Source organism: Cynocephalus volans, chromosome 8, assembly GCF_027409185.1.
Source record: "Cynocephalus volans isolate mCynVol1 chromosome 8, mCynVol1.pri, whole genome shotgun sequence".
Classification (NCBI taxonomy): domain Eukaryota; kingdom Metazoa; phylum Chordata; class Mammalia; order Dermoptera; family Cynocephalidae; genus Cynocephalus; species Cynocephalus volans.
Window position 1 is genome coordinate 9,429,741 of NC_084467.1, and position 139,950 is coordinate 9,569,690.

The 139,950-nt window shown below is 50.9% G+C and overlaps 4 protein-coding genes and 2 non-coding genes across 10 annotated transcripts; 4 read left to right on the plus strand and 2 right to left on the minus strand.

Moving 5' to 3' along the window:
* Window positions 1-3,558: 3,558 nt before the first annotated feature.
* LOC134385289 (U5 spliceosomal RNA) lies at window positions 3,559-3,674 on the plus strand. Its single transcript, XR_010024282.1, has one exon. It is a non-coding gene; the product is annotated as a U5 spliceosomal RNA (small nuclear RNA).
* Window positions 3,675-13,504: 9,830 nt separating this feature from the next.
* KIAA2013 (KIAA2013 ortholog) lies at window positions 13,505-20,144 on the minus strand. Its single transcript, XM_063105456.1, has 3 exons — window positions 18,942-20,144; window positions 15,718-16,571; window positions 13,505-14,211 (listed from the first exon to the last, which is right to left on the minus strand). Exons 1-3 carry the CDS (start codon window positions 19,972-19,974, stop codon window positions 14,194-14,196), a joined length of 1,905 nt encoding a protein of 634 aa, XP_062961526.1. The 5' UTR covers window positions 19,975-20,144; the 3' UTR covers window positions 13,505-14,193.
* A 3,681-nt stretch (window positions 20,145-23,825) lies between these two features.
* PLOD1 (procollagen-lysine,2-oxoglutarate 5-dioxygenase 1) lies at window positions 23,826-51,906 on the plus strand. Its single transcript, XM_063104759.1, has 19 exons — window positions 23,826-23,994; window positions 32,022-32,113; window positions 33,243-33,376; window positions 33,813-33,976; window positions 35,279-35,391; window positions 37,239-37,302; window positions 38,902-38,999; window positions 39,552-39,653; window positions 40,254-40,385; window positions 42,152-42,273; window positions 43,335-43,439; window positions 44,060-44,185; window positions 44,499-44,640; window positions 45,423-45,536; window positions 46,199-46,264; window positions 46,900-47,004; window positions 48,336-48,482; window positions 49,414-49,539; window positions 51,016-51,906. Exons 1-19 carry the CDS (start codon window positions 23,904-23,906, stop codon window positions 51,169-51,171), a joined length of 2,199 nt encoding a protein of 732 aa, XP_062960829.1. The 5' UTR covers window positions 23,826-23,903; the 3' UTR covers window positions 51,172-51,906.
* TRNAT-GGU (transfer RNA threonine (anticodon GGU)) lies at window positions 49,279-49,353 on the minus strand. Its single transcript has one exon. It is a non-coding gene; the product is annotated as a tRNA-Thr (tRNA).
* Window positions 51,907-54,970: 3,064 nt separating the features above from the next.
* MFN2 (mitofusin 2) lies at window positions 54,971-83,160 on the plus strand. 5 transcript variants are annotated; one of them, XM_063103853.1, is made up of 20 exons: window positions 54,971-55,191; window positions 56,364-56,520; window positions 56,919-57,003; window positions 60,725-60,903; window positions 66,937-67,072; window positions 69,285-69,447; window positions 70,071-70,195; window positions 70,912-71,020; window positions 71,135-71,242; window positions 72,670-72,823; window positions 73,057-73,124; window positions 73,270-73,391; window positions 74,657-74,783; window positions 75,180-75,284; window positions 75,499-75,601; window positions 76,079-76,299; window positions 76,920-77,075; window positions 78,511-78,707; window positions 79,527-79,661; window positions 81,144-83,160. In XM_063103853.1, exons 4-20 carry the CDS (start codon window positions 60,729-60,731, stop codon window positions 81,211-81,213), a joined length of 2,274 nt encoding a protein of 757 aa, XP_062959923.1. In that variant the 5' UTR covers window positions 54,971-55,191; window positions 56,364-56,520; window positions 56,919-57,003; window positions 60,725-60,728; the 3' UTR covers window positions 81,214-83,160. The 5 variants fall into 5 exon arrangements, with proteins under 5 accessions (XP_062959923.1, XP_062959924.1, XP_062959927.1 ...); XM_063103854.1 differs by having other exon boundaries at window positions 56,386-56,520; XM_063103856.1 differs by lacking the exon at window positions 54,971-55,191 and adding an exon at window positions 55,203-55,299 and having other exon boundaries at window positions 56,386-56,520.
* A 7,595-nt stretch (window positions 83,161-90,755) lies between these two features.
* MIIP (migration and invasion inhibitory protein) lies at window positions 90,756-96,735 on the plus strand. Its single transcript, XM_063106281.1, has 11 exons — window positions 90,756-90,830; window positions 92,044-92,095; window positions 92,185-92,392; window positions 92,658-93,005; window positions 93,438-93,522; window positions 94,195-94,303; window positions 94,389-94,441; window positions 94,932-95,061; window positions 95,225-95,321; window positions 96,056-96,190; window positions 96,454-96,735. The coding sequence occupies exons 3-11, from the start codon at window positions 92,279-92,281 to the stop codon at window positions 96,538-96,540; spliced, it is 1,158 nt and encodes a 385-aa protein (XP_062962351.1). The 5' UTR covers window positions 90,756-90,830; window positions 92,044-92,095; window positions 92,185-92,278; the 3' UTR covers window positions 96,541-96,735.
* The last annotated feature ends 43,215 nt before the right edge of the window (window positions 96,736-139,950 follow it).

Below are 139,950 nucleotides of genomic sequence, written 5' to 3' on the forward strand. Positions count from 1 at the left end.
CAGAATCTTCACAGCAAGCTCTTTGAGGTGGGTACCATTATTAGCCCTTTTTTCCTATAGATGAGAAAGCTGAGACTTAGAAAATGTGGGTGTCTTGCCCCGAGCTCTCCCACTGTCCACTCCACAGCTAGAATATAACCTCCATGAAGGCAGGGGACATACTTATGGCTGTACCCCAGCACCCAGACCAGTGTGTGTCACATCGTAGGTGGTCAAGTAATTCTTGGTGAAGGAACACACTGGTAAAAATTGATGGAGATGGATGTAATCTGAGTTCAGTGGATCTCCAGGGCCTGTAGTCCAGTTCTTTCCCATAATATAAACTGGAAACAACCCTAAGCCAGATTATTACTTGGGATTGTTTGAGTGCAGTTAACAAAAACTCCAAATAATGGTGGCTTACAGAAGACAGATGCAGATTTCTCTGTCGGTGGAAGTCTGGGAAGGCCAGGGCTGATAGGACTCCATACCCCCCGGAACGCAGGCTGCTTCCAGACGCACGGCCCCTTGAACTTGACGTCTAGAATGATGCTCCAGGCTTCCCATCTATGTTCCAAGCAGCAGGATGGAGGAAAGGAAAAGAAGGGGGAAGAGGGACCCACAAGCTGATTCTTAACAGGAGGTTAAGCCCCAGCTGCCAGAGCTTCATCCCACTGGCCAGGACTTAGTCTCGGGATCTCACTCTGCTGCAAAAGAGGCTGGGAAATGTAGTCTTTCCTCTAGGCAGCCATGAGCCCTGCTAGTGACGTGAGATTCTAGGAGCGAGAAGTTGAATACTGGGGAAGAAAACTTGCAGCGTGTGCCCCATCCTCCTCCGTGAGCTCCATTTCTCGGCTTCCCCCACTTCTCCCTCATCCTCACACAGGGAGCCTTCCCTGACGTGGTGCACATTGTTGGCGGCTAATCCACCAGCCCTGCCCAGCCCCCTTCTTCCTTACTCATGTCTACATTTGAGTCTGAAAAACTATGTAATTGCTTTCTCAGATTCCCATGCAATTATAGCTGGCCACATGACACAGTTCTGGCCAGTGAGACATAAGCAGGGGTGTTCTGGAAACTTCTGGGCAGGATATTTTCTTTCTTTCTTTAAAAAAAAAAAAAAAAAAATGACCTGTAAGGGGATCTTAACCCTTGACTTGGTGTTGTCAGCACCACGCTCTCCCAAGTGAGCCAACCAGCCATCCCTATGTAAGGACCCGAACCTGTGGCCTTGGTGTTATCAGCACTGCACTCTCCTGTTTGAGCCACAGGCTGGCCCTAGGATATTTTCTTTCTGATAGAAGGGGATTGCACAGAGGATGCTTTACTTGTGCCGTCCCTGCCTCTTTTTCCTTGTCTTGAACATGGATGTCTTGTCTGTGGTTGCAACAGGTAAGTGATCGTCATGAAGTCAAAAAGCCAACACACTAATGACAAGTAGAAAAGGCAGGACAAGCCCATGAGGGTTACTGAAGGTGGGCAGAAAAGCACCTATTCCTTTTCATTCTGCATGTATTAGTTTCCTAGGGCTGCTGTAACAAACTACCACAGATTTAGTGGCTTAAACCAACACAAGTTTTTTATTTTACAGTCTGCAGTTAGAAGCTGTATTAGTCCATTTTGTGTTGCTATAACAGAAATACTCAAAACTGGATGATCTATAAAGAAAATGAAATTTATTTCTTACAGTTTCTGAGGCTGGGAAGTCCAAAGTCCATCTGGTGGTGGTGACAACAACCCAGAGGTCTCACATTGCAAGATCATGGAAGCAGAGAGAGCAGAGAGAGAGAGAGAGAGAGACAGACTCTCCTCTTCATTTAAAGCCCTCAGAACCATGTCCCTGACCACCATTTTTAATCCATTCACTACTGCTCGGTCCTACAACCCAACCACCTCTTCAAGGCTCCACCTTTCAATTACCATGATAGGATTTCCCACCCTAACAGTCATAGTGGGGGCTAACTTTCTAATACATGAAACTTGGGGAACACAATTCAAGCTTCAGTGAGTTTTGGGGGACATAATTCAGTCCACTACAGAAGTCCAAATTAAGGGCCTGGCTGGTTAGCCCAGTTGGTCAGCGCACAGTGCTGACAACCCCAGGGTCTAGAGTTCGATCTCTACACTAGCCAGCAGCAAAAAAAAAAAAAAGGAAAAAAGTCTGAAACGAGCCTGCCTGATGGGGCTCAATGAAGGTGGCATCCAGACTGCGTTTCTTCTGGACACTCCAGGGGAAAATCCGTTTCCTCGCCTTTTTCAACTTTTAGGGGCTGCCTGCATTCCGCGACCCCTTCCTCCATCTTCAGAGCTGGCAACAGACCCAAGCCCTTCGATCACATGACTCTGACCTTCCTTAGTCTCACTGCCTCTGCCTCCCTCTCTCTTTTAAGGACACCTGTGATTACATTGGGTCTGCCTAGGTAATTCAGGATCATTTCCCTATTTTAAAGTCACCTGATTGTCAACCTTAAGTCCCTCTGTAACCTTAGTCTCCCTTTGCTATGTAACCTAACGTATTCACAGGTTATTTGGGAGGGGGACATTTTTCTGCCTACCACACTACCTATATTCAAGTTTTCTTTTACCTACACTGGAAACATTCCTAACTGATACTTTCAATTCAATAATCTGGGATGTGAGCTACAAAGATGAAATTCAAAGAAATAAGAGAGAGGTTGGGAGAGCCTGATGCTGGTAACACCAAGGTCAAGGGTTTGGATCCAGGTACTAGCCAGCTGCCAAAGAAATAAAAAGAAAAATTAAGAGAGAGGGAAAAAAAAATGTAAAAGGCAGAAAAGAGATTTATAAAGAGAATTTGTGAAAGCTGGTCCTTCGAAAGTATTAGTAAGTTCGACAAACCTGGTGAGAGTGATGAAAGGGAAAAAATATACAAATAAACACAAAGTTCAGAATAATCGGCACAGGTGTCACCGAACATCAGTGCTGCTCACGCATTCCTGTCTCCCCCACTGTAGGGACAGCTCCTTGAAGATTGCCTTTTAGGGATATGTCTCTATCCCTAGAGCCCAGCATGGGGTTTGACACAGTGCACAATGCATTTTGTTGAATAAATGAATAAAGATAATTATTTTCTTTTTTAATTTTAATTTTTTTTTTTTTTGGTTGGCTGGTGAGGGAATCCAAAAGTTTTTTTTTTTTTTGTAAGTTCAAAAGAAATGTTTACTTAGAGCAGCAATTACAGAGCGAAGTCAGACTTTTTCTCGTGGGACCAAACTCGAGTCCATCTCTCTGCACATCTGGTCTCCGTTCTGCCCTCTAGTGGTGGCCTCGGGCCCAGCGTGCAAACGCCTGAACTATTTAAGGCATTTCCGGAAACCTGAGTTTGACGGTTCAGACTCTTATTTGCATACCCACAATGCACGGCATAACAAACAATTTCCAACTATAAAATTACTAGGTTATCTTGTTTCTTTCGACCTATTTTTCACCGAAATGAGCACGCTCTTGTAGAATTATCTAGAGAAGATGGAGAAATAATTAGATCTTTCTATAATGTAGTCACCACTAGAGAATTAGGAGAACCAGTTACCCGAGAACTGTGTGCAGAGATAGCCATTCATACTCTGGTTTCTCTTCAGATCGTATAAATCTTTCGCCTTTTACTAAAGATTTCCGTGGAGAGGAACAATTCTGAGTTTTTAGCCAATTTTTTGAGGCCTTGTGTCTACAAGGCTAATAACGATGTTTAAAAATAGAATGGTTTTTTTCTGATGTTCTTTTGTAGAAGTTGATCATTTGAGTTAACAGTGATTACTATATATGAGTTGGGGATTCTTGCAGCTTTTTTCTTTTTCTTAAAGCTTCAGGTTTTTTGAACTGTTTTCCGGGTTTTTGCATTCTAGTTAAAGGGTTCTGGTTGTTTTTACCCAAATACTAAAGGTTCTTTTGCGAGACTGAAACAGCGGGGCGTCGAGGAGCTTTTCTCCACGTGGAAGCAAAGAAGCTTGTCCACGGGGGCCGCTGGCCTTCCGTCAGTGTCTCCTCCTAAACCGTGGTGCGGGGTACGCAGCTTGTCCTTGTCCTCGCAGAATCGCACCACTGAGGCCGAAGGAGACAGAGGCACCCGGGTATCCCTGGAGTGGCGCCTGCGCGGGTCCCCATGGGGTTGATAAAATTGAAGGCCACGTGAATTTTCTAACCAATTCTGTTGGCGAGGACTTGGTCTCGTGATCTCACTCTGCTGCAAGGGAGGCCGGGAAATGTAGTCTTTCGTCTAGGTAGCCATGAGCCCTTCCTGCGGTGGGAGATTCCAGGAGGGAGAAGTTGAATCCTGACTGGGAGGACTAGCAGCGTGGGCCCCAGTGAAGGAGAGAGGGAAACCCATCCTGAGGTTCCTTCCGTGGGCTCCATTCCTCGGCCTCCCAGGTGCCTCCCTGTGGCCAGCTCTCTCATTCTGAGGCAGGGAGCCCAGTCCCAGGGTAATAGGGCTGCCCTGGCCCTGGGATAACCTCCTCCAAGGCCTTTTTGATCTCTTGTACAGAAGACCATAACCCCACGCTCAGAGATCCGGAGGCAATTGCCTGCAGTCCAGCCCTGCTCCTTTGGCCCCAAACTCTATTCAAGCTGGAAGAGGGTGATTTTCCTTCTTTCCCCCCTAGGCCAGCGGCTCCTCCCATGACCGGCTCTGGCCCATGAGAATGAAACGCTGGGGGCCAGTATTTTCTTTGGGCTGAGGGCTGGGTGTGTTTCTAAAGCAGGGTTGCTTTTTGAAAAATTGTGTTGGGGTTCCCTTTGGCAAACTGTTAAAGCCTATGGACCCCTTCTCAGAAAAAGAGGTATTTTAAATTAATAAAATACCGAAGATGACAAAAGAGACCAATAAAATTGAAATACAGTTATCAAAATATTTCTTTAAAAACAAACCAGTATATTCAAGGGTTCAGATCCCCATGCTAGCCAGCCGCAAAACAAAACAGAATAAAAACCAGTGTAATGAGCTTCCCAATGTATCCAAATACCATTCCCCTGATAACAAAAAATCTGCTCTGACCAGGTCAGCTAAATTATAGTGCCTTGAGAAATCTGGGATAAGACAGTAGTCACGTCCACCTTTCCTGGAAAAACGTCATCATAAGACCGTTTTTACTTAGAAGCAGACATGATTGCACCAGAAAGTCATAATGTAGCCTAGAATGCTTCTTGTAACCTTTACCCTAGATCTCTGCACGTAGGTGAAAATGAAACCTAACCTATACATCATGTACAAGCAGTAGAAGAACTAACTGATGAAGGGATTAGGCGGGGCGGTCCCCTCTCTCTCCTTTGATCCTTCCCCTTGTGGATTATAAAATGCTAAGCTCTGAGGTCCCTCCTAGGAGCACATTTCATTTCCCAGGGCGACCTGACCTATGCATTTCCCCAGTTGCCATCGTCCTATTGGTTCGGTAAACCCTATGCTTTATTTGTTCACCCTCAGTTTCTTTTAGGTCAGAACCCCTATTCAAAGGAAACAGAGTTCCTTGAAGAAATGGCTGGTTCCAGACATGAGCCAGGAAATATACCAACCTGAAGAGTCTCTCAAGGGCCAAAGATGGTATCATTTGACCATCAAGATTAATAAATGCAAGGCATTAAAACATCAAATATGTTTAAATCCATGAGTTCATAAAAATACTTTTTAAAAAGTCTAACTGGTCATCAGCATAGAATGCTAGAGAACCACCAGTTCACTATTTTGAAAATCGGTAAGTAAAGAGAAAGAATCAAGCTCTTATCCTACTTTTCTTATATGAACTGCACCACTTGGTGACCAAGTAACAGGGGAGGGGAAGTTTCTCATTACATAAGAATTTTAGCTAAAAAAATGAAGAAAATCTGATATAATTAAAATCTCACCATTTTGTCACCCTTAGTGAACTAGTGGATCTAGACATTAGCTGCAAACACGCAAAAAGAGAGAAAACCAGCTCTTATATGTTTCCTGTTGAAAGAGAACAGTACTCCTATGAAGTAGTCTTGCCAGGGGAAATCACACTTGAATTGGACCAAGCCTCTAGATCTGACTGCCAGTTTATAAAAGTGCAGAGGATGCAACACGTGTTACATGTCACGCATAAGATTAGCTGTGAGGAACTCTTCAGGACAAGTAAACTGCAAGGTAAAAAAGAAAGCTATACATTGAAAGAGACTTAAAAGACTTATCAGCCCATCTCAATGGGTAGACCTTGTTTGGATCGTGGTTTAAACAAATTATTATTATTATTATTATTTTTAAAAGATGACCGGTAAGGGGATCTCAACCCTTGGCTTGGTGTTGTCAGCACCATGCTCAGCCAGTGAGCAATCCAGCCATCCCTATATAGGATCCGAACCCGCGGCCTTTGTGTTATCAGCACCACACTCTCCCAAGTGAGCCAGGGGCCGGCCCTAAACAAATTATTTTTAAAGATTACATTTATGAGACATCTTGGTTTTTTAACTTGACTGGATATTTGATAGTATTAAGGAATGCTCGGGCTGACTGGTTAGCTCGGTTGGTTATAACACCAAGGTCAAGGGTTCAGATCCCTGTACTGGCTAGCCACCAAAACAAACAAACAAAAAGGATTATTGTTAATTTTTGCTGTAATTGTCATATTATGTTTTTGAGGGCTTTTTACATTCTTGTATTTTAGAGGTACGTACAGAAACATCTATAGGTGAAATGGTGTTTTGTCTTGGATTTGCTTCAAAATAATATGAGTGGGGAGAAGAGAAGTGGGGTGTGAATGGTCACAGGATTTAGCCTTGGGATTGTTAAATTAAAATTATAGGAGGCCATTGTTTTGGACTAAGTTCCTGCACTAGACCCCAAAAGACCAGACTAAAAATTAAAATGTAGTCACCCCTGCTAAGTTCCCCTTAGGTTGGGGTCTGACCTGAGAAGTCAGGAGATAAAAGCCAGTTTCCCAAGCAGGCCAGTTTAAATCTTCAATAGACATGATAGACATGAAGTTCCCTCTGCTTGAATCCTTACACAAAAGAGATCGCCTGAATTAACCTAATGTTAAATCATCAATTAGTTTTGCATTTTTCTGTCTCCCTGTCCCCACCTTACAAGAAAAGTAACTTTGTTTTGGGGGGGTTTTTTTGGTGGCTGGCCAATACGGAGGAAGGTAACTTTGAAATGTTCAATCTACTTTTTGTTTTTTGTTTCTTGCTTTCTTCAGCCTTTTCTGTCTATAAAATCTTTGTTATTTGTAATCACCTTCTGAGCACTTCTCTGCCTGTGTTGGATGGTGTGTCCCAGGCCAATCCTCACATTTGGTTTCCAATACACTTTACAAAATTATTTCTGCCTCGATGGCCTTAGTTTCGGTCTCCAGGATGATGGTTGTTGGGACTGAGTGACGGGCACGTGGAGGTGCGTTAAACTAGGTCTACTTTAGTGTATGTTAAACATGATCCATCATAAAAAAAAGTTTTAAACGTATTTTAGAAAACAACCCCATAAATATGTATGATCAATACATTTCAATAAAATAAATAAATAAATAAATATTTGAGATGTGGTAACATATGAGCATCTTTATTAATAGAGTAAATATTGGGATCCGGTGGCAGGTCAGATGACTACCATAATATCAAAGTAGTGATAAACATATACAATATTTCAGGACATCTGCAACAATTGTGATGTGTTATGAACACATCTGTGATTTCTATTTGTGACAGTGACACAAATGCCTAAATTAATAATGGAAGGAAATGCTCAATTTCAGTTAGAGGTTAGTGAGAATAAAAATGTTTTTCGGATCCAAGTTCACAGACCCCCTGATATCTGTCCACGGAGCCCCAAAGCACATTCGTTCATAATCAGTCATTTACGTAGTGAGACTTCCCAACTATTACGAAGTTGGAAGATGTTATTAGACCCATTTTACAGGTGGAAACATGGAGTATAAAATCTTCACTCACTCGTTGGAGGCCACACAATCGTAATGACAGAACTGGGAATGGAAGTCAGGTTCCCAACTCCCAGCCCGGTGCTCAAATTCTCACCGTTGTTCTCTGAGGGCAGCCACAGCCTTTCTCAAGAGCTCGCCCACCCTCTGTTTTGTCCTCTCCCAGGACACCCGCTGAGCAGTCACATTGACTTGTGGCACTTGCGGGCATCTGGGAGCTGGGGTTTACAGTGCTGCCCTTCAGTGTAGCAGAGGCAGTAATTCACCTGCCACCTGGAGGGTGCGGATCCTGCAGAGTCACCGCCTAAGCTCCATTAGTGACCTCCGTTTGACCTTTGGCATGTCACTTTCTTTTTCCACTAGGGCTCAATTTCTTCTCTGTAAAATGGGGTGACAAATTATTCTCCTTTAGTTTTCAGGGAAGCTTAAAAGATTGGCTGAAATCATGACAGTGATCAGGAGAGAAGAAGGGATATGTCCATGAGAGGAATTATCACCTCTAATATTGTCATTGCCAAGAATTAGGGCCAGAGCTTACCCCTTGCCCTTGGAGGTCAATGACGTGGGTAAATAACCCCCAACTCTCTAAACTTGTTGCCCACTTTCTTTCCTTCACAGATTCTGCACTCCAGACAAACAAGTGTTACTGTTCCCTTGCATCCCTAGACTTTCCCCACTCTGGGCATTTACTCACACTGTTTCCACTGCCCAGGTGGTCCCTCCCATGTCTTAGCCTCGGCAACACCCATCATCCTCCAGGTTCCAGCTCAGAGGATTCACCTTCCTCCCGGAAGCCCTCCCTGACCTTCCAGGAAGGTTAGATGCACCAGCCCCATGCTTCGCAGCCCTGATTGCTGTATGTTTGTCTGGTTTCTTACCTGTCTGTCTCTCCTTCAGACCGCATTCCATGAGTCCACAGGGACAGTGTCTGTGTTGTTCCCCTCTGTGTTCCAGTCCAAAAGATTACTAAAGGGGAGCTGGTCATATAGGGGGGCTGAGATCCCCACATCAGGTTCATGAGCTTGGAGATAAGTATAGTCCACCAGATGTCCCACCTGTGTCTTCAGAGGCTGCACAAGTCCGTCCTGCACAGAGGATTCCTGTATGAAAAAGGCACAATGTGCCTGCCCAGCAGAAATTGATGCTGCTTCTGGACAAAGAGGCAAGTGGCTATTTCCAAAATGTGTCCACTAGTCCTTGGGTTGGTAGTGGGAGCATCTAGTTTTGGAGCTGGACAGACGGGAACACATCCAAGCCTCCACCAGTTGTGTGATTTTGGCTTAGTGACTTACAGGCTCAGAGCCTCACTTTCCTCATCTGTAAAATGGGAATGAAACTTACCTGGCAGGGTAACTGGAGACTTGTACTTTGCTGCCTTGCATCTACTCCCCCTCTTTCTCCATAAGAGTACCCAAAATTTCTTTTGAGAAACCGCCCCTCTCCTCTTATAATCTGTTTGGTGGTTTGAGATTGAGCCCATCCATAGCTTTGAGGAGATGGCCTGATTGCCCTAACGTAGCTCACATGTCCCTTTCACCCTGGCCTCGGTGATTGGCTCAGGGATGGGCTGTCCAATCACAGGTGAGCCTCAGCACTTTGGGGAGGAATGCTGGGACCTGTACTCCACTGGGCTTGATGCTCAGAGGGCATTGATAGAGTTGGGGTGTGTTGTCCCCCCAAAACTCATGTGGAGATCTGATCCCCAATGTGGCAGTACTGGGAGCTGTTTGAGTCATGGGGACGGATCCCTCATGAATGGATTAATGCTCTCCCTTGGGTGGTGAGGGTAGTGAGTGAGTTCTCACTTGATTAGTTTCCGTGAGAGCTGGTTGTTTAAAAGACCCTGCCACCTCCTCTCTCTCTCTTGCTTCCTCTCGCCATGTGATCTGCTTGTACCTGCCATCTCCCTGCCGCTTTCCGCCATGAGTAGAAGCAGCCTGAGGCCCATGCCAGATGCAGCTGCCCCAGAATTGTGAGCCAAATAAGCCTCTTTTCTTTATAAATTACCCAGTCTCAGGTATTCTGTTATAGTAACACAAAAACAGACTAATACAGGCATCACGCTTGTGAAAACTATGGCCCTTTTTGTCACCACAACTAAGATGGAAGCCAATCTACAGGAAGCAGAGCTAAGAGACGCCGGCTGCTGAAGTCACTTGAGTCCTGGGTCAAGCCACTCCCGAAGCTCCTGCTGGACTCTACTATTCGGTGAACCAAAACTCCTTTTGTTTAGGCCACCTATAATTCAGTTTTCTGTCATTTGCAAAAGTCCTCATTGAGACATGGATAAATGACATAATAGGGGGCTGGCCAGTTAGCTCAGTTGGTTAGAGCACAGCCTTATAACAACAAGGTCACAGGTTTGGATCCCCAGACCGGTCAGCTGCCAAAAAAAACCCCCACAAATAAGTGACATAATATATATATATATATAAATATAATTCAACAAGTATTCCTTGAACAGCCACCCTGTGCCAAGCGTTGTGCTAGTTTCTGGCCACCCAGATTTAAAAAACAGATAGAGCCACTGCCTTCTCAGAACTCAAGCTACATGTTCATCAACTGTAACCTTCCCCTTTGTCATCCCAAGGGCCAGGTCCATGGCCTGCTAGAAGATTCTCAGTGAACATTCACTGAGTTGAATGATTTATGTGAAGCTTCCCAGGAACACGAGCGGCAGGCTGTGGGCGGCCTGCTCAGGGCGAGGCTGTTTGCTCATCTGTCGCCCAGCAGCTACCACCTTTCTGCAGAAGGCGACTACCCCATTGCCAGACCCCTAGCCAGACTGTAGGAGCTCAGGCCGCTGCCACTTAGTAGGAAGATCCCCAAAAACATGTCCCCAAAGTGCAGGGTGTCTTTTCTTAAAGTTGTTAAAGTCAAGCAGCCTTCTGAGAATCTGGAAAAAAAAAAAAAAAAAAAAAAGAAAGCACTAGAACCTCTCCCCAGGAAAAAAGAAAAGTACACACATTTTCTACTTCTGAGGGGCTCATAGGTTCCTTAAGCCGGTTACTCCTGAGCAAGAAAAGCTCTAAGGTGTGTTCTTCATCTGAGATCAGATGCATCTCTGCATTGCTGGTTCGTTGTCACCCCTGAAATGTCCCCTTTCTCTGCAGGAAGACTATGCCTGTCTCAGTCCATTCTGGCTATATAACAGAGTACCATGATCTGGGTGGCTTGTGAACAGCAGAAATTTACTTCTCAGTTCTGGAGGTGGAGGCTGGAATTCCAAGATCAGGGTGCCAGCCTGCCAGGGTTCTGGTGAGGCCCCTCTTCGAGCTGCAAACTACTATCTTGAAGTTGTGTCCTCACGTGGTGGAAAGAGGGCAAGAGAGCTCTCTGGGTTCTTTTATTTTTATTTATTTATTTATTTTTGGTGGCTGGCCCATATGGGGATCTGAACCCTTGACCTTAGTGTTATGAGTACTTCTAACCAACTGAGCCAACTGGCCAGCCCTCTGGTGTCCCCTTTATAAGGCCACTAATCCCATTCATGAGGGCTCCATCCTCATGACCTAATCACCTCCCAAAGGCCCCACCTCCTAATACCATCACATTGGGGGTGAGGATTTTAACAGTCCACAACAATGCCCATGGGAGAATCCTCCAGAGGAGCCACTGGCTTCATGGCTGGTGTCTCGGCCTGGGTCCCAACTGAAAGCAGAACCTGAGGCAAGGGTGTGCAGGTAGCTTAGTTGGGAAGTGATCCCAGGGAGCAGGAGTGGGAGCCTGGGGGAGTGTAGGATGGGCAGGGAGGGAAAACTGGATCAAGAGCCCCTTATGGCGATGGGAGTGGGATCCTGCCAGGGCTTTCTGAGCTGTATAGAATGTGCTTTGGAATTGTCCACCCAATGGATAGAAGAGGAGAGCACTTGTCTGCTGGTGCCATTCCCCATGGGTGATTCAGGGTGGCCCCAAGTAGTGCTTCAGGATTACATGTGCGCTTAGTGCAGAGCAGCTTCCAGAAGGTGAGAGAGAATGTGGCTGAAGCCAGGTGCTGTGGGGCACTCACCCTCACAAGGACGGCAGGAAGCAAAGGTGGCTGAGGATGTGATGCAGGCGCGGGAGGCGGGCATGCAGGTAGGTTTTCCGGGAGGTAACATGTTTCCACCAACTTTCCAACTGTTGGGAAGTACTGGGAGTATGTGGTTAAACTTCCACACCAGATCACAGGCCCTGAAGAAGCAACTTGAGACAGCCTCTTTGTGTGCACAGCCGGAGAGGCTGGGGAGAAAGCTCCTCCCCGTGCAATGACCGGACTGTGCAGAGGGCTGGCGCCCGACCCGCTCCCACAGAGGTCTGCCCCCTCTCTGCCAGGGGAGCCGAATTGGAAGCACTGCAGAGTTTCACAGCAGACACTGAGCCAACCCACTGAAGCCAGCAACGAGCGCTGTGGGGACTGGGAGAGAGCTTGAGCCTGCATCAAGCCTGAGTTTGCATCCCAGCCCAGAACTCCATAGCTACCTGGCCTTGGACAGATTATTCACATACAGGTTCCTTATCTCTCAAACTAGGATCCTAACCCCCAGCAACTTCCTCCCCACATAGGGCCATGTTGATGTAAAATACCTAACACCTACGATGAGTGCTTAAATGAGAGCTAGAATTCACAAATACTCATTTCATTCGATAGGTAAGTATTTCTCCGGCACCAGGTACATAGGTTCGTTTTCCCATTCACAGGAGCCCATGACATGCCCAGTTCCAAGTTCATGCGGAGTGGGTGGGAGCCAGGAAAGGAAGCCCTTGTCTAGCAGCTTCCAGCTTAGTGGAACCACTGAAGGGCATGTTACACTGTAAACAACACACGACTGCACCCCACGAGGCTCCCTGAAACAGGCCAGCCCAGGGTTGGAAGGAGACAGCATGTCTGAGCTCTGCACTATCCACAGCAGGAGAGGGAAGCACGTGGACTAAAGCAACTGAGAAACCGGGGCCACCACCATTCAAGCCGACACACTTGTGACTCTCTCCTAGCCATCTGTTGTGGGCCAGACATTCGGCTCCTTGACAAGCAGACCAGGCTTCCTGGTGAGTCATGCTGCTTCAAATGCTGTCTGCAAACCCAGGGAAACAGCCAAAACACTGAAGATCACGGCCCCCCAGGGTGGGCTGCCATGCCCGGCACAGTCTCTGGTCCCTGGACTGGACAGTTCTCTTCTCCTCCCCACAAAGGGGAAACATCTGATCCTGGCTTCAGTGAACCTCCAGTAGAAGGCCTACCTGGGGACTTTTCCTGCTGCCCAAGCCTATGGCCAGCAAAACCCAGGGCAGGCAAACCCAGGCTCTTTAGGGTAGAGAGGGGGAAAGGGCACCGTAGCAGGAAAGGAAAAGGGGCCATGCTAGAAACCCTCAACCAAACCACTCAGCCAGCCACCCAGCAAACCCCCCAGGTCAGCAGAAACGTGGCCCCAACACACCTTCTGAGTTGACTCCTTTGAAGAGGGGAAGACATGGGAAAGAACCACTGTCTTCACAGTGGGACCAGGTGATGTGTCCTGCTTCAGACATTATCCGAAAATCTAGTGATGGGGAAGATGAATGTTCAGAGGTTTAAACTACACACAAACCAGTCATGGAAGTTTGAAAGATATTTATTTAAAAACAGAAAAAGACTTTGGTATTTCAAAACCTAACAATCACCAATCACTAGAAAGTTAAAACACCTCCCCCCAAAGCCCCAAAGTACAAAACCACAGATCTCCACAGGGTCATAAGAAAGAGCAAACTTGGGGATGACAGCATGACCTGCACCCTCCACACAGTCACTTCAGCTGCGCTGGGGGCCCAGGCCCGGCCACAGGGCCGTGCGGGGCCTCCAAATGCCACTGAGGCCTCTTAGATTGAATGTCACCATCAAAACTCACTACCTAAAGTGGATGTGAAAGCCATCCAGCAGAATCTCAACAAAAATAAATTAAAAATTCATTCAAGAAAGAACACATTAAATTAGGAAAAGAACACAATCTTTCCTAGACAAGAGTCTTCAAAAGAGGGTCTACTTCCTGGGACAGAAGACAGGGGAAAGTGGAAGGAGTGAGTTCAATGTCAAGTATTTTCCATTAGGTTCACTTTATTGAGTGGAAAGCTTACAGAAGTCCACGGGCCCCTCCCCGCCCACTGCCCACGTGGCTCTCCTTCCTTCCAACGCAGACCCTCAAGTACACACACATGCTTCCTTCCACGTGGCTGGCTTTCCCCAACAAGGCACAAAGGGTGGGTGCTTCCGAAGGATCCCTCGTTCGTAGCAGCGGGACTTTCAGCGCTGGGTGTCTTGTGCAAACCATGGCTGAAAGCAGGACTGTTGGTTCACTCAGACACTGGGATCTTCCTGTTCAATTCACAAAACAAGTGATTACTGTTCACTGCCAACCCCTGTGGCCAGCTAGACATGTCAAGGGAAGCTGGCTACGGAGACAAAGACAGTGGCACCCACTCAGGCTCTGACCCAGCCCTGCAAATAGCTGCTGGCCCAGGGTCATGCTATGCTACCATGAACTTGGGGGTCTGTGGGCTCCTGGGGCTGACGTGGAGGGTTCACTGAGCTCTGCTCTGGCATGGCCCAGCTTGAGCTCCAGCAAATGAGCAACACGGGTCAGTAACCCATAAAGGTGGTTTGGCCTGTGTCCCCGACTGTGTGGGGAACCAAGTGTGCATGCCAGAGCAAGGGCAGAGAAGCCACCAAGGTGCGGGTGAAAGCAACCCCCTCTGTCAACAGAGACAGCAAAACCCACACAATGCAAATTTAGCACCTGTTCCATCACGGCAGTTGAGAGAGGGCTAACTCTCGGGGGAGGCTTCTGCACATTTCTTTCTGATCTGACTTTCAATTTGTTCTTCAAGCTCCAGGAACTCGGACCTGCCTGCCACCCTTCTCCCGCTCCTTTGGGTCATGTACTGCTTCCTTTTCCAAGTCCTGGCCTTGAGCCAGAAACTAGAAACCAGACGCCACAAAGCTTCTCTGTGGATGTGATGGGACCTTTCTCCTGAGTGGGATCCAGGGTCTTTGACTACCTGGGATCACAGAGCTGTCCCTCTCTATTGTCACTACAGTTTGACAAGGGACATAAGAGGAGAGAAGAGAAGGCAGGGGGAGAGAAGGGGAGGAATGGGTAGGGGTGGAGGGATAAGGGAGAAGAGGTGGGGAAGGAGCGAGAAGGAGAAAAGCTCAGATCCTTCTGAAGCATTTTCTTCTACGACTGCTGACAAGGGACTCCCTTCTCGTCTCCTCCTGAGAAATCCAGTCAGAGAGAAAGCTCAGAAGGCTGGCTAGCAGGACAGAGCAGGCAGCCTCGTCCTGCGACACCAGCACTGACCACCAAGATACAACCCAGATGACAGTCCCACAGCAAGTGGGGACAAAATCACAGCTTCCTGGGGGCGAAGATGTTTCAGGAAACAGGAGGGGAATGATACTGTCCTGGTGTCCTGGGCTGACAAGATGACCACCTCAGACTGAGGTCTAAAGGCAGGGAGTGACCTCTGAACGCAATAAACAGGCCCTCGCGGGGAGGATGGGGGTCCCACCCGCAGTTCAGATAGAGGCTTCCAGTCCTTCTAGGGGTCTGCTGCGGTTATTTGTAAATGCTGAGATTTACAGGGGTGCTGTCTGGGGAAGCTGTGGACTCATCTATGCACACAGCCTTCCCTTCCTTGTGCTCCCCCCTTGGAGGTCACTTCCTGACATCCTCTCCACACACACTTACTCCCCTCTCTCTGGTGTTGAGAGCTGAGGGCATCGGCTTGGACGGCCACCCTACCCCTCCAGGCCTCGCTACCCTCGCCGGGCCAGCCCCATCCTAGAGCCAGGACTAAGAGCAAGGCCGCAAGCCCATACCTTACTCCTGAAGAGGGGCTTGGCTCCGGGCCCACAGTACTCGTTGTAGATGAGCTTGAAGAGGAAGAGGTGGAAGAGGGTGATGAGGGAGGCCACACTGAACCAGAAGAGGAAAGGCAGCCCGGGGTCTTGCTGGGCCATGTGCTCGTCGTGGGCCAGGATGGCCTTGAGGTGCAGCGTGTGCCGCAGGTCCTGCAGGTGCATAAGGTCGGTGGAGATGTACAGCAGCGGTGTGATGGGCTGTGTCACCATGACCGAGAAGGTGTGGCCCTCGGGCGCTGAGGTCAGCTCCACGGGTTCATCCATGCAGCCCGCCTCGCAGGCGTAGATCTTGACAGGCTGGCCGCGGGACTCCATGGACACGTGCAGGTAGGGCTTGCCTTCAGCATCCGCAAGCACGGCCAGGTTGATGTGGTCGTTCTTGTAGCGGATGCCGTGCAATGCATAGCTGTTGTGCAGAACATCGGGGTCAGCCTGGAACTGGAGGTGGTTCTCTGTGAACTGCAGACCCCCGAAGCTAAGCACCATGCCCTGCAAGATGCCTGGAGCACCCACCTTCACCAGCCCCTTGCAGCCACGCTTCTGGAGGGTCAGCTTCCACAGGTCAGAGAGCTGCAGGATCTGCTGGACGGAGGACAGCCTCCCTGGCCAGAGGTTCTCAGCGTGCATGGTGGCATGGCCACTGAAGCAGTGATCTTCGTAGTTGAGAGTTGACTCCATCTGGTCTCGCTCCCTGTGGCTCAGGGAGGGGCTGAGCAGTGGGGCTGGTGAGCAGGAGAGCATGTAGTATAGCGTCAAGTTCACAGTCAGGCCAGATGGTGTGTGGGCATCAGTGATCTTCTTCATTTCCACTCCTGTAACACCACAAAGGTTGGAGGTAAAGAGGGAAGGCACAGTCAGGAGGCAAGGTCGTGAAACAAAGATTAAGAGCAGCAGAGGAGTGAGATTTTAGGCCCTAGGGATGAAGACAGCAGTTCCAGTGTCCTTCAAGTACGGGAGAAAGTCATGCCTGCCTTATTTATGTAACCAACTTGAGCCTGTGGGCCTGAAACCTAAAGTCCCATTAAAAAGCAGTGGGGCCTCCTGCCAGAGCAAGAACACAGACTTAGCCAAGACCTGTTGCCTCTACTGTCTGGGCTCCCTGCACCAGAACACTGCCAATGAGATGCCCTGGCTCTATCATCTCTCTCTTCAGTCCTGTAGCTTTAAATGACCCTTCCCAAGTTTTCATGAATTTAGGTACCATACATACATACATAGGGTACATATGGCTATCTCCCAAATTTGTATGGATTCTAGACTCAAACAGCTAATCTCCGGCTTGGTGTCTGCACCTGAACTTCTGACCAACATTTTAAACCTGACATGGTTTGAACTCTACCAGCCTCAAACAAAGCCTTCCCTAAGTTGTCTCCAAGCAACTGGTCACACCCCCCAAATCCAGGAGTCATCCTCAAGTTCTCAATGCCCACAGCCAACCCATGGTAAGTCCCAGCAGCTCTGCCTCCAAAAGTAGCAGGATCTATTGGCTTCTCTGTCTCCAAAGTCACAACCCTGGTCCCAGCCACCTTCCTCTCTCACTCCAGCTAAAACCTCTTACCTAGTCTCCGAGCATCCACTTTTGCCCTTGCTAGTTTATACTCTGCACAGAGCAGCCAGAGAGATCTTTTAAAAATGTATGTCAAATCACACCTCTGCTTACCATCCCCACCAAGGGCTACAAGGCTCTTTAGGATCTGGCCACACTGGCCACTCAGCCAAACCTGCTCCTGCTATAGGGTCTTGGCTCTTGCCCCTTGCAGTCTCCAGGCTTAAAACATCATCCTCCCAGACTACATGGCTGGCTGCTTCTTGCCATTCAGGTCTCAGCTTAAGTGTTTCCTCTTCAGAGGCCTCCCTGACAATTGGAGCTAAATCGAGGCCCCATCACCCCACACTTTTACTGTCCATACCAACCACTCTCAATCACATTTTTCTTTTATTTTTTGGCAGCTGGCCGGTATGGGGATCCAAACCCTTGACCTTGATGTTAGAAGACTGCACTCTGGGGCCGGCCCATGGCTCACTCAGGAGAGTGTGGTGCTGACAACACCAAGGCCACAGGTTCGGATCCCATATAGGGATGGCCGGTTGGCTCACTGGGTGAGCGTGGTGCTGACAACGCCAAGTCAAGGGTTAAGATCCCCTTACCGGTCATCTTTAAAAAAAAAAAAAAGAAGGCTGCGCTCTAACCAACTGAGCTAACCAGCCAGCCCTCAATCACATTTTTCTTTTCCTTTTCCCTTGACCTTGGTATTATAACACGGTGCTCTAACCAAATGAGCTAACCGGCCGGCCCTTCCATCACATATTTTTAACTTTTCTCCACAGCACTTTCTACTCTAAAAATTTGTCTACATTAAATTTTCACTATTCTGTTGTCTGTCTCGTTCCAAACCAGAATTTATGCAAGCATCATAAGAACAGGAACTTTGTTTTGTTCACTTCGGTATGCACCGTGCAGAGAGCAGCCCCTTGGCAGAAGCATTCAGTAAATACTTGTTGAACGGACTAAACTCTCTCTGAGCAACCAAACATAAGGGTCCAGAAAACAGGAACCCTGCAAACCAAAACCCCTCTCTCATCTACAGCAGGATTTTCTTTTATTAAAGTCAATGGGGGAAAGAATATTCATTTGGCAGGAACATTCCTACCTGCTGATAGAAGAGATTCTCCAGCCTCCCCATGAAAAAACTGCAGCCACAATAGCCAGGGAACACCTCAGACTAGTGGGGGTCATGTAAAGAAGCCCACGCCTGTCACCAGGCAGACTGGTGACATGAGGAAACAGTCTGGGGATCTGCCTGCTGGTTTACTTTTTATGAACTGAACCTAAAAAAACTTCACTTTGCTCGCATCAGGCCTCACCTACAAGAACAAATAACAATAAGACCTGACCTTTACACTAGATTTTTCATTGAACTCTCATAAAAGCCCTCTGGGGTAGGTGTTGTTATTACTGAATACAGGCCCAGAAACATTAGGTGACTAATCTAACGCCAGACAGATACTAAGTGTCTGAGCAAAGATTCAGGCCCCTGGTCAAACGCCAAGCCTGTTTTAACAATTCCACCACCACCTTCAGCGTCACCTCTGCACACACCTTGGAGGGACATCTCTAGGGTGGACCGTGCACACCCTGGTGCAAGATGTGGACTATGGACAAAGCACTTGCCAGGCCTCACCTGGGCTGAAGAGCTGAGCCCAGAGGCGCTGGTGGTCCTGAAGTAGCTCAGCTGCTGGCATCTCCAAGAGCTCCAGCATTTCCTTCCGTGCCAAGTCCTGGAGCACCTTGAGCTCCTTGGCTACTTTGCTTTTGAGCACCTGGGGGTTAATAGGGTTGGAGACATGTACTACCCACAGCACGGTCTCATCCAGCTGTGTCTTGGGAGCCACCTGGAGCCGGTTCACTAGCTTCTTGGCAGCCACCACCACCAGGTGCACCAGCCCCGTGGGAAGAGGCGGGGATCGACCCGAGTAGAGGAGAAATTGATGGTCTCCGACCTTCTCCAGCGTACTGGTGAAGGCTTTGGGGACCGGGCCTGCAGTGGGCCCCACAGTCTGCAGCGCGGCCACGCGTTCCGTGGGGTTGTTGAGCTGGATGCGCTGCAGATAGACGTGGGGTCGGCCCCGGTGAGCCAGAAAGTCCTCTTGCAGCAGCACGCAGTCACGGCCGGACCCCGTGGCAAGGCCGGAGGCCGAGGCCGGTCCAGGGACGGCGGCCGCAGGGCCGGAGCCCGGGGTCCCGAGCTGCAGGCAACGCACCCGGCGCAGCAGCCCCTCCCGCAGCAACAGCACTGCCTCTCCAGCTTCGGCCAGGGCGCTTAGCGGGCGTAACTGCACGAAGGGCACGAAGTCCGGAGCCACAGCGGGCTCCCGCTCCGCAGGGGTTACCCACAGTCGGTTGGCGGCCACGTCTAGGGCCAGAAAGCCGTTGGCCACCAGGGCTGGCACTCCAGGGCCCAGCGGTACAGCCTCGCCGCGCTCCCGCAGGCTGCGCCAGGGGCGGGTGGCCGCTTCCAGGCAGGCAGAGGGCTCGGCAGCACCCGGCTCGCCGCGGGCCCAGGGCAGCAGGTGCAGGCCGCCCGCCGCCCGCCGCGCCCCGGAGCCCGTGAACCACAGAAGCAGCAGCAGGAGGCCGAGCAGGCAGAGCAGACGGCGGGCCCAGCTGCTCGACAGCAGTCCCGGCAGCCCCTTAAGGCGCTGCTGCAGCCACATCGGGCCGCCAGGCGCGGGCAACGGCGCGGGGGGCGGCTGCCGGGCCCGCCGCCCAGCCCACCGGCCCGGCCTCCCGCGCCTCAGTCCCCGGCCGGGACCGCGGCGTCCACCCCGGCCCCCGCTATAGCCGCCCTAGCAGCCGCCACCACTTCCTACTCCCTCTCGGTTGCCTCCGGCCGTCAAGCGACGCCGGCCGTCAAGCGCCTCCGAGTCTTTTGCGACAGATGGAAAAGGGGCGGGCGGAGAAAGGAGGGGGCGGGCCGGAGAGCAGGAGGCGGAGCCACGGGGAGAGAGACAGGAGCCGCCGGAAGTGCGAGTGCGGGAGTCTTAGGAGAGCGGGAAGCAGCTAGTTCACTGGTGAAAGAAACGCCGAGTCCGCCAAACTGAACACGTGTAGTAACTAACCGTTCGCTGCTAATGGATTCAACAGCCCTAAGATTAAAAAAAAAAACAACAACACTTTATCGTTTCTGTAAAAATGATGATCCTCACTGCAAAAAAACTTGGAACAGCACGGAAAAGTACAAAAAAAGAACAGAAAGTAGCCATTGGAAGCCAGACTTCCTAGGAAATATTTTGTTGACAACTCTTCCAGATCTGTCTGGCCAAATGTACACCATATGGGACACAAATCCATCTCGGGACTGTCCATGCCACACCAAGTCGTCTTCTTGATGTCAACCTTGAGTTTTAACTTATTAAATAACACAAGATACTAAAGTCTAGTACTTTGAAAATGCCTTTAAGTTGTGAATCATCAATGCAAAAGAGAAATTTTGCTTTGTATCTTGGGAAAGAATTCAACAGGAGCACAGGGATGGACAACGGGTGATTGTTTCCATTTGGGTTTCGTGACATTCCAAAGCCAGACAGTGCTTCCCAATTGGTGGAAATTAAAGGGTCACTTGAGTTGATTTCTTGTGTTCTGTGAGCAGACACAGAAGTGTTTGCCGAGGTTGAGGACCAGCACCCAGTTAGAAGGTGACTGTCCAGGTGGATCCTATGTAGGCTTTTTTTTTTTTAACTGGCATAAACCTATTTATTCGTATTATTAAAAGTGCAATAGAAATGGAAGCTACATTAGTGAAAAAGGAACTCGGGAATGAGGTTATTAAATATAACTTAATGCATTTTAAATATAAATACCATGGGGCCGGCCCGTGGCTCACTCGGGAGAGTGTGGTGCTGATAACACCAAGGCCACAGGTTCGGATCCTATATAGGGATGGCCGGTTGGCTCACTGGCTGAGCGTGGTGCTGACAACACCAAGTCAAGGGTTGAGATCCCCTTACCGGTCACCTTTAAAAAAAAAAAAAAATTGTAGCATATGACATACTTGCTTTTTACTTCTTTTACTTAAGGGAACAGCTTGGAAACTCTATTATTATTATTATTATTATTATTATTATTATTATTATTATTATTATTATTATTATTATTAAGCGGCTAAGCGCTGGTGGGAGGTGACAGCCCATCTGGCAACACAGAGTGTGGCCATCCCACTGAGGCCATTGCTCTTCCTTGGACCAACAAAATAAATGAGTCAAAGAAGAGGGCAAAAGCGAGAAAAGCCCCTCGTGGCATTGGGTAGCTGTCCCCCAGGCCAGCTCTTTCTGCACCTTCCCCGCAAAGCGGAGTCCTGCGCCTTTAACTGCTCACCAGCACGTGCAGCACGTACCAGCAGTAACATCTGGGCAGCAGCCACTGCTGCTTAAAGAGACAGGCTCTCCTTTTAAATGAAGCTTGGACTGGGTCCAAATTCTTCCTATTTGGTGAAGGGAACAGGAAATAGATACCAACGGGCAGGGCAGTCTTCACCACCAGAGTGAATCCTTTCTCCCAGAGAGGCCAGCAGCCTCCAAGATCGATTCCCCACGCTGATTTACAAGGACTCTGGGGACTTGGTTAAGGGGCTCCCATTGCCCAAGGAGTTTTTTCTATCCACTGTACATCACCATGGAGGTTCTCCTTAAACTCTAGCAAATGCGGAGTTACAGCTGGGTTCCAATGCTGCCTCCCTTACTGTGGTCCCACATCAGCTGTGTGAGGTCAAGCATACTGCTTCACTTCTCTGAGCCCTGGTGTCCTCGTTTCGCAAATGGAGTCAGTACTGTCTAACTCACAGGGTTGTTGTGAGCATGGGATGAGAAAGAGCTTGAAAATTGAACCAGCCAGCACACGCTAAATCTCCTCCCTCTGCTCATCTCTGCATTTCCTCCTCCAAAGTTCTGGAATCTCAGTCTGCATCCTCCTGAATCAAAAACATCCGGCGGATTTTGGCACCAAATCCTGTCCCAGCTGCAGAAAGTTCCAGCCCCGGGTCCCTGGGTAGAGAACCCAGATTCTGCCCACGTTGTCTCTTCCCTTTACTTGCCTTGTGACCTTGAGCTTGCTGCTGGGTCCCTCTGAACCTCACGTCTACCATCTGTACAATGAGCAAAGCTCTATACAATGAGATGATCTCAAGTTTCCCAGGGATTGTACTTGCCTTTTAAAAATAACATGTGTTGTTTTTGTTTGAATTATACAAATACTGTATATTTTTTTAAAAATGAAAAATGCAAATAAGGAAATAAATAAAAACTACCTGGAAATAATTGTGTGTGTGTGTGTGTGTGTGTGTGTGTGTGTGTGTGTGTGTGTGTGTATGATAAAATTATCCCACAATCTAGAAATAATCACTGTAAGCATTCGGCTGTAATTTTCTTCCAGCATTGTCTCTATGCATGTCTACACGGATAATAATATATTTCTACTGAGGGGGGTCATACTGTACGTACTGCTTTTTCCACTAAACACCATAGTGGTGGTGCGTTTCCCTTGTTGAAGCGGTCTGAGTGCCATCGATTTCTTTTCCCAGCACCTATACACGGCCTGCTCTGTGTGGTTCATTGACATCCATGACATTCCTCTTCCCCCACCCTCTGGCCTCCTACAGGGGAGCCCCCCGACTGGCACCCACTCCTCTGAAGCCTAATCTGCTGGAAGGGGAGCTCCTGGGATCCTGTCTGAGGTCTCTTCCAAGGAAGGGAGTGTTTTTGTCCAGAGGTGGATGACCCTAGGTGACATCTGGTCCAGGCATTTGCTCTAGAGACCCTAAAGTTGTTTGTTGGGCTCTGGGTGTCTGTGAAGAGGCCCTAAAAACTTTCATTCATTCATGTATTCATTTAACAATTAACCACAGGGGGCGGGCCCGTGGCTCACTCGGGAGATTGCGGTGCTGATAACACCAAGGCCACGGGTTCGGATCCCATATAGGGATGGCCGGTTAGCTCACTGGGTGAGCATGACTTTCTGGCACAGAGGTTTGTCTTCCAGGGACATAAAAGCAGATGAAGTGATTCCCTTTTTGGGTGGGGGGTGGAGATGTGCTTTCTGCATTTCGGCAGGAGAGTTGTGGATGCCTGTGAACACATCCCGCCCATCCTAACTCCTCGGGTTTGGGGAAGGGCTAATAAAATCATAAGAGCTGACTTACTGGGTGCTTGTCACCGGGGCGGTTGTGACAACATCATTAACCCGTGCAAGACCTAATTAATAGATGCTATTAGCAATCCGAGGCTCTCGGTTACTGAGACCATAAAGCCTTAGCGCAGAATCTAGGGTCTAGACATTGTGGTCTCGCTCTCCTGTCCCCTTTCTTCCTCCTGGTCGTAGTGAACTCCCTTGAAAAGGGAGGGAGGGCCTGGCGAAGGACCCGGGAGCCGCAGGGACAAGCCGAGGGACCTGCCCCAACTCGGAGAGGCCTCCGTCCGTCCCGGCAGGAAAACCCTTCCCCGGGGCCTGCGGCGGGGAGGCGGGGAGGGGTGGCGCGGCGCCGCCCCCGGGGCGGGCCCAGTGCGTGGCAGCGGGGCCGCCGGCTGGTCGCGAAGTTTCCATCCTGCCGTCGTCGCCGTCGCCGGACCGGCCGATCGTCCTGACTCCGGCCATGCGGCCCCTGCTGCTGCTGCTGCTGCTGCTGCTGTCCCCGCTGGGCTGGCTGCTCCTGGCCGATGGGAAGGGCGACGCCACGCCGGAGGGTGAGGACGCGGCAGCCGGGAGCGGGAGCGGGGATCCGAGGCGGGAGCGCTGGTCGGGGGCCGCCTCCGCAAGGACCGGGCGGCACGGGAGGCCTGGGCTGGGGAGGGGTCTGGGCTGCGGCCGCTTGTCCGCTTACTGGCCGCTGACTTGGACAGATTTCTTCCCCCCGGGGGCTGGAGTTCCCACATTCCGCAGCTGGGAGGAGACGGTGACAGCTGAAGTCCCATTCAGCACGGAGAGGGTCACATGATAACAGCATGCAGAATAGTAACCCACATTGGAGCTGGCTGTTCGATGGTTAGAGCCATGTGTTATAATACAAGGTCAAGGGTTCACATCCTCCTACTGGCTCGCAGCAAAAAACATATCATAAGAAGAAGAAAATAGGGCCGAGCCCGTGGCGCACTCGGGAGAGTGCGGCGCTGGGAGCGCGGCGACGCTCCCGCCGCCGCGGGTTCGGATCCTATATAGGAATGGCCGGTGCACTCACTGGCTGAGTGCCGGTCACGAAAAAGACAAAAAAAAAAAAAAAAAAGAAGAAGAAAATAATAATAGTAACCACATTGGCCACTGTGGATGGAGTACTTACTGTGGGCCAGGTGCCAGTTAAGCGTGATCGCTACCCTCAGAAGTGTTTCCTTCTATTATCCCCATTTTCCAGCTGGCGACACCGAGAGGCTCCAGAGGTAATTCATTTGCCCAAGGTCACACAGCGTGTGGGCCTTGGAACCAGGTGTCACCCCTCTGGCGTGTCTGGTTCCAGAGCCCAGCTCAGAGCCACTAGGCCTCAGAACCTCAGGGGCAGAAGGAGTGGCTCACATTTGTGGAGTGGTTTGCATTTCCACACATGACCTCTATGGTCTGCTCCGCCCCCTGCCAGGCTGGTCTTCCTCTGTCCAGTTTACACGGGAGGAAACTGAGGCCCAGAGAGGTGAAATGACTGCCCAGGTTGTCCAGCTGTGGGGTGGTTGGTCCTAGGTCTGCTGGACTCCCAGTCTAGTGCTCCTTCTACTTCCCCAAGGCAGCCTGGATTTCATAGTGTATACCACCATTTCCTGAGTACATCCTTAGTGCCTGATTGTGCCCAACGCTACACATCTCCCAGCAGTAAAGTTGGTGGTACTTAATATCCATGAGGCTTTGTGTTCTAGCCTGCAAAACGGGGGTGACAGTACCTCACTCCTAGAGCTCTCTCAGGGATTCCATGGGATGAGGCCAGTTGGTGAGAGTTCAGCTCAATACCTGGCCCCCTAAAGGCCCTTGGCTCTCCCAGGCCCAGGGCTGCCAGCTATCCCAGAGGGTCCCAGCAGGGCCGTAAAACAGGGCAAAAATCCAGTGAGGGTGTCACTGAGCATGGGGCTGGGCTGGGAGTGTGTGCAAAGGGCCTGCAGCCTGGGTCACTCACTAGCCAGGAGCTGGGTTCTCTATCATAGCCTTTTTGTTCTGGGTTTCTCTTCCCTCTATTTCTGCTGATATGGGCTCCCTCCACCCCAGACCATCCCAGGAGAGAAACTGCACCTGCCCATGATGAAGCCCAGAGATGTGAGTCAGAGAGGGACGAACTAGTGACAGGGCTTCAGGTGCCCTGACCCCCAGCAGGTGACAGGAGGAAGACAGAGTAGATACAAGGCAGCCCTCACAGAGGGTGCTATTGTCAGCGGAGGGCAGGATTCGGCATGCTGCTGAGATGATCCAGGTAAAGCACCCAGAAGATAGAAAGCACTCATTGATGCACGAGGGACAGCAGATGCCCAGGCATGGGTCAGGCCACTCTCATGTTGAGGCCCTTTGCTTTCCTTGCTCCATTTAGGCCCTTTGATAAGTGAGGAATCATTAGCCCCATTCTGTAGATGGGAGACTGAGGCCCTGGAAGGTTAAACACCTGGTCTCTGGTTGCCACAGCTGTTTGGAGGTGGAGTCATGAATGGGGATCCAATCCCACTGCTCATTCCTGCTGGCCCCACCTCTGGTTGGGGGAGCCGTCACCTGGAAATGCTGCTTGGGGTAGCCTACCCAGCTCCCCAGACCCAGAGGTGGGACCTTCAGGCTGCTGGACAAGAGGACAGAGTGGGATGGTCATTTTCCCTGCAGGCCTTGCCCGAGATGTCCAGTGACCAGTGTGACCAGGGGGCCACCTCAGCAGCCTTCAGAGAAGCCACCTCTTCCCTTCCCTTGGCAGGTGGCTGGGATGTGGTGGCTGTTGAGGAGTATTCGATTGGGGCAGGCACAGGAACCATGCCATATGTCCCTCTGGGGTGCAGAGAGGCCTGAGATGGGGAAGGAGGTTTGCTATGGAGTCTTGGAGAGTATGGTGGGTCAGGAGCTCTCAGCTGCGTGTCTGTCCCCTCACCTGAACACCCACGGACTCAGCACCTGGAGAGGAACACAGGCAGCTTTCACTTGTGGGGGCTCCCAATCAGAGGGAGCACGCAGAGCTCCTCACCTCAGCAGATGCCCGTCTGATGAGGGAAACACAGCCCTCTGCTCCCAGGGAGCCCTGTGTCTGAGGAGACATGGCCCTGTCCTGGGGAGCAACGTGGGGGACAGAAATAGGCCTTCACCAAAGCAGCATCCAAACAGGCAAATGCCCATAGAGGTGAGGGAGCGAGAGAGCCCAGATGCCCCATGTCCCTTTCTTTCTCCTGTGGAGGCTCTGGCTGATCCCCTGTGCTCTCCCAGGGCTCAAGCCTTTCTCTGCAGGCCTTGGTTTGGCCATGGTGAGGGGAGGACAGCTCCTAAGATCAGAGGCTCTGGGGAGGTCAGCTGGGCTCGGGTGGGGGTTCCAGGTCGTGCTGTTCCACAGCAGGGATGGAAACGTCCCAGGAGTCGGGCAGGCCAGGCTGGATTGGGTCAGGGAAGTCCTGAGGTCACCCGAGGCAGCAGAAATGAATGGGCGGCCTGACCCGGGGAGGCTGAGATTGACTGCTGGGTGTGGGGAGTCCCCATCTCCTGCCTTTCTACCAGACCCTGTTTATGACTTCAGTTCAAACCTGGGGGGAGGACAGATGCTGGGGGGGAAGGAGCTTCATTCATTTCCCACTCCCCAAAGAGCAGACTGGGTGTGTCATGGCCACACCGTGAGACTCAGGACCATCCACGCCTTTGCCTGGGCCGGAGCTGCTGGGGGAGGAGGGGCAGCGGCCGGAGTGCAGCCAGGTCAGGGCTGCACTCTCCACCTTCTCCCTAGGACCCCGGAGGTCCTGTTCTTCCAGGAACCTCCTCATCACGCCTCCCCAAGTCCCCCTGCTCAGCTTTTCCACCTCATTCTTACTCTCAGGAAGGCAGCTACTCTCCATCCCTGACCCCCAGGACAGCACCTGCCTGTGCCCAACTCCCTCTCTTAGGGGAAGATCCATGTGACCACAGAACCCACGCAGCCACCACGGCAGGCACTGTGCCAAGCACTTTATGGACATTAATTAGCTCATTGAATCCTCATGAGAGACTCTAGAGGAAGGTACTATTATGATCTGTATTATTCCCATTTTACAGATGAGGAAACTGAGGCACAGAGAGGCTAAGTTACTTGCCCAGCAATCTGTCTTTACCATCCCACTCTGCTGTCTCTCATTTATCTCTGCTGACCCTGGATCACGGGCTTGTCTGTCTGGGGAAATCATTGCTGGACTTTGGACTGCAGGTGGGGAGGACCCAGTGCTCTGGTGCCAGGGGCTCTGGTGACATGGGCTCTGGCCTCAGCCCAAGGTGGACTGGCTGGACCAGACAGAAAGCAGGTGGGCGAGGCCCTGTTGCTTGGAAACCAAATCCTCCCTGTTGATGCCCTGTGGGTTGCCCAGAGCTCTGGCTGGCCAGTGAGTTGGGAAAAGACCTCACCACATGGCTGGAGTTGAGTGCCCACGCTGGGGAGGCTGGAGAAAGGGCCTGGAAATGCTGGGTTCCATCTGCAGCAGAGAGTCTCTGGCATTCCAATATGTTGGGCTCTTGGGTAGGGAAAATGGTTTGGTTCAGAGCATGGGCATTTGGAATGCCGGCTCATTCCTGTCTCACTCCAGGGTCCCGTGACCTCAGGCAGGTTATTTAGCTGCTCTATACCTCAGTTTCCTTGCCTGTCGAAGGAGGGATAAAAATATTACCTACCTCTTATAGCACTGATGGTTAAATGTGGTAATGAATGTAACATGCTTCACACAGCACATGGCATCTCATAAAGGCTTGACCAGTGGTAGCCCTTACTAATAATATCACCTTCCTACGTTGCTCCTGATGGCCAGACAATACACACCATGGCTTGGTCATGCCCAGTCGCAGCCATAATGAGGGAGAGGGAGAGGAAGACCCAGGAAATAAAGATGTGGCCTGGCCTGGCAGAGGGAGAAGGGGCAGGTTTGTACTAGTGTGTCAACTGCTGGGCAAACTGAGCGACAGATAAGGGGATGAGATTAAGGAGGACTTCCTGGAGGAGGTAGACTGGGGACTTTTTTAGGGGAAGAAGCGAGTGTTGCAGACAGGTCAAGGGAATAGTGTGCAGCCTGGGTTTACTGAGGCAGTTTCCGTGGAGGTGTTGAGAGGTGATGTCGGTATCCCAGGTGGGGACGGAGGGGACTGCCTCGAGTTCTCTTGCTGTGAACCACCTCCTAGACCACTGCATGGGAGCCCAGAGTCAGAGGATCAGGGGAGGGGTTGTCTCAGTGGTTCCCAAACTGACATCAGAAATCACTCAGAAAATGTAGGAAAAATCCAGACTCTTGGGCCCACCTCAGACCTCTGGCCCTGGTGTCTGCCTCCCTTGTGATACTAATGTGCAGGCAGGAGTGAGACCCTCTGACCTGGGTGATCACATGAGATCCTCGCCAGGGAGGCAGGCTCAGCATGGCCCAGGGAACCCAGGACTTGTTAAGGCCCCAGCATGGGCTTCTGGCAGCCACCAGGAAAAGAGGGAGTAGATTGGGCCAAAGGGGAGGAAGGTGGGCGTGCGGGGAGGGTCCCTTCTCTAGTCCAGCTAGACGGTTTCATTTCCTCAGACAGATGGAGACACAGGGCCCTTTCAACAGATGGCCTGGCTGCCATCCCAGGCCTGGGCAGGGCATGCAGTTAGGTTGAGAGGGGACTCCAGGTCCAGGCTTCCTGTGTCCAAATATTGGCGCTGAACTTCCCGGCTGCCTTGGGCAAGGTGTTCACCCTCTCTGAGCCTTTGTCCTTAACTGTAAAGTGGGGGGTTAGCATGTGTAAAGTGCTTAGAGCAGCATCTGGCATGCAGAAAGTGCTCAGTAAAAGTTAGCCATTATAGCCACTGTTAATTGGAAGCAGAAACTCTGGAAAGGAGTTTTGATTGTTTTTGTTTTTATTTATTTGTTTTGTTTTGTTTTGTTTGTTTCGGTGGCTGGCCAGTACAGGGATCTGAACCCTTTGACCTTGGTGTTATAATACCATGCTCTGACCAACTGAGCCACCTGGCCAGCCCAGAAAGGAGTGTTGAGATGCACCATCCCAGTCCCCGTCCCCGTCCCATTCCCTTGCTGGAGCCTGTTCCCATTAGAGAATCCAGAATCAATCTCTCTCTCTCTCTCTCTCTCTCTCACACGCACGCGCGCACACACACACACACACACACACACACACACACACACACACACACACGCAGTGGATTTTTCCATCCATGAAATGTGACACTGTTCCTGTCCCCAGCAGCCCCCTGTTGACAAGAGGGCCTCAGAGCTAGTGGCTCTGACTCTCCTTGCCCGGGGGGAGACTTAACCATTCTGGCAGGAGTTGGGGGGAGCCCTTCCCCAAGTGTGAGCAGCGCCCCTCTTTCCTGGACCCCAGGGTCAGGTGGTGAGGCCTCTTCTCTCCACACCTGCCTGGTGAATCCACCCCCTCCTACTGCAGGTCTCTGAACCAACCCCCAGCTGATTCCTGCCAATCCCTGCTGGGCCACCTGATGCCAGTCCCCTGCTTTGGGGACCAGCAACCTGTCCGGGCAGCCTCTCCACTCAGCCTCAGCAGGCTCTGGCCAGCCGGACCCCTTTGTCCTTTTAGCCCAGCTCCTCTTGATTTCCTGGGGTGGAGGTAGGGGAGGGCCTGTGTGCCACTGGCCTGGCCACTTGGTGGGTCTGTTCACCCAGAAAAGTGAGAGACCTGGCCCCTCAGAGAACTAAGACAGTGAAACAATAATAAGCCTGCAATGTAGGTCCTGCCTCTGAGGCTCAGAGGCCAGAGAGGGCAGAAAAAAATCTGAGAAGGCTTCACAGACATGGCCGTAGGGAAGGGTGTCATAGTCACTGGCCTTGGGACCCAGAGGAGAGAAAGGGGACACAGAGGGAGCCATGGTAGGATGGGAGAAGCCCAGCAAGGTGAGACCCGTGCCCCCCACCCCCCAGCTGGAGGAGGGTCTGCATGGTGAGGGGTGAGTACGTCACCCAGCCAGATCAGAAAGGGCTTTGAATGCCAGAGCAAGACATGCACCTCTCACTAATCAGCATCAGTAATAGCTCTTAGTGTGTGCCAAGCAACCCACTGAGGATTTTACTTGCCTTATCTCATTTACTTAGTCCAGCATCCCTGGGAGGCAGTTACTATTATTATCCCTACTTTACAAAGGGGAAACTGAGTCTCTGAGAGGACAACAGGGACTTGCCTATGGTCACACAGCTGGTAAGGAGCAGAGCTAGGATTCTAACCAGGCAGGCCAACTCCAGACTCCTCACATCTCAGAGAACACAGCCTCGGAGTGTGGTCTGGGAGGGTCTTCCCGAGGGCTCCCCAGAGACGCTGTCTGGGGAGTTGCTTCCAGCAGGTTCTGTTGCAAAGGTGAAGCCACACTACAGAGCCTCGGAGAGGTTCCTTGTTTTTTTGTTTGTTTTTTTGTTTTTTTAAAGATGACTGGTAAGGGGATCTTAACCCTTGACTTGGTGTTGTCAGCACCACGCTCTCCCAAGTGAGCGAACCTGCCTTCCCTATATGGGATCCGAACCTGTGGTCTTGGTGTTATCAGCACTACGAGCTCCCCAAGTGAGCCATGGGCCAGCCCTGAGAGGTTCCTTGTTAAAAAGGTAGTAACAGCTGCTCTGGGCAAAGATCTGGAGTGGACTGATGGAGGGATTGCAAGTCGGTTTCTACTCTGGGCCAACTCTCATTGCTTGCATCAGCCTGAAGCAGTGTTGGGAGAATATGGAGCTATGGGAGGCTCAGCAAGAAAGACTGTTGGGATGGATTAGCAATGCCTGCCCCGGGTGCAGGCCTGGAGAGCGATGGCCTCTAAGCCTAGTATTTGCCATCGTGGGCTAATGTCCAACATTGGCCAGAGAGATCCTCCTGGTGATCAGCGTTCAGAGCAAGTTTCTCCTTCTGCCTCTGTGTGAGGCCAGAGACTCAGTCCCACAACGCAGGGTGCAGACCCCTCTCCTGTGGATGCTTCTCAACACATTGGTCAGCCCTGGGAGGGAATCGGGAGATCCAGGTTATGTCTCCGCTCTGTCATGAAACAGCTGAATGGTCTCAAGTGCATCCTTAACCTGACCTCTTGTCTGTAATATATTGACATGAAGACACATTGTATTAGTCTGTTTTTGTGTTGCTATAACAGAATACCTGAGACTGGGTAATTTATAAAGAACAGAGGTTTATTTGGCTCATGATTCTGGGACAGCTGCCTCTGGCGTGGGCCTCAGGCTGCTTCTACCTGTGGTGGAAAGCGGCAGCAGCCAGTGGGTGTAAGGTCACATGGTGAGAGGAAGCAAGAGAATGAGGCAGGGGAGGGGGTGGTGGTGCCAGGATCCTGTCAACGACCAGCTCTTGTGGGAACTAACAGAGCAAGAACTCACTCACTGCTACCTCCCCCAGGGAGAGCATTAATCATTCATGAGGGATCTGCTCCCACGACTCAAACAGTACCCAACAGTGCGACATAGGGGATCAGGTTTCCACATGAGTTTTGGGGGGATAACACATCCCAATTCTATCATGCATTCTGCCAGGATTTGACAGGTCACTGGGAACTGTGACCCCTCTTCCCTGTCACCTCCCCATATCCTCCATTCCCATTCACCATGCCTTTCTCTGTCCACAGACAACCTTTTAGTCCTCACGGTGGCCACTAAGGAGACCGAGGGTTTCCGCCGCTTCAAGCGCTCAGCCCAGTTCTTCAACTACAAGATCCAGGTAAGGGGCTTCCTGGGAAAGGCAGGGCCAGTGAGAGGTGGTGGGAGAATCCAGGAGCTGGTGTCCTCCTTCCTAAACTGCTAGGGCCCCTGAGAAAGACTCAAAAGCACAGGGGAGGCTTCCGGAAGCCTGAAGGATGAAAATGAGCTAGGAAAAGGAAGAGGGAACAGAGGCCACAGCAAAGTCTAGGAGTGAGCGAGAGGGAGAGGTGAGGCTGGAGAGGTACAGAGTGGCGCTCAGATGTGAGAGAGCAGAAGACTCATCTGAGAGGCTGGTTTAGAGGGCAGATACTGGGAACCAGCATTTCCACCAATTCCCCCACGGGATTTCAGGATGGCTGTGGTCTGGAGACCTTCCCTATAGTATAAACACTGTTCTAAAGACACCTGAGCTAATGCTCCATTCACCACTGGCATGGGCTTGGTGTCCTCTGTGTGCAGTCCATGGGGCTGAGTCCTGCAGGGGGACATTCCTCCATTCATCTGAGTGTTCTGAGAGCTTCCATGTGTCAGGCACAATGTTAGGTACTGGGGAGACAGTGCTGGATAAGACAGACCATGTCACTGCCTACACAGAGCTTGCAGTCTAATGGCATTAAGCTGGAAAGAAGGTGCATTAGCTCATATGAATGAGGGCTCAAGCAGAGGGTTGCTTCAGGCATAGATGGGTCCAGGGCTTCAAGCATCAAAGTGAGGGCCTTGTCTTTCCATCTCAGGCCCTGTTTATGTTCATTTGCTGACATGTTCTCTCTTCATGGTGGCAAGATGACCACCAGCCACAGATTCACAAGCCCCAGCTTCTCAACTTCAGCAGAACAAGACCTGCTTTCATTAGTTTTAACAGAAGAGTCCCAGGGAAGGCTGTGATTGGCCATGCTAGGGTCACATGCTCAAACTTCTGACTGTGGGAGGGGCAGGAGGGAAGGGACATTCTGATTGGCCAGGTATGGTCATATGACCCTCTTACCCCACAAAGCCAAATCAGTCTCACACACGTGTAGAATAGTCTCCCTGCAGGGGAGGGTCGTTGTTGCCAAACAGAAACAAAAATATTCACTACCCAGGTTGGGGTGGAAATTTTCCAGATATTTCTTTTCCAAAAGATCATGTTAATGGGCCTTTCTTTCCAGGCACTTGGCCTGGGGGAGGACTGGAATGTGGAGAAGGGGATGTCGGTGGGCGGAGGGCAGAAGGTTCGGTTGCTGAAGAAAGCCCTGGAGAAGCATGCAGACAAGGAGGACCTGGTCATTCTCTTCACAGACAGGTGGGGGCCAGGGTTTCCTGGCGGGGCCCCTCAGCAGAGATAAAGGAATATTCTTTAGAATATGAGGCCCTCCCAGGACATGGGGATGAGGGGCATCACTCTAGCTAAGGTTGTCTACAATTTTAGGGGGCCTGTGAACCCCAGGACCAGACCCTCTGGTGTAGCCCATTCTCACTCTTGGTGAAAAGATGGGTGGGGTGACCTGTCCGGTGCTTGAGTGTGAGAAGGCAGAGGTTACAGAAACCATCTCTATGCCCAGGGTGGGGGCGGAAACATAGCAGGCAGAGCCGGAGACACTGGAGCAGATCTGTTTCCCAGATGGTGGCCCAGGGCTGGCGTGGGAGGAGGGGGATTTGTGGAGAGCCTTCATCCCCGGTCCCTCCTTCCTGTGCCCTCACTGGGCCCCCACTCTGTCTTCTCCCCGCTCTGGGCACAGCTACGACGTGGTGTTTGCATCGGGGCCCCGGGAGCTCCTGAAGAAGTTCCGGCAGGCCAGGAGCCAGGTGGTCTTCTCGGCTGAGGAGCTCATCTACCCAGACCGCAGGCTGGAAGCCAAGTATCCTGTGGTCTCCGATGGCAAGCGGTTCCTGGGCTCTGGAGGTGAGAGGCCTGGGTGCAAAGCCTGTGGGATCAGCAGAGGGGTCCATCCACTGCCTTCGTGAGTGTCCCTCTTGTGTGACATCCCACATGGATGTCTCACAGTTCTCAAATGCAGAGTGTCCTGAGTTTTTCACTCTTTTTTTTGTGTGTGTGTGACCGGTAAGCGGATCGCAACCCTTGGCTTGGTGTCGCCCGCACTGCGCTCAGCCAGTGAGCGCACTGGCCATTCCTATATAGGATCCGAACCCGCGGCAGGAGCGCCACTGCGCTTCCAAGCGCCGCACTCTCCCGAGTGCGCCACAGGGCAGGCCCCCGAGTGTCCTGAGTTTTTAATCCCAAACCTGTTCCCCCTGTGGTCTGCCTCATCTCATGAAACAACCACCCAGCTGCACAGGCAAAACCGAGGAGTCACTCCTGACGCCTCCTGTCCGTCCATGGAGTCACATCACTCCCTCTCCAGCGGTCTCTCGAATCTGCCCCCTTGTGTCCACACCCACCGTCTCACAGGCCACCATCCTCACTGGGCTCCTGGCCATCTGTAGTAGACTCCTGACTGCTCTGCCAAGCTCCACCCTCCTCCCTTTCCAGTCTGTTCTCCATCCAGCAGCCAGAGGGGTCTTGAAAAACATGCAAATCCACACACATCACGCAATGACTTCCCACTGCCTGGAGAATAAAACCCGTATGCCTCTGTCTAGCCTCAGAAGGGGGGTCGCCCCCAGCAGCCACTTTTCTCCTTTGGCCCAGAAAGTTAGCACAGTCCAGGTGGCCTGATGCTGGCCCTGGCCCAGGGGTAGCGGTGTCCCACTTCTCTTCTCTTAGCCTCTCCCCAGTCTGCACTGTGGCCAGGGAGCCCGTGTGGGCTTTCCTCGCTATGCCAGGGCTCAGCCCTGAAAGCATTGTGTGACCTTGACCCAGGCTCTGCCCTTCTCTGGGCCAAGTTTCCCAGATAACTATACAAAGGAGCTCCAAGCCTGCACCTCACCAGCTCTACTCTCCAGGGGCTTAGGTCCAATCCATTTCCTCATCACCTATGTGATGCCCAGCCCTGAGATGGTGCCGCTTAGTGGGCACTGTTGATCTTTCTCTCTGGGGTCAGTGGGAACTTGTCAGCCAGTGACATTAATAGGCAGGCCTGTTTCCAGCCTGAAGACCCACCTGCCCTTAATCCAGGAGGACTTCTGAGAGGAGGCAGGGTTTTTAAAGGAATGGGAGATGGATGAGAGGGGCAGAGGAAGGAGGCTTCCGGCTTGGAGGCAGAAGCTAAGTGTCTGTCTTGGTGTCCCCACCCCCGACCCCCAGGCTTCATCGGTTATGCTCCCAACCTCAGCAAACTGGTGGCCGAGTGGGAGGGCCAGGACAGCGACAGTGACCAGCTCTTTTACACCAAGATCTTCTTGGACCCAGAGAAGAGGGTAAGAGGCAGCAAGCAGACCAAGGAGAGGGAGCTGGGGAAATCTGATCCTGCCTCCCAGTGCCAGGCTGTACTGGGAACCGTCCTCCTGGGGCCTGCACCCCTGGGCTGGTGTCTTAGTCCCTTTGGGCTGCTGTAACAAACTATCATAGACTGGGTGGCTTATAAACAACTGACACTACTTTCTCACAGTTCTGGAGGCTGGGAGCCTGAGATCAGGGTGCCAGCATGGTTGGATTCTGGTCAGGGCCCCTTCCTGGTTCATAGATGGCTAACTTCTCACTGTGTCCTTACATGGTGGAAGAGTCTATGGATCTCTCTGGGGCCTCTTTTATAAGGGCACTAATCCCATTCATGAGGGTGTCACCCTCATGACCTAATCACCTCCCAAAGGTCCCACTTCAAATACCATCACATCAGGGATTAGGTTTCAATATACAAATTTTGGGGCCACACATTCAGTCTATAGCATTTGGGCATTGACACCCCCTTTACCCATCCATTCATTAATCCACTCATTTAGCAGATATTTATGGAGAGCCTACTGTGTGTGAGACACCGTGTCGGGTGTGGGAGGATGTGCCAAGGAGCAGGACGGTCAGGGTCTCTGCCTTCATCGACCCTCATTCTAGTGGGAGAGATTTGGGATTTACAAGCTCGGGTCAGGTAGTGATTGCCAGGTTGAGCTGCCCCTCTTCCACTCTGCCTGGGGGAGCTGAGGAGAACTTAGCTGGATTTCCTGGTAACGTTCATCTGAAAAGAAAAAAAAAAAAAAAATAGAAGGGCCGGTTGGTGAACACGGTTGTTATAAAACCATGGTCAAGAGGTCAGATTCCTGTATGGGCCAACTGCCAAAAGAAGAAAAGAAAAAAGAAAAAAACTTGGCTGGACTTGGGCCCCAGAAGCCAGGCCTCTAAGCCTGTCTTGAGCCGGGCACCATCCAGGGGAGTGGAGGTGGCAGAACTAGGTCAGTGCGCCCCAGACCAGCCAACATCCTCTGGGCAGGCAGGAAACTCAGGGAACTCTTAGAGATCAGGATTCCTGGATTCTGCCCTGATCACTCCCCACGCCCCGATGCTGTGCTGTGTGACCTTGGGTAAGTCACTTCCTCTCTCTGGGTCTCAGTTTTATCATCCATAAAATGAAGCAGTTGGGCTTGTGCCGTGGAAACCGTGAACTTGATCTTTTGTGAACTCAATGACACTGTTCACAGAAGCTCAGGGTCTAAAACATAAATGTAGAGCTGCCCTGTATGGGATGGGGTCTGAGCCTGGAGTGCCATCTACCCGTCCTTGCCCTGGCCTAGGGCTCCGTGAGACACAGTTGAGTCTTAAAAAGGCAGCATTGTCCAGTCGTCAAGAACAAGGACTTCGGGGTTCCAGCTGCCTGGGTTCCAATCCCAGCTCAGCCACTTACTAGCTGTGTAACATTGGGCAAGTTACCCAGCTTCTCTGTGCCTGTGTTTTTCAACTATAAAATGCAATAATGGTAGTATTTTCTCACAGGGGTGTTGTGAGGATTAAGTTAATTAATATATTTAGAGTAGTGATTGGCATGTAGTAAAGTGCTAAATGGTGTTTGTTATTATGGTTGTCATTGTTAGAGTTTTACCAGCTGCTTCCTTAGAATTCTAGATCTGAGATTCCCTGGTTCTCTGTGAATAGAGCCATCAGACCAGTAGGTCCTAGGAGCGTGGCTACTGGCTGACCTTCTAGGGCTCCCAGCTGCCCCGATGTGACAAGGGTGTGGGTGAGGAAGGAGGTGGAGGTGGGGGAGACAGGCTCCCCACCTTGGGTGTGACAGAGCCACAGCTGTCACTGCTACAGCCTGGTGCCCTCTTTTCTGCAGGAGCGGATCAATATCACCCTGGACCACCGCTGCCGTATCTTCCAGAACCTGGATGGAGCCTTGGGTGAGCAGCCCCCGCAGGGAGGGGTGGGAGGCCGACAGAAGGAGGTGGGTCTTGAGAGGGGTGATAGAAAAGAGATGAGGATTCCAGGCAGGACCCAAGCCCAAGGAGGACAACCGGGGTTGTTTCTCTCTGGCTGTTGTGCTGGGAGGTCACTGGCTTCATCTCCAGGTCCCCAGAGACCACCTGGCTGTCCTTGGGCAGAGCTGAGTCTCTCAGGGGGTGGAGAAAGGGGCAGCTGTTCGGCCTGGGAGCAGCAGGGTGATGCACACAGCAGGTGCCAGACCCCTGCCCTGCATACCAGCTCCTTACAGGTGGGCCCCCTCCCCTTCTCCGGGTGAAGGATTCCTGGGTTGGGGGTGGGGACTGAGCTGGCAGAGCACTGATGGACAACTTGGGAAGCAGAAAGGCAGCTTGGTCCTTGAAGCCATAAACACTCCTGGACCTGGCTTCGTGTCCATGGCTGGTGATAACATTGTTTTGCTACAGGATTTGCTAAGTGACCTCAAGTAAAGCGCACACACACACGCGCGCGCACGCATACACACAGGGCCTCAGCTTTTCTATCTTTACTATTATTATTATTATTATTATTATGGTTTTCTTGGTGGCTGGCTGATATGGGGATTCAACCACATGAGTTTTTCTATCTTTAAAAGAGGGAAGTTGGGCTGGCTGGTTAGCTTAGTTAGTTAGAGCATGGTGTTATAACACCAAGGTCAAGAATTCGGATCCCTGTACCAGCAGCCATCAAAAAAAAAAAAAAAAAAAAATAGAGGGAAGTGAACCAGATCACTGATGGGTGATTTTATGGGGTAAGTGGGCCTCTTTGAGAATCTGATGAAAGCTATGGCTCCTCTCCTGGAAAAATGCAGAAATGGTTTTTGGGGTTCATGAACCTAGCTTAAGAATCTGGGTACAGATCACTTCTTCGGCAGTCCAGGAGCTTGCACGGAGGGGCTCTCCTCACATGACCTCCCACTGCAAAAGCCCTCCCCTCTAGCATCTTCTCAGGCCTCTAAGAACAAAAAGCCGCTGTTCACGTTATACTCTCACAGCTTTCTACCCTTTTCTTATGGACAGACTCATAGGGTCAGGGCATGGGTGTGGGGACCCTGCTGCTGGGGCTCTCTCCACCAAGAGAGAATCTACCTCTGCCCAGCCCATGCCTCTGGGTATGACTGGCATGTTCTCAGTGCAGCTCAGCATGCCTCTCAGAGAAAGCGCCTCCCAGACTCCTGTCCTGGGGGCTTCTCTGAGCTGCATCTGGAGCTGGGATGTTCCAGGTCTTTGTTCTCCCATCCCCTGCTTCTGGCTCTAACAAGTATCACAATAAAGATAGGGGCTGCTGTGGATTTTGTGCTTTCCATGAACCAGGCATGGTACCAAGTGCTTGCCAGACACGGAGTCCTCCCACTTACCCCATGAAGAAAGGACTGTCCTCATTTTACAGATGGGGAAGCTGAGGCCCAGAGAGGTGAAGTGACTTGCCCAAGGCCATGCCATGCTCCCAGCAGAGCTGGGATGTGAGCCCAGCTGGTCAGCCCCAAAGCTGGGCCTCAGGGCCTGATGCTAGATGGGGCTGTGTTTTCTGACCCCCAGATGAGGTCGTGCTGAAGTTCGAAATGGGCCATGTGAGAGCGCGGAACCTGGCTTATGACACTCTCCCGGTCCTCATCCATGGCAATGGGCCCACCAAGGTAGGGAGGGTCACCCCAGGGCAGTGTCATTTATTCACACAACAAAAATTTATTGAATGTTTGCACCAGGGAACAAGGCACAGTCAGTCATGAACAGGACAGACGGTTGCTGTGTTCATGGCACTGCAGAAGGGGCTAGGGGGCAGACTGTGGCCCCTGGGGAGCTGGCCCTGGCTCACAGCATATTTCTTGGTGTGTGGTCCTCCACCACCTGCATCAGAATCACATGGATGGGGAGGAGGAGGGCGTGTTAAAATGTAGAATTCCTGTCTCCACCCAGAATCTGCTCAATTGGAATCTTTGGGGGAGAGCGTGGGGGGACAAGAATCTGCATTTCATGAGCTCCCAGGAGATCTAATAATGAAGCAGCATGATGGTGCCACATCCTCTCTCTGCCCCTCAGAGCAGCTGCAGGGTCTCCTGGGGGGTGGAACATTCTCTCCAAGACCTGCTCAGGGGGAGGGAGAGGGCTGGGTTGTGCAGGCCCACCAGGGGCCCAGGGAGATGTGACTCGGTGGCCTGCTCCTCTCCAACCCCATGTCTCCCCAACAGCTGCAGCTAAACTACTTGGGCAATTACATTCCACGCTTCTGGACCTTCGAGACGGGCTGCACCGTGTGTGATGAGGGCCTGCGCAGCCTCAAGGGCATTGGGGTGAGGCGGCTGGCCAGGCCTGAGCCTGTGGGACATTGGGGACTCAGTCCTCTGAGATGGGGGAGGAAGATGGGTGATTCTGGAATAGACTCTGTTATCTTCGGTGGGAATAAAGGGGCCACCTTCCTGTCTGGGGTTCCATCCCCTGTCAACACTCAAATGCCTCCTCCTGGAAGCCTTCTCAGACTGTCCATGGCTCCAGCTTGCAGCCAGATGCCTAAGTTCTGATTTCTTCTGCCTGGTCCTTCATGCTGTCCTGCAGCCCCCTCCCCATCCCACAAACCTTACTCTGCATTTGTGGCCCACCTCAAACACCGCGCTAGCCAAGATCTCCTGACAGCATGCCAGCGACTGAGTCCTCACTCTGCTCTGAGCCTGGGCTCCCGCCACTCCCTCCCTGGGGCGTCCTCCTGCTGCTCCCTGCCAGCCGCTGCCTCTGTCCACCTGCACACTCTGCTTGGAGCTCCCCAACCCAGGCACCTTTCCTGAGCAGTCCTCACGCTTCTGCCTCTGGCTCCGGCCCTCTCAGGCCACCCGAGAGGTTCAGCAGTGCCTCAGTGGCTGGACGCTGCTGGACTCTCGTGCCACCCTCTCTTGTAGGATGAAGCTCTGCCCACAGTCCTGGTCGGCGTGTTCATCGAGCAGCCCACACCTTTTCTGTCCCTGTTCTTCCAGCGGCTCCTGCGCCTCCACTACCCCCGGAAACACATGCGGCTTTTCATTCACAATCACGTGAGTGGCAGGTGCTTGGTGGGGCCATAGTGAAGCCTGGGTCAGGGGTCTAGCCTTACAAGGGGGTCTGGACCTCTGAGGATCTGACTGAACCAGGTTTCACTGGCTCAAATGGAAGTGGGTGATGGGCTACATCCCCAAATCACTGAGGAGTCAGATTGTGGTTTTTTGTGTGTTTTTCGGTGGCTGGCCGGTTCGGGGATCTGAACCAGTGACGTTGGTGTTAGAAGCTGCGTGCTAATGAGCTAACCGGCCAGCCTAGGAGTCAGACTCTGCAGTCAGACCAGCTGGGTGTGGATCCCGATGGCCCTGCTTTTATTGGCTGTGTGACCTTGGGCATTTTACTCATCCTCTCTGTGCTTCAGTTTTCTCATCCATAAAATCGGGATACAAGGAGTTGGCTGGTTAGCTCAGTTGGTTAGAGCGTGGTTGCTGATAATGGGTTCAATCCCTGTACCAGCCAGCCACCAAAAATAAAATAAAATAAAATATGGATAGTAATAGCATCGACCACCTAGAATTGCTGCAAGCGTCAAGCAAGTTAGCATGTGGAGTGCATAGAATGCCTGGCGCGTGGGAAGCACGTAGTAGGTGCTTTTAGCTGTTGTCATTTTCATTTCCATCCCTGTCTCCATTAACCTTCCCTAATTTGATTTGGGGACAAGCAAATTGTTTTTCACTCCTTGAATACCTTCTGGGGAATCGGAGAGGGTCCAGAGCCCTGCTGTTTAGTGGGGGGCGGGCCTGGATTCAGTATTCCTAACCCCCACCCTTTCCACCTCTCCCTCCAAGCCAGGTCAAGTCCGACCTGTCAGCTTCTGCTTATACCAGTTCTCCTAACGGGGAGCCAAGTACACTCCAAATGCTACCTGTTCTACAAGGCTCTTTGTCTTCCTTACAGTCTTCTCTGCTGCCCTGTCTGTGGCTTCCCCCTTTCTGAGAGTGCTCAGTGCTGACAGCCTACACCCCAGCCCCAGGGACCCGTGGTCCCACGCTCCACTCAGCCTGTGTCATAGGCATTCATTTCAACTGTGTAGTGTGCCACCTGGAAACAAAAGAAGGGATGTAGGCCCTGTCCTTGGGAGGCTCACAGCTTCCTGGGAGACATCAAGCAGCACACCCCTGAACTGTGACTATGTGTAGAAAAAGAGAACTGTCACAGGCGGTCATTGAAGACCTCCTGTGTGCTACATCTGACTTGCTGACTGCTCACCCTGTGTGGTAGGCACGGTTGTCCTCCCATTTTACAAGGGAGGAAACTGAAGCAAAGACAGGTGATGTGACTTTTCCAAGGTCACACGGCTCATCATAGCAGGCTGGTCTAAACTCTGGGTTTGGTTCTAAAGACCCTGCTCTTTCCCTTTCACCATGTGAGGGGCCCCAGGTATGGACTGTTGTTTTTCCAAGTGCAGTCAAGGATAACCTGGTGTGTTTTGTGAAAAAGCTGATTCCTGGGACACACCCCAGACTTGCAGAGTCAACAGTGTCTCTGGATGTGGGGTGCAGGGGCGGGGCACTGACCTGGTGACAGAGACTCTTAAGAGGCCTGTGGGGCCTAGCTTGGTCAGGGGAGAATGGTCAAAGGATGGTCAGGGAAGGATACCCCGGGCAGAGGGCCTGGCATGGGCAAAGGTCTGGAGACAGAAAAGCAGATGACCAGTGATATGCTGGAGATGCCGGGGAGCAGCCTGGCAGGAGTGGAAGGTGCTGTGGTCTTTGGGGTGGAACCTCCACTATCATCTTCACCCTGCCTCCCCCACCCCCAGGAGCAATACCACAAGGCTGAGGTGGAGCGGTTCCTGGCAGAGCATGGCAGCCAGTACCAGTCCGTGAAGCTGGTGGGCCCCGAGGTGCAGATGGAAAACGCAGATGCCAGGAACATGGGCGCGTGAGTCGAGGACTGCGGTTATTTTCACTGACAGTGGCGGGCAGAGGGGCCGTGGTGTTGGGAGCAGGAGGCTGGGCGACAGGCATTCAGAGGTCTGTGTGGTCGCCAGCAAGTTCCTGCCTCTCTGTGGGCCTCAGAGATCCCATCTTCAAATGGGGAAACAGTCTCTGTCCTGCCAGCGAAGGGGCTCCTGGGCAGGACTGGGCAGTGTCATTTGGGTTCAGGAAAAAAATGAGGGAAAGAGAGAGGACTGGAGGGCCTGAAGTAGACAGGCTGATGGTTCGAGAAACAAGCTCTGTGCACTGTTAAACAACAGACACACGCAATTTGTGTTGACTGTAGAAGAATTAGACAGTCCAGGTCAGAGGTTGGCAAACTGCCTATAAAGGACAGATCGTAAATCTTTGCACAGGGGCTCTGCGGGATCTGTCGCACCCTCTCGACTCTGCCCTCGTAGCGCAAGAGCAGGCCCAGATGTTATGTAAATGAGCGAGTGTGGCCGTGTCCCAGCAGGATTTTATTTATGGACACTGAAGTCTGACCTTCATGTAATTTCCACATGTTCTTCTTTTTGATTTTTTCCCCCCAACCATTTAAAAACATAAAACCATTGTTCGTTCACTGGCCATACAAAACCAGGCAGTGGGACGATTTGGACCGTGGACCATAGTTTGCTGAGCCCTCGACTAGGGAAACAAAAAACATAAATTTTTAAGGCTTTTGATACAAATTACCAAAGTGCCCTGCCAGAAGTCATCACCAGTTTAGCCCCCACTCCGGGCAGTGTGGGAGCCTGTCTGGTGGGCTGTGCTCTCCCCAATACCAGGGTTTTCAGGGCACCTGATGCCAATTGACAAGGTTTGGGCCCTCGTTTTGAGAGCTCAGTAGCCTGGAGTTTGAGTCTTAGAGTCAGGAGGGGCCTTTGAGGGTGCTGGTCGCAACCTGCACTAGGTCTGGTGTGACTCCTCTGAGGCCCATTGGCTGATCATGGTTGCAGAAGTGGGCAGCCGATGGGCAGCTCCAGGATCAGCCCCACCGACCCTGCATCCTCTTCCTTGCAGAGACCTGTGCCGACAGGACCGCAGCTGTACCTACTACTTCAGCCTGGATGCCGCCGTGGCCCTGACTGAGCCCGACAGCCTGCGGCTGCTGATCGAACAGAACAAGTGAGCCGAGGGTGGGCCCCACACTGCGCATGACTGGTCTGGGCCCAGGGTGGGAGCCCCCCCCTTGCCTTTCTCTCCCTCCCCCTCCTTGGCCTCACCTATCACCCTGGGCTGTGGGACCCCCAGCCTGGCAACTCTGGGTTCTGATAGGGAATGGCACCTTCTGCTCCTGGCTGCCTGGGGTGGGGCGTGGGGAGCAGGTCCCAGAGGAGCCGTGCCCTGCGCAGCTTGCAGAATCAACAGTGTCTCTGGATGTGGGGGCAGGATACTGACCTGGTAACAGAGACTCTTAAGAGGCCTGTGGGGCCTGGCTTAGTCAGGGGAGATGGTCAAAGGATGGCCAGGGAAGGATACTCTGGGCAGAGGGCCTGGCATGGGCAAAGGTCTGGAGACAGGAAAGCAGATGACCACGGATGTGCTAGAGATGCAGGGGAGCAGCCCGGCAGGAGCGGAAGGTGCTGTGGTCCCTGAGGTGGAACCTCTGCTGTCATCCAAGTGAGGTGCTTGGAGAAGGCTGCGTGCAGGCTGAAGGGCACTGCCCGCCTTCCCCATCCCTGGGCAGGTCTGCCTTCCACTCCCAGTGGGCAGGGTGACTCCCACTAAGACGCTGCCCTCCTCAGGAACGTCATCGCCCCGCTGATGACCCGCCACGGGAGGCTGTGGTCGAACTTCTGGGGGGCACTGAGTGCTGATGGCTACTATGCTCGCTCCGAGGACTATGTGGACATTGTACAGGGGCGGCGTGTGTGAGTACCTGAGGGTGCAGGGGGCACCTTCGTCTGGCTTCCTCCTGGGCTTGCACCTCCTTCCCCAGTAGTCCTGTCCTTTTTGCCCTCAAATTTCTGCTGAGCCTCAAGCAAGAAAGACTGCAGTCAGACACACAGAAGGACTTCCTGACAGTTGGCCTGGGCCCACATGCCCAGGGTGAGGGGATCAAATCAGCACTATTGTACCCTCCCAGCCTGTGACCTCCCCCTCCTCCTGGCCCCAGACCCCCAGCCTATGACCCCTCATTGCCAGCCTGTGACCCCACCCTCCATCTTCCTCTTTCTTCCTTAGTGGCGTCTGGAATGTGCCCTACATCTCAAATATCTACTTAATCAAGGGCAGTGCCTTGCGTGCTGAGCTGCAGCCCACAGACCTGTTCCACCACAGCAAGCTGGACCCCGACATGGCCTTTTGTGCCAATGTCCGGCAGCAGGTCAGCAGGGGGCTGGGCAGTCACAGGAGGCCTTATTACTGGGAAAGGTGGGCCTCCAGCTGTGACCACATGGTGGGCGACCTTATCATCTCAGGCTGGGGGGCTTCTGAGATTCCAATGGAGCTGCCCAGAGACCGCCAGGGCCTGGCGGAGGCACGTGGAGCACTGGGCATGAGGGCTGGTCCTCAGGGGCCTGTGGGGACTGTTTTAGCAGACCCGCTTTTCACACCATCTATTTTATTTATATTTTTAACATAACCTAAAGAAAACTAAACTTTCCGTCTAAATACAGCTCCAAGTAATGTGCCCACGAGATGCCTTGCCCTTTCTCTGCACCTCGCCCGTATTTTTTTTGATTTTTTTAAATTTTTTTTTTTGGCGGCTGGCTGATACAGGGATTGATACCTAGACCTTGGTGTTATCAGCACCACACTCTCTGACCAACTGAGCTAACCGGTCAGCCCAATGGGATTTGTTTTTTTTTTAATGTGACAGCATGAAGTTTTCCCCTATGACTAAAACTTTAGGTTAGAATGTGGCCCTTTTCTGTTATGCCTTTGCTCTTTCATTCCCCAGTGAGTCCTCCAGGAAGCTTTCCCTGATTGAGTCCCCAGGGTCAGGCCTAGGCTGGGCGCTGAGGACATAGGGGTGACCCACACCTAGTCCCTGATCTTGTGAACCGCAATCCGGTGGGCAGGAGAGGCTGCACTGCTGCCCTTCCTGCAGCGTGCGGGAGACAGGGAGGGAGGGCAGATCTCTTCCATCGGGCCTGCTCTCCCCAGGATGTGTTCATGTTCCTGACCAACCGGCATGCCTTTGGCCACCTGCTCTCCCTGGACAGTTACCAGACCACGCACCTCCACAATGACCTCTGGGAGGTGTTCAGCAATCCTGAGGTGAGGCCCTGGGTAGGCGGGCAGGGGCTGGGAGTGGAAGGGATCCCAGAGATCCTGGGGCCTGAGGCATCTGCCTCTCAGAGCTTCACAACAGCTGGGACTCTTGTGGGCCACTTTCCTCCTTCCCTCCACACCAGGGGGCTTATAGGGCAGGGTTTGGGTAGGGAGAGTAGGGTCCCCTGAGAGGCAGTGCCAACTAGTGGAAGAGAAACCTGGAGTCGGAAACCTGGGTTTGTGCTGTCAGCTGTGACTTAGTTGACCTCTCAACTTTTGGGGCCTCAGTTATCTTAGCTTTAAAATGGGTCTACTATCCCAGACTGTCTTGTCTCTGAGGAGGAGACAGTTGTGACAATGTTCCTGGACATGGAGAGTTTGCAGATGATGTGGGCATATGCACATACCTGCACACAGACATGTATACACAGGCACACATGTGTACGTACGTGTGCGAACACCAGCTCCTGTGGGCACACTTGTGCACCCAGACAACATACATGCACCCAGTGGGCACAGGCGAATACCACCTCCCCCAGGCATGTACACATTCAGTCACATTTCAAGGGGCCTGTGGGGAGGAGCCCCCTCTTGGAGCATCCCATGGGGTGAGCCCCAGCCAGCCAAGGCCAGGCCTGAGGACCCAGCCTGCCTCCCCCTCCCCGCAGGACTGGAAGGAGAAGTACATCCACGAGAACTACACCAAGGCCCTGGCAGGGAAGCTGGTGGAGATGGTAAGGACGGTGGGCGCCCCCCGGGAAGAACGCTATGGGGTCCACACCCCATGCTTGCTGCAGGGAACAGGGCAGAGGAACGATACTAGCTGACCTGGGGGAGGCACCTTTCTGTCTGCTCTGGCAGTGCTTGAGGCGAGAGAAATAGGCAGTGGGAAGGCCCCTTCCCCCCGCTGGCACTTTCCAGCTGGAGCCTGCAGGGGCCTGGGGGCCTTAGGCCTCTTCCCTGGCCCAGGCAGGAAAGAGGAAAACATCCTGGAATTTGATCTCTACTGTGGACCATGGCCTGGACCAGGAGCGAGGACTGGGCTTCTCTCTGCTCGGCAGCCGTCGGCTTCCCCCGGAGCCTGCGGCCTCTGCTCCCTGGATGTGCATGTCCCTTTCCTGGCCCTGGAGCTGGGAGCCGCATGGACTCTGCTGAGAGAGTCTGTTTCCGAGCTCTGCCTCCTTCTCCCTTCAGCAGCTCACTCAGTCTGTCCAGCATCAACTGAGCCCCCGCTCCTCGAGGACACTCAGAGGGCTCACAGAGGGGTCGTGGGACAGGGCATAGACCCCACAGGGGCCCTGCAGTGGGTTCTGCAGAGTGGGGGGGATGCCACTCTGGACCCTTGTGACTGAGCCCCTGCTCTCCCCAGCCTTGCCCAGATGTCTACTGGTTCCCCATCTTCACGGAGGCAGCCTGTGATGAGCTGGTGGAGGAGATGGAGCACTTCGGCCAGTGGTCTCTGGGCGATAACAAGGTGGGGGCACCAGACGCCTGGGCTGGGCTGCAAGAGGCCACCCTTCCTCCCATGCCTGCTTTCTGGGCTCTTCTGGCAAGCTGGCCGACCTCTCTGGGACTCTGGATACAGGGTACTGGCAGGGGTGCCTGCAGGCAGTTAGGAGTAGAGAGATTGAGAAACTGGAAATGGAGTGTGGGTCCCCCAAGCTGTCATTGCCACTGTGTGACTTTGAGCTGAAGTTGCTAGGTTTTCAGTTCTTGTTTTGTTTTTAGAATGCTCTCACTTCCTTCCCCAGACTTGTATGTGACACAGGTGGGAATGAGCAAATGTAGGATGAGGGGCATTAGGAAGTGATATCAGGACCAAGTTCATCAGAAACAGGTGGCATGGTGGATGGGAGAGGCAGTGTGTTCCCTGAAAAAGGAATCCCATAGCTGCGCTCATCTTGAAAAGTTCAGGCATCTTAAAAAGTTCATTTTTAAAGGCACACAAGACCCTGGCACAGGAGACCCTGTGTGCCTCAGAGACTGGGCTAACCTTTGACCTGGCAGCTGTACTAACCTGTGGTTCTGGTTACCTGCCTAATCCACGTGATTTGGTGGCTGAGCTAATCTCCTGAACCCAGTAACTGGGAGAGCCAGTTCCGAGGTCTGGCTAGCCCTTGAGCTGCAGTGACAGGGCCAGCACTTGAACTCCAGTGCCCTTGCTAACCTAAGGCCCTCTGCACTAACTTTCTGTGCTCTGCAACAAATTACCACAAGCTTAGCTGCTTAAAACAACACCCATGTATTATCTCTTGGTTTCCGAGGGTCAAGAGTCCCGGCACAATTTAACTGTATCTTCTGCTCCTGGTCTCACAGGGCTGTAATCAAGGTGTCATATGGGTTTGGGATCTCATCTGAGGCTCGGGTGGCAGAATTTATTTCCCCACAGCTGTAGAACTTAAAGCAGCTTGCTTCTTCAAGGCCAGCAGGAGACAGAGTCTCTCTTCAGGATCCTCCTTCAAAGGGCTCACCCCGTAGGTCAGGCCCATTCAGAATAACCTGTCATTAATTAACCCAGAGTCTTCTGATTAGGGACCTTAATAACATCTGTAAACCCCTTCACTTTTGCATGAAATGTAACCTAGTCCCCTCATATATCCAGGTCAATGGGAGTAGGTTAGACAGAGCCTGGAAATCAGGGTAGGGGGATCTGGGGAGGCTATTCTAGAATTCTGTGTTTTTTGGTGGCTGGCCAGTACAGGGATCTGAACCCTTGACCTTGGTGTTACAAGGTGGCATTCTAACCAACTGAGCTAATTGGTCAGCCTAAATTCTGCCTCCCACACTCTCTTTGGTCTTTTCCAGGACAGCCGCATCCAGGGTGGCTATGAAAACGTGCCAACCATCGACATCCACATGAACCAGATCAACTTTGAGCGGGAGTGGCACAAGTTCCTAGTGGAGTACATCGCCCCCGTGACGGAGAAGCTCTACCCCGGCTACTACACCAGGGTGGGCATGCCTGGGGTGCTGCCAGGATGAGGGCAGGGAGTGGGGTGGCTGGGAGGGGTCGGGGGAAAGAGTTCCCAGCTTTGGGAAGAGGCCTGGGGTCCCCAGGGAGGAGAGGGGTCTCCCCCAACATCAGGCAGGGAGGCGGGGCCTGGGAGGCAGGGCCTAGGGTCCCCAGAGGACACTATTCCTCCAGCCCCTGTGCTCACCTGTTTAAAATCATTCCGCCAAGTCATCAAGCCCTGCCTCAGTGGCTCGTCACCAGCCCACAGCGGAAGCCCCCCACTCATCTGGCCAGCATGCCCATTCCTCCCCTCAGCCTCTCTCTAGTGCCATCATCGTCATCGTGCGTGGGTCCTCTGCCGCCTGGACTTGCTCCCTCCCTCGGTCACTTCCTTGTTCACATGGTTTCTCCAGACACCTGCTCTGGGTGTGTCTGGGCCCTGCCCTCAAGGAATCAGCAGCCTAGATAGTCCCTGAAAAGAGTTGTGAGGGTCAGATTCATTTCTCCTTCCTTCCTTCCTTCCCTCCTTCCCCTTCCTTCCTTTCTCTTCCCTCCGTCCCTCCTTCTCTTGCTCCCTCCCTATATTTTTATTGAGAACTTTTTCTGTGCCAGCCACTGGAGGGCATGGTGTTAAACCTGCCTTCTGGGAGCTGACATTCCAGCAGACTGGATGAGGGGCCCGTCTGAATCGCCCTGCCTTCCTGGCCTGTACTCCTGGCCTTCTGTGCTCTCTCTCTCTCTCTCTCTCTCTCTCTCTCTCTCTGTCTTTTTTTTTTTTTTTTTTTTTTTGGCAGCTGGCTGGTACGGGGATCCGAACCCTTGATGTTGGCGTTACCAGCACCACACTCTAACCAACTGAGCTAAGCAGCCAGCCCCTTCGGTGGCTTCTCTTGACTAACTCCAGTTCTCTTGCCCCATGCGTTGGCCCAGGCCCAGTTCGACCTGGCCTTTGTCGTCCGCTACAAGCCTGATGAGCAGCCCTCGCTGATGCCGCACCATGACGCCTCCACCTTCACCATCAACATCGCCCTGAACCGGGTTGGGGTGGATTACGAGGTGAGCAAGGGCCACCTGGGACCCAGGGGACAGGCAAGAGGGAGGCAGGAAGGCTGGCTGGTGAGCAGCTGGCAGGGTGGTTGAGGCAGAGGGGCCCAGGGCACAACAGCACCAAAGAACAGGAGAGAAAGGGTGCCAGGTCCATGGAGAGGGCTTCCTAGAAGGGGTGGGTTCCAGGCACAATTTGGTGGGAGGGAGAGGGCTTTAGAAACCATAGTGCATGCCCTTTGGGAGGTCTGGGCTCAGACTGCCTGGCTGTGGATCCTGCCTCCCACCTTGTCAGCTCTGTGGCCTCAGGCATGTTTCCTGGCCCCTCTCTGTTTCCTCATACCTTAGATGGGAAAACTTTGATTATCCTCCATAGGATTGTTGTGAGAATTAAATGAGGTCCTGGGTAATGGCTTACGTGGAGCCACAGTAAGTAAGGGAATGATGGCTATTAGTAATTAGTAGGTGAGAGTTGTCCTCGCTGGAAGAAAGAAGTCTGCTTTGGGAATGGCAGGGGGTGGTGTTAGTCTAGGTGTGGGACACAGGCTTGTGGCTGGAGGCAAGAGCGGGGAAACCGGGAAGACAGCAGAGTGGGGAAGGAACAGTTCTGGGGGCCTCAGGGCCAAGGGAGGCCTCCAGGTGCGTCCTGCTAAGGGAGTCAGCCAGCCACTCATTCATTCAGTTCTTAAGCTACTATTTTTTAAGAATTTTTTTGGACTTGGCCCTGGGCTACACACTGTGAAGGATACCCATAAAAACAGCTATAATTTTTTGACATCTTACAGTGTATCAGGCATTGTCCAAAGCCAGGGGTTCTCAATTTCCGCCCCCCAAGACTGGAGACTTGCCAATGCCTGGAGACTTTTTTTGTTTTTTTTTTTTAAAGATGACCGGTAAGGGGATCTTAACCCTTGACTTGGTGTTGTCAGCAACACGCTCACCCAGTGAGTGAACCGGCCATCGCTATATAGAGATCCAAACCCGTTGCCTTGGTGTTATCAGCACCACACTCTCCCGAGTGAGCCACGGGCCGGCCCTACCTGGAGACATTTTTAATCATCACAGCTATGTCAGGGAATGACAACTATGTCACTGCTCTGTCAGAGAACACACAGAGAGGTTTGGAAACTTGGCCCTAAGCTCTTATTTGTATCATCTCATTTAATTCTCACAACCCTGTGCAGTTTAACCTGCATTTTACAGAAGGGGAAACTGAGGCTCAGGTTGGTCACAAAGTTAGTAAAGCATGGAGGTGACATTGGTCCAGGGCTGCCTAACTCCAAGGCCAGAGCTCTTGATCACTTATTCCACTTAGTGTCTTGCTTAGGCAGCTTGTGGCTGTCTCCCCACCAGGCATCCCCAGACCAGCTGAGCTGAGGGCGGCTTGGCTGTGGCGGGATAGATAGGAGAATAGAGAATAGGGAACAGATGGGGCAGTGGGGAAAGGGCCTGATTTCCTCTTTGGACAGTGCCGCTTCTGTCTCCCAGGGCGGGGGCTGTCGGTTCCTGCGCTACAACTGCTCCATCCGAGCCCCGAGGAAGGGCTGGACCCTCATGCACCCTGGGCGGCTCACACATTACCACGAGGGGCTTCCGACCACCAAAGGCACCCGCTACATCGCCGTCTCCTTTGTCGATCCCTAACTGGCCAGGCCCAGTCCCCTCGGACCTTTCCTCTTTGCCGACAACCACTGCCCAGCAGCCTCAGGGCTTCAGGGTCCAGGGAGCCGTGTCCAGCCTCCAGGCTCCTGACTCCCCTCTGCTCTTGGAGCTGCCCGTTGGAGAGACTGGGCAGCAGGCGCGGCGCAGACCACACTCCCATGGCTGGGGCTTTGCGTGGTGCTCTGGACCCACCCCAGGAGACACTGTTCACTTCCCTGCTTCGTAGGAACTCCTTGTCCCTGTCTTCCTGAAAAAAACTGCGTCTCCCTTCCTCTGCTTCTTCTGTGGGGCGAGACTTGAGTAGAGCAGGGGCTTGCCTGAGCTGCCAGAGAGACTCTAGGGGCCAGAAGCCACAGCTCAGGTCTTCTCCTCCGCCGAGCTGCAGCTCCAGGGACTTCAGCTTCAAGTTTTGGGGTACACACAGAGACTTGGATCAGACTCGAGTTCCCACCCTGAGCCTGGGACCGCCGAAGCACCATCCTCTGTGCCTCCTGTCATGACAGAAAACCATTGTCCTCTGGAAGCAGTGACTCAGAAAACCTCCTGGGAGACAGGAAAGCCATCTGTGCCACAGCTCTGTCCTCTACTTGACCCTTGCTGGGGGGGAGGGAGTGACACATCCACACACTGCACATGGTCACCCTGTCCTGGATGCCTCCACAGAGAGGCATGGACAGTCAGAAACAGGAGATTTTCAATTAAAGGTCATTCAAACCACTGAGTGGGAGATGCTTACGTCAGATGGGTGTGCACGTGTCCGAGCGAGTGTCTGCAGGGAGAGGTTTTAAGAGCCCTTGATTGGTAGTTAAGAAAGGCTGTGACAGCAGACTCGGTGACATCTATTCTCCAAACCCAGTTCTATGTGATCTCTGTGTCATTTGTATATTCCACAAACACTGTGTGCCAGGCACTGGCTGTCTGGGGCACACTTCTTCATCTGTCAAGACCCGCACCAGGTGTCACCTCCTCTCTGAAGCCTTTACTGACCACCCTTCCTGCAATCGTGAACAGAGGAGAACCAGGAGAACTTCTGGTGCTTCTGACGGCCCTTGCCATACCCTGGACAGACTCTTCTGGTGGCGCTGATTACACTTCGGGACATTTATTAATAAGAGTTAACATTTATCCATCCCTTGCTGGGGGCTGGGCATTTGCATGTCAGCCACTCATCACATAGCCCTCTGGGTAGGGGCTATGATTTCCTTTTTAGAGATGAGGAAAGGGAGGCTCAGAGGCCAAGTGATTGGCCTGAGTTCACGCAGCAAGTAAGTGGTAGGGAAAGGGATTTGAATACGATCTCAGTGATGGAAGAAATCTGATTCCTGCCCGAGGCACTCATAGTCAGCAGTGGGGACAGAAAGAACCAATGCATTTCACCATGGACTCTATCATAAATGCCCCAATGGCTGTAAGAACAAAGTAGGGTGGCAACTGAGGGGGCAGCTGACTTATGGAACTCAGTGCTCCTCAACTGAGGGTGATTTCGTCCCCCAGGGTACATGTGGCAACGTCTGAAAGCGTTTTTGGTTGTCGCAACTGGGGAGGAGAGAACACTACCAGCATCCAGTATGCGGAGGCCAGGGATGATCCTAAACATCCTAGAATGCACAAGACAGCTCCCCCCCCACCAAAAAAAGAGCTACCCAGCCCAAAATGTCAGCAGTGCCGAGGCTGAGAAAGCCTAATAGCGGATGCCATTTAAGCTGGGTTTTGGAGGGGAGGAGGTTTCCAACAGGCAGAGGCACATTCCAGGTCCAGCAATTGCAGGTTGGCTGGAGTTTGTGGGGTGGGAGTGGGGTAAGATTGTAAAGGCCTATTTTCCCATGCTATGGAGTTTGGGAGGTGACTGGAGTCATTTAAGGGTTGTGTGTATGCCTTTTAAAGATTTTTAAGTTTTTTAGTTTTTAAAATTGGCTCATAGTAAATTCAAACGTCACAAATCTGAAGCTCTCTCTCAACCCTCATCCCCAACCACTCTGTTCCTCTCTCCAGAAGCCACCATAGCTGGCCAGTTAGTTCAGTTGGTTAGAGTACATTGTTGATAACACCAAGGATCCCCTTATTGGCCAGCTGCCAAAAACCAAGCCAAAACAAAACAGAAGCCACCATGGCTAATCTGTTTCTTGGTGGTGGTTCTTGAGCTGGTCTGTGCATACACAAGCATGTAAGTGTGTGTCTGTGTGTGTCTTATGGTTGTTTTTAACTGTTACCTTCTTTTTATTAAACACAATTTGTGTCCATCATGAAAAAGTCAATCAAAATAGGAACAGGTGATGTAAAAAAGAACAGTTTCCTACATCCCTTCCCAGTAACACGGTCAGCTGTACTGGGGAGAGTCTTGTCATCGAGGGGGTTGAAGCAAGGGCCTCACAGTTTGGAGCTGTGTCTCTGAGAGGAAACCCAGTGCTGGGCAGAGAGCAAGGCTAGAAGCCTGGGAATGGATTCAGAGGGTCCTGTGGCTGTCAAGACAAGTGACGAAGGCCTGGGCCAAGGCTTGCAGGAAGGTTTAGTGAAGAGGAGGGAATGGATCGGAGAGATAGAAGGAGGAAACTCCAGACCTCCGCCCAAGTTGGGCAAGATTCTGTCAAAGAAGAGGAAGGAAATAGAATTCATAGTTCCTGCCTTCAGAGAATTGACAATCCCCTTAGGGAGGCCAGAGAGAGTGGAGGAGGAAGCAATCAGACAGCGACAGTACAAGCCAGCTAGTAACTGAGGCCCCAGTGAGAGCCACATCCCAGACAGAGGCCTGGCCACACCCCGAGACAGGGACTGAGTGCCGGTCCACAGTCTAGAGTCAGATTCTCAGGACACTAGGCTGCTCAGAGGGTAGGGAGAGTGGGACAGCTCCCTCTGACCAACCTCACGGGAAACTGATAAGCCACTGAAGTAATAATGATTTACTTCTTGAGATATGTGTGGCAATTTTCTACCCTGGTTATAAAACAGTGTAATCCAGTAGAAATCCAATGTGAGCCACTTAAGTAATTTTAAATTTTCTAGCAGCCACATTTGAAAAAGTAAGAAGAAACAGGTGCAGTTAATTTAGATAATATATTTTAACTCAGTTTATCCAAAATATTGTCACTCCAACACGTCATCAATATTAAAAAATTAATGAGAGAGTTTACATTCTTTTTCGTACTAAGTCTCACAACACATCTTAATTTGCACTAGCTGCATTTCAGAGGCTCGGTAGTCACACGTGGCTGGTGGCTACCATATAGGAGAGCTCAGGCTTGCAGCTTTCCCTGCTGAGGCTGAGTCCTGCAGGCGACTTGTTTACTGCTGTATCCCAGTGCCTGGCACATAATGAGGGGCCCAGTGGTCTGACATCTGAGTTTAGGTGATCTCCCCTGAGCCTCCTGGGGCCGCCGTGGAGATGGAATAAAACGCTGTATGCTGGCTACCGGTGCAGTGACCAGCACTTAGTAGGAGCCTGATGCGAAGTTGCTGCTCTTCTCACTTTCTCAAAGGCAACTGAAGGGCGGTAGGCCCACGCTTGCCTCTGTCTTCCTGGATTGAGTCAGTTCACCCTAAACCCTAATAATCCTCTGGAGAGGGTTTCTCTAAAGTTGCCAAGAGCAAGTCTGGATTCCAGAGGTGGCAGAGGCCCTGGGGTCACGCTCTGGGGCAACCAACGAAAGAAGAGCCGGAACATCTAATCCACACCCTTGGTTTTTTGCCCCTTGACAGCTCGAGGCCCCGCCCCGCCCACCGGAACTACAGCCCCCAGAATGTAGCGCGAGGCCCGAGGCTGACGTCATCGGCTTGGGACGCCCGGCGGTGAACGAGCGCGCTGAGGCGCCTCTCGAAGCGTGGAGACGCGCGACCTCTGAGGCATAAGGGATAATAAAGTTGAACCGGCTGAGCTCGGAGTACACCTCACCGGGGCCGAGCGGCGGGTGACGGGCGCATCCCCTTCCTCCTCCCGCCTCTCCCTGGGGTGGCGCTCGTTGGTGACGTCGTGGGTGTGATGGCCGCCGCGAGGCCGGGAAGGTGAAGGTGAGAGGGCGAGCGCGCTGGGGTGGCGGGGACCGGTCCGGAGAGCCCTGCGCAGGCCGGCGTGGGCCGGTGGGACGCTGGGGCCCCGTGGGTTGGAGATCCGGTCAGGTGGGCGTCACCACGCTCGGGTCTTGCCGCCGGGCGCTCCGCGGCCCTGAGAGGAGGGGGCGGAACGCGGGACCTGGGGGGTCGGGGCCCCTGAGGCTCCTCACGGCCCCCGCCTTCCCACCTTTCACGGCCACGTTCCACCCGTCTTCTACCCATTTTCCGCCCGGTCCTCTTCATTTTGCCGGCATTTACTCTGCTCGTGATAGGTAGATTCCCACGTTCACCTTCGGAGCGCCCTGCCCGCCCTCACTTCGGGCGCTTATTGCCCCCTCGTGCAAGTCTGCTTGTTTGCATGACTTTGCTCAGAACTATAAGACCCTTGAGGGCAGGAGCTATTTCTTATCCGTCCCTAACGCTAGCCCCTAACACACACACAGAAGGCACACAGGAAGATGCTGAATAAGTAGCTGTCTGGGTGCACGAAGGCAGTTGCCCTGTTTCTTTATATTCTCAGTTATCTCTCTCTCTCTCTAATCCCGAAAAGGGCTCTGATTATCCCCTTCCCCCCACTAAAGTGGGGGCGGGGTGGGGAAGAAGGCAGCTCCATAAAACTGAAAACAAGTGAGCTTTGGAGTCAAACAGAGCTGGTATGTTAGTTCTCAGCTGGCCACTTGACTCGCAGTCTGTAAATCTTCCAAGTATTCCAAGCCTCTGTTTGCCCTGTAGAGTTGAGAATAGAGATACGTTACAGCAGCTGGCACTCACTGACTTTCAATCCATTTCACTTCTCTTCCTCACCTCCACCCCGCCCATCTCTAGCCAGCACTTCTGCAGTCCTCAAACTCAGTCTTTGTTCTGGTTGGTCTCCCTCCTCTGGTTATGCCTTTACTAGGGGCCCTACGGGGGCGCCTGGATCCAGCACATGGCTGAACACATGTTTGTGCACATTGAGGATTGGCCTCACATCTGTAGATGTTGTGTTTGTCCTCAGGGCACTTCCTCACATGCCAGCCCAGATCCCCAGTACGTCAATGAGTAAGCTGCCCTCAGGGATGAGTTTGTTTTGCTTTAAAACCTGATTAGACAAGTTTTGCACATCAGTTTTTTTCCCTACCTGTTGACAGCTCCCTTTTCTTTTCCAATAAGTTGGGACTGGTGGAGTCAACACAATCAGTAGCCAACCTCAACCTGAGACAGGACAGAGAACTCAAATTCTTCTCCATCTTTGACTCCAGCGTGTCCATGATGCCCACCCTGTGAAGATCTCTCACCATCCAAAAAGTAAGTGGTAGCTGCAACTTCTGGCGACCTGGATTGAGTGGAAAGGGACATGCTCTGCTGGCCCTCCGGTGGCAAGTCTCTTGGACAAGGTCCTCTTTGCATAGAGCCAGAGCTTTCCAACCTGTGTTGGAAAAAAAACTACTGTATCTCCTTTCTACTTCCATTGAGGATTGCACTGGCTACTGGGAGAGACCGTGTAAAGGTTGATAATTCAGAAAGTGGCTGGAATCTCCTGGGCTCTGTGAAGAATTAGTCTCTGTCTCCCTTGTTTGTTGTTCTCTGCTGTGCTGGCTCTTCTCCCCCTCTCTGCCCAGCAGAAGTTGGCTCCTTATCATAGCTCTTCTTAGAGTCTACTCTGCCTCCTTTATCCTGTACACTCTTTTGTTTCAATTTCTCAGCTTCTCCTCTGTTCCAGTTGTGCCAACAGACGATCCGTGGATCCATTTTATTTTCCCTGCTAGGAGTTGCTCTGCATAAAACTGGGTAAGGAGGTGGTGTGGATTCAGGGACTGCTTGGGACCCAAACACAGCTTGCAGTGAATTTTGCTACTGCTATTCCCACACCCAAGATACCTAATACTTCTCAACTAATAGCCTAGGTTGAGGGAAAGCTTTTGATCACCAGGGGTTTAGAATTGGGCTTGTTTCTGGTCTTATGTTAATGTCTGTTAATACTGTGCCCCTGGCACTTTGTTGGAGTGGGAGTAGGAGACTACCAAGATGAATGTGCTTTTCTTCCCTAAAGTGTGATCCTTGGGATTTTAAAGACTATAACACAGAAGGGTTTCTTCGTTGAATAAATTTGTGAAGTGCTGCATTAAACACAGTTAAATTGGTCTTCCTTCCCAAAGCCTTTACTATGCTCACATGCTCCAGTGGAGGGGATGGTAGCATATGGTGTTTTACAAATTGATTCTACTATGGAACGCTTTTCACGTGGAACACTGGGAGTAACTAGATTTCTGTGGACCACACTTTGAGAAATTATGCTGAAACTATGATCTCAAGAGACTTTGAGGCAGTCACAGAAGCTCAAAGTGTGCTGCTTGGTGTGTAACTGATACTGAAGCTGGACTCTCAGGCCCTGCATGCCTGCGGCGAGCCCTGTGGTGAAGTAGGGACTATCAGGGCTTTCTAGAGGAGGAACAGGAACTCCACTGCCTCCCACCACTCTGGAAGATTAGGGAGCCAGCAGGCAAAGCCCTGAGATAGTGGGGGCTCTGTCTTGTCTTCTGTGCATGTATTTTGCAATTTCAGTCCTTTTGTGCACATATGTATGTCCAGTTTGCTTTTTGGAAGAATTAAGTTTCAGAATCTGAAAGATTTGTTTGACTGTCGACTCACTGAGCTCCAGATACTGAGAAGCAGATGCTTAGCCGAAAGCTGCTTTTTAAGAAATACTTGGATTTGTGGGGTTGAGGGTTTGGATCCCCATACTGGCCAGCCGCCAAAAAACAAAACAAGAAGAAGTGGATTTGTGTATCTAGGAATGGAAGGTGTGTGATGGAACCCCCACAGGGGGTATTCTCTTACCCATCCCATATCTCACAGTCCTGGAGGAGGGAGGTAATAATAGAAAGAGGTTACTGCTCTGTGTCAAGACTGGCTCTCTAGAAGCTCAGAACCTAGGCGGGAACTCAGGATGTGATAAAGAAACAGAAGTCTGGTAAGGTTGCACGTCCTCTATGGAGATGTCAGGGAAGGCTTCGTGGAGGGGTGACACTTGAGCTGGGTCTAGAAGGACAGTAGGAGTATGCCAAATGGGTGAAAAATGAAAGAGGGGTCCAGGCAGAAAGCAGCATGTGTTAGACGAACATGGAGCCTCATCTTGGGAATTAGCAGAGCCAGCGGAATCAGAGTTTGGAGGGCTTGGGGCCAGGTTTTCTGCAGGGGATTTGGGTCCTGCAGCTGCAGGCTGGACAGTGGTGAATCAAAGCAGCTCGTGGACCCAGCAGACCTTGTAACCTCTAAGCTTTTGCTAGTGTGCGTGCCTTTGAATCTTGCACTTGCTGAACACTAACGCTTTTGGTTTCATATCCTTTGGGCTTGCACACAGTGACCAGAACTTAAATGCACCTGCTGCTAAATGTCCAGCGGATATCAGGGAACTTGCTTTTTGCAAATAAGTCACTTCTGGAGCTGGGCACTGCTGTACCTCCCTGGAGCAGAGCTGTTTATTCGATCTCCATGACACTGGGTGGGGGAGCAGTGGGTGTGTTGGTGGAGTTACCTCTGCCCTTCCCTGAAGGCTGGGTGTTTGTGGGAAGAGTTTTTTGATCTTGCTGATAGAATTTGTTGTTATAGTTGTGGTATCACTTGTAAAGCTACCTTTGAGCTCTTATTTGCATCGTCATCTTTAGTCTTGCAGTTTATGTGGTATCTTTCTTGTACACATGGAAAAACCAAAGTTCTGAGACTAAATAACTTGCTTAAGTTTATACCACCAGAAATAGTACAATCACGATCTGAACCCAGCTTTGCCCAATCCAGAGTCTGTCATGTGCAGCCCTGTGTCCTGCCCCAACACCCTGTTTCTTGTCCTTTTGGGTGGCTTTCCTCTCTGCCTGCCCACATCCCCTTTTTCTCTAAGAGTCGTACCTCTGGGCCACGGTAAACCTGATTGCAGTGCACTTTCCTTTTCTGCTGAGGAGGAGCCTGAGTGCCGTTTTATTTCCAATTCCCTTTCTCAGAGTTGTGCTGTCTTTTGTACTTAAGCTCTTAACACATGGCCTCCATGCTGAGAAAACTTATAGTTGTGGTGTGATACTGAGGAGGAAGGTAGAAAGGAAATAGGGTCACTTCCTTCCCCCATCTCCTAAGGAATCATTAACATTTCAAAAGAATTTGTAGATTTGGGCAACACATGTGGGTCTCATGTTCCTGTGGGTCTCTCTGTCCATCCACACTTGGGGATATAACGTTCCTAAGAGCCAGTTTTGGCAGTCAGTCTTCGTGTGCTTTTTCCAGATGTTCTTTCTGCTTCTCAGGACCTGTTCCACACCCTTTGGCACCGTTTAGAAGTTTCCTGTGTGTGCTCATGAGCAACACCTCTCATTTCCCAGCTAGAGCAAGTCAGGTGCTGCTGGGGTGGAGGGCTGGTCGCACTGTGATTCGGAGGCTGAGGAGAGAGTGGCCGAGCCAGGCGCACACAGCTGCGCATGCTGCCCTCCTCCCTGGAGGGGCCTTTTCTCTTTGACTTCCCAGGATCTGAGGCTCTGCTGGGAAGGAGCTCTCTTGTGGTGGGAACTATGAGGAGGGACGTGACAAAGGTCCACTTTTGGGGTCGAGGGTTCCCAGCCACACCCAGGTGCCATCTTCACTGGTATATCTGCCTCTTTTGACCTTTGACCAGGGACCTCTAGGACTTTGGAGTCAAGTCACCTAGCCCCTGACATGTTACTGCTATGTGAAAAAAATAGGCTACACCAATGTGTGTGATTGAGAGCAAGAGAGAGCCATACAAAAATACTGTGATAATAAACGAAATGTTAATAATGCTTATCACAAAATGATGAGGTTATGGATTTTTTTCCTTTAGTTTCCAAATTTTCTACAGTGCATGTAAGTTATACTAAAAGACCAGTAAATGTTTTTTGAATAAGTTGTAGAAGTACTTTCACTTGAGTATCACACTGTCTTGTCCTTTTCACCCTCCCTTCCCCAAAATAAATCCTGTTGGGAATTAGGGCCGTTGGGCTCCTGGACAGCAGAATGGCCAGGGATGGGGGTGGGAGGCACTGCCTTGAGCATCTCTTCGCTTCCACTGCTTTCACCATTCAGCACTGTTACTTAGGTGGACAATGTATAGGAAATAAGTCAGATTCTGTCACATTTTCCTGTCTAAGACTCAGAGGAGTTTTTCTCTGTGTGTCATCTCACGATTCCTCCCCATCTCTCTCTGCTGGGGAAGACAGGGCCTGTCACTACTCAATAGGTGGTAGGCCTGAACTCAGGCCCCTGGCTCCATGCATCTGAGTGCCCACACTGTGTGACAGGGAGACTGGCCTAAGTGTCCTAAGAGGTCCCTTCTTACTCTCAAGATTCTGGTTCTTATCTCGCCACCCCTTGATATGGTCCTGCAGAGCCCCAAATTCTTGGTGACGTAGAGCTGGTCCTAGTTCTCCCCACCATACTCTGCCAGACCCCCAGAAGAACGCCCCAAGGTGGGTGTTCCTAGGTTCACTCACATTGTCTTCTCTCGCAGCGCAATGTCCCTGCTCTTCTCTCGATGCAACTCCATCGTCACAGTTAAGAAGGATAAGAGACACATGGCTGAGGTGAATGCTTCCCCACTCAAGCACTTTGTCACTGCCAAGAAGAAGATCAATGGCATTTTTGAGCAGCTGGGAGCCTACATCCAAGAGAGTGCCACCTTCCTCGAAGGTGAGACAAGCACCTGACTCATGCTTATCCATTTCAATATTTAGATAGTGGGATTTGGGAGTAGGGAGGTACAGCCCTGCTCTTGGGGAACTCCTGCCTAGATGAGTTGTTGCCCTCAGTGATGCTTTGGTCTTCTCTTGGAATCATTTGGAATGATCTCTCTTCTGGGGAGATTAGCTCAGGAAAGACAGGTGAACTACCATTTAAGAATTAATTTAACAATTCCACATATTTTTTGTTTCATTTAATCATGAGGGGTAGGTGAATCTTATCACCATCCAAAAGGCAGGCAGATTGGGTGTTTTTTTGTTTGTTTGTTTTTGTGTGGCTGGCTGGTAGGGGGATCTGAACCCTTGACCTTGATGTTACCAGTACCATGCTCTAACCAGGTGAGCTAACCAGCCAGTCCCATGGTTTGATAGTTGTCTTATACCTTATAAGTGGCAGAGTTGGGCTTTAAACCCAGGTGTCTTCAACTTCAGAGCCATGTGTTTTCCCTGGCCTGGTTCTGGCTGCCATTACTACCGGCACTGTCTGGGTGTTGGTTATCCCTGACTAGGGTGCCCTCTCTTTGATATTTTTAGATTGGTGACAATACTGTGAATAGGAAACTTGCATCATCTGTACCCTTTCTGCTAGTTACTAATTTAAGCCCAGCCTCTAGTCCCTCATTTGTCAGTAGAGAAGAACTAGTCCCCAGGGCCCCACTCGGTCTGAGCACCAACTCCAGCTGCTGGTTTTCTCAGGCTCCCTCTCTAGAAGGGCACCTTGGCTCCAGGTCCTAGGATTGTCTGTGTGAAGACCCATTGGCTGAGTCTTACCTGTCCTTGGTTTCCTCATTTGTGAAAGAGGGGCTCAGGTGAGACCAGGTGTAAAGTAAGGTAAATCATAACTAAAGCCAAAATGTTTCATTATTTTAGTTATACGATTTCCATTTATGTTGTCAGAGCTAGGGCTTAGACCCTCCAAACCCATTGTACAGACTGGGTCCCCAGACCTCTCACACGCAGGTCCATGCTAAGTAATTAGGAAAGATTCCAGGAGCTGTTGGCAGATGACATGAGCTCAGTCCTCAGCTTCCTCAGCGGCAGCAGCTTACAGGTCCGGCAGTGGCAGGAGCCCCGCAGGGGGTCCTAGGGGCACTAGCAGCAGCAGCCTCCAGCAGCAGTAGGGGCATCCCAGGACTGGGAGGCACTATGGCTCAGTCACTCATCGTTATACTTAAGTCCATAACCCAGGACACCTGGGTGCACATGCGCAATTACTCTGGACGATAGCCAAGGAACACCTGAGCACATATGCCTATTTACATCAAATGCTTGGCAAGATTCTGAACATCTGAGGGGCCCTGATCATTTTTCCTATATTTTCCCAACACCAGGGATTTTCAGATTTTGGTCTGTAGAGCCTAGCCGTTCAGAGGAGATGGCCCAGGGGTTAGCTCCTGACTCAATGGGCTACCTTCTCTCCATTCTGCTTATAACTAGAGCAGTGTGGCTTCTCATTGTTTACATGCCAGGCTGCTCCATGAGGTTCCCTTTAAAGAAAGAGACTGTGTCCAGTTTCCTTCTCCTATCTGTGCCCTGCCCTTTGCATGGTAGTTGATGCAAGAGAAGGTATCCCCTAAATATTTGTTGAATTAAAAAACTCAGGCTGGCCGGTTAGCTCAGTTGGTTAAAGCATGGTGTTATAACACCAAGATCAAGGGTTTGGATCCCTGTTCTGGCAGCCACCTGCCTCCCCCCCAAAAAACCTAAATTTTAAAGTCGTATGGTTGGTGGTTGAAATTATTCCAATTCATTATATGTTTATTTAGCCATAGCTCTGGTCTATGCAGAAATGCAATTCCAGTTCTCTGCAGAGATTCAGAGATTCCAATTCATTACCAGTTTATTTAGCAGTAGCTCTGGTGTGCCTACCCTGTGCCCGACACTGGGCATACAGAGATGGGGCAGACCAGGCCTCTGCCCTTCCAGAGCACAGACTAATCCTCTGGTCACTTATTCAGATGCTCTGAGTCACTTACTCAGATGATGCTGAGGATGAACACGTACTTAATGAAGGTGTTTATGCGATGGGTGTTTTGATTTCTCCTCTTGTGAAAATATAAAACCTCCTGTATTAGTATGTTTCTGTTTTTTATAACAAAATACTTGGAACTGGGTAATTTGTAAGAAAAAAATGTATTGCTTATAGTTTCAGAGGCTGGAAAGTCCAAAGTCCACAGAACACATCTGGTGAGGGTCTTTGGTGGTGGCTATACAGCAATGCAGGGGTCTCACATGGCAGAAAATGGGAGAGCAGAGAGAGAGCGAGAAAGAGAGAGACTTTTACATGCTCTCCTTTTAAAGCCCTCAGAACCACGCCCCTGACCACATTATTAATCCATTCACTGTGGCATGGTCCTACAATCAAATCATCTCTTCAAGGCCCCACCTTTCAGGAACTTTGGGGAACACAATTGAGGCTTCAGTGAGTTTGAGGGGGACATTCAATCCAAGCATTCTGCCCCAGGCCCCCCAAAACTCATGTCTTTTTCACATACATTCATTTTGTTTCCAAAGTCTTAACTTGTTTCAACTCAAAGATCCAAAGTCCAGAGTCCCATCTGTGAAATCAAAACAAGTTACCTACTTCCTAGATGCAATGGTGGGACAAACATAGGGTACATATTCCCATTCAAAAAGGGAGAAATAGGCCAAAAGAAAGGGGTAACAGGTCCTAAACAAATCTGAAACCCAGCAGGACAGACATTAAATCTCAAAGCTGGTGAATCACGTATCTTGACTTCATGTCTGACGTCCTCTGCATACTGGGACGGGGGTTGTGTCCCCAAGTCCTCAGGTAGCTCTGCACTATGGCTTTCCTGGTCTCAGGTGATGCTTTAGCTCTTGCATGCTGGCATTGCACGCTGGTAGCTCTACAGATCTGGGGTCTCCATGGTGGTCCTGCTCTCACGGCTCCACTAGGCATGGCACTGATGGGGTTTCTCTGCTGTAACTCTGACCCCAAGTTTCTGTTTGGCATTGTTCTAGTAAAGGCTCTATGCGGTGAATCTGCCCCTGTGATAAATCTCTTCCTGGGCCCACAGACTTTTCCATACACCCTTTGAAATTGGGGTGGAGGCTCCCAAGCCTCCACAACTGTAGCATTCTGCGAACCTGCAGACCTAATACCACATGGGAACCACCAAAGCTTCTGGCTTTTATTTTCTAAAGCTGTGGGTCCAGCCATGCCTGGGGCCAATTTAGCCATGGCTGGAGCAACCAAAGCAGCTGGGATGCTGATGCTAGAAGCAGTTTCCTGAGGTGGCCCTGAGCAGCCTCAGGCTTGTTCCCCAAGACCATTCTGTCTCCCTAGGCCTCTGGGCCTGTAATGGAAAGGTTGGCCCCAGAGGTTTCTGCAATGCCTCCAGGGCCTTTTTCCCCTTCTCTTGATGGAAATCCCTTTCTTTTGAACTAATCTTCTTAGCACCATTGCATTTTTCTCCTGAAAATACTCTCTGTTTCTCTACTACATAGCCAGGCCGCAAATTTTCCAAATCTTTACACTCTCCTTTCCTCCTAATAATAAATTCTGGCTTTATATCATGCCTTTTATGCCATAACTCAGCATAGGCTGTTACAAGTAGCCATGTAGCCTCCTTAATGCTTTGCTGCTTAGAAATTTCTTCCACCAAATCCCTGGGTCAGCATCCTGAAATTCCACATTCCTTAAAACTTTGGGGCATGAACAGAATGCAGCCAAGTTCCTTGCGAGTTCATAGCAAGGATGATCTTTGCCTCAGTTTCCAATAAGTCCCTTCTCACCAAGTTCCACACTTTCCCTAGTTTCCTTGTCTTCTGAACTCCCACCAGGAACGAGGCTTTTCCTACTCCGTTCCTCCAAATTCTTCTAGCCTCTCAACACCCAGTTCTAAAGCCGTGTCCACATTTTCAAGTATTTGTTGTAAGCAACACCCCACTTCTCTGGTACCAGTTTTATGCATTAGTCCATTTCTGTTGCTTATAACAAAATACTTGGAACTGGGTGATTTGTAAGAAAATGAAATTTATTGCTTACAGTTTCAGAGGCTGGAAAGTCCAAAGTCCAGGGAACACATCTGGTGAGGGTCTTCTTTGATGGTGGCTTTACAGCAATGCAGGGGTCTCACATGACAGAAAATAGCAGAGCAGAGAGAGAGACTCTCATGTGCTGTCCTTTTAGTCTTCAGAACCACGCCCCTGACCACCATTATTAATCCATTCACTATGGCATGGTCCTACAATCTAATCACCTCTTCAAGGCCCCACCTTTCAATTACCGTAATAGGATTTCCCACTCTCAGCAGTTACGGTAGGGGCCAAGTTTCCAATACCTGGAAGTTTGGGGGACACAATTGAAGCTTCAGTGAGTTTGTGGGGGATATTCAATCCACAGCACCTCCCCTATTGGTTAAATGGAAGGGAAAGAGCTGGAGTGATCCTGAGCTGTGTGGGATTCCTCCATCTCAGGGAGAGGATGGTTCCCTCCTGGGGACTGTTCAATAAAGGGCAGATAACAAGAGATTGTCTGCCTTATGGCTGTTGCTTTTAAATGTTGCCACATGCTTGAGAGTCAATTTCCTCCAAGGGGCATTCCAAAGGCCATGCCCTGGTGCCCATATAAGGGTTGAATGTTGATGGCTGTGTGGCAGGGGTGACTGGTGGACATAGGAGGGCTTGTTGGCTTGGTCACTTCCTTTCATGGCACTAGCTCACTGGGCAGTCTCTCTGACATGCCAGTTGTCATGTTCTGGATGCTTTGGAAGTGTTCTCAGGGCTGGGGTCTGTCAGACTGGTGGTTCGCAAGAGTGTGCTGAGGGGCCAGACACCCTCTACTTCCCAGCCAGCTGAAGCATCTGCCTGGCACGAGTGCTAGATGGGATGGGGCAGGATCTCGCTCAGTGACTCCTGCCTGTAATGATTTGTCAGCCACCTGCCTGCCAAGGGTACTGGGAAAAAGCGATGCAGTGATCCAAGTATCTACTCACTTAGCAGACAGTTGTGCACCTGCTGGGTGCTGGGATCAGGTAGTTCGGCCCTTGTGGTAGATGACGTGGACAGGTGACCTAGTTACATTATGGTGAGGTAAGTGCTCAGATGGGAGAAGTACAGGGTGCTGTGGTCCCATTTACAAGGGGGACCTAATGCAGGTTGGGTGGGGAGTGGTTGGGGAAGGCTTCCTGGGGGCTGTGCCGTCTACCCTAGACCTGAGGCCAAGTGGGAAGGAGCCAGACACCCCTAGGCAGCGCATCAGTTCTGCAGAGAGTGCGGTGGGGTTTGGGGCAGCAATGAGCAGAGCCTAGAGGAGTGAGGAAGCTGGCAAGTTTGGGGATGTAAGGGAGTGAGAGGCAGGGGGTGGCAAGAGCTTCAGCTGGAGGGACAAGCAGGACCAGCAGGGCCACGTGAGGAAGGACTCCGTGAAGAGACACGGAGTGGTCAGGAGCCCGGACTCCAGAGACAGCCTGCCTGGTTCAAATCCCAGCTTTGCCATGTAAATAACAAGGATCAAATAAGACTGTGTTTGAAAAGTGACTAGGACAGTGCCTGGCATTTAGGGGGAACTTTGTAAGTATTTGTTAAGAAGAAATACACGAGTAAAGGATGGCAGTTACCATTCAAGTGTGCGTCTTATAACAGGCAGCATTCTTAGCACTTGGTGTTTTAATTCATTTGATCTTCGCAGTGGTCACCTGAAGTAGATATTAATAGCTCCATTTTACAGGGGAGGAAAATAAGACCCAGAAAGGTTGATTTGCCTAAGGTCACAGAACTAGGAAGTGTTGAGAACCAGCACTGGAACCCAGGCAGTCCTGCGTCCAAGCCATATTCTTAATTGCCACACCATGAGGCCACAGTAAGGAATCTGGAGCTTCAGCCCAGTGGCAGCAGGGACCCACAGAGGGTGGACTTGTGATTCGAGTGAGCAAGGCCAGCACTCTGGCCCTTCCAGACTTGGGATTGTAGAACTTCTCTGATCACGCAGTGACCCATTTTCAATCCCCTCCTCCAGACACCTATAGGAATGCAGAACTGGACCCTGTTACGACGGAAGAACAGGTTGTGGACGTCAAAGGTTACCTATCCAAAGTGAGGGGCATCAGCGAGGTGCTGGCCCGGCGGCACATGAAAGTGGCTTTTTTTGGCCGGTGAGTCCTGTAGCCCTCACCTTTCTTCCTAGCTGCGAGGGAGGGAGGGAGTCAGAGCACCCCCAGGCAGGGAACAGCCGGCGTGCCTCAGAGTTCATCACTCCCCTTTTTATTTTATTTTTTGTCATAAAATACACATAATGTAAAATTTACCATCTTAACCATTTTTCAGTGTGTAGTTCAGCAGTAAGTGTATTCACATTGTGCGCTCCCAGTCTCAGAGCTTTTCACCTTGCAAAACTGCAGCTCTGTCCCATTAAACAATAACTCCCCGTTCTCCTCTGCCCCAGCCCCTGGCAACCACCATTCTGTTTTCTATCTCTGTCATTCATCTTGTAGCATGTGTCAGAATCTCCTTTCTTTTTGGGGTGGGAGGGGGTGCATGGCTGGCTGGTAAGGGGATCCGAACCCTTGACCTTGGTGTTATAGCACTGTGCTCTAACCAAGTGAGCTAACCTAGAATTTCGTTCTTTCTTGAGGTGAGTAATTTGCCATTGTGTATATACCACACTTTGATTATCCATTCATCTATTGGTGGACACTTGGTTTGCTTCCACCTTTTGGCTATCGTGTTTAGTGCTCCTAAGAACATGGTTGTGCAAATCTCTCTCAAGTCCCTGCTTTTGATTCTTTTGGATATATACACAGAAGTGGAGTTGTTGGAATATATGGTAATTTTATTTTTAATTTTTTGAGGAACCACTGTGCTGTTTTCCATAGCGGCCTCACCATTTTACATTCCCACCAGCAGTGCATGGGGGTTCCCATATCTCCACATCCTTGACAGCACTGATCGTGTTCTGTGTGGTTGATAGTGGGTGCTCATGGGTGTGAGATGATGTCTCATTGTGGTTAATGATCAGTGATGCAGAGCACCTTTTCATGTGTTTCTTTGCCATTTGTATATCTTCTCAGGAGAAATATCTACTCAAGTTCTTTTTCCATTTTTTAATAGGGTTATTTTTTGTTGTTGAATTGTAGAAGTTTTAAAATATATTATGTATATTAATCTTTTGTCAGTATGATTTGTAAATATATTCTTTCATTCCATAGGTTGCCTTTTTGCTCTGTTGATATGTCCTTTGGTGCACAGTTTTTTATTTTGATGTCGTCCAATTTTTCTGTACTTATACTTTTTCGCCTGTGCTTTTAGTGTTATACCCATAAAATAATTGCCAAATCCAGTGTCATGAAGCTTTTCCCTCTTTTTTCTTCTAAGAGTTTTATAGTTTTGTTCATTGGCTCTCCTTGTTACACTTTGAGGTCTAGTAGACACCTTTTAAGAAATTAAAATCCAATACAGGAGGAAAAGGCACTTAGGCAGGTTGGATGCTAGGCACACAGTGGTAGCCTAGGGAATAAGCATTGTGTCTAGAGTCCTGTCCCTAATGACCTTTGACCTCAGTTTTGACCCTGAGTTCCTCTGGGCTGTCATTTCTTCATACTCACCTGGCAGGTGTGGCCCTCAGGTGAGCTAGCCACTGCCTGTCTCGCTGGATGCAGGTGAAGCCTTTGTAGCTCTGAAGTGAGTGATGTGGCTGGCAAGCTTCACCTCAGAGAAAGGCTGTGTTTAGCACAGGTGGAGAGCTCTGAAACCCAGAGCAGATGAGTCTGCTGAGGACAGCTGTTTTCAAGACCAGAATCTAGAGAAGAGATGTGACCAGTAAGATGACAACGTAATCTTCCCTTTAGCCTGGCAGTTATCACCTTTACTGACGAGGTGGGGCTTCAGGTATGAGGGGAGCGTGATGAGAAAGGAGCAGCAAAACAGGCCCTGGGTGGAAATTAAGGACACTGGGGCCATTTGGCTGAGGTATTTAGACAGAGGAAGATGCCTGGGCATGAGTCAGTGGTTTCAGGTAGGAGTGGGTTATGCTTGAGAGACAGACTGGCAGTCTCCATAGGTGATGCTGAGAGGTGGCTGGATCATTCCAGGGGCAGGCTTAGTGTCTGTGTGCAGGCACTGCCCTGTGCAAGCCCCTGCAGACAGGTCTGAAGTGATGAACTGGGAGCACATCAGAGGCTTGGGCCCAGCGGCTTTTGTCCGTCCACTGCAGTGAACACAGAGCACCTGCTCTGTGCCTCTTGGCACTGTCCAGGCACAGGTGACATTGCAGAGAACGAGACTTTGGATTCCAGGCTGGTGACTGCATTGTGAAGGCCAGAACCGCCGATATCAGGGGCTTCTCTGACAGCTGTTATTTCCTCCCAGGACGAGCAATGGGAAGAGCACCGTGATCAATGCCATGCTCTGGGACAAAGTTCTGCCCTCAGGGATCGGCCACACCACCAACTGCTTCCTGCGGGTGGAGGGCACAGATGGCCATGAGGCCTTTCTCCTCACTGAGGGCTCGGAGGAGAAGAGGAGTGTCACGGTAAGGGTGCCTGCGGCCAAGGCTGGGCTCAGGCCAAGCAGCAGGTCCATCAGGACAGAGCTGACCCCACCCCCAGGCGAGGCAGTGCATCCCTGTGGTGGAAGATGGGAAACCCTGTTTCGGACAAGCTTTCTGGAGGATTTGAGATGGCTTTTGGGAGGGTTGGAAATGCGGAGAACCAAGAATGAGGACTCTGCTGTTCTGTATGTATCACTGAGTGAGCTATCTGGCTCTCGCTTCACTCCCTAACTTGTTTCTCCTTAGGATGTTTCCAGAGAGTGAGTCCTGCATTTGCTCTGTAATTCTGACACATCAGTAGGGGCTGACACACTTATTTTTCTGAGAGGCAGCTGCATTCTTGTCTGAGGCCATATGCTCATTTTGGTTTGTAAAGAATTAATGCAGACTAGACTCAGTTTTAGGATAGCATCCAGAAAAAGAGCTTAAAAGAGGAGTGAAGAAAGTTGGTTCTTATTGACAACTCCCAGCTCTTAACTTTTTAATATGCGAAATTAAAGAAAAGGGGGCAGCGTCCCAGGCTGCTGTGCTGTGGCTGAGTGGCACAGGAAATCTCCTGGCTGTGTGGCTCTTCCTTGACTTCTCTTTCCCTCCTCTACCATCAGACTGTGAACCAGCTGGCCCATGCCCTCCATCAGGACGAGCAGCTACATGCTGGCAGCCTGGTGAGTGTGATGTGGCCCAACTCCAAGTGCCCGCTTCTGAAGGATGACCTCGTGCTGATGGACAGGTAAGAGGGAAGGCACCAGGTTTCCATTTCTGGATAACCCAGGCTAAAGTCCCCTGGGCCCTGCCCTTACTCTATTTAAGTATTACTGCCTTTCACCTGGGCTCAACCAAATCTTCCTGCCTCTTGGATTTCCTCTGGAGTCTGGTTACTATATCCACTGTCATCAGTGCCCTGCAGATGTCCCAGGGATGGTCTGTAAAAGAGACAGGAGGGATGCTCGAAAGTGGGGAGGTTCTCAGCCCCAGCCCAGTGCTAATCTGTGTGTGGGAATGAAGAAGATGTGGTGGTGGAGTCAGTGATGTACTTTATTTCTCTTGAAGGAACACTTTGTCCCCGCTTTGTGGACAGGTCACTGTACCAAGGAATATAGTACTGTAGCATTTTTCTGGACCCACATAAATGCAGTTATTCACCTTAATTGTATATCCGGAAAGTAAAATTACAAGTCATTACATCATTATAAAAGTGATAGATGCTAGTGCTAAAAAAAAAAAAAACAAACAGAAACCCAAACACATTTCCAGCAAATTGGAAGGATGTAAAATGCAAAGTAAAGACCCTGCACCCCGCACGCAGGGCCGGGCCTGTTTCCTCTCCCTCCCTGGCTTTCTCCTCCCTTGCCTGGCTACCTCACAAATCCCAGGTCTGTTCATAACAGAAAAAATTGGACTCACGCTCTGTGCCTGACAATGTTGGTTTACCCCTGTCCCCTTTAGTCCTGGTATTGATGTCACCACAGAGCTAGACAGCTGGATTGACAAGTTTTGCCTGGATGCTGATGTGTTTGTGCTGGTGGCCAACTCGGAGTCCACCCTGATGCAGACGGTAACTCCACCCCTGCCTTCTCCCACGCTCCCAGCACCCACCTGCGGGGAAAGTGGCTCACAGGGCTGTGGCTGGCATGGCCCCTCCCCCACTGAAGCCGTGCTCTTTGTCTAGGAAAAGCAGTTCTTCCACAAGGTGAGCGAGCGTCTCTCCCGCCCAAACATCTTCATCCTGAACAACCGCTGGGACGCATCTGCCTCAGAGCCCGAGTACATGGAGGAGGTCGGTAGCTCTGCTTGGCAGTTTAGGGAACACCTCTCCACGTGAGCATGGTCTTCCAAGGGCTGCTCTGTGCACTTCCAGGTGGCATCAGATCTAGTGACTTCCCCAAATTAATTTCATTGCCAAAGATTTCCCAGGTGTTGCCTGTGGTGGCTTCTGATGGCTTTGAAGACACTCTGTCCCCCTCTCCCATTCACCTTCCTAGATGGACCCCATCTTCAAGTGTCTGTCCCTTAGATCTGAAAGCATCCCCACCACATTAGAACATCTTTGGGGCCAGCGCTCATTTTGGTTCATAAAGAATTAGTATGGAATAGGCTCTGCTTTAGGAAGACATCCAGGAAAGTTCTTAAATAGAAAAATGGAATTAAAGTGTTGCTTTGCCTCCCACGGATTTGTCACCCCTTTTCCCCTGAGTGATAGAGCTGCCAAAGATTACTCAAAGCCCATCTCTTCTGAGCAGTGAGAAGCCCCGAAAAAGAGTTAATCTCCCAGAACCCTCAAGAGCGAGGCATTCCTTCCATTTGGGAAATTAACCACGAATTGGGGTTCTCTTCCCACATTTATTCTCCAGACCAGGAAGTTACAGGAAGAGAACCTAGGTGGAGTTTTTGCTAAGTACAGTTTAACAAGTTTAACAATAGAAGCTGGTAACATTCAGTAAGGTGACATTCTATAATGCAGTTAAGTTGATCCACTAACAAAAGCTTGATTTCAGCATTCTCTTCTTATAGCAATTTCCCAGTATCTTTACATTTCAGTCAGTAACCTGTCTGTCTTTGAGCCAGCAACCTTGCTATGTTATAATTTTTTATCTTACAACAGAGACTATATAGCCTGAGGAAAAATTCCTGTCCTTTGCAAGGTCAATATTTGAAACTGCAAGGCTTTGGAAAACCAGGCCCTGTGAAGTACATTTGTTTTATGCATACTTCACATTAAAGTTTTAAGTTCTATCAGTAGAACCCTAGGAAGTCAGAGCTAGGAGGGATTTTCTTGTGGCGCGTGCTCATTTTTATAAACGAGGCCCTGGGAGAACTTAGCTTGTCAGAGAATAGAGACCAGGTTTAGGTTTCTTTACCCCCAGGTTCCTTTCCTTCTGGGACGCCAAAGTGAGATACTGTGTAGGCTCTAACAAGAGGCAATTTGAGGCATGTTTAAGCATTTCTGCTTGTATGTGCATAAAATACTTTTGGCAGGCTGTACCCCAAGGAACCCCTATGACCTTGGTTCTGGGAAGCATGGTGGCTAGAGAGTACAGATGATGGGAGATGTTTCACTGTGTGTGCGTCTGAATATTCAATGTTGAACCATGTGAATATGTTAACTATTTTTGTGAAAGAAAAGGTACTAGAGGGCTGCGAGCTCCGTCAGGAGGGCCCCATCACCTCCACCAAGGTCACATACCCTGTCTGCTCGGGTTCCAGGTGCGGCGGCAGCACATGGAGCGTTGTACCAGCTTCCTGGTGGATGAGCTGGGCGTGGTGGATCGAGCCCAGGCCGGGGACCGCATCTTCTTTGTGTCTGCCAAGGAGGTGCTCAATGCCAGGATCCAGAAAGCCCAGGGCATGCCTGAGGGAGGTAATGAGGGGAGTGCACATCCTTTTTCCCCTGAGGTCTGAGTTGTTTGCTTTCATGCTGAGTTGGTCAGTAGAAAATTGTCCTTAGGACAAGCTGGTGAGAAGAGTCTTGAGTTAGAGGCTCTTGCCTTCCAGCCAGTTTCTAGCCAAGTGCCCCTCTCCTTGGCTTCGGGGATTTCACCATCTTCCTCTGTGCCGAGGTGCTTCCAGACTAATGCAGTGTTGTTCTCCTAGGGGGCGCTCTTGCAGAAGGCTTTCAAGTAAGGATGTTTGAGTTTCAGAATTTCGAGAGGAGATTTGAGGTGAGTCCTTTGATTCTGGTATGTGACTATTCTCTGCCTCCCCAGCTCTCACTGGTTGTGTCCCTAGCAGTGAAAGCCAGAGCCTGGCTCTTGGCTGTAGGCCTCTGGTGGCCCCCACCTCCCTCAGCGCCTCTGTCTGTTCCAGGAGTGCATCTCCCAATCTGCCGTGAAGACCAAGTTTGAGCAGCACACAGTGCGGGCCAAGCAGATCGCAGAGGCAGTTCGCCTCATCATGGACTCTCTGCATGTCGCAGCTCAGGAGCAGCGGTAAGAGCAGCGAGGATGTGCCCAGGGTCAGGTTCTTGATGGCAGAGCTGAGTCTCTGGTCTCGCATCCAGGGCCCTTTCCCCTGGCCACCCAACCATGTTAGAGCCACATAGACAACCTGGGGAGGAGGGGTGCCTAGTGGCCCCCCCGGCCTGTGCGGTGTAGTCCCCATGTGGGAGGCATAGCCGCACCCTGCTGAGCACTGCAGCTATTCTCAGAGCCTGAAAATGTTTTTCAGAAAACATTTTTTCAGGGAGAAATTTAAAATATGGAAACATACAGAGAATAATTTGAAAACACCTTGTTTCTACTACATGGAATTAACAGTGATCATTTTATGTTAAGTTAAAATAAAATGGAAGAAAATGTTAAGTACCCTTTGATTCTTTGACCCCTTTCTCAGTGTCACTCTGCCCATTCCTTAGAGGCATCGTGATTGTGAATTTTGTAGTCTTATCACCCATTTAAAAAGTGCTTTTTACATAAATGCTGATTAATTTATGTTTCTTCATATGTGCTTTAAATGTACAGATATGGTATCATACTGTGAATGTCACTGCACCTTGCTTTTCTTTCTGTTCAACATTATTTTTCTCTCTATCCTTGTTGCTGCATGTAGTTTGAGTTTTTGAACAGTAATATTGCTGTAGTATATTCCATTATGAATATGCCTTATTTTCCTATTCATTGATTTTTAGATTTCTTTTTTTGTGCACTCTTGCAGACCCTACCACATTGGACATCTGTTTATGTGTCCCCTTGTGCACATTTGTAAGAGTCTTTCTAGGATCGATTCCTAGAGGTGCAGCTGTTCTATCTCAGAGTATTTGTGCATCTTCAGTTTCGCTGAATTTTACCTTGTTGCTCTCTAGAGCAGCTGTTCCCGTTCATCGACCCACCAGCAGTACCCGTAGGAACTCTCACTTCCTCACCTCTCACCAGATTGTCAGACTTGGTCATTTTTGCCAGGCTTCTGGGTAGAAAGCAGTACCTCTTTTTCATTTCATTTCCCTGGTTACTAGTGAGGTTGAGCACTTTTTTTCATGTATTAATTGGCAGAACTTGTTCTAAACCCCCTTAAAGCACCTTACCTGCTCTGTCACCACCACCTTGACCCCCAAATGGTGTCTCCCTCCTACCTGGGAAGGGAAAGGCCAAGGTGGGATGGTAGGTGGGGCCCATGTGGGCCTTCTGGCATCCTGTCTTGCTTCTCTGTGTAGTCAGGTGGGAACGTGGGTCTTCTAGCCAGTGCTCTTTGCTCTCAGGGTTTACTGCCTGGAAATGCGTGAGGAGCGGCAAGAGCGGCTGAGGTTTATTGACAAACAGCTGGAACTCTTGGCTCAAGACTATAAACTACGAATTAAGCAGATCACAGAGGAAGTGGAAAGGCAGGTGAGAAATGGAGAGAAAGCACTTTGGGGAGATTTGGACTCAAGAATAGAGGCCAGCCTGTTGCAAAAGTGAAGAAACAAAATCCTCATCTTTGGGGGGCTTCTCAGCCTTCCAGAAGGAAGTTGTGGCCTTGAGTCAAAGATACAGAGCCTCCCCTTGGGTTCCATCATCCTGTTATATGACCATGGGCAAGTTTCTTCCCCACTGTGTATCACATGAACTTTTGATCAGCTAATTTCTCAGGTCCTTCCCGCTCGAAGGACCTTTAATTCCATAGATCAGCCGAGGAGACTGCTGGTTGGCGAGGAAGGTTATATAGTCTTAGTCTCTCCTGGTGCTGCAGACTTGAACCACATTCCTCCTTGCTAATCAATAGCATGCTTCCTTTTGCTGTAGGTATCAACTGCGATGGCTGAAGAGATCAGGCGCCTCTCTGTGCTGGTGGATGAGTACCAGATGGACTTCCACCCTTCTCCAGTGGTCCTCAAGGTTTATAAGAATGTGAGTCAGGAGACAGCAGGCGCTCTTAGCGTGGGCCTCCGACGGCCATTCAGCTCCTTCTGGTATTTGTCAGGGCCCCTCAGCAGTGGAAGTGGGAGCCAGGGAAGCAAGACTCAGGCTTCCCTTGGCCCTCTGTGGGCACCTGATGGGTGTGGGCCAAAGGAACTCCTGTTGGGGGGCATCTCTTCTCTTAACCTCCCTCTTCTGATTGCAGGAACTCCACCGCCACATAGAGGAAGGGCTGGGCCGAAACATGTCTGACCGCTGCTCCACGGCCATCACCAGCTCCCTGCAGACCATGCAGCAGGACATGATAGGTTAGTGCTGCAGGGGAACCTGGAACCTGGGGCTGCCCAAAGATCAGACACGGAGTCTGATCTAAAGCAATAATGACCTTTCCTTATCTGTCACCTTCTATGATGATTCAACTCGATACCTTCAGTTTTTGGGTATATGTTGTGAATTCATTTTGTATATGGACTTGGGGAACCCATCTTATATTACCACATGGGACTACCATAAGCCAAGAATTTGGCCTGCTCCTTAAATCCACATGAGGCACAAGTGTTGGCAGGTATTGGAGCCTCAGTCTGCACACCCCAGGGAGAGCTGACCTGCCCACCACAAGTGAGGCAACCCCAGGCCCACGGGCCAATTGGTCCAGGCTGTAGTTTCTGGGCAGCAGTGTTCAGCACCCTTGGCAGTGGCTGGCATGGCCTTCATTCCTGAGACTTAGCACTGGTGTGACACAGGGCTGAGCTGATGTGCTTTCTCCCCATTTCTGTCCCTGATAGACGGCTTGAAACCCCTCCTTCCTGCATCTGTGCGGAGTCAGATAGACATGCTGGTCCCTCGACAGTGCTTCTCCCTCAGCTACGACCTGAACTGTGACAAGCTGTGTGCTGACTTTCAGGAGGACATTGAGTTCCATTTTTCTCTCGGATGGACCATGCTGGTGAATAGGTTCCTGGGCCCCAAGAACAGCCGCCGGGCCTTGATGGGCTACAATGACCAGGTAAGCAAAGTTCCTCACCTCAGGGGCATCAGTGGGAGGTCAGTCTGTAGCCCTGCAGCCCCCTCCAGACAAGTGAGCCATTCTAGAACAGGGATTCCCTAAGGTCAGCAGCTGTGGCAGTGCGTGCTACCGCACGGCACACAGTGGACAAGATTTTTGCCAGAGATCAACCTGGCCTTGTCTTAAGCAAAAATGTATGTGAAATTACAAATGCTAGCTATATTTTTTCCTAATACACATTAAGTAAATAACTTAAAAATAGATGACTTTTTAAATGTCCCTCTATACTACCATTTTAGAATTTAGATTTTTAAAAACATCCATCTCTAAAACACTTTTGCATGTACTGATCTTTGTCCATGTCCTACATGCCATGTCCCGTTGGTCAAGCATGCCAGGATGGCCACTGCTTGCATTTTGTGGTGTCCCACGATGGCAGGTTTTTTAGGAAGGTGAAACCCTTTTCTGCTACATACAAAGCTCCTTTTCCCTCTTATTGCCCTTTGGAAATTGAAGAGCCACTCCCTGTCCCAGCTCCCTTAGCCTTGAGGACCACTGAGGGTGTGCTTGAACGAGAGACGTGGCACATCCTCCTTCTCCCTCTTGTTGTTTCTCTTCAGGTTCAGCGTCCTATGCCTCTGACTCCAGCCAACCCCAGCATGCCCCCCATGCCACAGGGCTCACTCACCCAAGAGGAGCTCATGGTTTCCATGGTTACTGGCCTGGCCTCCCTGACGTCCAGGACCTCTATGGGCATTCTCGTTGTTGGAGGAGTGGTCAGTGACAAGTCCTGCTGGGAGGGTGGGGGGAAGGAGGGCAGGCAGGTGGGAACTGGGGATTCCGTTTTGAGCTGAGTGTTTTCTCATCTATCAATGACTTTTCACTGTGACCTTGTGGGGAGCTGTGTCACCTGAGCCCTGTAACATACGTTGACTCATTTAAGCCTCACTCAACTAACAGGACATTTAGATAGCACCATTCCCATTTCCCAGATGGGGCAAATCTGTGGTGGCTTGCCAGAGACACACAGCCAGGATGCGAACCCTGTGGGGCCTGCACTACATGCTGGGTGGGAAGTGACCCAAGGCATCGACAGCCTGAGTCCTAGAGGGGTGGACTTGAAAAGCAGGAGTTTCGCATTTGTATGTGAGGAAACAGAGCAAAACTTTCAAGGGTTTAAGACACAAAGAGGCCAAGCTGGGCCTTGAACCCTTGGCTCTCCATCTCCTGGTTTTAAGGCCCTTTCCTTTCCACCCAAAGGCCTGAGGTAGCAGGCTGCCTTCCTGGTGACTGAGGTGCTCTTATGTCCTGATTGCCATCACACTGCAGCCAGAGTCATTTATACCTCAGTCTCTTAAGTGTAATTTATACCTCAGTCTCAGAGTGTAAGAGTCTCTTAGTCTCTTACACTGTGCCTTAGTGAGAACCTGATGGTGTGGGTATTTTCTCACTAAGGCAGAGTGTAACTGTTAGAAAAATTCCCAGCTTGTAGGACTCAGGCGGGACAGAGCCATGGCCCCCTCCCTCTTGAACTGCAGGTGGCACATGCTCTGGTTCTTTTCACAGACAGTGACCTGGCAGAGGGTCATGAGCTGAGACGCTGACACTGGAAGGTTGTGTAGCCCTTCTGCAGTATTTTGCCCTACCCAGACAACCCTGGGAATTGGGCCCAGACCATCATGCCCATTTTGTGAATGAGGAAACAAGTATAAAGAAACTTGCCTGAGCTCGCACAGCCAGGATGATGGGCAGCATTAGAGCCTCGATTTCCATCTCAAGCCCAGGGCTCTTTGACTGTAACACACTGCCCTCAACCACACTATTGCACCCCAGACCCGAAGAAGCCGTCTGCTGAGGAATGCTATGCGGGATTGTGCTTGTCAGTGTCATCAGAATGGGTGTTGCTTCAGAACACGCCAGCATTTATCTTGAAGAATTCTACATGCCTAGATGTGGGCTCTGGTCCAGACCCTCACACTTTGTATAAGTCATGTCGTGTGGCCCACACTGAGTTTCCCTTATTTCCAGTTAGAGATGGTCCCTGCCTTTCTGATTTTGGTGGGGTCAAAGGAGACATTGGAAGAGGGGCTCTGAGTAGAAATAACAAAGGCTCCTTGGCTGGGCTCTTAGGACAGTCTTGGCAGCGAGAGGCCCAAGAAAATGGGGGTGGGGTGAGAGGCTGTTCTGTGGGATGACCGTGTGCCTCTGCAGGTGTGGAAGGCAGTGGGCTGGCGGCTGATTGCCCTCTCCTTTGGGCTGTATGGCCTCCTCTATGTCTACGAGCGTCTGACCTGGACCACCAAGGCCAAGGAGAGGGCCTTCAAGCGCCAGTTTGTGGAGTATGCCAGCGAGAAGCTGCAGCTCGTCATCAGCTACACTGGCTCCAACTGCAGCCACCAAGTCCAGCAGTGAGTGGCCCTGTCAGCTCTGAGCGGGGACTTCCCTCTAGGTGGGGACTGGCCATCTTCCTTCCGATCTGGCCTGGAAGCCACTGGATCTTGAGCATCGGGGACCCTCGGCCTGCAGCTGTGCAGTGCCAGCTTCGAGGCCAGGGATGGGGAGAGGGGTCTCTCAGGGGCTCCTTATGTCCTGGGTTGAGACCAGGTGGACCTGTGGTCCCCCAGGGGAGGAGGAAATGGGACGACAAGGGGCATTCCTAGGAGGAATTGTTAAAGGTTGCCTTGAAAGGCTGGGGCTGAGGCGTAGCTGTGTCTATTCATGGCACTTCCTGGGTCAGGTGGGGATCTGTTGCTGGATCTGGGGTTGAGGGATGAATGTGCTAGCTTCCTTTTTTTGTTGCTGTGCAGCAGACCCTTTGCTAGGCATTTTGCCCCTAATTTGTCATTTGCTCCTCTGACCCTTTGAGTTAGAGGTCCTTTTATTGGCATCTCCTTTTTCAAAATGAGGAAACTGAGGGCACTTCCACTTGGCTGATGAGCAGCAGGGCTGGAATCTGAATGCTGGTTTCTTGTGCCCACACTGGGAGCGCTGCTCTGTGTCACTGCTTCTCACATGGTGGCCATGCTCAGTATGTTTGCTTGTTATGATTATTCAGTTTCAGCAGGGCATGGGAAAGACTCTGCCAAACCAGGACTGGTGAAGGGCAGAGCTGCCAGCAGGGCTGCGGACAGGCCCAGCTGCTGTCCTGCTCTGGGTGGATTTAGCCACTGGTGGCATCTTGCCTAAAAGGCCACATGCTTTGGTTGATCCCACCTCTCTCCCCATAGGGAACTGTCTGGGACCTTTGCTCATCTGTGCCAGCAAGTTGACGTCACCCGGGAGAACCTGGAGCAGGAAATTGCCACTATGAACAAGAAAATTGAGGTTCTTGACTCACTTCAGGGCAGAGCAAAACTGCTCAGGTGAGGCCGGCCCCGGGCGGCCTGGGCAGGGGTTGTGGCGCAGGTGCACTGGAGCTCAGCTGCTGGGCTGTGGCTTGGCTGTGGACACAGACCTCTTGGGGGGGGGGGGGTTATCTCACTCACTCATGTTAGGTACTTGCCCCACACTTGCTGGGTGCCAGAAGGCGCCAGCACTGGAGGCTCAGCAAGTGTCACTGCCCTCAAGGCGCATGCAGTCAGCATGGTGACATCACAGGAAGCGAGTGTCACAGTACTGAGAGACTGCACTGCACAGGCACCTTCTGCGGAAATGCAGTGCCTCAGGTGCTTCAGTTTGGCCAAATCATTTAATTCAATGTGCAGCATCCCTTGAGGGTTGGGTCGTTCACTCTACTTTATACATAGGAAAGTTGGTACATACAGGAGTTAAGCTTTTCTGGAATCCCACAGTTAGTGGTCAGGCGAGGAGTGGAGTCCAGGTGTGCTTGGCTGCAGCAGCCTCTACACTCTGCACGTTGATTCTCCTGGCACTGTGCCAGCCCCACCACCCACAACCTGTTTGAGCCCATGTAGGGGGCCCAGCACCATGCCCACCACGGGGAAGCAGGTTACTCAGCTGGTGGCTGGCAGAGCCAGAATCAGAACCCAGGTCTCCGTGGCATCTCTGGTGAAATGCAGAGCTTCCATTAGCAGTTTGCTGGGAAGAGTATTATCCTCAGGAGTCAGGAGTCCTGGGTTCTATGCAGCCACTCATGTTTGGCCAAATCATTTAACTTTCCTGTGTCTCATTGTTTTCATCTGTAAAATGGGAGTAAGACCTCGTGACACAGCCACAGAGCTGAATGTAAATGGGCTCTGCAAAAGTCACCCGCCAGCGATAACATCAGCATGTGGGGTCCCTGTACTTCCTGTCCCCGCCCTTGACGTCAGAGGCCTGCAGAGGGGAGATACATCAAAGAGTGTCAGCTCCGGCCCCCTCACCAGATGGGTGGACTTTCTCTTCCCTTGATGTGCAGATGTGCCCCTCCCTGCCCACCACATGGGACAGCCATTTCCTAGGGCATTTCCTAGGGACAGGTTGCTCACCCACTGGGCACTCTCAGGGAGGAGAGCGGGGCTGTCTCTGCTGCTTGTCAGCCACAGGGACAAGGCTGAACCTGGAAAGGGCCTCAATCAGCATCCCCACCCCTCGCTTGACAAGCAGGAAAACTGAGTCCCCAGCAGTTCCAGGCCTTACTTGCCCATGGTCCCAGGAGAAGCAAGTGCAGCGCTTGTGGGCCAGAAAAGTCTGACCCTCAGCTCCGTCACCTACTAACCGTGTGACCTTGGGAAGTTACTTAACCTCTCTGGGCCTCCTTTTCCTCATCTGTAAAATGAGGGCCAATAGGGTTACTGAAGGACTGAATGAGATTCCATGTTAAGTGTCCTTAAATGGTACTTGGCAGATAGTGTTGATACTACCTGTTGGCAGCTATCATGTTACAAAGAACCATTTCTTTGCAGGAATAAAGCTGGTTGGTTGGACAGCGAACTCAACATGTTCACACATCAGTACCTGCAGCCCAGCAGATAGTGGGCAGCCTGGAGTGGAGCCTGGTGGAGAAGGGGCAGCACCACCAGTTCTCAGTGCCACATGGGCTCCCCCAGGGCCCGTGCAGTCCTTGTCCCAGGCCAACACCGAGAGAATGAAAGCACCCACTGTCTCACAGTTTTGAGCACTTCAGCATTAGTTATTTCCCCCTCCCTTTGCCTGCTGTTGCAGGAAAACCTTCTGGCTTGTTCCCCTAAAGGAGACTTTTTAACAACGACTGTGGACAGCATGATACCACGGAATTAAGTGGAGGCTTTTCTCTGCTTTATTGGGTTCACTTGATTGCTTGATAAGGTCCCAGGAGCTCGGCATTGCAGAACACCGATGAAGCCTTCAAGGGTATCAGGCAGACACTCCCTCCATCCTCTGGCCCATGCATACCTGCACCTCAGCACCCTGCAGAGAGAAGCATTGTCAGGGGGTGGCTGGATTGTCTTTCCAGAAGCATCAGGAATAGTTCTAGGAAGGCCGAGTCTGTCCCAGAAGGACTTGCGGCTTGTCTCAGCTTGTTCTTTCAGCTTTAATGTCCCATCTGCAGAACCTTTCAGACATGTCTTGGTGGTGAGGCTTAGTGTGCCTTGGGGGTGGGAAAGACGCAGAGGCAGCTGGAGTTGTGAGAGCAGCTCAGAGGAGAGCAGTATGGCAGGGTGTGCAGGGTGGCAACCAGGATGGGGAGGGACTTGCCCCATTGTGTCCCTTGCCTTGTTCCAATCCTTGGCCTGTGTAGGCCTGTTTTATTATTGGTGGAAGATGATTTGGTCTGGGTGGATAAAGGATGTAGAAGAAGGAAGGACGGCAGAAGGTGGGGACCTTGGTGGCAGGCTCAGGTGAGTTGGCCCCACCCAAGATGGCTGGAGAATGTGGAGCCCTCTATCTGGCCTGCTCTGTGAGGAGCTCGTGGGCCTGAGAACCCCACTTGCTTGATGGCATCCCTGTTAGGCCCCTTAAGAGACATATCTCTACCCCTGCCCCCTCCTTGCCCCAAGCTGCCCTTGGCCACCAGTCCTGTTTCCTATGCCAGTGACTCTGCAGTTGGTCAAGAGATAGTATGGGAAACCCAGTGTCCTCCTGCCATCCTCCCAGATCCCCAGAGCCTCCCACTGACACACTTGGCCTCATGTTGACTCAGAAATGTTTCCTGTTAAGTTTTGGGATTGTTACTGGTGAAGTCCAGATTCCTGTCACCAAGGTGTTAACTATCTGGGAAAATCAGTGTTGAGGTGACAGAGCCTTTGCAGTGCAGGCCAGAGAGCTTCCTAGAAACAAGCAACACTTCTTCCAGAAAGAAGCCCACAAGGCAGAGGCTCAGCTGAGAGGTGGAGTTTTGTCCTGCTGGGCTTCGAATCCAGCCATCACCCATTTTGGGGAAATGATTGGTAGCTCTACACACTGGTGAGTGGCCACACAGGTGACATCTTCTCCATGTATCCCTTGTTTTTCAAACTCTCAGTCTACCTTATTGGTGGGACAAAGTGACGGGTTTTGCCAAGGTTGATAAATGGTAGGAGGCTGTTCTGAGGGTTTTGATGTTCCGGACTTGAATGGATTGGAGTGCCCGCACAGTGTGTCAGGAGAAGTCAGTGTCACATGATTCCAGTGAATTTTGAGCTCTTTTTTGAAAAAAATGTAGGCTAAACATGAATCTTTTCAATGTAGCCCCTGAGGAATAAATGAAATTTTGAGCTTCTTATACAATAATTAAATTTATGACACTGACAGACCCTTTCTGAAAGAAATGTGGCAAAAAGCACTTTAATTTAATGCTGCTAACTTTGTTCTCTGTTCTTGTGTTCATTTGCTGGAGTGCAAGATATGCTTGACACATGAGGTTTCTCTCTGATGTATTTAAGGTGATGTATTTGCCTGAATTACTCCTGTATCATTACTGATAATATTGGAAGCTAAAATAAAACCTAGTTGAAAACCCTCTATGAGATCTCTGCCTCGTCAGTTTACTGTTTTCATGCAAACTGCTCTTTGAGGGAGCCACGTCTGCAGGTTGTATTTTTTTTTTTTAAAAGATGACCGACCGGTAAGGGGATCTGAACCCTTGACTTGGTGTTGTCAGCACCACGCTCTCCCAAGTGAGCCAACTGGCCATCCCTATATAGGGATCCGAACCCGTGGCCTTGGTGTTGTCAGCACCACACTCTCCCAAGTGAGCCAACCGGCCATCCCTATATAGGGATCCGAACCCGTGGCCTTGGTGTTGTCAGTACCACGCTCTCCCAAGTGAGCCACGGGCCGGCCCTGCAGGTTGTATTTTGAAGTGACCTTTACTTTGGGGGAAGTTCCTACAATAATCTGCCCCTGGGTTCTTCCTTATTCTTGGAATCTGATGCTCTCAGAAGCAAAAATGGCATAACTGATCTTTAAGGATCAAGAAATCTAGAATGATTTCTTTACAGATTTCTGTAACTCCAAACCATTCATCTTCCACTTAAAAAGTGAATGACTCAGACTCGTCCACCCCACTTTTGCCTTCTGAGAATTTGATGGCGACCTTTTCTATCTTTTTTTTGTTTTGTTTGAAGGGCCCTTAGGAGTGGTGAGGGTGTGACTAGTCAGTTTCCTGCCCCTCCACACGTTGTCCCCTTGACTCACCCCACCTGCCACCTGCCCTGCTCGTCCACTTCAGAAGCTCCATAGAGTTGATGGCAGCCTCATCCTTCCAGATTCCCAGGCCACAAATGGGGCATCATCCTCACATCCACTGTCACACATGCTGCATCTGTCACTTTGTCTTCGAAATCCTCCTGGACCCTGATCACTTTCCCCATCTCCATCACAACCACCCTGGGTTGACCCTGACTCCCACCTCCTACCTCTTTCCTCTTATAGCTGTTTCCAGGCAGCAGCAAGAGTGACCTTTTCATATGGAACTCAGCTCATGTTAACCTCACTGTCCAACACTGCTGTGGCTCCCTCTTCCACCTGGAGTCGAAGCCCAAGACCTTGCAGCAGCCCTCTGGGATCTGGCCCCTCCGTGCCTCTCTCACTGCCCCTTACTCCTTTGCTCCCTCTGCTGTGGCCACATGGGCTCCATGTGTTCCTTGAAACTGCTAAGCACACTTTCTCCTTAAGGCCTTTACCCTTTGTCCTGGTTGACCCTCTGCCCATCCTTCCAGATGTGACCACAGGTAACTATGTCCTTTACCTACAAGGAAAGACAAGCCTGCTGAAATGTCACCTCAATGAGGTCTACCCAGGCCACCCTATTTAAACCCCTCCGTCCAACCCCATTGCTTGGCACTGTTGAGTCCCCTCACCCCGCCACATATGCAATGTACATGTTTTTCAGAACAGTCATCATCTAACATGTAGTAGTGTTTGTTTTATTGTCTCCTCCTGACAGAACATAGCATTTAGACCAGGCCCTGGCACAGAATTGGAACTCAGTAAAAATTTGTTGAATATTGTCCTAAAACAGTCCACATAGTTATCAGCCCTCTAGTGTTGGGGGACAGGACTAACAAACACCACTGGAAACCTCCTATGGGTAGGCATAGTACCGGGGACTTTCAAGTGTATTGTGTACTCAGCATGTAGCACTTTCATTTCAGCTGCACTGTGGAAACTGAGGCTCAGAGAAGTTAGGACTAGCTCAGATCCTAGCAGCTGGGGGTGTGGGATGATGGAGCTTGGGTCTGAGCTTATGTCTTAATTTCCCAAAGCCCAGTGGCTTTTGAACCTACTTCTTACCCTGAGTGTCAATACATTAGGACCCAGCACACACACATGTGTAAGTGAAACAAAAAATTTTTAATTATCACCCTTTTTCTGCAGTACACAAATAGTTTCTGACATTAACAAGGTGTTATTTACAACCCACTAAATTGTTCACCAGCTACTCCTGGGTGACAACCCATAGTTTGAAAAAGAGTGTTCTACACCTTGCTGACTTACCCACTGCTTAGTTATTTATTCCCATTCAAGGCCAGACTCATTCTTGTGATTTTTTGTTTTGCTTTGTGTTTTGTTTTCTTAGGATTCCAGTGAAGCTGTCCTGTGGTTTTTGACACTACCTTATCACCCACTGGAAGTTCTGGGGAATCCGAGAGGCTGCGTATTTAGCTCTCCAGTACGAACGTCTCTTTTTATCACAAAGACTGTAGCCAGGAATGTAGCACTCTGTTCCGAGTGCTGGGAAGATAGCCCAGGCAGCCAGAGCAGGGAGAGCATCTGGTTTGTACAGGGTTCTTCCTGAAGATGTCAGCCAAATTCACTCTGTCCTCAAGGGCATGGTCTTTGGTCCGAGTCAGATTCTTAGGCTTGAGATAAGAACAGCCAACTTTTATATTATTTTTTATTTATTTTTTATCATAAAGATGACCGGTGAGGGGATCTCAACCCTTGGCTTGGTGTTGTCAGCACCAAACTCAGCCAGTGAGCTAACCGGCCATCCCTATGTAGGATCCAAACCTGTGGCCTTGGGGTTATGAGCACCACACTCTCCCGAGTGAGCCACAGGCCGGCCCTAGATCAGCCAACTTTTATTGAGAGCTTAGTGCATATCACACATTTATGTGCATGAATCCTCATCCTCTCAAAAACTCAATGATCTATCTTTTCCTTTTTACAAATGAAGAGGTTCATTAATTCAGCAAAATATTTGAGTGCACACTAATGTGCTAAGCATGGCATTGGAGGTACAGCAGTGGGTAAGGTGGATAAAAGTCCCCGCCTTTATGGAGCTCATATACTAGTGGGGGAGGGCAGACAATACGCACAATTAATTGGGTAGAAGACACAGTAGGTCAGAAGATAAAGGCTATGGAGGAAGATGTGGGAAGTGTAGCAATAGTGTGGTTGGGGTGGGCCTCACTGAAAAGACTGCATTTGAAGAAAGACTTGAATGAAGACAGTGGGGAATGAAGTCATGGGATATCTGGGCAGGGCTTTTCAGGCAAAGGAAAGAGCATGTGCAAAGGCCCTGAGGTTGCAGCATGCCCAATATCTTCTAGGAACAAAATGCAATTAGTGTCACCAGTGCAGAGTGAGAGAGGTAGAGAGTAAAAGGAGAAAACATACAAGGAACTGGGGGCAAAGTTGGGGACTTGCAGGCCACTGTAAGGGCTTTGGCTTTTTCTGTGAGTGAGGTAGATGCCATCGGAGAGTTCTGAGCAGAAGAGCAACATGAGCTGACTTACATCTTAACAGGGGCCTCGGCTGCTATGCGGGGACTAGACAACACAGAGTAAGGATGGAAGCAAAGAGGCCAGCCAGGAGGCAAATGAAATGTTCCAGACAGGACACGATGGTGCCTAGGACCGGGGTGGTTGTGATAGAGGTGGTGAAAGTGGTCAGAATACCTTTTGATACACCGCAATGTGCTTATATATTCACCTCTAGATGGACATTGCGATTTACAATAGAGCTGCTGTGAACACTCATATAGGAGTCTGTACAAACACTTCTTTCCCTTTGGATGAATGCCTGAGAATAGAATGAATCATATAGTGTGGGTGTGTGCATTAGTCTGTTCCTCTTGCTTATAACAGAATACCTGAAATTGGGCAATTCATAAAGAAAGATAATTTATTTCTTACGGTTTCAGAGGGTGGGAAGTCCAAAGTCCAGGGAACACCTCTGGTGAAGGCCTTGTTTGTAGCGACTCTACACAGTGACACAGGATATCACATGGTGAATGGCTGACCAAGAGGGAGCTTCTCATGCTCTCTCCTTTTAAAGCCATGAGAACCACACCCACGACCACCATTAAGCCATCAATCTATTCACTACGGCATGGTCCTCACAATCTAATCACCTCTTCAAGACCCCACCTTTCAATTATATACGGCATGGTCCTCACAATCTAATCACCTCTTCAAGACCCCACCTTTCAATTATAATAGAATTTCCCATCCTCTTAACAATGTCACAGCGGGAATTAAGTTTCCAATACGTGGAACTTTGGGGGACACAATTCAATCCATAGCAGTGTACATTTAACTTTTTTTAAAAAACAGTTTTGTGCTGGCCAGTTAGCTCAGTTGGTCAGACGTGGTGTGGTAACATCAAGAGTTTGGATCCTTGTACTGGTCAGCCACCAAAAAATGAAAACAAAATAATCCAACAGCTTTCTTGAGGTGTAATTTACATACCATAAAGTCACCCATTTCAAGTGCACAATTCAACCATTTTAGTAAATTTACAAAGTTGTGCAGCCATCACCACAGTCCAATTTTAGAATATTTCATCACCCCAGAAAGATCCCTTGTGCCCATTTTCATTAACTCCCTGTTTCTACCCCAGACCTGGGGAAGCACTAATCTCTTTCTGTCTCTATTGATTTGCCTTTTCTGGACATTTCATGTAATTGGAATCATATAATATGTGGTCTTTTGTGTCTGGCTTTTTAAATTTAGCATAGTGTTTATGAGGCTCGTACATGTTGTAGCACGTGTCAGCACCTTGTTTCTTTTTATGTCCAAATAGTTTCCACTGTAGGGACATACCACATTTTGTTTGTCCATTTATGAGTTGATGGACATTTGGATTATTTCCAGTTTTTTTGTGGCTATTATGAATAATGTTGCTAGGAATATTTGTGTACAAGTCTCTGTGTAGGTATGGGTTTTCATTTCTTTTGGGTAAATACCTCAGGATGGAATTCCTGAATCTTATAGTAAATTTATCCTTAACTTTTTAAGATACTGCCAAACTGTTTTCTGAAGTGATCGTACCATTGTACATTCTCACCAGCAGTGTATATAGATTCCACTTTTTCCCCCATTCTCACCAACACTTGGTATAGTGAGTCTTTAATTTTACACACCATAATTTTATACATATAAATAGGTATGCACACCAAGATCGAGGGTCCAGATCCCTATACCGGCCAGCTGCCAATAAAATAAACAGGTATGGAGTGGTATCTCATTGTGGTTTTTTTGTTTGTTTGTTTTTTAAAGGTGACTGGTAAGGGAATCTTAACTCTTGGCTTGGTGGTGTCAGCACCACGCTCTCCAAAGTGAGCTAACCGGCCATCCCTATACAGGGATCTGAACCCGTGGCCTTGGTGCTATCAGCACCACCCTCTCCCAAGTGAGCCATGGGCCGGCCCCTCCTTGTGTTTTTAATTTACATTTGCCTAGTGAATGGATCTCAGAGAAGAATCTGTAGAAAGCCAGACTGGACTGGAAGCTGGTGCTGCAGGTATTCCTGGGAGAGAAGGATGCTGTACGGAGTTTCTGGCAAGACTCAGTAGGAAAGTTTTATGATGGTGATCATCTTTTTATGGGCTTATTTGATATCTATATCTCTTTTTTGGTGAAGTGTCTGTTCAATTCTTTTGTCCATTTTTAAAACTGGGTTGTTTTGTTATAAGAGTTTTGAGAGTTCTTTATGTAGTCTAGATATAAATCCTTTATTATATATGTGATTTGCAAATATCTCCAATATTGTGGTTTGTCTTTTCATTCTCTTAATGATGTCTTTCAAAGAGCGGAAGTTAGTAACTTTGATAAAACCCAGTTTATCATTTTTTTTCTCTTAAGAATCATGCTTTTGGTGTCACATCTAAGAAATCTTTGCTTGATCCAAGGTCATGAAGGTTTCTCCTAGGTTTTCTTTTAGAAGTTTTATAGTTTTAGGTTTTACGACTAAGGCTATGATCCATTTTGAGTTAATTTTTGCATATGGTACACAGTATAGAAAGAGGGTTTTTAAAATTTGTTTTGTTTTGGGAGGGGGGTGTATGCATCTGTGTGTGTCATATGGATATCCAATTGTTCCTGCACCATTTGTGGAAGAGACTATCCTTTCTCCATTGAATTGCTTTTCACCTTTCTCAAAAATTAATCCATCATATATCTGGACTTTCTATCCCACTCCACTGATCCGTTTGTCTACCATGATACCAGTACTACACTTTCTTCACTACTGTAGTTTTAGAATAAACCCTGAAGCAGACAGTGTAGGTTATCTGACTTTTGTTCTTTGTTTTCAAAATTGTTTTGACTATCTAGGTCCTTCTCATTTCCATACAAATTTTAGAAATTGTCAATTTCTACCAGAACAACTCACTGGGATTTTGATAGGGATTACATTGAGTCAACTGGGGGAAAACTGACATCTTTTAAGATGTTTTTACAGATGTGTTAAAATATTTTAGAATATCTAGTCTTTCAATCCATGAAACAGCATATCTCTCCATTTATTTAAATCTTCTTTAATTTCTCCCAACAATTTTTTTTTTTTGAAGGCTTGCTGGTACAAGGATCCAAACCCTTGACGGTGGTGTTATCAACACTACTGACTGTGCTCTAACCAACAGAGCTAACTGGCCAACCTCAACAACGTTGTATAATTTTTTTATGTGCCGGTCTTGTACAAATTTTGTCAGATTTATCTCTAAATACTTTCATATTTCTTAATGCTATTGTGATGTTTTCTAAAATTTTGATTTCTGGTTGTTTATTGCCAACATATAGAAATACAATTGGTTTTTATATATAGATCCAGTACCCTGCAAACTTGCAAAGCTCATTAACAATTCTAGTAGCTTTTTTATAGATTCCATGGGATTTTATATCACGTTGTGTGTTAATAACGACAGTTTTACTTCTTCCTTTTTCATCTTGTTGCCTTTTCTTTTTCTTTCCTTGTCGCATTGGCTAGGACTTCAGTATAACGTGGAAGCGGTGAGAGCAGACATCCTTGCCTTTTCCTGATCTTCAGGGAAAAGCATTCAGTCTTTTGTTATGAAATATGCTGTTAACTGTAGGTGTTTCATAAATGCCTTTTATTAGGATGAGGAAGTTCCCTTCCATTCCTAGTCTGTTGGAAGTCGTTATTTTTACTTTTGGTGGCTGGCCGGTATTGTGGGAAGGTTTTAAACATCAGAGACGTTTTGTCAAACGCTAGACCATCTCCCCAAGATACTAAGAAGAAGGGACAACGCTCGGTGAATTTTTCTGCTATTGAGATGACGTCCACGTCCTTCTTTTGAATAACGGTGAATTACATTGACTTTAAAATGGCCTGGCAAGTCACTTCATGTCTTATAACCTTCGTATTATTGTAAAATGGGACAGTAATACTCATCTTAAAGCAGGCACTGGACAGGGGACCCCTTAGTTCTTCTCGGCCGCCCAGTGCCTGGCACAGCGCCTCCTGGCACAAAGCAGGCCCTCGACAACAACCTAAATTCGGGTTAAAAGACGAACGCGTCGCCGCGCCGCCACCCCGCAGAATCCGCAGCTTCCAATCGAGGACGCGGCGTGGGCTCCGGCCGGCCGCGCCAGCCTCTGAAACCGCCGCGGACCAACGCGGTGCCATCCTCGGCCCCGCGCCTGACCAATCGGAGCCCGCCTCATTCCGGAAAAAGACTGCTGGTTCCCCGGCCTCGGAAGCTGACCAATCGGCTGTGGAGCTCGGCTGTGAGTCCCGCCCCCACATGGAAACAGCCGCTTTCGAAAGCGGAGTAACGCTCTCCGGGGTGTCCCGGCCCCTGCCCGCATCTGACCAATCAGGAAGGCTGGCGGAGGCCCCGCCCCTCAGGGCAGCGACGCCCGGGGCGGGGAGGGCGAAACTCCGGGCGGAACTCCGGGCAGCTCCGGCCGCTGCGGGCTGCGGGGGTCGGGGGCTTCCGGGCGGTGAGTGCGGGGCTCGCGGGACGGGGCGGGGGTGGGGGGACTCGGCGGGAGGCCCCACGGGCACCCCTGTGGAGGGCTCGGGGGCCGCAGTGGGAAGGAGGGGAGGCCGAGGCCGCCTCTCCCGGGGGTCCCGCCTCGGCGTCCCCCGGCTCTGCCTCTGTTAGTTTGGCTGCCCCAGTGTCTCTTTTGGACGTCGGCTTCCCGTCGCATCTGCGCACCTTTCGGCCTTCCAGGGCGCGGCCGCAGCCCGAGGAGGCTGTGCCCTCAACCCCGGTGCGGACACGGAGACCCTCAGGCTATGGGGGTGTGGCCCCGAGTCGCTAGGCCGGTGAAGGCGGGGGCCGGGACCCCCGGTCCTGCGCATCAGGCTGCCTGTCGCCCTTGTCTGCACCTCCACAGTCTTCCGGACTCGCTTCTCCACTGCCCCCTCCCAGCCTTCGGGGGCGCGCGTGGGGTGGGGTGGGGGCTTCCAGTGTGGTCCGCCCTGAGAAGGGGGCCCGGTGTGTCGCGGTCCCCAGGTGAGGAGTAGGGGGCGGGATAGGACGGGGCAGGGTATCTGAGACAGGATGTCTGAGCGGACCCTGTGTTAAAATGAGTCTGAGATTCTGGTTGGACGAGTCTGGGCCTGGGGCTCCGAGAGAAGTGGGAACCCCTTTCCCCAGTCTGCAGAAATCCCTTCCGGAGGCATGTGTGTGTCTCCGACCCTGGATCTCGGGGGGATCAAGGGCTGGGAGAAAGAGGGGGAGGCTTCCCAGGACCCTGTCTACACTGCCAGGGAAAGGCTTTCTGTCATCACGGACCCTGGACCCAGGTTTTGGTTTCAGTCCTGGCTTTGCCGCTTATTAGCTGTGTGACTTGGAGCATGCTGCTTAACCTCTCTGAACTTTGGTTTCTTCATGTGTTTAAAAAAAAAACAAAAGGAGGAAGGGAGGGCAGGAAAGGGGCAGGAGTCCCTTCGGAAGCCTGATTTGTGTTGGATTCACGAGTTCTGCTTTACATTTGCAGACTTGCTGTAATTGTTTGCTGCAGATTGAACTAGTCTTAATTTTCATAGTTAAGGTCATTAAGAGGAAATTATTTTGTTTTAGGTGGTAAGGAAACACACCCTGACCATTTTAGTAATATGTATTTATTGAATGCGTACTGTAACATGCATTACCTTGTTTAATCCTAACAACAATATGAGGTAGATCCTTTTTTCATCTGTTGGCAGATGAGGAACCTGAGGCTCAGAGAAATTAAATAACTTGCCTGAGGCTACACAGGTAAGGAGTATCCAAATGGGGGGTTGAACCCAGGCCTCTGGCACCACAGGGCACCTCCTCAGCCCTGTGTCATGTTGTCTTGACTTTAGGTAGAAGAGTTGGGCCTGGAACCCAGTTCTGAGGACATTCTGCGGCCCAGCGGCCAGCGACACCTGCTGTGGGAAGCCAGAGGACTCCCCCGGTATGGTGGAGACAGAGGACCTGGCGCTGCTGCGGCTGCTCAGCCTGGAGCTCCTGAGACAGCTGTGGGTCGGGCAGGATGCCATGAGGCGGTCGGTGGCCCTGGCAGCCTCAGAGGTGGGTGCCCTCTTTGGGAACCCCCCGAGTGCGTGGAAGAGGCTGTCTAACCCTCAGGACAGCATCCAGGCCTCCAGGGTCATCTTGTCCTATTTGTCCATTTTACTGGTAAGGGGAAAACTGAAGCCTGGGGAGCGAAGGGGCTGGCCTGGAACACTGCTGAGGCCAGAGCAGGATGGGGACCTAGGTCTTGATGCCTAACACAGGCCGGGTGGGTGGACTCTGGCTGGGCCCCTCCCTAGGTGACCTGGCCTCTCTTTTTCAGTCAAGCCTGGACTCTAGCAGCAGCTATGACTCGGAGACGCCATTGTCCCCAGAGACTTCCTCAGCCTCCTCAGGAGCCTCCCCCCGACAGGGCAAGTGCCATGTGTGTGGCCCGTCAGATGCCCACCAAGGTGGCCCTTATGATATGGCTAGCTCCAGTGTGACCTCTCTCCCACCTGCCAATTGCCGACACCAGGAGTCCCCGGGCCGGCCAAGGCCCCACTTGGCACCTTTGCAGGCTACCTCCGACTCAGACACACCAGAGCCTTCAGCAGGGCCGAGTGATCTCGGGCCCCGGAAGACACAGGCCCTGAAGTCCATCCTGGCTCGACAAAGCAAGCTGTCCAAGGTAACATGGGAGAGTGGGGCATCCATTGATGGGAGCTTCCTTGAGCCTCAGTTTCCCTATCTGACAAATGTGCTCACGGACGGCCTCCCTAGGAGGTTGAGAGGCTTCTGGGAGATACTGTGAGCAGTGTCCAACTCAGCCTAAGCGCTTAAAAAGTGATCGCCGTTAGTTTCTCAACATTTTGGGAGGAAGACGATGAGCCCCATCATACAGATAGGAAGACTGAGGCTCAGAGGCCAGACTTGTTCAAAGTCACACGTAAAGTGGGGCCAAACTTATCTTCCAGCTCGTGAGCCCTCAGCCAAGCCTTGGGGCCCAAGTCAGGGTATAAGTTAAGACACAGCTCCTATTCTTCCTCCAAGGTGGGGCCTTCCTGGGGCCAGGTCTGCTGGCTTAACCCTTGCCCTTGTCCCTCTTTGCCTCCCTTCTCAGCCCCGAGTGACCTTCTGCAAGGAGTCTGGTGTGCCTGAGAAGAGCTGGCGTCTCAGGCCTTATCTGGGCTACGATTGGATCGCAGGTAGAGCCCGCCCCATGCGCACACCTTGCCTGGGAGTGGGAGGTAGAGGGAACTGAGGCACAGAGAGGTTGAGTTGCTGCCCAAAGACAGGTGCTCTGCGGGGTCGCTGGGACCCAGCGGTGGTAGGGACACAGGCCCTGCCCTTGCGGACTTCCCAGAATCTCAGCTCACTGCCTCGCTTCCTATTTCTGGAAGCTTCATCAGGTCTCTGCTTGGTGTCACCTCCTCAGAGAGGCCTCCCCTAGCACCACTGCTCTGCCTGCTTGCCTCCCTGACCCTGCTCTCTTGCTTCCCGGCCAGCATCACTATTCACTACTGTATCACAGATTTCTTTGGGGACTGGCTGATCTGTTGCCATGTTAGAATGTTAGTTTAGCATCATGGGGATGGGGCTTTGTCTAGTTCACTTTTCTTTCCCCAGCACATGAAACAGTGTCTGGCCTGTAGTAAGGGCTCTGTAAATATGGTTGAATATGTGTCTGGTAGACACTGAAACAAACCCAGCAGTCACCACTGAGTGGAGGGTCCCCTCCTTGGTCTGCATGGCGCATGGTGAGGGGTGAAGCAGGTGGCCTCAAGTGCCAGCGCTGAACATCCCCTAAGCCTTGGCCGTGGCCACACGGCAGCATCCAGCCTATCTGCCCTCAGCTTCTGGTGCTTTGCCCATGCCAGGGTCTCTGGACAGCAGCTCTCCCATCACCAGCAAGCCCAAGGCCTTCTTCTCGAAGCTGCAGGAGTTCCGGGAAAGCAACAGGGCGGAGTGTGTGTACAGTGGCCTCGAGTGAGCAGGGACGGGTGAAGGCTGGCCTCGAGTGGCTGAGGGGCTCTGTCGCCCTGGCCTGCTCAACCCCCTCTCGCCCTCACAGACCCCAGCTCCTAGGCCTGTGTGAGAGCAGTGGTGTGGACAAGGACCACGAATGTGAGCGGACACCCACACAGTGGCCAGGGCAGCCCAACCTGCCTCCACCCCAGCCCCACGCCCCACATGTATCCTTCTTTGCCCCAGAGCAGTCCCAGGCGAGGTCTTGGTGGCCTGGGGGGCACCTGAGGTGTTGGGGACTTGAGGAGAGAGGCCTGGGGTCTGGACAGGTTGGGGACAAGCCCTGGTGGGGGTAGAGTGAGTTAAGGTCTGGCCTTGAAATTAGGACCAGTCCTGTGTGACCCCACCCCACCCATCCCCAACAGCCTTCAGAGCTGGCTGGGCCAGGCCCTGCTGGGCTCTGTTCTAGCTCCTGAAAGCCCCTGGGAGGACCTTTGGGTGTGGACCCCAGCCTCCGAGAGGGAAGGGGTTGGGAGGAAAGAGGTCTGGACTTACTTCCCAGACGGCCTGGCCGGTACACGTGCCTGGGGCAGCAGGGAGCCCATGTTCCCGGCTCAGGGGGATCTGCTGCTTCTCATGGGCCTGGCAGGTGTGTTCTGTTATCGTGTCAACCGGCGCCTCTTCCTGGTGCCTTTGGATCCCGGCACCCCCTGTCGCCTGTGCAGGACACCGCGGGACCAACGGGGCCCTGAGACTGTGGTGGAGCCGGCGCAGGTCAGGTGAGTGGCCTGAGAGCATCAGGCCCCCTGAGGGGAAGCTACATGGGTGGCAGCAGCTGGGGACAAGCAGAGCCTGAGTCCTGCTGGTTTCGGGGGCGGTGAGGTAGAAGATGGGCCTGCAGCTGTGGCACCCCAGTGGCCCCCCTATTGTACCCCTGTGCAGGGTGAGCGTCCCGCTGTCGATCCTGGACCCCCCACACCGGTACCGTATCCACCGGCGTAAGAGCTTTGATGCCTCCGACACGCTGGCCCTGCCCCGGGTGAGCAGCCGCAGAGAGGGCCACAGGGCGAGGCTGGGTTTGAGGAGGGTGAGCCCCCAAGGCTCTGGAGTGTGTCTGGGCCTCTTCCGTGACCTGTCCTGTGCCTGTTCCCTGAGGACATCCCAGCCACCTGCATGCTGGTGCAATGCGAATGGGCCATGCTTAGTGAGCTCTTACATCCCAGGTGCACAGTCCTCAGGAGGACTGTCTTGTGGAGCCCCACAGCAGCCAAGCACACAGGCACTGCTGTTACCCTGCTCTACAGATGGGGAGACTGAGGCAGAGGGGGAAGCGCCTGGTGGGGGAGCTGGGATTTGAACCCAGGTCTTTGTGCTCTCATAGTGCCTCCCATAGACACTCTTTCCTGTGTCTCCTGGTTAGGGCAGTTGTCAGTGGCAACCCACCCAGCCCCAGTTGAGGGTGGGGCCGCTGTGCTTGGGGCAGGAGGAGGGATGCAGAGGAAGGTCAGTTGTGGGTGTCACAGCACCATCCTCAGGGGTGCTGGGGCAAGTTGGGGCAGTTCAGGGAAGTAATCCAGGTCAGGTGCTCAGGGCAGAGCCCGCGCATCGGGAGTGCCCGGGTAACGTCAGCCTCCTGCCCTCCTCCCATCTCTGCTCTTGGGGCCGGGGTGGTTGGATCAGCAGGGATAGAAAGGGGGTAGACACAGGCCCCTGCCCAGGGGGACCCTCAGTCCAACGGCTGCTTAGGACCCTTTAACCTCTTGCTCTCCACAGCACTGCCTGCTGGGCTGGGACATTCTCCCTCCCAAGTCCGAGAAAAGCTCAGCCCCCAAGTGCCTGGACCTCTGGTCCTCTGTCTCCTCCAAGGCCCAGCACCAGAAGTTGTCAGCCGCCAGCCCGTCCCGCCTGGTATGTTCCAGCCTGGGGTGCCCCTAGGAGGGACTGATACCTTGGAGCAGGTTGGGGACTATAGAGTGCAGAGCCTGGAAGTGTCTGTGCAGGGGCCCGTCCCCAGCCCTGACTCAGGGCCTTCCTTGGGACTCTACCAGTTCCTGCTGCCTGCCCTGGTCCACCCAGGAAGGGGACCCTGAGATCCAGGAGGGGATGAGGCTGGAACTGGGGATGACCTGCCCCCACGTGGGCCCCCTGACACTTCCCCATTCATCATCCAGGCCTTGCCAGTGCGAGTCCCGCCCCCCACCCCAACCTGGTCAGAACCCCAGTTACCCCAGCCCTGTGTCCTGCGACAGAAGCCCTGAGCACTGGCCACTTGGAGAAGGACAGTGCTCCTGCCAACGCTTCTAGCTTCTTCCCTCTGGCAGGGACACCTATGAGATGGAAGTCAGCTAGAGGTGACTCAGGCAGGCTCTACTCTCCTGAGTTGGGCAGATGGGTGGGCGCAGGCCTGTGTTCTTCTTGGGATCCAGAGGGGGGAGGCTTGGGTGAGGGGATTCTGTGACAAGTTTGTAAATAAAGTTCAGTTCTCTGTGCAGCTCTGATTCTTGCATGGGCTGGATCTGTCCTGCTGATGCTCTCAGTGCCCAGGAGGTGCCCTGGCCTCAGCCTGCCCACCCTTACCTGAGGACAGACACTGACAAGCTTTGGCTGGGTGGTGGGCATCCATCGCCATGGAGGTGGCTCTTTCTGCAGCTCCCCAGCTCTGGGTAGATGTCCTCCCCACCAGACAGGTGGGGGTGAGGGTCCCCAGGACAGGCTGGGGCCAAAGTTGGTGTTAAAAAGCCATCTCTGTGAGGGCCTCAGCGGAAGCTGTGGCTATTGCCAAGAGAGTGGGTGTTCCCCATCTTCTTGGTCCCTGGAACCAGGATCCACTGATAGAAGGGATCTCTTGAAGTCCCTGGCCAGGGGGCTCCTCCACGCCCATCTCTACCCCAGTCCTGGAAGCTGTGGGTGATCCAGAGCCCCCCACAGGGACAGTTGGGGAAACTAAGGGCTGGGCAGTGGGTTGGAGTCAAGGTTGGCCAAGAACCCAGATGTCCCGGATGTCTGGGATTAATAAGCAGTGCCCTGTCTGTCCCCCATCTTATTAGGCTGAACAATAAATTCCTGCTTTGTGGGGCAGGTTGCAGTAAGCGGACAGGCTTGGCAAAGGCACGTACGTTTTCTAAGCTTCCTCAGCTGGAAGCAGGGCAGCTGAGCCATGCTGTCCTGTGGCTGCTGCCTAGAGCTTGTGAAGCTGGGAAAACCTTTCTACTCTGCGCTTCACTCCTGTGTATTAGTCAGCGTAAGCTAGGTTATGCTGCGGTAGCAAGTTAACCCCCTAAATCTCAGCCGTTTCCCATAAAGGCTTATTTCTTGACAACTTGCTGATATGTCTGTCATGGATCACATGGGACCCAGGCCAAAGGGCTCTGCCATGTGGCCCATCACGTATTGTCTCAGCCCAGAAATGACAGGGTCACTTCTGTTCATGGTTCCTTGTCTGGAACCAGTCACATGGGTCCCGCCTGACAGCTACAGTTCAGGACATGGACGGAGCGCCTGGGATGTTGAGTGAACAGTACTGTCCTCTGTGTCCTGCCTCTCTGAGTTCCAACAGCTCTGTCCATGCAGAGAAAAGAAGGCAAGGAAAAGAAGCTCCCTAGCCCCGGGCAGCAGATGCCATTAACAAAACAGTAGGTAATAGCAAACTCTTTCCTAAAGTCTTCCCTCACTTTATCTGGGGTTCCAAATTCAAATGCTATCAGTGGCCAGGCAGGTATGGTGATGTGAGTGCTGGGGCCCAGGACCACTGCGAGTATACATCCCCTCCAAAGGCTTTCAAGGTCAAATGTCTAAATGAACCAAAGAATACCTGTCTGAGGGATAGATTCAGCTGCTGGCCATGGGTTTGCCACTTGGTTCCAGGACCTGGAGAAACAGTCTCTTCTACGTGTAATTTTCTAAATTTACTTTTAAAATTTATTTTTAGTAGTCTCTAATGATTCCTTGTTTTTCAGAGGTATCGGTTGTAATATCACCTTTTCAATTCCTAATTTTTGTTATTTGGGTCTTCTCTCTTTTTTTAGTTCACTGTGCTAATGGTTTGTCAATTTTATTTATCTTTTCAAAAAGTCATCTTTTTGATGCATTGATCTTTTGTATCATTGTTTGGGTTTCAATTTCATTAAGTTCTGCTCTGATCTTAATGATTTCTTTCCATCTGCTAACTTTGGGTTTGGATTGTTTTTATTTTTCTAGTTCTTTAAGGTGAAGTATTAGGTCATTCACTTGCCATCTTTCCATTCTTCTGAGGTGAGCATTTAATGCGATAAATTTCCCCCTTAGTACTGCTTTTGCAGTATCCCACAGGTTTTGGTATGATGTATCATTGTTTTCATTAGTTTCAATAAATTTTTTCATTTCCTGTTTGATTTCTTCTTGGACTCATATGTCTTTAAGTAGAATGCTGTTTAATTTCCATGTGTTTGTATAGTTTCTAGAATTTCATTTGTTACTGATTTCTAATTTTAATCCATTGTGATCTGAAAAAATACATGGGATGATTCCAATTTTTTTGAATTTGTCGAGACTTGATTTGTGACCTCACATGTTATCTATCCTGGAGAATGATCCATGTGCTGATGAGAAGAATGAATATTCTGAGGTTGTTGGACGGAATGTTCTGTAGATATCTGCCAAGTCCAGTTGGTCTAGAATGTTGTTTAGATCTTGTGTTTTTCTGCTGATTCTTTGCCTAGATGATCTGTCCAATATTGATAGTGGGGTGTTCAGGTCCCTTTCTGTTATGGTATTAGTGTCTATTTCCTTCTTTAGGTCTAATAGAGTTTGCTTTATAAATCTGGCTGCTCTGACATTGGGTGCATGTATATTTATGATTGTTATGTCTTCTTGATGGATGAATCCTTTTCTCATTATGTAGTGGCCCTCATTATCACTTTTTATGGTTTTTAGTTTAAAGTCTATTTTATCTGATATAAGGATAGCTACTCCAGCTCATTTTTCCTTTCTGTTTGCATGGTAAATCTTTTTGCATCCTTTCACTCTTAGTCTATGTGAGTCTTTATGGGTGAGGTGGGTCTCTTGAAGGCAGTATATAGTTGGGTCCTCTTTTTTAATCCAGTCAGCCAGTCTGTGTCTTTTGATTGGGGAATTTAATCCTTTTACGTTAAGAGTTGTTATTGAAAAGTGTTGATTTACTCCTAGCACTTTATTGATTTTTATTTGGATGTCTTAAGTGTCTTTTGTTTCTTTCTTTCTGATTTACTGTTTGTCTTCTGTACTTGTTGGTGCCTTGGGCTGTAGATAAACATTTTTTTTTCTTTTCATTGTTGGCATTTTTATTTTACTAGTGGGTTTTGATTTTTCTTGAGTTTTTATGGCAGTGGTAGTTATTTTTCAGGTACCAAAGCCGGTACTCCCTTGAGAATTTCTTGTAAGGGTGGTCATGTGGTAGTGAACTCCCACTGTTTTTGTCTGAGAAATATACTATTTGCCCTTCATTTCAGAAGGATAGCCTTGCAGGGTAGAAAATTCTTGGCTAGCAATCTCTGTCTTTTTGTATTTTGAATATATCATCCCATTCCTTTCTGGCTTTTAGGGTTTGTGATGAAAAGTCTGATGTTAGGGATGGCCCTGCGGCTTACTCAGGAGAATGTGGTGCTGATAGCGCCAAGGCTGTGGGTTCGGATCCTGTATAGGGATGGCCGATGTGCTCGCTGGCTGAGCGTGGTGCAGGCGATGCCAAGCCAAGGGTTGTGATCCCCTTACCAGTCAAAAAAGAAAAGAAAAGAAAAGTCTGATGTTAGTCTGATTGGGGCTCCCTTATAGGTGATTTGATGCTTCTCTCTTGGAGCTTTTAAGATTCTCTCTTTGTCTTTGTGTTTTGCCAATTTGACTATAACATGTCTCGGAGAAGACCTTTTTGGGTTGAATACAGTTGGGGATCTTTGAGCTTCCTGAATCTGAAGATCTGTGTCTTTTCCTATACCTATACCTGGGAAATTTCCTGACACTATTTTGTTGAATATGTTTTCAATGCAATCTCCTTTTTCTTCCTCTTCTGGAATATCCATGACTTGGATATTTGAGTGCTTAAGGTTGTTTGATATCTCTCTTAGATTTTCTTCAGTGTTTTTAATTTTTTCTTTTTCTTTTTCTTTTTCTTTTTTTGTCTGTCTGTGTTATTTCAAACAGCCCATCTTCAAGGTCAGAAGTTCTCTCTTCTACTTCTGCAAACCTGCTGGTTAAACTCTCTGTTGTGTTTTTTATTTCGTTGAATGAATTCTGAAGCTCAGCAAGCTCTGCTACATTCTTTTTCAGAGCATTGATTTCCTTGTACATTTCTTCTTTCGGGTCCTGTATACTTTTCCTCATTTCATCGTGTTCTCTAGCTGAGTTTTCTCGTATCTCATTCAGTTTCCTTAGAATTATCACTCAGAATTCCTTGTCAGACATTTCAAGGGCTTCTTGTTCTATAGGATCTAGAACTTGAGAGTTATTACCCTTTGGTGGTGTACTTTCTTGATTTTTCATATTTCTGGTATCTTTCCTTTGATGTTTAGTCATTGTGACAAGGGATTGCATGGTCCACTGGTTCTACACTATTGTCTGGCTAGGATGCTGCGGGGCCTGCCAATTTGGCACAGCTGCCTCAATGTCTGCTCAGTTGCCTGCTGGCACCTCAGGCGCATGGTCGCCTTGGGTCTTGGGCTTCTCTGGGGAGGTGCTTCTCTGGTCAGCATGCACTCGGCCAGGCTGGGGATGGGGTCTGGCAGTGGCGAGGCCTTCCTGCTAGGTTGCATGCTGGTGCAACAGGGCAGTTCTCCCAAACTCATTCTATGAAGCAAACATCACCCTGATATCCAAACCAGGTAAAGATAAAACTAAAAAGGAAAACTACAGGCCAATATCCTTGATGAAGATAGACACAAAAATCCTCTATAAAATACTAGCCAACAGAATACAGCAACATATGTGCAAAATTATACACCATCATCAAGTGGGATTCATCCCAGGGATGCAAGTTTGGTTCAACATATACAAATCAATAAATGTCATACACCATATCAATAAAACCAAACTCAAGGACCATATGATCATCTCTATAGATGCTGAAAAAGCATTTGATAAAATTCAATACTGGTACATGATAAAGACTCTCTACAAGTTAGGTATAGATGGAAAGTATCTCAACATAATTAAAGCCATATATGATAAACCCACTGCCAATATCATCCTGAATGGGGAAAAGCTGAAAGCTTTTCCTTTAAGAACAGGAACTAGACAAGTATGCCCACTCTCACCAGTCCTATTCAACATAATGTTGGAAATACTAGCCAGAGCAATCAGAGAAAAGAAGGAAATAAAGGGCATCCAGATTGGAAAAGATGAAGTCAAACTGTCCATGTTTGCAGATGACATGATCTTATATATCGAATAGCCTAAAGCCTCTACAAAATAACTCTTGGAGTTGATAAATGATTTCAGCACAGTAGCAGGATACAAAATGAACACACAAAAATCAGTAGCATTTCTATTCTCCAATAGTGAACATGCAAAAAGAGAAATCAAGAAAACTTGCCCATTTACAATAGCCACCAAAAAAATAAAATACTTAGGAATAGTATTAACCAAGGATGTGTAAAATCTCTTTAATGAGAACTACTATCCACTGCTGAGAGAAATTAAAGAGGACACAAGAAGATGGAAAGATATCCCATGCTCCTGGATTGGAAGAATCAACATAGTGAAAATGTCCATACTACCCAAAGTGATATACAAATTCAATGCAATCCCCATCAAAATTCCAATGACAATTTTTTCAGAAATGGAAAAAACCATCCAGACATTTATATGGAATAACAAAAGAACATGCATAGCCAAAGCAATTCTGAGCAAAAGAAATTAAAGCTGGAGGCATAACACTACCTGACTTTAAACTATACTACAAAGCTATAATAACCAAAACAGCATGGTACTGGCATAAAAACAGACACACTGATCAATTAAATAGAATAGAGAATCCAGAAATCAACCCACACACCTGTAGCCATCTGATCTTTGACAAAGGCACCAAGCCTATAAACTGGGGAAGAGACTGCCTCTTCAGCAAATGGTGCTGGGATAACTGGATATCCATATGCAGGAGAATGAAACTAGACCCATACCTCTCGCCATATACTAAAATCAACTCAGGGCCGACCCCATGGCTCTCTCGGGAGAGTGCAGTGCTGGGAGCACAGCAGCGCTTCCGCCGTGGGTTCGGATCCTATATAGGGATGGCCGGTTTGCTCACTGGCTGAGTGCGGTCACACACACAAAAAAAAGGACAAAAAAAAGAAAAAACTGATTATTTGGGCCGGCCCGTGGCTCACTCGGGAGAGTGTGGTGCTGATAACACCAAGGCCACGGGTTCGGATCCCATATAGGGATGGCTGGTTGCTCACTGGGTGAGCGTGGTGCTGACAACACCAAGTCAAGGGTTGAGATCCCCTTACCGGTCATCTTTTGAAAAAAAATAAAATAAAATCAACTCAAAATGGATTAAAGAATTAAATATACACCCTTAAACAATAAAACTCCTTAAAGAAAACATAGAAACACTTCAGGAAGTAGGACTGGGCACAGACTTCATGAATACGACTCCAAAAGCACAGGCAACCAAAGGGAAAATAAGCAAATGGGATTAGATCAAACTAAAAAGCTTCTGCACAGCAAAAGAAACAAGAGTTAAAAGACAACCAACAGAGTAGGAGAAAATATTTGCAAATGATACATCTGACAAAGGATTAATATCCAGAATATACAAAGAACTGAAACAACTTTACAACAAAAAACCAAGTAACCCAATTAAAAAATGGGCAAAAGAGCTAGGCGTTTCTCAAAGGAAGATATACGAATGGCCAACGGACACATGAAAAAATGCCCAACATCACTCAGCATTTGGGAAATGCAAATCAAAACCACACTGGGATACCATCTAACCCCAGTTAGGATGGCTAAAATCCAAAAGACCCTGAACAATAAATGCTGGCGAGGTTGCGGAGAAAAAGGAACTCTCATGCATGGTTGGTGGGACTGCAAATGGTGCAGCCTTTATGGAAAATGGTATGGAGGTTCCTCAACAATTGCAGATAGATCTACCATATGATCCAGCTATTCTACTGCTGGGAATATATACCCAGAGGAATGGAAATCATCAAGTCGAAGGTATACCTGTTCCCAATGTTCATCGCAGCACTCTTTACAATAGCCAAGAGTTGGAACCAGCCCAAATGTCCATCATCAGGTGAGTGGACACGGAAAATGTGGTATATCTACACAATGGAATACTACTCTGCTATAAAAACGAATGAAATACTGCCATTTGCAACAACGTGGATGGACCTAGAGAGAATTATATTAAGTGAAACAAGTCAGGCATAGAAAGAGAAATACCACATGTTCTCACTTATTGGTGGGAGCTAAAGATAAATAAATAAATACACAAATAAACTGGGGTGGGGGAGGGAAGAAGACAGCAATTACAAATCCTTGAAGTTGAGATGACAAGTGAACAGATATGAGGTTGTTGGGAGGGAGGGTGGTCAGGGAGGAGGGAGGGAGGTTTTGGTGATGGGCCACAATAATCAACCACATTGTATATTGACAAAATAAAATAAAATTTTAAAAAATTTATTTCTGAAATAAGATTTACCATCTTAACTGAACTGAACTTGGGTTCACCCACCTGTGCCTGGCCAAGCCCAGACACCAACACCAGGTTGCAGTGAGAGAGATTAGGCTTTTATTACAAGTCTAAGTAATTGGAGCAGAGGCAGCTAATTCTGAAAAAACCTGAGCTACTAGAAGGCTTGCAGACACGGATTTTTAATGGAAAGAGTTGTGGGTCGGGGTTGTGTGAGTAGCCTGTGAACGTTTGATTGGCTGAATCTCCAAGAATAAAGCAGCGGAATCTCCGGGAACAAAGCAGCAGCTCTTCTCTGCTTATGCTCTGGCTCCAGTCAGTCTGTGGTCTTTGCAGTCTGGATAGCACGTTCCAAGGGCTGGGAATCTTTTGGTCTCTGTCCCTGTGACAACATCTCAAGGGTGCGGGACCAAGATAATGTCTTTGATCCTGGGAACTTAGTGACTGATTTATGGCATTCCTCATCACTTAGGTAACATCCCGTTTGCTCAGCTGCCTTCTTTGTACTTCCTTCCTCAATTGCTAGGTGTCAATCTTAGCTTCTTAATTGGAGAGCCCAGTTTGCAGATCCTAGCTCACTTTCTTTTTTTTTTTTAAAGATGACCAGTGCTTGGTGTTGTCAGCACCACGCTCTCCCAAGTGAGCTAACCGGCCATCCCTATATGGGATCAGAACCCGTGGCCTTGGTGTTATCAGCACCGCACTCTCCCAAGTGAGCCACAGGCCAGCCCCCTAGGTCACTTTCAACTTTGGGGGGCCATGGCCACTGCGTACTTTCTTCAAAACTTTTGAGGGGCTTCATCCAAATGGGGTACCCACTGGGTTTCATCAGCACCATGCTCTAACCAACTGAACTAACCGGCCAGCCCAGAAGTTCTGTTTTTAATTTTTTGAGGAACCCTGTTCTGTTTTACTTTCCCACCAGGAACGGACAAGGGTTCCAGTTCCTGCACATCCTTGTCAACACTTGTTTTCTGTGTTTCTGATAGTAGCCATCCTAATGGGTATAAGTGGTGTAGGGTTTGCAAGCCTAAGGGGCCCCAGGAATGAAGGTCACAAGCAGAGAGGCCCCCTGAGCAGGGCTCCATGTCTTCCAGCTCTGCCCCACCCAGCCTGCACCGCCCTCTCCGCTGTTCCCTGTTCTGTAAATGTCTCCACTCCCCTCCCAGGTGCCTGCCAGCCATTGCTGATTCTTCCAGACCCTTCCCTCCCTATAACTCAGGATTGCCAGGATGCTCTTCTGGTCCCCCACCTCTACCCAGCCACATCTCTGCTTGAGTGTCTCTTCTTTGGAGAGCCTCCCCGAACCTCTGGACCACACAGATCCACCCCCGCGCCATCACACACGCCACCTCCCCACTTCTCCTTTGCAGCCCTCAGATGGTATGAAATAACCACGGCGAGACGCGTCACTTCATTTTTCTCTCCCCTGTGAAAACCGAAGCTCTGTAAGAAGGGAGATGGCATTTTTTTTCTTAGTTGAAATGTTTCTATTTTCTGTTTTCTCAAAAGTGGTAGCTAAACTGTATTTCAAGATGGGGCTTTTCCCTCTGGCCTAGTTTCTCACCTGCCCCATGCAGGAGATCCGGAGGATGCTTTCATTTCTCTGAACACAGGAGCTTTGCGGTCGGGCACACGCCCTAACAGGCCTTACCTGCTTGTCCCCTCTCCCAAATTAATAGTGTCGTTTCTTTGGTCCCTTTGGAGTATGTATCATAAATCCCAAAGGAAGAAAACAAGATCAGTTCTTCCAAAACTGATGCCTTGTGTTAGTCACTTAGAGATAAGAACAAAAGATCTGGCTCCTCCCTTGCCCACGCCACAGCGGGGACACACAGGTATGCACAGGCAGTGGCCTGAGGGATGCCGCGACACATCCTCTTGTACCTGGCCGTGCCAGAGACAGTCGGCTGAGGGCACGTGGGAAGGCTGGGAGAAGGAAAGTACGTGTAGATGCAGTGAATGCTTTCCAGATGAAGCCCAACTCCTTGTTTTTGGCAGCTGTCTAGTTCGGGGTTGGAGAATCCAAACAGTTGGCCTTGGTGTTATCAGTGTCAGCAGCACTTTGCTCTCATAAGTGAGCTAACTGACCAGCCCTAAGTTTTCCCCTTAAGGAACTTTTTTTTTTTTTTAGTGGCTAGCTGCTACTGGGATCTGAATCCTTGACCTTAGTGCTATCAGCACTGGACTCTAACCAAGAGAGACCCCTTAACATGGTTAGTAACGCCTCCACCACTCACCCACTCGTTCATTCATTCATTCATTCGTTTGTTAGTTCACTCATTCATTCCCCACATATGCATCGAGCTCCTTCTGTGTGCCAGGCACCGTTGGGACACAGCGGGGAAGCAGATAACCTTAGTCACAATGACCACAGGCCCTGCCCCAGGGAGCTTCCATGCTGGTGGGTGGGACACATTCCGAAACAAGCCAGCAAATAGAAAACGTGTCAGGGGCTGGTAAATGCTGGGAAGAAAGCCAGAGCAGCCCCTGACCATGCCGTCCTGCCCCACATCTCGCCCCTGCCACTCCCCTCCCTGGGGAGGCTTTAGCCCCGCTAAAGCTTTTTCTGTTCCCTAAACCTGCGGGCTCCCACGGCCTCCGGGTCCTCATCCACCCTGTTGCCTCTGCCCAGAGCTCTTCTGATCGCTCACGAACTCCTGTTTGGGCTTCAGCGATCATGTCTGCTCCTCAGAGGCCTTTCCTGATCACACCGAACTGGCCAAGGCACCCGGAGTCTGGGGTTCTGCAGCCCCCTCTCTTCTCGCCATCATAGCCTTTGTTTGGCTGTAAGGTCCTTAATGGCAGGAACCAAGCCCATCTTGTCCTCAGCGCTAACCCCAGGACCCTCAGGCCTTGGTCTTATCAGTACTATGCTCTAACCAACTGAGTAACCGGCCAGCCCTCCCCAGGTCTTAGAAAGACAGGCTGAACGGCCCTGGGACCCAAAGTGTGTGTGTCCCGAGGGGTTGGGCTGTCGCTGTTTTAGCCATTCCTGATTTTCAGCATGTCATGTTGCCCTGTCTCAGGTGGATTGTGGGGACCCGGCTCAGCACCAGTCTCCCAGGAGAGTGTGTAGCCTCCTGGCACGGGGGGTGACCGGGGACAGCTGTAACATCTCCATTTTGGAAACTCTTCCTACATCTGTCAGCAGCTGCAGGCCCCAGTCCCTTGGCATGCGGACAGGAGTGTACGGAGACAATCAACACGACCTTGCCTCCTTGGGGACCCTTGCAGCTTCCCAAAGAATGAAGCGCTGTAGCCGCTCACCGCAGCACTCTTGGGCAGGTGCAGGTGGTGGTTCTCTCTGGAGGGCGTGAGTGACCCCTCGACTCCTCCATCACGGCCCAGAAAACACAGAACACTGGATTTTCCAGAATTATTTCCCCATGTGCCTTTTCAGTGTGGTGTTCTGATGTTCTGAGAATTTACAACATTTTGGTTTATACAAATTTCTACTCAGCACCAGCCCTGGCCCTAGGCTCACTCCAAACTTTTCAGCCCGAATTGGGAGACACGCTGGAAGCCTAATGTGGGGGAGGGCACAGAGTGTGGCTTCAAAGACCCCCCAGGGTTGCCATTTCCTGACCGTGTAACCTTGGGCACATCATTTAACCTCTGTACCTCAGTTTCATCATCTGCAAAAGGGGACAGTGCCCACAAGAGGTGAACTTGATCTGACGTGCAGAGCCTGCCACACTGGCTGACCAGAAAAGAAGATCATGATAAATGATAAGACATCAAGATTGCCATCAGCAGTTCCTGTCCCCCACTGCACTCCTTCACAAGATCAGCATCATCCGGTCATCTGGAACGGAGCGACACCCGCACAGGGGCCTGCCCTCCCTGAATTCGCTCCTGCTCACACCCTCCCATCTCCCTGGTCATTCCTTCTTTCATGAGATGGAATGACCTTCTCTCCCGACCGACCCATTTGGGGGCTGTCACTAGGAGCCAGAGCAGGCAGCAGTCTTCTCGCTGGTTTTATTGACTTGGAGACTCTGCCAAGGCTGCGGGCAACCAGGGCCCTCCCTGGGGCCAGCACTGGGTGATGGCTGAGGCTGTGCAGGAAGTCAGGAGGGGAAGCCCAGCTGTGGCCAGTGGGGGTGGCATGAGGTTGGGTCCTCAGTGACTGGGCACCTGGTGGTGGCTTGGGCAGCTCTTGGGGACGGCCCTCTGTCATGGCACCAAGCTGGGCCCCGACCGCAGGTACACCCTCAAGCCCTCTTCGTCTGCAGGTATGGGGTGGCAGGGCTTGTCTTTCCATGCCCCCAGTACGGCCCCTGAAACTCAACAGAAACCCCCCTGCTTCCCCCAGACCTGCCTCCTGTTGACCCTGCTGTTGAGACAGGTCACCAGAGGGACCCGGGCCTGGGCGCTCTGGGCCCCCAGCTCCCAAGGCAAGGAGTCCTCCCTTGGCCAGCCAAGGCTGAGACCCGTGGGATCTCAGCTGGTGGAGAAGGGGAGAGCGAGGGCTTTGAGAATTTGCCAGGTCTCAGATCTGGTGGGGGAGACCCAGCTGTCCCTCTTTCCGTTCCCAACAAATTCTGGTCCCCGGCTCCTCCTGCACAAGTCTGCTGGGCGGTGGGGAGAGGCAGGGGGAGGGAGGGAAAGTCCTCCCGGTGCGTGCGGGCTCAGTGCCAGCTGTGCCGGGCCCAGCCTGGGGGGCAGCCTCTGCTCCAGGCTCTGGGCGAGTCTGTGTGCCTTTCTGCACTTCAGTTTCCTCTCCCGTATAGTGGGGACGATAAAACCACCAACCTCACAGGGTCGTTAGGAGGATGGAATGAGATGGTTGGGTCATAAAATGCGTAGTGAGGCACCTGGCACTTAGTAAGTGCCTATTAAATGTGAAGCATTATTATTTGAAAACAAGGGCCCATGGGCATAGTGCCAGAGGGGGGTTGTGATGGTTAATTTTAGGTGTCAACTTGACTAGACTAAGGAATATCTAGAAACCTGGTAAGGCATTAATTTGGGGGTGTGCCTGTGAAGGTGTTTCCAGAGGAGATCAGCATGTGGCCTGAGTGGACTGGGTGGGAAGGTCCGCCCTCACTCTGGGTGGGCACCACCCAATCTGCTGGGGGCCTGGAGAGAACATAATCAGAGGGGAGAGCGAGTCTCTCGGTCGGCTGGAGCTGGGACACACTCTTCTCTCCTGTCTGTGGACATCGGAGCTCCGGGGTCTTCAGCCTTCAGGCTCCAGGACTTACATCAGCGGTACCTCCGGGCTCTCAGGCCCTGTGGCCTCAGACCGAGAGTTACACCATCGACTTCCCTGGTTCTGAGGCTTTTGGACTTGGACTGAGCCACACGACCAGCATCCCAGAGTCTTCAGCTTGAAGAAGGCCTACCATGGGGCTCCTCACCCATCAAGATCCCGTGGGCCAATTCCCCTCATAAATCCCCTCTCGTGTATTAATATACATATTCTATGGCCTGTCTCTCTGGAGAACTCTGACTAATACAGGGGCCCTGTCTTTGGGGCGTTCCATACCCCCTCCCCCCTTGCCTGATACACAGAAAGTAATAGACAAGGGAAGGGAAAGTTCTAGGTCATTTCTCCATTAAATGGTTGATACAGGGCTCTGCCCGTGTCCTGCGTGCCTGGGAGAGCTGGCCAGGAGGGTGGGCTAGGGTGGGAGGGTCAAAGGCCTGGAAACCACTCAGGACCTTCCAGGCATCCTGGGGTGGGAACTCTGGGGGCATGGGACTGCAGTGACACAGTGTGGGAACACACATGCTAGCCTCACACACGCCTCTCGGGCACACAGACCCTTGTATGTGCACACTCGAGCCTCTCGCACACACCCTCGTGCACCTGCACCTTCATGCACACGCCCACGTGCACACTACTGTGCTCCCGAGGGCGCACGGCCTCTCGCGCGCCCTCACACCCCTGCCCATGTTCGTGCATCCTCACGCGTGTGCACACGCACACACGCACGTACACACGCACACACGTGCTGCAAGGGGCCCTGTCACTGTCATTGTGGCCCCACACCTAGTCATTTAACAACCCATGGGGCTGCGTTTCTTTCATGGAAGCCAACGTTTGGTTTTTCTTTAACCGAGAACTTTTCATTGAGTTTCTCTCAGTCTCACTTTTCATTCTGACTGGAAAGGGTTTTTTTTTCCATCTCTCTCTCTGCGGTTTTGACAGCACCGGTAGCTGTAGCTGCAACCCCAAACCTCCCGCCACCGCCTGCCTCTGAGCGTGTCCACTCGGGCTGGGACAGGCCCAGGACTTCCCTGCTGTCAGCCTGGCCGCTCATGAGGTGGAAGGTAAAGAGGAAGGATGTGCCAGGGTGAGAAGTGATGTCACAGTGGGGGCCGGGGGTGGGGACAGACCCCAAGAGCCGTGAGTGTGTTGTTCAAACCTCCTCATCGTGGACTTTCTATGAGCAATTCGAGAAGTGCTTCAGCAGAGAGAATTGTGACGTGATAGCTGGGAGCCCCTGCAGGAGACTTAAGGTCACCATCTGGTCACAGATCTTCCCCGGGGATGCTGACATCTGGGTGCCACAGATGTGTTGTTCCTCACCCAACCATTAAGTTGGGGGGGTCTCCATGCTGATATTTACACCCCCTTCCTGCAGCTGTGTGGGGTCCCTTCGACTAAGTTCAAGTCTAGCTTTGCTGTCATGAGCAGAGTCACTGGGCAGGAGCTCCACCCCCTCCAATGTGAAAGGGGGTGACTCAGAGGTGTGTCGACTGTTAGGCAGTTAGGTATGAAAAGTCTTAGAAAGAGCCCTGGGAAGAAGCAGATTCCACCTGCTTAGAGATCTTTCAGGTCCCAAATCTCATGACAGCTTGTCTCCTTTCCAAGATATTTGGAGTTTGGGACCGGGCACAGAGAAGTGTGTTATTCACTGGAATAGCAGGAAATTGTGATTTTTGCTTTTCTCTGATGTGACTTTGGACAAGTCACCTCTCAACTCGATTTCATATCTATGAAGTGGCTGTTGTAGACTGAATTGTTCCCTCCCTGAATTCATATGTTGGAGCCCTAACCACCGATGTGACTGTATTTGGAGACAGGGCCTTTAAGATGGTAAAATTAAATGATGTTATAAAAAGGGCCCTAATCCAATAGGACTGTCATCCTTGAAAGCGGAGGAAAGGACATTAGGAATGCGCACACACAGAGAAAAGGCCATGTGTGGACTGGTGAAAAGATGGCTGGGTTTTTTGGTTTTTTGTTTTGACAGCTGGCCAGTAAGGGGGTCCAAACCCTTGACATTGTTGTTATAACACGGTGCTGTAACCATCTGAGCCATCTGGCCAGCCCAAGATAGCTGTCTATAAGTCAAGGAGAGATGCCTCAGGAGAAACCAACCCTACCTTAATCTTGGATTTCCAGCCTCCAGAATTGTGAGAAAATAAATTTCATTTGCTTACACCACCCAGACTGTAATATTTTGTTACACTGCCCTAGCAGACTAATACACAGGATACACTGCACTAGCAGGCCTATACATAGTCCTGCTCAATAAAATGGTAGTCAGTACTACTGTTTGCACAGCAAACAGCCTTGGAAGCTAGAGGCAGTGTCTCCCCCTGGGCCAGAGAACAGATTTATTTCCTTTCCAGGATGCTAAGGTCTCCCTCTCCTCCCCTAAGGAGATTGCCCAGGAGACTGCAGGGAAGGTGGCTGCCTCATTTGTTTGTGTGACTGAGCCCCAACAGGATGGCCACATATTTGCAATAGAGCCTTGTCTTTGTAGCAGTTGGGCAATGAGCATTCAAGAGCTGGAAGTGTGCACAGGAGTGTGCCCAGGAAGCATTTAGCATCTCCTTTAATCTCTGCACAACCCTGTGAAATGGGTGCCATTATTATCCCCATTTGACGGAGGACAAAACTGAGGTTAACCAGCTTGCTCCAAGTTGCTCAGCTGTGGCAATGACAGAGGTGGGATATGAACCCAGCTTTGTCTGACTTTTCCAAGTACAAGTACTTTTTTTTTTTAACCACACCTGGATACCTCCAATTGCATTTTAGTAGTACGAGGCATTTTTTTTTTTTTTAATTTGAAGCATTGATCACATGACAAAGGTCTTCGGTGTGCTGCTTCTTTTAATGAGTCCTAGGGAAGGAAGTGGGGACCAGCTGCTACAAGGAGAAGCTGCCTTGCCACCTAGGGCTTTGCAGGGGTGAGCTCCCAGCCCCGGGGCCAAGGGGAAGGATCGCTGCCTGACCTGGTCATTCTGAAATCGGGGGCCCCTCCTGGGCCGAGGAGAGGTGCAAGGCAGGCTCCGAATTGGGTTTGAGATGACTCATCTGCAGCTATTTATTACCCGTCTCCATTTCTCGGTCTGATTGGGCTGCTTGTGGGAGGAGCCTCCTTCCTTCTCGGTGCTGAGTAAGCAGCCTGGACTGGTCCTGCCCGCCTCTGGCTTCATCTGGAGCTCTCTCCCCTCACCCTGAGCAATGCTTGGGCCTCCGGGGCTGCTGGAAGTCCCCTCCAACTGCCCTCATCGAGGTCTTCTCAGCAGCCTCGTTCTCTGCCTGTCCTTTCTCCCCATCCTGCTCTTGCTTCGGGTCTCAGCTTAAAGGCCACCTCCTCAGAGAAGCTTTCCCTGACCATCCTTCCCCTCCCCACGTGCTTCTGCAGCACCCATCCCAGCTGAAGGCGACCCTGTCCTTCGCTTTCCCAGGCCAAACCTCTTCGGTCATCCCCAACGCCTCACTATCTCTCACACGCCATGCACGTCCTACCCATCGGCAAATCCTGTCGGTTCTACCCCCAAGTTCATCCAGAATCTGGCCCGTCTCATCTCCCGCATTGTTCCCCCCAATCTGAGCCTCCACCCGCTCTAGCCTGGATGCTGCAGGTGCCTTGTCCCTGGTCTCCCTGCCCCCATCCTTCCCTCTTCCCTGGGCCATCTATTGTCAACACAGTAGCCAGAGTGATCCCAGGGAAACCCAAGTCAGCCCGAGCTCCTCCTCCTCTGCTCAAAACTCCCCAGTGGACCCTGTCTCACTGAGAGTAAAGGCCAAAGTCCCGACACCAGGCACAGGCCCTGCACGACCCTCCGCCACGCCTGCAACCTCACCTGCCTCGCCCCTGCCAGCTGCATGGGCGAGCTCACTCCTGCTGCGAGCCTTCGCACAGGCTGCTCCCTCGGCCTGGGGTGCTCTTCCCTTCTGTCTGCCTGGCTCCCTTTGCTCCTCCTTCATGTCTTTGCTCAAAAATCGCTTTCTGTGTGAGGCCTTTTCTGACCATTTCATTTAAGCTCGTTCCCCTCCACCCTGGCAAGGCCCACCTGCCTTTCTTCTCCCTTATTTTCTCTATGACACTTCACCCCTTTTTATATGCCATATACCTTTCTTCTTAATTGTGCTGGTTGTCTGTCTTCCCCCCACTGGAATGGAAACTCTGCAAAGGCAGGGAGTTTTTTTTTTGTCTTTTTCGTGACCGGCACTCAGCCAGTGAGTGCACTGGCCATTCCTATATAGGATCCGAACCCGCTGCGGGAGCGTCACTGCGCTCCCAGCGCCGCACTCTCCCAAGTGAGCCACGGGGTTGGCCCAAGGCAGGGAGTTTTGAACTTTGTTCACGGATGTATCCCAGCACCTATCCCAGGGCCTGGGACCCATGGGCCTGGAGTGTCTGTTGAATGAATGAGTCGATGAATGGCATTCACCCCTTAAACAAGTGGAGATGTTCTCCTTTTATCCAAACTCTCTTGTACTGCAGGTGTGTTAGACATGACAGCAAAAGTAGGTCCCTTAGGAGGCAGGCCTGGCTGAGTGCCAGCTCTTGCTGTGCACCCAGCTCTCCTTGACACGCCACGCAGGCCTGGATGATCAAACTCTGGTCCCTGGAGCACAACAAGGAGGGGGTCTCAGGGGCTGGCGTCCGACAGCTTCTTTACTTGGCTTGGTTCGATGGCTCCTACAGAGCGGGAAGGTCATGGCTCAGAAAGGCCCACGATGGGAGCTGAGTCCAGGAGGCGAGTGTGCACGTGCATAGATGTGTGCATGTGTGTGCAGCCCTTGCACAGGCCAGTGGACTGCTCCCCAACCCCTGATGTTCCATCAGCCTCTGTAGTCATGGTCAAGCAGCACCTCTGGATCCCTGCCGCCCACCTCCCTTATTGGGGTCTGGAACTCTGGGGTCAAGTTCTCGCTCCCCTCTTGCCAGGCCCGGAAAAGGTGGATGATATGGGGCAGTGGATAAACACAGTGAAGCAGGGGGTGGCTGAGGGGCTGGGTGGGGGCCAGGAGCCTGGGGTCTTGGGACTGTCCCTGCACTAACTTGCTGCTTGACTTTGGCCTCAGGGTCAGTGTAAATCGGGTGGGGGAGGGGTTGTCAGATGGAGCCACCCCCATCACAGCTCTCACACGCTGCCTTCTGATGCACACCAGAAACTAGTTAAATAATCATGAGTCAGTGAGGGTTATGGGTGATAACTACTGGGTTTTTCTCAGCTCAGACCATAGTCCCAGTCTCCAGCAGGGACTCCATGAGTCTCCAGATGTAGCTGAGGCCGGAGTTGGGGCCATGCCTCAGTTTCCTCAGATCTCCAGGATTTTGTGCCTGGCAATCCTCAGGCCGGAGCAGGCCTTGAGGACTCCTGCCTCCTATTTGGTGGGATAGAAGGTCCTGGGTGTGGGGTGGACCCTCTCCCAGCTGCACGGAGGGACTGTCCAGGGAAATCCCAGAGGGATTTTCTTTCTTTCTTTTTTTTTTTTTTAAAGATGACTGGTAAGGGGGTCTTTACCCTTGACTTGGTGTCAGCAAAACGCTCTCCCAAGTGAGCTAACCGGCCATCCCTATATAGGGATCCAAACCTGTGGCCTTGGTTTTGTCAGCACCACGCTCTCCCGAGTGAGCCATGGGCCGGCCCTCAGAGGGATTTTCTGAATGAGCGCCACGTGTGAATGGGCAGGTCCTGCCAGGAACAGGGTCCCTCCCGTCCATCTCCAGCCTGCCCGTGGGTGATGTCGCAGACTGGAAGGTAGCGAGGCTCTGTTCCGGTTTCTGCTTCCGCTCAGCACCCCTGGAGGGAACCCCGGAAGGCCAGTCTGACATCTGCCATGCATCTTAGGGCCCCTGTCCTTGGTCGTTCAGTCATCCAAAAAATACCCATTAAACCAAGCCCTGTTCATATTGGTGAACAAGACAGACACAGTCCCAGCTCCCACAGGCTCCTGTCCCAGTGGGGAATCTCCTGCTATAGGCAGTTAAACAATATCAGATGGTGGTGTGTCCCCTCAAGGGAAGGGACAGGGTGTTGTGACAGAGAGTGGCGACATCAGCTCAGGTGGGCAGGAAGACCTCTCCAAAGAGGTGTCACCTGAGTCAAGACCTGAAGGATGAGAAGGGGAAGACTTAAAAATTTAGGTGTTTTTTTTAGGACTGACCCGTGGCTCATTTGGGAAACTGTGGTGCTGATAACACCAAGGCCACGGGTTCGGATCCTTATATAGGGATGGCCGGTTAGCTCACTTGGGAGAGTGTGGTGCTGACAACACCAAGCCAAGGGTTAAGATCCCCTGACCGGTCATCTTAAAAAAAAAAAAAAAAAAAAATTGTTTTTTTTTTTTTTTTTTTTTCCTTTTTACAGCTTTACCGAGCTATAATGGGCATATAAGAAACTTGGCCCATTTAAAGTATGTGCTTTTATAAGTTCTGACGTATGTCTGCATCCATCACCACAACCAAGATAATGGATATACCCAGCATCCCAAAAGTTTTCTCAGAGGGGCAGCATTTTGAAGAGCTGGGGTAACAGGGTTTGGGGCAGAGGAACCAGCAAGCACAAAGGCCCGGTGGCAGGGACAAGCTTGGTGGCGCCAGGAGCAGAAAAGAAACCAGTGGGGAAAGAGAGGGGGCTAAGGTCAAGTGTGGTAGGTGCCCCACCTGGGGGCCTTCTTGGCTGAGGCGGTGAGCTCAGATCCGCATCTAAGCACTTTCTCGACACCCTCTGGACTGGTAGGTAGGCAGACACACTATGCTCTGGCCCTGTTCTCCACCAAGGCTCTTCTAAGAAACCAGCCTGCATGGGGCGGTGATGCCTGCCAGTGACTTAGCAAGTGGTTTCCCTAGAAATGATTTACATTTTAACTGGGACCTTCAATACCTCTACCCAAAGGAGTGACTAATGGTGGGATTTCAAGGCTAAGGGGCGGGCCTGATGGAGCCTTGATCAATCTTTCTTTGGATCTTATGTTCTCAGCCATCATGAAAGCAGGTGTGCTGGTTTCTTGAAAATTCCAAATCAAGACTTGAGGACAGGAGTGGCTTTGGCCCCCTCGCATCCTCGAGGGCTGGTCTTTGGGAGCCTCCCCAGGCCTGACTGCCAGAGACCGGCCCACATGGAGGAAGGAGGGTGGAAACAGGACCTACAAGGCTAATTCCCTTAGAGAGCAAATTCCTTTACAACAGATGGCCCAGGAGTGCAGAGAGCAGGTTCCAGTGCAATTAGGGATTGGCCTTTGGAACAACAGGATTTGGGGGCACAAGTTACAGCAAGGGTAACCACCATCCTACAGAAGGCAAAGGCTCATCCTGGAGTCACAGACCTGGGTTTGAATCGTGGCTCTAGAATTTACCAAGTGGGTGGCTTGGGCAAGTTACTTCTCTGAGCATATTTTCCCATGGGTTTTTTAAAAAAATTGTCTCTTTGCAGGGTTATTGTGCCAGGCACCTTGTAAGCACCTTTGATTCATTCATTCTGCATTTTTTACTGAATGCCCGCCTTGTGCGAGGCACGGAACTGTCGACAGGCAAAATCCCTGCCCTGGTGGATTCTTCTCCTCCCAAAAAGCCAGCAGACCCTGGCCTCAGTTTTTCCATCTGTAGGGTGGGGGCAGTGCTCCCTGGAAGGGTGTGTGGCTCATCGGGATAGGAGAGGCCCTGTGTGGAGTGGTACTGTCCTTCCTGAGGCCGCCCCATGCGCCCTCCTGTCCAGGTGCACAGGCTCTTGGACCTCCTTGCACAGACACGCCCATGGGTACACTCCCCTTGCTTGCACCACTGATTAAGCGTGGCTCCCAGCGGTTGGTTCGGTTTCCTTCTTGCACTTGATACCTCTGATTCCGTGATTAATATTGGACTAGGCTGGGTTTCCTGAGAGTCTAAATGACTCACCTCTATTCACAACGGCCTTGCTGAGCAGAAAGATCTGGGGGAGACGGGGACTCCTTGATGGGGAGTCTCAGCCCACGGGGTCATCCCTGCCCTGTTGTGGGCCTTGGCCAAGTCTCTTTCTCTTTCTGGTCTTAGCTTCCTCTTCTATCTCTGGGAGGTGGAAGGAAATATTTGAAATTAGGCTGGCCAGTTGGCTCAGTCGATCGAGTGCAGTGCTGACAACACGAAGGTCAAGGGTTTGGATCCCTGTACTGGCCGGCCACCAAAAACAAACAAACAAACAAAAAGAAATGTTGGAAATTGGAAAGCCCAGCTGCCAGCCCCAGGAGCTCATGAAGGTCCACAGCCACGAGGCTGAAGTTTACGCAAGAGGCGCCTGAGATGGAAGCTGGCTGTCACTATTTAAGGGGCTTGAGGCATGGATGCCCCCTTCCGGGGCTTGGACTGAGAGAGCACGGTCCCCCCATGGAGCTGTGGACCTGTTTACTCCTCACTACGACACTTTGCGGTGGGTATTATCGTTCCCATATTATTAATGAAGAAATTGAAGCTCAGAGAGGGTGAGGAACTTGCCCAAATCACACAGCTAGTAAGTGGTGGAGACAGGATTTGACTGGAGCTGTCTTGTTATATGATCAATGGCAGCCCAGAGAAGCGGGGCTGGAAGTGCCCTGTAGTAGCCCCCAGGCCCGGACGGGGATCCAGGGCTCCATCTCCTTCACTCTCCCTGGAGCCTGACAAATTTTAAGCAGATCACTGACTTCCAGCCCTTCATTTTACAGATGAGAGCGCTGAGGCCCAGAGGGGAAGTCACACAGCTAAATGCCCACCTGGGCTCAAACCCGGGCTCCCACCTCTCCATCCAGTCTTTCCACACCTAGAGCTGCCACCTATCAATCTGGAGCCGAGACTAAGCCCAAACCTGAGTGCCAGACATCACCTGAGATTCTGGGAAAGACCCGAGACCACCAAGGTTCTCTCCTGTGGGCCTGCCACAGTGCCCAAAACCCCTGCATGAGTCACCCCTTGGCTGGAACAGTGACTGTCATGGTAACATGTTCCCTGGCAAGGGGAATCCCACGCCATGAGCATTTTAGCTGTGGTCTGGAATGGGAGGTCTGAGGCCATAGTGGGGACATGGGTACTCGGGGTGGCGGGGGGGGGGGGAAAGGAGAGCAGAGCCCTTTACATTTCATCCCTTGCATTTCAGAGAGCTTTCTATGTCCACTTTCATTTGTCGCTACCTGGTAGTGCTAAAATCCTCATCTGCCAGAGAAGAAAACTGATGTCCCCCATGAACCCCACCGCCTGGTATTCACACACTTGTGCCGTCCCCTCCTACGCTGGGAACAGCCGGCTGCATAACCAGTAGTGTGTCGTAGAAATGGTGAAGAGTGTGACTTATGAAGCTAGGTCGAAAAGACATTACGGCTTCCATCTTGCTCACTTGGGATCACTAGCTCTGGAGCAGCCAGCAGCCTCGCTGTGAGGACACTCAAGCAGCCTCATGGGACTGAAGCCCCCTGCCTGCGGCCATGGGAACAGCTCATCTTAGAAGCAGATCCTTTACTCAGCTATAAAAAAAGGGGGAAATATTGCTGTTTGCAGCAACATGGATGAACACAGAGGAAATCAGATTAAGTGAAATAAGCCGGGCACAGAAAGAGAAATACCACATGCTCTTACTCATAAGTGGGACTAAAATAATAAACATATAAATAAAAGAAAGAAAGATACAACACTCACAATAACACATTGAATTTGCAAAAGGACAGCTGGGGTTACTAGAAGCGGGAAGGGAGCGGGGATGGAGGAATGAGTAAAGGGCCATGAATAGCAAGGATAGTGTATATTACTGAATATAACAATTATTCTGATGTGAGTGAGCATCGCATATTGCACACGAGTATTGATGGTCAACTCTGTACTCCACAGATATGTACAATCAACTTTGCTATAATAAATATATAAAAAAAGGAGCAGATCCTCCAGCCCCAGCCGAGTCTTCAGATGACTGCAGCCCCAGCCAACATCTTGACCACAACCTCATAAGAGACCCTGAGCCAGGATCACCCTGTCAATTCTCTCCCAAACTGCTGACCCACAGGAACAGTGTGATAGAATGTTTATCGTTGTTTTAAGCCAGTAGGTTTTGAAGTACACTGCAATAGAAAATAATACAGTCAGAGAAGAGAAATGACTTGCCCACATTCATGTGGCCAGCCAGAACTCTATACCAGTGCTCTTTCTCCTGGAGAAAGCAAGGGCAAGCGAAACCTAGGGAGGGAAGAGAAGTCAATTGAGGCTTGAAAGTCACATATGATTGGAGCTAAACCCCAGCCTCACCACTCTCAAGCTGTGTGACCTCAGGTAAGTTACTTAACTACTCCGAGCCTCAGTTGGTTCACCTATAGAGTAGGGATAGCAACACTGACTTGGAATTTTGGTGCCAGGATTAAATGTCTGTCTAAGGGCCTGGTACACAGCAGGTGCTCAATGAACAACACTGCTGGTATTACTGCGGAGAGTCTCCAAGAGCAAGTTGGAAGGTCTCACAGCCTTCCCTCCCACCCACGGAAAGGGTACAATCCCAATTCTGGAGATGTGGTCCCCCTGCGCTTAGTTTCCAACTGCACTCAGCAGTGGGTGCTTGGGCTGCGTGGTCTCTGGGTATCTTGCTTGTGGGTATGTGCTGCTGGGGTTCACCCAGGCAGCTGGGAACCCCTAATGTTTGCTCTCAACTCTGAGGAGTGAACTCCCAACTCCCTGGTCCTGGCCCTCAATGGCTACTTCTTATCACTCTCTGAGGGGCCAGACCTGAGTCACCAGGATCCAGACAGTGTCCTGGACCTTGAGAGGGCAGGGAGCTCTGTGGGCTTGAGTTGGAAGCAGCCTGATGCAGGTCCCACTGACTGGGACCCAGCTGCGGCCGAGAGCGATCCAGAGAAGCCCCTTAACGGAGAGTCCCACTTCCATCAAAGCTCCTAAGAAAGGTACTCAGAGAAGCACCTGGCCCCATCAGAGAAGAAAGATCCAGGCTGTTCCACCTTCTATCTGCCCGCTGCGGCCTGTGGCAGAAAGAAACCCTTTACCTGCTAAGGGTATTTTGGGGCCATTTGGGTCTGGGGTTCCCAGCTGTTGGGAAAGTCCCTGAATTTTCTGAGCCAAGTCAGGACCTTGTGTCTTGCTCAGCATCCCTTTGGTGACACGGGTTCCCAGTTCTCTTTGGAGGGCTTCCTGCCGCACCTGCCTTCGACAAGCCGGCTGAGATGAGATGGTGCAGGCAGGCGCTGCCCGCTTCCCGGCCTCATGCAGGCCTGAGGGCTTGACTTCCACAGCCTGTTCTGGAAGGCCCCTGCCATCCCACAACGGGCCTACTGCTGCACCTTGCACGGAGCCTAGGGACTTCCCCTGCTGTTCTTCAAAGCACTTTCACACACTTGGGGGTTCACAATCTGCCTGAGACCTGCCGAAGGCACCCAGGGGCTCTGTCCACTGCCTGCTCAGTGGCTGCTTTCCTTGGCTGCCACCAGCCAAACTCCCCCGGGATCCAGCCCACTCGCTGGCTGCAGGATGTGCCCTGCTCTCCAGCTGGCTGGTCATTCACACGCAGCCATGTACCAGGTACTGTCCTAGATGCCCTGGGGGCATCTGATTCTCCAGGAGCCTACAGTTTCCTGGGGCAGATGGATACATGAACTAGTCATTACAGTTATGACACAATGAGATCACTTCTAGAATTGAGGTATCAAAAACGACAGAAACCACCTGTTGACTGGGAAGATGGCTGGGGGTGGGGGAAAGGAACAGTGCCAGGAAAGCAACAAACAGGAGGTGGCATTGGAACAGGTCTGAAGATAAACAGGAATCTGTCGTGAGTCCCAAGTGGAGGACTCTCATGGGCAAAGGTGTGGCTCGTTTGGCTGCAGCATAGGGCGGGGGAGAAACTGAAAGGCGGGCGAGACGGCTGGTCCCGGTCAGGCTGTGAATTAGCCTTGAGCCCCATTGGATTTGGGTGAGCCGGGCGAGCGGATTCACTGCTCTGTGCCTCAGTTCCTCACCTGCAGAACAGGCACAGAAATAGGATCATCTTCACTGTTTCTGTGAGGATTCAAGGAACCAGTGCCTAAAACTTTTAGCACAAAGTAAGCACTCAACGATGGCTATTCTTATCACCATTAAATAAAGAGTATAATTTTCTAGGTGACGAGGATCCTCTTCCCATACATGCTGTACCTCTGCAAGGATTCCATGCAGAGGAGTGATTCGGTGAGCTGTATGTATTGAAAGGGTCCCACTGGAAGCCCGTGGAAGGGACGGATATGAGGGAGAGACAGATTTCCTCAGCAGCTCTGTAATTGTCATTTTTAATGGATGTACAATATTCCATTAAATGGATATACCACAATTTCCTTAGCCATTTCCTGTTGTGACTCTTAGGGTATTTCCAAAATTTATAAATAATGTTTTAGGAATTATTATTATTATTATTATTATTATTGTGGCTGACTGGTACGGGGATCCGAATCTGTGACCTCAGTGTTATCATGCTGCACTCTAACCAACTAAGCTCACTGGCCAGCTGCAGGAAGCATTATTGTGTTTATAGTTTTCTTTTTCCAGTTAAATTATTTCCTTAGTTCTTCTTCACCAGGGTAAAATTATTGAACCACAAGTAGTAAACATTTTGTGTGTGTGGCTTTTGCAAAGAATTACCATACTGCTTTATGAAAAGGGTTGTAACATTTACCAGAAGAGTATAAATGAATATTCTGGTTTCACCACAACTTTGGGGTTGGACTTACCAAAACTGTTTTTATAAAGCCAAAACCAAACCAAACCAAAACAAAAAACCTGATGATTTAATAGGTCCAAAAGAGTATCAAGTTCTTTTTTTAAATTTGCATCTCTTTGATTACTAGAAATTTTAAAATTTGTAATTGATTTTTATTTGTATTTCTCCTCATTTAAGCTGTTTTGATGTTGTTTTGTTGCATGTGTGTGTTTAGCAAGCATTTATTTATTCAAAACACCAGCACCTCTGAAAGCTCTGGACTGGGAAGCCGGAGTCCTGGCTTCCTCCTGTCCCTGTCTGATTCTGTGAACATCATGGGCAGGTCACTTCCATAAGCACTTATTTAATTGTTTAACATAGTCCCATCTCAAACATCCCAAAACACTGGGCCTGGCACATCCAGGGAAGAGTCTAGAAGTGGTTCTCTTGGGAGGGGGCACAATAGGGGCAGCTTCTCCAAGTGGAATCCAGGAGTTCAGGGAGGACTGGGTGAGGGGTGGTCGGGTGTGGAGACTTTGTTGGGAAGGTTCAGGTGGGGGATTACTGCTCCCACCCTACAGGGCCTCCACCAGATGGGGACCTGGAACCTTGTCAGACAAACTGACGTGGGGAAACTGGAGGATCCTTAGGCTATTGTGAGCTCAGGGAAAATATCCAGCCCATCTTTAGTTAGAGCACCTAGGTCTGCCTGCCTGTTTCTGAGCCTTAGCCTCCACCTCTGAAGAAATAAACAAAAAACGGACAAGAGGACCTTTGACCTGTGGCTTACCCAGCCGATGCACGTGAACATGTATTGAATGCAGGATGACAGGAGCAAAGAGGGAACCGGTGGGATGGGAAGCCCTGGAAGGAAAAATGAACCCCCTGTAAAGGAGAACCTAATTAGAAGGAGGATTGTTTTGTTTCTTTCTCTTTAGATGAGTGCTAGCCGCCTCCTCTAGGCAGAAACCTCTAAGGGCTCAGGGGTCATGGGAACCAAACGCTCTGCTCTGTCCATCGGTCCCTCCGACAGTCAGTCCACCCATCCATCCATCCCTTATGCATCCACCGATTCATTTTACAGGAGATATTTATGAATGGGGGTGGGTGGGTGACAGCTGCTCTCTCTGCAGTCTCCCGACTCCAGCTGTCCCTCCCGAAGAATCCCAGGGCCTGGGAGAAGGTCTAGGTTAATTATAGCGCCAGAGGCAGGAAACTGCTCACACGTCGCCTTTCCTCGGGGTGGGGGAGGGGTGGGGGCCTGGGACCCCCTGGGGCCTCCCGGTGTCCTGTGAGTCACCACCTCCAGGGCGGGGAGCTGCGTCCGACGGCCCCTCGGCCCAGCTGGGGCGGGCCATTCGAACAGCGAAGCGGGCGTGTCTCCTGCGGCGCTCGCGTGGCTTGACCTGGGTCACCTCCGCACGCGTTTGTCCCCTTTTATTCTTCGCTGCTAGTAGCCGCGTTCCTGGAAACAGTTCTGGGTAGTTAGTGCGTCCGCGGAGGTGGCGGGGGGCAGACTGAAGGTTGAACCCTCCGAGAAGGAGACGCCACTTCTGAAGTGACTTCACCGCGTACGGTTGGGTGCCGGCGCCCGAGGTCACCCGCGCGCGCGTCTGGGAGCCGCGGGGACCGCACGTGGGCGCCGCACGCTGCCCAGGCTTGCCAGGTGGGCGCCGGCTGCCAGCCCAGCCCCCCGCCCGCCCCCGGGATGCGCGCCCTCCGCGCCGCGCTGGGGCTGCTGCTCCTGGGGGCGCTCCGAGCCTTCCCGCAGGTAAGGGGGTGGCAGGAGCCTGGAGAGCGCGGGTGTGGGGCGCGAGGGGTGCGGGGGCGGCGGGGGACAGGGACACTCCTCCCCTCACTCTCCGCCCAGCTGGGATCAGGGGGCGCAGGTGACAAGCAGGGAGCACCGGAATATGCAAGTAGCCACAGGTGGGAGGTTGGCTGAAGGGGATGGGACTGATTCATTCATTTAACATCGGTCGAACCGGTGCGTGCACCAGCGAGGCCAGAGAGGCACTACCGCTCCCTCCTGCCCGCGGGCCTGTCGGGGTCCTGGGCAGATCAGGTGAGGCCCTGGGGGTCGTCTGCAGGCCAGGTGGCACCTCCCTTTCCTAAAAGAGGTGGGTGTCTGAGCTCTGCCGGCTGTGTGCACTCTCCCTCTGCTAAACTGGCCACTGGCTGGAGGGTCTAGGGAGGGAGGGAGATTGGGCATGGGTGAGACGCAGGGGTAAGGGTGCTGGACCAGCTAGATTAGCTGCCCCCCCATCTCTGACCACCAGCGGTGTGGACTGAGTGCCCTGGAGTATGTGGTGGCCATTTGTCCCTGCAAAAAAGGTCAGTGGTGGGGTTGACATCTGTTGTTTGTTGTGGGAAGCCCCAGAACTGAGTTTGGGGACTGCATTAGGAAAATTGAGCACTTACCACTGGCCAGCACCAAACTAGTCACTGGGGGGAAATTCAGATTAATCAGATGTGGTCTCCTGCATAAGCGCTGAGCCCAGGGTCTGCAGAGGAGAGAGGCTCACAGCTGACCTAATACCCTGGCGGACCCCTGCAGAGAATGTGGTAGCTGATGGAGGATGCCTGCCGGACAGAGGGAAGGAAGGAACAACGGCCGTCTGCTGAGGGGGGAGGGAGGGCCCAGCCCCGCCTTAATCCTAGGGGAAGACGGGGGTCCATGCTGTGGAGTTCAGTCCTGTTCATCCGAACTTTATAAGCAGGGGGAGGAGAGAGGCAGAGTGGGCATCAGGCAGAAGGAGGGAGAATATATGTGGGAAGGGACAAGCAGATGTCCCCCTTCCCTCTCCAATGGGGCAATGTGAGCACCCCTCCCAGCTGAGGGCAGAGGGGGCAGCTGATAGTGTTACACGCTGGGACTTTGACTAGGCACCCCGTCCTCCAGCTCTCCAGACGCTCACTTGGGTGAAGGTAAGAGTTTGGGGTGCCAAGGTCTTGGGGAGATGAAGGAAGAAATGAGATCAGGGCTTGGGGGCTTTGCTGATGTTTGGTGGCTTTCTTTCTATAGCATGACCCTGCCCCCACGCTTTTTCTCGGTGGCTGGCCAGTACAGGAATTGAACCCTGGACCTCGGTGTTAACACCACACTCCAACCAATGGAGCCGACTGGCCAGCCCTGAAATCCCTTTTTAAATAAAAAAAATTCTATATATTTAATTATACAAGGAATTGTACAATTATATCATACTATATATTTAATTATATAAGGAATATATGCATATATCCTCAAAGCAAAAACTATAAACGCTGCAGATAAACTTGTCTTTTGACACCTTCTCATCCCAAGTCCTTTGAAGGTGTAACTACCATCATTGATTTGGTGTGGTTCCTTTGCAGACCTTTGTGGACATGTATGCATGTCCAGACATATATAGTTATGGGAATAGATAGGGCTTTCCACACACTATACCCTTCTGTACATATAGCTCTTCATTTGGCTTGTATAAGGTCTACAACGTCTTGCAGAGCTTTACATGTTGATACTTACAAATCCTCTGCTTATTTTTTATTTTTACTTTTTTTTGGCAGCTGGCCAGTACACGGATCCAGGCTTTTGACTTTGGTTATAAGATCTGCTTATCTTTTGAAATGTTTTATTGTATTCTACCAAATGGGGTGTTTCATAGTTTATATATTTCTGTCCCTGATGGATGGGTGATAAGGTTCCTACCATTATTTTTTATTTGTTTGTTTGCTATCACAACGGACAGCTCTATATGGATGCTTTTGGGAACGTGTGCGATTCTTTCCTAGAGAAGAGGCTGGGAAGAGAAGAGCAACGTTGCAGGGTGAAAAAGCTGGGGTGAAAAGATATCACCGAATTGCCTTCCAGGGTGGCTGGACAATTTACCCGCCCACTAGCAGTGCAAGAGAGTAGCAACTTTCCCACATCCTAACCGACATCTGATCTTATCAGAGTTTTTATTTTTATCAATGTGACCAGATGAAAGGGCTATATCCTTGTCTTAATTTGCAATTTCCTGTCTGCTAGGAGGGTTGAGCATCTATCTCCCTCTGGCCCCTCAAGCCTTCTTCCACCTCTTTTCCCAGTAAAGGTTTAGGAAGCTCATTTTTTAAAGAAAACAAATCCCAAATCAGGGATTTGAATTTCTTTGAATTTTAAATCCCTTCATCATCTCCATCTGATTTTGCAAGACTGTCATTTTGCAGCTGGTATCCTAAGGGAAGAATGTTTTCTCACTGGCTGTCACCTTCTGAGAAAGAGATTTAGTCTCACACCACTGTCTTCCGCAAGAGTGGTTTTTGTACCAGGATCACTCTGGTGCAAATCTGGATTGAAGAATTTATTCCCCACACCCCATCCTTTTCATCCGGGCGCCTTGGGGTGGAGGTGGGGGAGGCCCAAGCCTTTCTGTGAACTCTGCAGACTTAGAATTCCCCAACGTCATCTTCCTGGCCAGGGCTAAGGCTAAGGACGAGTATCCCTCCCACATCCTCACCCCCTGATTCCAGCTCTGTTTTCCTCCAGCCGGATGTAGACACCTCTCTTGTACTCAGCGCTCAGGCCGGGGAAGGTTCTCATGAATGAATCTTTTGCTGGGGTGATAAACTGTGTCGCTTCTCCCACTGGGTTTCCCACTTGAAAAGCTCAGCTAGTCACCCCACAGTGTGGAGTGCTGATGGTGGCATTTCGTGTACTGGCAAGAGGGCAGGGGAGATTTTCTGGTTTTGTTTTGGAAAGGTGGCTTTTCCAGGGCTGCTCAAGTCCTACCTGGAGGCAGAATCCCACCTTATGCACCAGGTTGAGAGGACCTGGAGAGGAAGGGACCCTCATGGGAAGGGGTGGAAAGAGGGGCTGGCTTGTCTCGATCAAGGCCTCCCCTTCCTGGGTGAGAGGCTGGGGTGGCAGGAGCAGCCTGGGCCGGGCGGCCACGTTACTCAGCCCGAGAGCAATTGGTGCTGGAAGGAGGGCTGTGTTTACTGTAAGCGGCTGCGTCTGCTCCCACTCATATCAGACCTTGACTCGGTTCTTGAGCAGACTGTGATTCATCCTCAAGTTCATACACACCCTCATCAACCCCCTTCACCTCAGAACAAGCATCAGAAGGAAAACGGGGCCAAGGGTTGTGTGTGTCTGGGCCTGGGGAGCCTGGGATGCTCTGGGATCAGCACAGACAACTAGTTTAGCCCAGTCTGGGCCAGCCTGACCTTATGGGGCCCATGCCATGAGCCTGGGGCTTGGTCCACCTGGGATCATGGTCTCCATTTTCCAGATGAGGATGTAGGGGCATGGGAGGGTCTTGCCTACAGTCGCAAGACTGGTCAGGGGCAATGCAGGCCTAAGTCCCAGACCAGACATGCAGGATATCCAAAAACAGGCACCTGTGGGCTACGACGTTCTCCCGCTTCTCTCTCTCTACCCAGGGGATGTTGGAGTGGGGGTTGGGGACCTTGTTCCGGAATCTACAGTTGAAAACCACTGGGCAGTCTCAGTGGCCTCGCTGGTGGGGAGGGACTTTTTATACACCACTCAGTCCAGTGACTCACTGAGTGCCTAAGTCCTTGGGGACATTCATCCAAGTATTCATTCATTCCTTCATGCATAAATTCAGCAAATTTTAAATCAGCAGCTGCCCTGTGCCAGGTATGTTCCAGGGGCTTTCATTCCAGTCTGTCCCAGGTGATCATTCGCCTCCAGTGACAGGGCGCTCAGTCCTTCCCGGGCAGCTCATGCCATCCAGGGTTAGCTCTGACGTTAGGAAGATCTTTATGATATGCTGAAATCTATCTCCTTGAAGCTTCAGCTGGTCAGGAAGCAAGTCATCTCTCTCTTCCTCAGAAATACCTCTCAGCCATGTGAAGTCTGCAACCCTGGGCCCCCGAAGTCTGTTGGCCAATTATACCCAGGTCCTCCAGTGTTTATTCTTCATGTGGCATGGGCTTGAAGCCCCGCATCCGTCTGTTCTTAACAATTCATTCATTCCACAAATGGTATTGCACACCCACTGTGTGCCAGGGAGTGTTCTGGGTGCTGCAGAAACATCCCTGCACAGCACAGGCAGGTCTCTGTATCACAGAACTCCCATTCTGCTGGGGGCGACAGGACAGCCTCTCAGAGGCAGTGACAGGAGGGAGCCAGCCAGTGGGAGATTAGCAGAAGAGCATCCAGGCCCTGGGGGCAAAGTCTGGAGCAAAGGAGCTGGGGAACAGGAAGAACAGGAGGAAGGCCAGTGAGGCCACTGTGGAGTGGGTGACGAGGGTGGCGGAACTAGGGGGATCGTGCAGACCTTTGTGGCCTGTGGCGAGGTTTCTGGCCCGGGAGTGACAGCACATGACATGTTTTAAAGTGCTGTCTGCTGTGTGGGGAGCAGGGAGGAGGGGGGCAAGGAAGCCAGGCTCTGGAGGTCATCCAGGATGGGGGCGAGCAGAGTTGGGAACACACTTCGAAGCTAGAGTCACCAGCACCTGTGAGGGACCACAGCGGAGGACCAGGGGTCCTGTGCACATTTGGGGGCTCAGCATCTGGTTGAATGGCGGTGTTTCTGGAGGTGGGAGAAACTGGGCAAGGGATAGAAAAGGTGTTTTGGAGAAAAGCATGAGTTTTATTCTGCCCGTGTTCAAGTGTCAAGCGGGGGTTGGGTGTTGAAGTGCGGAGATCCCCACAGAGTTTGGGCCCCTGATGTGGGTCTCTGGTACCAGAGGTGACTGCAGAATTCCTGGTGCCACCTGGGCCGGGGCTGAGGCGCAGCAACACGTCCCCTCCTGAAGGCATCCTGCTTCTAATAATGTAACCCAGGACCGCAGGTTCTCCTGGCCACCGCAGAATTCTATTGATTCATCCCGACCCAAGGGTAGGATCTTTCATTCATGCCGATTACATTTTATGTTAGTTTTTTCTGGCTGCTGTAGCAAATCGCCACAAATATGGTGGCTTAGAACACCACACGTGTACTGTCTTGTAGCTCTGGAGGTCAGAAGTGTAAAGTGAGTGAGCAGGCCTGTGTTCCTTCTGGACCCTCTAGGGCAAAGCATGTTTCCCGCCTTTCCCGGCTGCTCCAGGCCACCTGTGTCCCCGGCCTGCACCTCTGCCCTCTGCTTCCTTGTCACATTCCTTCCCCTGACTCTGCCCCTCATGTAAAGACTGTGAGTGCACTGGGCCCACACGGATAATCCAGAATAATCACCTTCTCTCAGGATCCTGCATTAATCACATCAGCACAGTCCCTTTTGCCATGTGGAGTAACATACTCCCAGGCTCTAGGGATTAGGACGTGGACATCTTTGGGGGACGGTTATCCTACCCACCCCACATTCCATTTTTGCTGAACTGGGCCCATTGCCTTAGAGTCTCTTTTTGGGAGACAATACAACACGTGGTCAAGGGTATGGACTGTTTAGTCAGCCGGCCGAGTGTATGCTGTGCTTCCAACGCTTACCATACGGTGACCTCCGGCGAGTTAAGTTGCCTCTCTGTGCCTCAGTTTCCACATCCATAAAATGGGGGCGATAATAGTAGCTACCTTGTGGGGCTGTTGTAAGGATTATACGAGTTAATATGTGTTAATTGCTGACAACATCTCTTGGCACATAGCGAGTGCTGTGTAAAGGTGAGCCATTATTAAGCGCCTGTTGTCTGCTAGGGATTATAGATGCAGCAATGAAGATAGACCAGTCACAGTCGCTGTCCTCGAGGGGCGGCAGTGTGGGAAGAGGCAGATGAAGGAGGGTGTAGCCAGGACCGTGGAAGGAGCTGTCCCTGGCCTCTGGGAGCCCAGAGGGGCCTGTCCTTGACCTGGGGCAGTGGGGGAAGGCTTTCAGGGTAGGAGACAGCGAGGCTTTGCACCACAAATGGTGCTGATGTCATCACCAGCTTTGCAAGGGCTCTGGAGAGAGCAGGAGGGGCCAGAGGAAGGGAGCCAGGTTCAACAGCAGGGGCAGGGCCTGGGGCTTGCTTTTGAAGCCCCACCCAGCAGGTTTCACTCAGGTTGTCTGGGTCCTCCCGGGGGCTGAGAGCTCCCAGAGACATGGTCCACAGCTTCGTATCATCAACCTTTCCTGATCGCCCGCTGTGTGCCAGGGGCGGTTCCTGCACTTGGGGAGTGCGCAGTGTAGTGGGGCCTCTGCACAGTCTCCTGAAGTGGTTCCAATCCTCTAAGTTAGAGAAACTCCTAAACCAAACCATCACCTTCCCACCCAGGACATGCACACTCTCTGGGCTGAGTGGGGTGAGGGGGGCCAGGGCTGCAGCGGTCACGCCAGGAGTCCTCTCTGTCCTAACAGTCCAGGGCTCTGGCCCCCCTGGCCCCCCAGGTGCAGGCTGGAAGAGGGAAATTGTGGAGGAAATACAGTGGCCCCTTCTAGGCAAGCGGGCTGATGCTGGAGCAGGACTCCTAGGCACCCCCAGGAGGGTCAGAAAGCCAAATCCTACTGGGGAGCTGACCACCCCACCCCTTCTCTTTAATTCCATTCCATTTCCCTTTGCAGCTGCTGTCATCCTTTGGTGGCTTTCGCTGCTGGGGAATGTCATTCCAGGGCTGAGGTGGTTTTTACCACATCTGACGTATAGCTGAGCATGTGGTTCTGACGCTTGCTGTGGCCCCAGAACTTTCAGGAACCTTGCAGTTCGCACAACTGCTTCACTGAGCTGGTGCAGGATTTCTGCAGGGCAGTAGGGGGCCAGTGACAAGTGAGGCCTAAGCAGTTGAATTTGGACTCAAGGCCAGACCTTAGTAACACTGACTTACTCGGCTCGGCCCTGTCCTTCCCCTGCCATATTAGCTGACCTGAAACTTAGCTCTAAAACATGTCATGGCTCCCTAATGCCAAAGACAACATTTCCCAAAGTCACTTTCAGGGAATAGCGGTTCTGTGAGAAAAGGGTTCTGTGTCTGAGTTTGGAAAACAATGTACATTTTGTCTGTCTGCCCCCAAACCTTTCCTTGGAGAATCAGAGAGGAAGCAAGCATATTGAAGGCTCTGAGAAGCCCTGCAATTTAAAACCTCTCAAGTGGAATCCAGAGGGATTTTTTGGTTTGTTTGTATTTTGTTTTGCCTGTCATCTGTTGACATCCTGTAGACCCAGCATCTGATGACATCCTATTTGGGAAATGACAGTTAAGTGCAGACTTGTCAAAGGCCCTGCCGTGAGTCCTGGGCCTCCTCTCCTGTCCCGTGTCCAGCCTGTGAGATGCCGTGTGCCCCTCTGTGCCCCTCTTTCCTGCCTCTGCACCTGTGCCTCTGCTGAGTCCTCTGTCCGCCCTCCTGCCTTTCCTCCGATCACAGTCTCGCCCGTCCTCCCAGGATAAATGGGAGTGCTCTTCCTACAAGAATTTGCCCTGAATCCCCCAAAGTAGTTCTTCTCTCCTTATCTCATGATACTTGTGATATTCTGCTTTGCATCAGCGATCCGTGTATTTTTCTGTTCCCATCTGCTCGATTCTCCGTCTTGCATTCGTTGCCCAGATTTTTATTTAATGTCTCCCGTGCGCCCGTGCTGGGAGCGGTCCTCGTGAAACCTGGCTGTCTAGAGCTGGCCTTTTACTGGTTCCAGTGCCTCGTCCAGTGCCTGCTTCGTGCGGGGCAGTTTGGAAGGCGACTCAGGTTTATTCTTTGTCTTCTCAGTTGGGGCTCCGTTTTCCATTAGTTTCCTGTTGTGGCTGTTATTACCCCAAACTCCACTTAAAACACCACAAATTATTATCTGACAGTTCTGTAGTTCATAAATCCAAAGTGATTGTCACTGGGCTAGAATCTTCTCCGTCCCCTGCCTTTTCCAGCCTCTGGAGGCCGCCTGAATTCCTCGGCTCATGGCCCCTTCCTGCATCGCACGGCCAGCATCTCCCTGACCCTGCTTCTGTCCTCGTCACGTCTCTTTCTCACTCTCTGCGTCTCTCTGCTGCCTGCCTCTTGTAGTTTTAAGAACCCTTGTGAATACATTGGGCTCACTCTGATGATCCGGTATAATTTCCCACGTCAAGGTCAGCTGCTTAGCAATCTCGATGCCATCTGCCACCTTAATTCCCCTTTGCCATGTCAGGTGACATATTCATAGGTTCTGGGGATTAGGGCGTGGGCATCTTTGGGAGGGGATGCTGTTCTGCTGACCATAGACCCACTCTCATCTTCTTCCAATGCACACGGTAGGTGCCCAGTGAGGATGACTACAATTCTCGTAAACTTCATCTCAAACGTGTGCATCTGTTCCTGGGGTTCCTTCCAGCCAGGGGCTCCAGGCCCCATCTATGGCTGTTTCTGTGTCTGCTGTCTTTGGGTTTTATCTCCATGCCAGGCAGCATGGACACAGGCACACTCTTCCTCAGCTGGGGCAGGAACTGGGGGAGACTCATCCTGGCTCCTGCATACAGGTGTGACTGTGGTGAGGGATGTGGCCTGCGGCTGGGGACAGACTGTGTACCTGTGGGAGTGCTAAGCTGGGGGAGGAGGACGGATGACTTTTGTTTCAGGTGGTCTCTTAGTCTGGAGCTCAGGTGAGTACTCAGGGTGGAGAGAGGGGTTCAGAGTTCCCCAGGATTAGGAGGTGACAAAGCCCAGCCTGTTGCAGTATAATCTAGTGGTTATTTATGAGTGTGGTTACTTATGAGTAGCGTGTGGTCAGCAGAATAATAGTCCTCTAAAATGTCCACACCCTAATCCCTGGAACCTGTGACTATGTTTCTTAAAGGCGAAAGGGACTTCATTGATATAATCAAGGGTATGGATCTTGAGATGGGAGGTCATTCTGGATTATCAGGATGGGCCCAGTCTAATCACATGAGTCTTTAAAAGCAGAGAATGCTTCCTGGCTGTGTTAGAAAGAGGTGATGTAGAGAAGAGAGAGATGTGACAGGAGGGCTCAGTCCCCCATTGCTGGCTTTGCAGATGGAGAAAGAGGGCCATGTGCCAAGGCAGGTGTCAGCCTCTGGAAGCTGCGAACAACTCTCCGCTGGCGGTCAGCAAAGAAACAGGACCTCAGTCCTACACCCACAAGGAACTGATTCTGCCAACAACCTTAGGGAGCAAGGAATGTATTCTCCCCTAGAGCCTTCGATAAGGGTGTGGACCTGCTGACACCTTGATCTAGCTGCTGAGACCTGACCTGGACAGGGGTGATCACAGAGGGCTTCCCTGAGGAAGGGGCACGAGTGAACAAGGTCTCGAGGATGAGCTGGGGTGCACTGGATGAGGGGAATGGGGTGTGCAGGGAACAGCATGTGCAAGGCTGCTGGAGGGAGGGAGTGGGGGGCCCATGGGAAAGAGGAAGAGGCTGGTGGGACAGGGCTCAGGGTGTAAAGGAAGGTGAGGAGGCTCCAGGCAGCTGGGGCAGGGCCTCTCGGGCCAAGGTCAGGACCTTGGGCTTTATTCATAGTTGGATTGGAAGCCACCTTAGTATCTTCAACAGGGTGGAGAGGAGGGATCTGTGTTTTCAAAAGATCCCTACGGTGTCGGCACTGTGAATGGGATGTGGGGGACTGGGTGGATGTGAGGGGACCCTCGGATGGCCACTGTCAAGTCCAGATGGCAGGGAGGTGAGGAAGAGCTGGTGGATTTGAGGGTAAAACTACTGGTTAAACAGACAGGACTAGTGACAGGTTGGGAATCAGGGAGAAGGGAGCATTTTGAAAAGCAGTCAGTCTCCTGGGGAGGGTCGGGGGAGTTCTGGGAGCTCTCGGAGTCCTGAACTGCAGCACCCCCCACCCCAGGCAGCAGAGCCTGGTGGATAAGAACATGTGCAAGACAGCTCGGGGCCAAATCCTGGCCCTAACACTCTGCCTAGCTGTGTGACTTTAGGCAAATTAACTTCCTCTGTGTCTCAGTTTCCCCATCTGTCAAATGGGATGATAGTTGTTGCCAATTAGAATTATTTTTCCTGCCGGAAGCAAAACGATGCAGCCTTTACGCTTCTTTCTTTTGGCTCAGCTTCTGTGAGACTGGCACTTCTCAAACTTTAGAGTGCATGCGACTCCCCTGGGGATCTTGCTAAAATGCAGATTCCGATTAGGTAGGCCTGGGGTGGGGCCCATGCTTCCGCATTTGCAGAAAATTCCCAGGTGGTGCGGATGAGGTCCAGGCGCCTCACCTTGAGCAATCAGGTGTTAGAGCACTAGTGCTGGGGGCAGGGGTGCGGCTTACCTCCCAGCTCTGCCCAGCTGTGGTCCCCCACCCCCCACTCCCCTGACTCTTGGCTCCCACAGGTGTGGCCCAGTTCCTTTTCCTCTAGTCAGTTGAAACCAGGTGGGACTTTTTGAAGGTGAAATTTACCAGGTTTTATAGGGAAAACCAAACCAACCTGAAAATAGACAGGCCTAGAAATGGTAAGGTTTCAGACCCGTCTCTATCTTGATGCCACTAAGGTTGGGCCACAGGCGTCCGGTTGCACAGCTCATCACCCTGTGGACACCTTGCTTTGTCTTGAACCTGTCGGGGAACCCCACCCAAAAGCTTCCCCCTCTGGTCCTCGGGCTTTCCCCTCCTACCCTTCCCTTTCTTAAGCCCCTCCCAGGCAGGGGCCAAAGTGAAGTCCCAGCTCAGTTGTCCCTCTTCCCCAGGGGCAGCAGGAGCTGATGGGCCATCTGGGGCTTGGGTCAGGGGTCAGTGGGAATGTTAGGCTCCCGCAGTTCAGAGGGTCAGGCTTCTCCGGGCTGCCATAGAGACCACGGCCACCGCTGCCTTCTCTGTTGGAGCTGGGATGGGTGAAGGGCAATGTGAGCGGGAAGTGGGGGCAATGGGGACAGATAGGGGAGACGTCACAGAAAGATCCATGCATGGGGCCAGCGGCGAGGGCTGTGCTTAGGGCATGAGAGTGCGCCAGCTTTTGGGGACCACAGACAGTACTGCCAGGGCCGAGGTCAGGGCCCTGATGGCACCTCTCCCTAGTTCATGGGCAGGGAATGCCCTGGGGTGTCTCTCCCACTGGAACGACAGCTTCTGGAGGGCAGTTCTGGGTCTTAATGCCCTTGTGTAGAGGTCAGGGGTCAGCTGACCTGAACTCAGAGCCTGGCCCGGCCACACGGGGTGTTCTTGGGCAGGGCTCTTCACCTCTGGGAGCCGGCTTCCATGGTAATAGAGTCTCACCGGGCCACTGGGTTCAATAACTGCTATTTTCTTTACAACACGCGTCCGTTGAATTGACCCTATTTTCCGGGCTCTTGTAAAGCGATGACTTCATAGGCCAAAAAACAAATTCTCCAGTGTCTCTGCTGGAGAAGGCCAGCTACAGTGGCTGGGGGACATCTGGGGTGGACATTGGGGGATGCGGCTCAGCAGGGCCCCACCTACATCTCTGGCAACGGTTGGGGGAATTTGGGGCCCAGTTCCTGTCCGTGGGGTTAGTGTGGCTGGACCCTTCCTCAGTAAGCCCCACATAGACAGTGGCACTCCCGGGTCCTCTACTCCCTTCATGGGGCTCTGAGGGGCACGTGCTGGACATTCCGACTGAGCGCCCACGGCCCCTCCCGACAGCAGGAAGACTGCGGCCCCTGGTGGCAAGCCACGGATTTACACGGAATTCCTGTCGAAAAGAGAGGCCACCCCCTGAGCATTTAGGCGCTGTCATTTATGTATGTGGTTTTGTATGTTTGCTTTATTTCTCTCTCTTTATGTATAAACACATTATCATTAGAGCTGTTTTCTTTTGCTGAACTATTCGCAGGTTAGTTGCAGGCATTTTGACCCTTCATCCCTAAATATTTCAGCATGTTTCTTCTACAGCAAGGACACCTCTGACATGAACCGGTTATCAGATTCAGGCCTTCCATATCGATACAACACAACCAAATATAAAGTCCATACTCAGATTTCACCAGTTATCCCAATACTGTTCATTATAGCGATCCCCTCCCCCCGCCCCGATTCAGGATCCAATCCAGGCATTGAATTCAGCGTCAAGTCTCTGTCTTTAGTCTCCTTTACTCTAGAACATTCCTCAGCTCTTATCTTTCCTTCATTGATATTTTAAAGGAATTCAGGCCTCTTGTTTTGTAGAAAGTCCCTCAGTTTGGGTTTGTCTGATGTTTCCTCCATATTTTACTTGAATTGTGGATTTTGGGTAGGAAGACCATGGGGTGATATGGTGTCCTTCTCAAGATGGGCAGCCTGTGGCCCAGAGAGAGGGAGAGATTTGGGGACATGGTGAAGGTCAAATCTCCTCTCTGCCCTTAGTTGCTGTGTGACCTTGGACAGGTGGCTGCACCTCTCTGGGCCACAGTTTCCTCATCTGTAACATGGGGTGGTGATCTTGCCCCAGAGGGCTAGACGGTGGCATAAAGGAGTTGTGTGAAAGCAGGCATTTGAGGCCAGGCACCCAATGCCATGGGTTCCCTACTCTTCTCTGTACCCTCACCCCTTCATTGTCCCAGGGAGTGGTGGCAGGAGGTAAGGGCAAGCAGCCAGACTCCCTGCAGCTGCCTCCCAGGCCCCAGCAGAGTGAGACAGGGCCTGGGACCCTGGCCTCCTGAGATTCCGTAGCTGTTGATGAGATGAGCTGGCAGGCAGGAGGGAAAACCCAGGGCAAGGACCCAGAATTTCCCCCACACTCAGCAGGACTGGCAGGGCTGAACCCTCCCACCCCAGCCACCCCAGTCGTAGGCTTCCGAGCTCACTTGGTGAGATGCTGTGAGTCAGAGAGAACCTCAGGTTGTCCCGGCAGGTCCCTGCCCCTGGAGAGGCTCCTGGCAGCCCCCTGGGTGACTCAAGAGGAATGCAATCCTGCTGGAGGGAGGAGGCTGGGCGTGGTGTGGGGAGGAGGGTCCAGGCCCTGGGCTCTGGATTAAGGGAGAAAGGAGACACACAAGTGGCATGTGACAGTGCTGTGAAAATATCATGTTATATTTATTATCTCAAATTATAAGGTGACCTATTTCAGATATACAAAAAAAAAAGACCGATGTAAGCAGCACCTCATGTATCCACCTTCCAGCCACACTGGCCTCCTTGCTGCTCTCTGAATGTACCAGAAGCATTCATCTATTCATTTCCACTGGTCCCTCGAGTAGAAAGAAGAGTCAGGCAGCCCCTTAGGCCAGACAGGGCTCTCTTCTGGGGGAAAATGGCTTCTGCTTTCCTTCCCCAAGCCAAGAAAGCCCCCCATCCCACGAGTGCCCACCTCCTCTCTGCCAGGCACCATCCTGGATGCTAAAGACATGGAGTGGGGACACAGCCCCTGTGTCTTCCCTCCCTCCAGGAGTTCCCTGTAATGAGTCTCCCTAGCAACCTGCTTTGGCACTCCCCTGTCTTTCTACCAGAAAGGACAAAATTCCTTCCCTAGGATCTCAACAGAGAGTTTCCTCTCTTGAACCCCTTCTCACAGTGGGGCTTAACTTTAGAGAACCCTAGAAACACGAGGGAAAGCTTGTTAAAAACACATATTGCCAGAAAAGATTAACCTTGACCCTTACCTCACACCATGCACAAAAATGAAACCTAAATACGAAAGGTTAAACATCATTATCTAGAAGATAATGTAGGAGAATATCTAAATAACATTGGATGAGCAAATATTTCCTTATGCCCTTTCCCTTTTTTTTTTTTTTTTTTTTTTGCCCTAAACAAAACAAAAAAGGGCATTAACCATAAAGGAAAAGATGGATAAACCATACTTCATTAACACTAAGACCATCTGTTCATCAAAAGACTCCATTAAGACAGTGAAAAGGCAAGCCACAGAATGGGAGAAAACCCTTGCAGGGCATATAGTCAACAAAGGACGCGTGTCTAGAATATAGAAAGAACTCCCACACATTGATAAGAAAGGTCAGATAACCCATTTTTTTAAAAAAATTGGGCATAAGACCTGAATAGGCATGTTACAAGAAAGACTATCTAAATGCCCAAAAAACATGGGAAAAGGCACCTAACAACATTACTCACGAGAGAAATGCAAATAAAAAACATAATGAGATATCACTACATATCCACCCAAATGGCTAAAGTTTTGAAAACTGACACCACCAAGTGTTGACAAGGATGTGGAACAACCGGAAGTCTCACACTGCAGTGAAGTGCCTGTTGGTAAAACTACCTTAGAAAACTGGGTGGAGACTCTATTAGGGCTGAGCATACTCGTACTTTGTGACTCAGCAATTCCGCTCCTAAGTATATATATATATCCAACAGCAATGAGTACATTTTTGGGGAACCGAAATATACTTGTATGTATAGGAATATTCCTGGCAGCACTATTCATAATAAAAGTAGAAACAACCCAAAAGTCTATCAGGAGTAGAGCAGATAAATAACTCGTGCTTATTGTTCTATGCAATACTGCAAAGCAACAGACCTGCACGAACCACTGCTATTTGCAACAATGTGAATGATTCTCACAATATAATTTTGAATTAAAGAAACCAGTTGCAAGGGAACAGACTGTATGGTTGTACCTATGTAAAATTCAAAAGCAGACAAAACTAATCTACGATGTAGAAGTCATAGGTTGGTGGGTACATTCCAGGGGCGGTGCATTGGAAGGGGCCCCAGGGAGAGTGCTGGCTGCTGAAGGTCCATCTTTTGATCTGGGTGTGGTTGCACGGTGAGTTCATCCTGTAAAAACGCAGCGTGCAGTGCACTTGAGATCTGCACACTTTTCTCTATGGGTGTTTTAGACTTCAACAAACAGGTTTTCCGGAAATCCGTATTGCCAGGGCCATCCATCCCAGAGACCAAACAGGAGGCAACTATGTGAATCCAGGGTTGGCGGGTAGGGTTGGTGACTGGGAGCAGGTAGAGGCAGTGGGGATAATAGCCCCAAGAAGGCCACGAGAATTTGCTGATGGGTTGTATGCGAGTATGAGCGGAGAGAGTCCAGGGAGACTCCCTGGTTTTTGGCTCAGCTGGTTAGAGCACTGTCTTTTAACACCATGGTGAAAGGTGCACTTCCCCAAACCAGCCAGACACCAAAAAAACATGCACATAGAAAATCAGATATAATGCGAGGCTCAGTCTCAGGCTGGCCTTGATAGTGAGTGGACCCCAGGCCTCCTGGGACAGAAGGGACCAGAGGGAGGCTGGATGTCTAGGACCTACCTGGCCTCACCAGCTTGTCTGACTCTCCAGGATCGATCACTCGAGGACACCTGTGCCGGAGCCCCCAGCCACTACTACGACAAAGCTACTGGGAGGTGCTGTTACCGCTGCCCCTCAGGTGAGTGGGGTTTCTTGGGGTGAGGAGGAGGGCAGATTTTTGTCCTCAAGTTATGACCCTCTGGGGGGGATTGGTGAATTGGGAAAATAGGAGCCAATAATCATTGCCATAATTGGCTCCAGGCTCCAGAAGGCCATCCCTAATGTCACAGAATCTGGAGACTCTTAGAAGTGTAGGGCCGGTAGAATCAGGAGACTAGGTTTGTCGCTGCCATAGGGAAGGAAGTCCATCTCCGAGAGTTTTTGTTTTCCACTTAGAGGTGCTCCTTACTGAACACTTACTGTACACTAGGCTGAGAGCTTACATGCGTGCCTCATCTCATCACGTCCTCACAACAATCTTTTATTCTTCCCATTTTGCAGCTGAGGCTATTGGGCTCAGCAAGGTGAGGCAACTTGCCCAAGGTCACAAAGCTAGGAAATGGCAGAGCTGGCTGGGGCTGGAGCCAAGGGCTCAGTGACCCCAGAGCCTGTGCTATCAACATCCCCCTGACCGCCCCTCATTTCTGGGTCCTGGAAGCCCTTTGCCATTCTTGTCTGCTCCAGCCCAGAGCACGTGTTTGTTCCTAGATGACCTGGACCATAGATTTCTCAGGGATCAGTCTCCCTGAGCAGTGCTTGCCTTCTGGAATGCTTCCTCACCCCCAGTACAGTGACTGAGTCCTAGCAGGTTATCAGGAAATCCTCTGGAATAGAGGTGAGCGTGTCCTTCCTGTTTTGCAGATGGAGCTCAGGCCTGGGGAGGTGAGCAACTGGCACAAGGCCGTGGGGCGTTGCTGTCCCCTGGGGTTGTTATCCAAAGTGGCCAAGTACTTCCAGTGGCCTTAGATGGGTGGGGCATGAGATAAAGATGAACTGTGGTCTCAGATCTCTGGGAACAGAGGTTGTCACAGGGGAGGAAAGACATTAGTTATGCCAGTCGGGGGTGGGAGGAAGTCTGTGACTGGTTCATTGTAGCTGTTGCTTGCTTTGCGAATGGCAAGTCATTGGCAGTGGGCAAGTGTTGTCTGGAGGGCTTCCTGATGGTGGGGAGGGGAAG

Bases quoted from the DNA above. Each gene is read 5' to 3' on its own strand.
- PLOD1 (XM_063104759.1), top strand. From the start codon at position 23,904: ATGCGGCCCCTGCTGCTGCTGCTGCTGCTGCTGCTGTCCCCGCTGGGC. The intron at 47,005-48,335 runs GTGGGGGCACCA...GGTCTTTTCCAG, and splicing joins GGTCTCTGGGCGATAACAAG to GACAGCCGCATCCAGGGTGG. The intron at 48,483-49,413 runs GTGGGCATGCCT...GCGTTGGCCCAG, and splicing joins ACCCCGGCTACTACACCAGG to GCCCAGTTCGACCTGGCCTT.
- MIIP (XM_063106281.1), top strand. From the start codon at position 92,279: ATGGTGGAGACAGAGGACCTGGCGCTGCTGCGGCTGCTCAGCCTGGAG. The intron at 94,442-94,931 runs GTGAGCGGACAC...TGGGCCTGGCAG, and splicing joins TGTGGACAAGGACCACGAAT to GTGTGTTCTGTTATCGTGTC. The intron at 95,322-96,055 runs GTGAGCAGCCGC...TGCTCTCCACAG, and splicing joins ACACGCTGGCCCTGCCCCGG to CACTGCCTGCTGGGCTGGGA.
- MFN2 (XM_063103853.1), top strand. From the start codon at position 60,729: ATGTCCCTGCTCTTCTCTCGATGCAACTCCATCGTCACAGTTAAGAAG. The intron at 60,904-66,936 runs GTGAGACAAGCA...CCCCTCCTCCAG, and splicing joins GAGTGCCACCTTCCTCGAAG to ACACCTATAGGAATGCAGAA. The intron at 69,448-70,070 runs GTAAGGGTGCCT...CTCTACCATCAG, and splicing joins AGGAGAAGAGGAGTGTCACG to ACTGTGAACCAGCTGGCCCA.
- KIAA2013 (XM_063105456.1), bottom strand. From the start codon at position 19,974: ATGTGGCTGCAGCAGCGCCTTAAGGGGCTGCCGGGACTGCTGTCGAGC. The intron at 16,572-18,941 runs GTGAGGCCTGGC...GTGGTGTTACAG, and splicing joins GGCTCAGCTCTTCAGCCCAG to GAGTGGAAATGAAGAAGATC.